General features: G+C 41.4%; 3 protein-coding genes across 4 annotated transcripts; all 3 read left to right on the top strand.

Moving 5' to 3' along the window:
* The first annotated feature begins 11,516 nt into the window (after nucleotides 1-11,516).
* Nucleotides 11,517-34,253, top strand: sirt7 (sirtuin 7). Its single transcript, XM_068004067.1, has 10 exons — nucleotides 11,517-11,675; nucleotides 14,790-14,927; nucleotides 16,564-16,668; nucleotides 20,268-20,338; nucleotides 21,234-21,306; nucleotides 23,200-23,298; nucleotides 25,531-25,767; nucleotides 28,261-28,341; nucleotides 29,949-30,055; nucleotides 32,157-34,253. The coding sequence occupies exons 1-10, from the start codon at nucleotides 11,586-11,588 to the stop codon at nucleotides 32,329-32,331; spliced, it is 1,176 nt and encodes a 391-aa protein (XP_067860168.1). The 5' UTR covers nucleotides 11,517-11,585; the 3' UTR covers nucleotides 32,332-34,253.
* Nucleotides 34,254-48,176: 13,923 nt separating this feature from the next.
* LOC137341125 (Fc receptor-like protein 5) lies at nucleotides 48,177-71,568 on the top strand. Of its 2 annotated transcripts, none has more exons than XM_068004068.1 (8): nucleotides 48,177-48,384; nucleotides 49,527-49,562; nucleotides 56,756-57,034; nucleotides 58,973-59,266; nucleotides 60,714-60,983; nucleotides 61,896-62,129; nucleotides 62,897-62,995; nucleotides 66,821-71,568. In XM_068004068.1, the coding sequence occupies exons 1-8, from the start codon at nucleotides 48,354-48,356 to the stop codon at nucleotides 66,841-66,843; spliced, it is 1,266 nt and encodes a 421-aa protein (XP_067860169.1). In that variant the 5' UTR covers nucleotides 48,177-48,353; the 3' UTR covers nucleotides 66,844-71,568. The 2 variants fall into 2 exon arrangements, with proteins under 2 accessions (XP_067860169.1, XP_067860170.1); XM_068004069.1 differs by lacking the exon at nucleotides 66,821-71,568 and adding an exon at nucleotides 63,107-63,562.
* A 19,629-nt stretch (nucleotides 71,569-91,197) lies between these two features.
* Nucleotides 91,198-93,332, top strand: pde6gb (phosphodiesterase 6G, cGMP-specific, rod, gamma, paralog b). Its single transcript, XM_068004494.1, has 3 exons — nucleotides 91,198-91,403; nucleotides 92,360-92,400; nucleotides 93,256-93,332. The coding sequence occupies exons 1-3, from the start codon at nucleotides 91,198-91,200 to the stop codon at nucleotides 93,330-93,332; spliced, it is 324 nt and encodes a 107-aa protein (XP_067860595.1).
* The last annotated feature ends 23,972 nt before the right edge of the window (nucleotides 93,333-117,304 follow it).

Here is a 117,304-nt window from a genome sequence, read left to right on the forward strand (position 1 = left end):
GTGGCGCAGGTCTGGCCCATACCTCGCTCGTGCGCCGCGACAGTCACCCAAGCCATCTTCCACTTTGTCTGGAGATCAAAAATGGACCGTGTCCGCAGGGTCACGATGTACAAATCTCCAGAGAAAGGGGGGAAAGGCGTGCCCAACGTGGCCCTCATCCTGAGGGCCACCTTTGTGTGCGGCTGCATCAAGCTGTGCATAGACCCTCGGTACGCAAACACAAAGTGTCACTACATGCTGAGGTTCTACCTGTCCCCGGTGTTGAGAAGGATGGGCCTGGCCACGCTGCCACGGAACGCTCCGTCCAGTTGGACCGTTCCGCCCCACCTGTCCTTCGTGGAAAAGTTTGTGCAGAGAAACACCTTTGACCACAAGGCGATCAGCAAGTGGTCCGCACGTAACGTCCTCGAGACCTTGAGGGAAAAGGAGATGGTGGATCCTGTCGGTTGGTTCCCCGGGCAGACTGTCAATGTCATTTGGCAGAACGCCTCATCGCCAGAGCTTTCAAACAAGCACCAAGACCTAGCTTGGCTGGTGGTGAGAAGGGCCCTTCCCGTCAGATCCTTCATGCACTCCCGGACTCTCAGCACCACCGCGCGCTGTCCCAGAGGAGGCTGCGGTGGAGACGAGACCATCAGCCATCTCCTTCTGGAATGTGCCTTTGCAAAGAAGGTCTGGAGAGAGATGCAGTGGTATCTGTCCAGGTTCGTCCCGAGCAGTTCCGTAACACAGGATTCTGTGCTCTACGGGCTGTTCCCGGGGATGCACACTGAGACGGACATCAGCTGCTGCTGGAAGACCATCAACTCGGTGAAAGACGCCCTTTGGTCTGCCCGAAACTTGCTGGTCTTCCAGTACAAGGAGCTGTCCTCGACCGAGTGTTGCAGACTGGCACATTCCAAGGTCCAAGACTACGTGCTGAGGGACCCACTGAGGATGGGTGCGGCCGCCGCAAAGGCTCTGTGGGGAAAGACAACCATTTAGAGCCTTCCCGCCATTGTATACCGAGGGGCTGCAATCAGGGAAAAACCCCCTCGGGCAGAATGTAAAATTCTAACTGATGTAATGTAACTGTAATGAATCTGTAATGAACCTGTAAAGAATCTGTAACGTACCTGTTATCAAAAATGTGTATTGAGTGTATTGCAATGAGGCACCCTAGAGCGTCATGAACTGTAATTATGTCCAATGTGTTCATTGAACTGTACTTGATGTAACCTGCAAATTGTATAATCTGTATTGTGTACGTTTGGAATGTGATATGACAACTGTATTGTATGTATTGCTGCAAATTTTATGAATAAAGTATATTTTTTGGAAAAAAAATCTATGGGAAACTCACAATTGTTCTGCATAAGGTGCAACACATGGTTTGCAGGTCATAAAAACAGGCAGGAAAGTGTGACACATACACAGATTTCACAGTTTATATCAAACAGATTCCTGTTGGTAACTTGCTATCACAAATAATACTTAATAAATGATAATAAGTAGTATGCCTGAGCCTTCAGGGCAAACATCATTATCGGGTTTATTACTCTTCCTCATGTTACACTGCCTATGTTATGTTCTTAAGGTGTTTTTGATTGTGTCTTTGTGAAGCAACTTGAAACGTTTTTCTACACTAAAGGTGCTACATAAGTGCAAGTTGTTGTTGGGGGTTGTAATATGCATCACAAACATCTCTTGTTTATTCCACCAGAACTCTTCAACTGCATTGAAGTCCTATAACACTCTGACAGGTATACATGCTGTCCTATATTTATTTCACGTAGAGAAACACAAGTGAAAATTTAAAAATCACATTTTGTTGGTATAAATCATAAGACAGAGTGATCCAAGAAGGCTGTTCTTGTTCTTGCTTGTATCGATATTTCTTCCCTCTCCCTCCCCCTCCCCCAGCCCCCAGCCTCTACCCACTTCTGCTATTTTATATGATGACAAATGGAAAATCGGAGGAAGACTCATCCAGACCAGCTCTGGCACAGAATGGTACTGGCCGGGGCCTGGGAAGTGGCGGCATGTCTTCATAATCATAGTCAATATGTGGTTGAGAAAGGTTAAGGGAAACTAGGTAGAACATCACTAGTAAACATCTTCAGCATACATTGTAAAGTCTGGTGTGTGTATCATGCTTTTCAATGAATTTATATAACCTGACAATCTGGGAATGTGACTTATGCATCACAGTTGAGATTTTTCTGGCCAGTTCTTGAAAAGTAGTCACTGCAGGTAATAATACTGGACTTTACTATATCAGTTTACACATAAAGTGCAACACTGATGATGATTAAGTATTCTCTGTAATGTTTCTTTGTCAGCCTTTTATTTTTACCTCACTTTACACATTGTTAAATGTCTTCCAGTACAGGTGTTAAGTTTTATTCAAAATCAAAATACTGCAGAAGCTGGAAATCTGAAATAAAAACAGAAAATGCTGGAAATACTCAGAAAGTCAGGCAGCATCTGTGGATAAAAAAACAGAGTTAACGTTTCAGGTCAATGACCTTTCATCAGAAAGTAAACAGTAAACTGATATAGTAAAGTCCAGTAGTATTACCTGACGAAAGGTCATCAACCTGAAATGTTAACTCTGTTTCTTTATCCACAGATGCTGCCTGACTTGCTGAGTATTTCCAGCATTTTCTGTTTTTATTTTATATTATATATTGTTAAGTTTTATTGCCTGGCCTCACTGAGAAACCTGTATCAACAAACCAAGGTTCGAAGTGATTCACCAGGTGAGATTATTCAAGGGAGTATTATTCTACACAAGTTTATAACATATAAATATAACAAGAGCTTTGTTATGGTGGTTGTGCTATATGTTGGCTAACACACTAATATACTGGGTTCTCAATCTCTGCCTGTGCTAATTGATGAAGTGAGACACTAAGGAAAAGTATAGTGCTTCCCCCAAAGAGGGAGATATGATTAGAGGAAGGAATAAACTGGTGCCACTCAGGCATAGTTCCTATCGGCCAGGAACTAGGTATCATTGACAGGTCAAATATGGGTGAATAGCATATGGAACCTCACGCAGGGAAGACAACAGTTGGGAAGAACAAAAAAATGTTTCAAAAACGTTGGTAAAGTATTAGAGTACAGAATGCATTACCACAAGTAGACATTGAACCCAGTTTAATCACAACATTTGAGAGAGAGTTAGATAAACACTTAAAGAAGAAAAATATTAAAAGGTATAGGAGAGAGCAGGGAAATGGGTTAGAGCAGACAGTTCCGCTGTGGTGCTAGTCCCAACACAGGCAAGATGGCCCAGTGGACTGCTTTTGTGCTGAAGTTTCTAGGATTCCATGATTCCATCACATACCAGCTGTGGTACATGATTGTTATACGACCCAAAATGCTGACCAGTATAAGCAACTCACGCTTTGTCATCTGTTGATTATAAAGACTGGTTGGTTTGTGGTATGATCATTGTGTATAATTGTATCCGACATTCAAAAAATAATAAAATACAAATTTAATCTATATCATATGCAATTAATATGTTATTTCCCCATTTAAACATGCATACAGTTCCCTTTGATACAGCAGCAAGTTTGCAATTTTAGTTGATGTTTTTTGCAACTAGTAAAATGTCATTATTGTCTGCTACCAAGTAATTTAAAGTGACAGTGGAGTAACCCTAGCCTAGCTTATAACTGAAAAGATAATTAGAGCCATATACACTGCCTTGTCCAGTATTTGAACATCCTTTATCCAAATGTAGTAATTATCCAACTACTCTCTTATTACAAGGCAGCCTTTCATTTTATTTCTTCTTTTCCAACAGTTAACAACTAGGAGATTAATCATTTATAGGAGAGTAAATTCATATTGGAAATTAGGGCTAGTCTGGAATTAACTTCTGACCCATGCATGTTATTCATAAACCTACATTTTTAATGATTCCCCCCCACCCCGACCCCGAGTTTCTTCCCTTCCCTCCATGCCTAAAGGCATAGACGTCTTCTTGGAATACAGTTCCACAGGCCCAGTTGCCCTCCATTACCTCATCCAAGTGGCCATTAATCATTATGAGTCCTGATAGTGAACATTGGAAGACTATTCAAGCTGGGGCATCTAGCTGAGTCAAATTCTGTCCTCACTTGATATCTGCTCATGCACACTTCCAGCAGGGTTTGCTGGATAATGACTAGGGGTGGGCACCCTGCCTGGTTTATTCCTCCCTGAGGGGAGCTGAGGCCAAATTTAGCATCCTACAGTTTTTCTAGCTGTGATTGGCCAACTCAACACAGATGGAGGATCAAACCTGGTATCTTGCAAGGCCCAGCTGCTCAACTGAATAAGCTCATAAAGCTATCAGAGGAACATGATTTTATATATCTAAATGTACCTCAATCAGAAGACATTTGGACCACTAATTGAAGAGGGTCCTATTTTATTAAATTTTATATTTTAAAAATTCAAACTAAAAAAGCTACAACAAATGAAATCTGATTGTTATTTTCAAATGGGTTGAACAGTTTTTCACATTGTTGATTTAGACAATTGTCGTATATAACAGCAATTCTGAATTTGTTCAAATTTAACAGTGGACTAACTCCAGAGACTTGAGCACATAATCCAAGCCGACACTTCAGTGCAGTACTGAGGGAGTGCTGCACTGTCAGAGGTGTCGTCTTTTGGATGAGACGTTAAACCGAGGCCTCATCTGCCCTCTCAGGTGCACGTAAAAGATCCCATGGCACTATTTTGAAGAAGAGCATTGAAGTTCTCCCATGTGCCTTGGTCAATATTTATCCTTCAACCAACATCACTAAAACAGATTACCTGGTCATTTATCTCATTGCTGTTTGTGGGACCTTGTGTGCAAATTGGCTGCCATGTTTCCTACATTACAACAGTGACTACACTTCAAAAGTACTTCCTTGGCTGTAAAGAATTTTGGGACGTCATGAGGTTGTGAAAGGCGCTATATAAATGCAAGTCTTTCTTCTTTTTTAGATGCGGATTTTGGTCTGAAGGAACTATTAAGCAATAAAAACAGAAAATGCTGGAAATACTCAGCAGGTCGGGCAGCATCTGTGGAGAGAGAAACAGAGTTAACATTTCAGGTTGATGACCTTTCGGCAGAAGTGGAAAATGTTAGAGATGAACAGTTTTTAAGCAAGTACATAGCTGGGAAAGGGGAGGAAAAAAACAAAAGGGAAGGTCTGTGAAAGGGTGGAGGGCAGTAGTGATTAAATAACAAAAGAGATGATTGTGCAAGACAAGGAGGGTGGTAAAGGGACAACTAAAGAAACAAAAGATGGGTCTAGAGTAGCTGTAAATGGCAACAACAGAACCATAACCAGCACCTGCTGTCTGAAAAAATGGGAGCAGTGGTTATGATCTGAAGTTATTGAAATCACTGTTGAGTCCGGAAGGTTGTAAAGTGCCTAATCGAAAGATGGGATTTTGTTCCTCGAGCTTCCATTCAGCTTCATTGGAACAGTGTAGGAGGCCGAGGGCAGAGAGATCAGAGTGGGAGTGGGACAGAGAATTAAAATGGCAAGTGACCAGAAGCTCAGGGTCACACTTGCGGACTGAACAGAGGTGTTCAGCAAAGCGATCACCCAATCCGCATTTGGTCTCCCCAATGTAGAGGAGACCGCATCGTGAGCAGCGAATACAGTATGCTAACTTGAAAGAAGTACAAGTAAATCCCTGATTCACCTGGAAGAAGTGTTTGGGGCCCTGGACAGTGGGAAGGGAGGAGGTGAAAGGGCAGGTGTTGCATCTCTTGCGCTTGCATGGGAAGGTGCCATGGGAAGGGGAGTGGCTGTTGGGGGTAATTGAAGAGTGGACCATGGTGTTGCAGAGGGAACAGTCCCTTTGGAATGCTGAAAGGGAAGGGGAAGATGTGTTTGGTGGTGGCATCATGTTGGAAATGGCAGAGGATGATCCATTGAATGAGGAGGTTGGTGGGGTGGAAGGTGATGCCAAGGGGGACCCTATCGAGGTTGTGGGGGGGAGAGAAAGGGGTGAGGGCAGAAGTGCAGGAAATGGGACTCACACGGTCAAGGGCCCTGTCAACTACAGTAGAGGGGAATCCTCACTCCCTTCTAACAGCACTGTGGGAGAACCTTCACCACATGGACTGCAGCGGTTCAAGAAGGCGGCTCACCACCACCTTCTCAAGGGCAATTAGGGATGGGCAATAAATGCCGGCCTCGCCAGCGATGCCCACATCCCATGAACGAATATTAAAAAAAAGCACTGGTGTGGAAGGTGGCATCGTCAGAACAGATGCAATGGAGATGGAGAAACTGGGAAAATGGAGTAGAGTCCTTACAGGAAGCGGGGTGGGAGGAAGTGCAATCAAGGTAGCAGTGGGAGTCAGTGGGCTCACAGTGGATATTGGTTGACAGCCTATCCCCAGAAATGGAGATAGAGAAGTCGAGGAAGGGAAGGGAAGAGTCAGAGATGGACCACATTAAGGCGAGGGAGGGGTGGAAATTGGAAGCTAAGTTGATGAAATTTTCCAGTTTGGGGCGAAAGCAGGAAGCGGCGCTGATACAGTCATCAATGTACCGGAAAAAGAAGTGAGGGAGGGGACCTGAGTTGGACTGGAACAAAGCTATTAAATCTTGTTTTTCAGGGTGGCAGAGGGGGTCATAATACTGTACATGTGATATTCAAAGGTTTCTGCAAATTAGCAAATTAGAGCAAATAGAATTAAAGGAGCCTCTACTTCCTGTTAATTAATTATCCGGACACAATGTAAAACCAAGAGATCCACAGTGATGAACATTATATTCCTGACAATGTAGTCCTAACCTCTATGATGCATGAAAGATCATTTAGAAACCCACAGGGAAGGGCTTGTTATTGCACACCCAGTCTAAACAGGCAATGGTACACCACTGGAATGTACTCAAAGGGGGCCCAAATCCAACTCTGTCAACTCACATTCTGCCTGTTCATGTTGATTTTTTTTCCCTCTAGTTCTTTTCATATGAGTGCACCAGATATATAAGGAATCTCCCAGGCATTCATATCACGTTGTAAGCTTCAGACGATTGTTGGCCAATTTAGAAGAGATCTTGGTATCCAGTTCCTCACAACTCAATTCTCCCAAATGGCAGACTTTCAGAACTTTCTTATGACAATCAATTGTGCACGTGACCATCAGTCCAGAGCTCATAAGAGTGAATATACAAGGTTCTCTGTGGTTCTGAATATTAAAATCATTTCAACAACTGTACCCTGATCCATAATGATTTTGCTACAAGCACTACTTCTCTGATTTCTTGTCTAGTTATTCTAACTTTTCTGGACATCTATAAGGGGGACCCTGCCTGCCTCCCCCCCACCCCCCACACACTGCTTGCAAGAATGCATTAAATTTCTGATAGACTTCTTCCAAGTTGTGTTGTTATCTTACTAAGAGAACCTGATTGTGATACCAAGTCAGCTGAGACATTCATTTCATTGTAAAACATTTTGCTACCCTTTTCTGCAGTGAGAAATTATAGCAGCCAAGTATGCTACCCAGATGCAAACACCCACTGATCTGTTAGTTGCACCTCACAAAATATCTCTGTAAAAGGTTTGTGAATAGTAAGCTAGTCATTATATCTGGATGTTTTTCTTTTTATTAATAAATATGGTTTCAGCAGCAGTGTGATAACAACATAGAACTACATTTATACTACAAGCCACATTGCTCCACAACCACAGACCATACCAGGTTAAACCAAGAACAGAAAACATAACCTGCAAAACAAACACCTGACAGATACAAAAGAAAAGTTTACAAAACTTGTAACTTTTTTAAAATGACTTTTTGTGTCTTACTTTGCTTTCCTCTGACTTAGCTCCTTGAACTCCACTGATGCTATTCCTTTATTTCTCTCCTCAGTTTCTTCCCCTACATTCTAACTGTGTTTTATTCTGATGAAAAGAGAAAATACTAGAAATGAGGAGTGGGCTAGATTTTCTGCCCATTGATTGTGATTGGGTGGTCAATCTAGCCCATCATATCAGCATTTGAAAAGAAACAAACTGCAATTAAACTATTAATCACACTTTGAAAGGCTGTAAGTATGGGTGTTGCAGGAAATGGAAGAAAATCATGCTGGTGTTGTTGGTAGAACTCTCCTGAGGTTAGAGTCAAGGCACATTATTCACTCTACAATTACCCTATGCTACAACTGACCTAGGAGTGCTCATGCTGTTACTGGGCACTTGACATAAAAAGGTGTTTCAGCACCCACATCCCTCACCTTAATGAGTATAATATTTCACAAATAAAGCACACAAATAATTCCACAATCCCTAAATGTTACAAAAATAGATCATTGGATATCTGAAACATTGGTACTATACAACACAACTTATGATGGCTGTTTCCCCAGTTGGGCACTCCCTAAACCTCTCCGCTTCTCTACCACTCTCTCCTCCTTTAAGATGCTCCTTAAAACCTACCTCTTTGACCAAGCTTTTGGTCACCTGTCCTAATATCTCTAACTGTGGTTCGGTGTCAAATTTTGTTTGATAATGCTCCTGCAAAGTGCCTTGGGATGTTTTACTACATTAATGGTGCTATATAAATGCAAGTTGTTGTTGTGGGTGAGGAATGGTGTTCACAGGGAGCACTGATTTTCCATCCACTAATTTATATGAACAGATAATCAGGGGCTGATGACCCACAATTTCTCAGCCAGCACTGCCTGTGAGCATCATTCCTTGCTGGAAACATCTGATTAGGGAATCAGCCCAATGATCCCAACTTGACATAACACACTCAAGACTTTGCTTCTGTGTTATGTGGTCAAGTCCACACTTTAAATGTATCTTACCAGTGTGTTAACTGCAGTTACTGACCCAACATATTGCATGAGGTCAGTGGTCAGGAGTGAGTAATTATCTCGACACATGAGGCTGACCACATACATCAATAAGTGACAAACTCTCCAGTGTGGATTATTATTACACCACAGTGCTGCATGTGACATGTTCTATCCATGCTGCAGATTTAAAATTTATTTTTAATGGGGAGAGAAGTAGGAACATTTGTGGAACAACTTTCTCAAAGCATCCTTTCAATAAATTTTAAACAGGTGTTTGTTTTATTCTGTCACAGATATAGAGATATGAAATTTTTTGCAGGGTACCCAAGACCACATATATGGTATATAACTTTAATGTATTCTTTTATTTATAATTTAATTTTTAATTTATGCTGTTAGTTACTAAGTATTATGATCAAACAGGTGTGTACTGTAGAGAAACAGAACAATAAAGACTCATTATGTGTTTAATATCAGCCCCAAATGGATGGTTTATGTTTTTAAATCTCAGAGCCACCTGCCATTTAAGCACATCTGCCAGTGCTGGGAGTTTCACCCACTCTCTATTGCCTGTTGGATGGAATGCTTCAGTCATACTATCTTTGCTGAAGGTAAATGGGAAAGCTGGCATAGCACAGCCCACTGTTGGCTGGTCACTGAGTAGTATTGACGAAGATTGTATCTGCAGCCCAAATCACACCATCCTAGCCATTGTGGTAGCAATGGATTCCTGCATGAAAATAAAGAGAAAATTTATGCACATACTGATGACCGATATAGATATAGATGCTGCACAACAACAGTATTAGCTAGTTAAATCTTATTTATAAGAATAGACAGATTAATTCATACGAACCCAAATTTGACAGTACTTTTTCTCCTTTTGGCAATTAATAATATTTTCGCCTGGACAAATGTTTCAAATTCACTAAAAATGCTAAATTTTCATTGATTTTATTTACACAGCCATCATCTAAGATCTGATGTAGAGTTTCACATCAGCCCAAAGCATGTTTGGGCAACTACAAAACTCCTTACAATTTTCTACTGAAAATGCATGAGGCAGAGTGCATACAGTGATGCATTGAAGAAGGCATCTAGCCGAGCAGTTAGAAATTAATCAATATTGATAGATGTTACACAGGGAGAGATAGACAACACAAAAAGAAAAATTCAGGCCAAGCTTATTACAAAGAGGAGTGGGAGAATCTGCTAGGAAAAGAAAACATTACAAGAATAGTGGGAAATTGTGATCCCGGCTCCGCCAAAAACAAACTGGGTTTTGTGATGATTAGTTGTAGAAAATAATAACCATGCGAGTGTGATAAATTACATCAAAACAAGACTTTCAAGGTGGCCATTTCAAGTCTAGTTGTTCTAATGAGCCAAAAAATTGCGAGACATGTTTAATATGTAATAATGAATCTCAATTTGACCTGTAATGATGAAAAAAATTAGAGAGTAATAAACCACTTCATGTTATTATTGGCTCCGGCCACATATCAAACCTGTCTGACAGATACTCTAAAGCACATGCATCAGATTGCAGCGATGTTGAAATGAATGATGGACTGGTACATAGTTGTAGCAAGTCAATCCAGAAAGTAGCCTCATTGGGGGTTCTCCATTTTAAATTCTGATGTTGTCAGACTTTACAATCAACCCAGTTCCAAATGAAAGAAACAACTTACATGCACGTAGCGCCTCTCACGATCTCGGGACGTCCCAAAGCGCTTTCCAGCCAATGAAGTACTTTTGAAGTGTAGTAACTGTTGAAATGAGGGGAGTGCGGCAGCCAATTTGGGCACAGCAAAGTCCCACAAACAGCAATGAGATAATGACCAGATAATCCGTTTTAGTGATGTAAGTTGAAGGATAAATATTGGTCAGAACACCAGGGAGAACTCCCCTGCTGTTCTTCAAATTGTGCCATGGGATCTTTTATGTCCACCTGAGAGGGCAGTCGGAGGCTCAGTTTAACAACTCATTCAAATGACGGCACCTCCAATAGCGCAGCGCTCACTCAGTACTGCACTGAAGTGTCAACCTAGATTATGTGCTCAAGTCTTTGGAGTTGGACTTGAACTCACAAGCTCCTGACTCAGAGGTGAGAGTGCTACCACTGAGCCAAGGTTGACACCTTGAGGTTTTAATTTTCAGTTTTAATGTACTTATTATTGCGCAGTTACCATATATTTTAACGCAGGCACATAAATTAGGAAATTTTACTTTCAATGTGTGTGTTTTATACACAATGTCATACTTCAATTTTTTTTCAGATGGGGAGGGGTGAGAGTGATTCATTGCCACTCAACCCTTTTCTTATTTTAGCATTTGGGAAAAAACAAAATGTACAAACATTTTTTACATGTAAAAAGGCATGTATATTTTATAATAGTTTATTGTACTTATATATTTTAAATCAATGACTTGATATGAGGTTAAGAGTAACATAAGAAGTAGCTACCAACCATTGGGGGTAACAGATAATGTTGAAATCCAAAATATTTATTTCCAATGATTAAGTTTCGCTGACAGATAACACAGGGGTAGAGAGGAGAGCTCGCCGGCCCAGTGATCCATCTCCCCTTTAAGAGAATTATTACTGTACTTGGTGCAGCAGTGAGCGCTGTTTTGACTCCGGCCACAGGGGGAGCTGTGTGGCGGGAGCGCACCCTGGCCGCGCCCTGGTGGGCCGCTCTCTCCGCCGCGCTCTCTCTCTCTCTGTTTAAAGGGCCCGGTCGGTGTAGTCAGCGGCTGCCCGCGCCCCTCCCCCTCCCTCCCATGGCCGGTGTGTCTCAGAGGGAGGCCCGGAAAGCGGCTGATCGGCGGCAGAAGCGAGTGGTGGAGGAGCAGAGGGTCAGGATAAAACTGGTCAGGTTTCCGGCATTTCATCTCCTTGGTGTTCGCCGGGCGTTTTTTTTTACACACAAACAAGCTGAGAGCGGCTTCACTCGGGGGCGGGCCCCGGGGTCGGGGGTCGGGGGGTCGGGGGCCTGACTCGGGCCCCTCCACCTCGCAAGTGGGTTACAGGGCAGCCCTCCCACCACCTGTGCGATTCAGTACAGCAACTTAACTCACGTCAAGTCACTGCAGGGAGTCGGCGCTCACACCGTGTCTGCCCCAGCTCATCATCTCCCTCCCTCCCTCCCCAACCCCTTGACTGTTACTAGGGGTCGGTTGGCGGGGCGCGGTCTCCAGGCTCCCGGCGGTACCTCGCTCCCAGTGACCATTCTTCACGCGTCAATGAATCCCGACAGAGCACGGCCAACCCAACCCTCTCTCCTCGCCGGACATCCGTGCGTATGCATTTCCAACAAGGGTTCCTGGATGGTGACCACAGGCGGGAAGGCTGGGTGATTTTTTTTTTTATTTCTCCTCCCCCTCCTCTTTGCTAATCCAGAGGTGCTGAGGCTAATTGTAGCTCCTTTTTTTTGCTGAGATCAGCTAATTTGGTACACACCTGTGGCCCCCCCCCCCCCCCCTGCTCTGTATACTTCAGTTCTGGGCTGGTGTTTTACCCCACTAGGTTATTTTGGAAATAATTATTAACAGACTGAAAAGTTGCTATGACTATTGCGGGAAGGGGGAGCCCCCACATGTCATTTGCTATGCTGGTGTTATGTACAAATGAAGTGGTTCCTGTCAGATTTGCAAAATAATTATGGATGAGGAAGGCCATTTGATTAGCGAGAGAGATCCTAAATTCCACCCCCCTCCCCCATTTCATTATCCAATCTTTGTCAAAAGATTTGTAGAAGACAAAAGAAAAAGTTTGTTAAACACTTTTAAATAAAGATGCTGCCCGTTTCAGTTCCATGCCACATTCACACAGAAGAAGTCACATTGTTGATGGTGTATCATTTTCTTTCATCTGTGGGAAAACAATTATTAATGCACAGACACAACTTCCAGGACCAGAAGTAGTGTAATATGACTCCATTGGCACAGGATTGAGTGGCTTTGTTTATTGAATGAGTAGCTGAAGTGTACAGACCAGAATGCCCAGGTTTCATTTTCCATTTGTAAGTGCAGTAGTGATCTTAGTGGGGTGGGGATAGGTGCTGCAAATGGTTCTGAGATTACAGAGGGGAAAACTGCCAGGGTTCTAGATTGCTCCTTTTGGAAGTCTGTTTTTGGAGATGACTTGTGAGGACAGAATTGGGCTCAGCAGTGATGCCTCCTTGCCATGAATAATAGCCACTTGGGCAAGGCAGCAAAAGGTGTCTGGCACTCATTGATTTGTACTCCAGTATTGAGTCAGTGCTTTTGGGAAAGGGGGGGAGGGAGGAAATTGTTGAGGAAAAGAAAAAAAATGTGCCAATTATATATAGTTTATTACGATCAAACATCCTGCCATGTTGCATTCTCATAAGTTATCTGTGGCTGGCACTGCCCAAATAGTTATGGTGAGTGATATAGCACAGCATTCCACAACTAGTCCTGTGAATCTTTGCAGCCCCTAATAAGTAACCCAGTTTTGCATTTAAAAAAATCTTGGAGGCAGTAAAATGCCATTTTCTAAGTGAAAACAAATTGCTTTCCCTACAAATGGCATGCTGTATACTGCTTCTATCCCCATTTGAGGGTTGCTTATAATGCACAGGTAGGATATCCAGTATTATGTGGGCATAAGTCAATTAACAGTTCAGTTTGCTGCATCACGCACCTATAACTAGGATGGAGACAACCAAGGCAAATGCCTAGGTAAAAATATTATGTACCAATAAATTCAATAAACTATATTAATGTTTATACTAGAAAACTTCTTAGTGTATTTTTAGTGCATTGAGTACATCTTTAAAGCCCATCAAGTCTGGCCCATGAATAAACAGCATATTGCACTTTTAATGAGGTATTAATGGCATTCTTTCAACTTTGTCAAAGATTAAAACTTCAACTGTCTTTGCAGCACTGACTTTCTGTGGCATTCAGTAGCATGTGGTGGCTGCACCATTAAATATTATTAAATTAAACGTTTTACCATGTCCATATACTCCATCATCACCAGAGGTTACGGTGTATTAAGAATAATATTGCCCCATGTTTCACAGGAGATTATTACAAAGAGATTTTTCAGTTCCAAAGCAAAGTTAGGAGCCTGGTGTATTAAATTGTTGATATTTTTACTGTCCAGGAACATGAAGATCACAATAAAGATGGAAAGGAAAGTAAACTGTAGTGTTGTGAATAGGATTTTAGCAAAGTGTAATAATGGGCGTGTGAAATTTGATCAATGAAAAACACTCAACTTTACAATCAAATTATAGTTTCTGATATCTTCATCTGTGCACTAGCTTTAATGAATATGTAAGTTTGTAAACATGTTTACGATTCTTTAAAACAATCGCACAAAGGAAAATATCAGGGCTTGTTCTAACAAACTTGGAATGTGCCTAGAGAGAACATTTTGATTTGTATAACACTTATGACAGGTTTGGTAATTGTGGAAGCAATTTGAGGTGATAAATGAAGAGTATTACACAAGAACTGCATAGGCACAATGATAAAATGTGTTAGCTCAAGTGCAATTTGTCCTTTATCGGTACAGGAGTTAAGACACAGTTTCAAACATCTATTAGGCGATGTTAAATTAATGCAGTAAATTAGAAAATTTATTCTTCACATTGAGATTTTACATGCCATTCTTTCACACATTAAACAGTATTCAGTTTAACCATGGATATGAAGAACTGCTGCTTGCTAACATTAAAAATGTATCTGTTGAAATTAAAGTTTGTGAAAAAATCCCTCAGTAAATGATTTTAAGTCTTGCTGAGGAGTATTGCCGCTTGATCCACTCTGTAGCTATATATTCTAGTCCCATTTTCCTGCGCTTTCTATGTACCTTTTAATATTTTTCTTCAAGTATTTATCTAACTCCCTTATAAATGTAATTGAATAGGCTTCAATAGCAACTGGTAATAATGTGTTCCACATTCTAATAGCACATTTCTTCTAACCTCCCCATGACTGAATCTCCTGCAGGTTTCGAAAATCCTTCAAAAGTCAGAAGAACTACGAACAAAGGATGACCTCACTGTGCTTGCAGCGTGCGTTGACACTGTGCAGGAGTTGGAAAAGCGAAAGCAGAAGAGTGAGGCACGAAAGAGGAAACTGGAAGAGGTGGGTAACTTACACAGTGCAATGTGACTGACTGCTGAGTTTCCTTATTAGTCAGTTATATACAGCAACAGACTTTCTCACTCAGTTGATAGTGGTTTAAATCAGAGAAACAATTATAACAAAACTTAAGATCGGAATTGTAATACTGAACTGCTATTATGACCAATTTCTGCAGTTCCTTCTACTGAATACAGTACAATAGCCCACTCTCGTGTGTTAATGATTCCTCTTTCAATACCCACTGAGGCAGCTGTCAGATTTCCTTCATCCCTTGCCTTTAGAGTGCTCTATGCCATGCATCATTTTTTTGGCAGGCAACCAGTTCTTAGGCCTATGCCAATTTCTAAACCAGCCACTAGGAGGCAGTTAGAAGTGTAGGTGTTTCCCTTTCTCTTCGGCGAAGCACCTTGTCTCAGCTCTCATCTCCTTGATGCTTTGAGCATTATTGGCAATTCCACATGTTAAGAAATCACAGACATGAACCCAACTTCTTTCACTCTAGCAAAGCACATTAGTGAATTAAATCATTGGGCTGCTTATTATGATGCCAGCCTTGGTTCAGTGGTAGCACTCTTGCCTCTGAGTCAGAAGGTCATGAGTTCAAGCCCCATTCCAGGATATGAACAATAATCTAGGGTGGAACTTACTCCATTGTAGGAAGTGCTGTCTTTTGGATGAGATATTAAAATCGAGGTCCTGTACGCCCTCTCGTGTGGATGTAGAAGATCCCACAGCACTATTCGAAGAGGAGGGGAGTTCTCCCACTGCCCTGGCCAATAATTATCCCTCAACCATTACCACCAAAAACAAATGAACTGATCATTTGTCTCATTGTTGTTTGTGGGACCTTGCTGCGTGTAAACTGGTTGCGTTTGCCTATTAAAAATAACAATGACTACACTTCAAAAGTAATTTAATGGCTGTAAAACACTTTAGGTTGGTCTGAGAACGTGAAAGGTGCTATATGGATACAAGTCCTTTCTTTAATAAGCTTGCAGTATTAAACTTACAAGTTAAAACTCTTTACTTTAACGGAACAAGACTGGCTCACTATTGTACAAGTCATTTCAACCATCAACCTTTGGTGGTGTAGATACCAGCAGGATCAGCCAAAGTGAAAGTATTCCATTACAATAAACATTTTTAAAAGTTAATTCACGAATAGGCAAAATAACTTGGATTCAATATTCACTTCAGGACTTGACCATATAATCTGGGCTGACACTTCAGTGCAAGACTAAAGCAGTGCTGCATTATCAGAGGTGCTGTGCTTCAGATAAAATGTTAAACCAAGGCCCTCTGTGCCTATTGCGATGAATGTAAAATAAGAGTAGGAGAGTTCTCCCAGTGTGGTGGCTAAACAACACCTTCAGAACAGATTAATTGACCATTTATCTCATTTGCTGAAATTGGCTGGTGGATTTGCCTAAATAACAGAAGTGACTACATTTCAGAAATAATTTATTGGCTTTGAAGCAGTTTGAGATGACCTGAGGACGTGAAAGGCATTGTATAAATGCAAGGTTTTTCTTCTTTCTTCCTTTAAACAATTTGTAGAACATGGAAGTGCAGAGTGGATGCATGTCAAATGTTCATTTTTCACTCTGAGATCTCTGATGGTTTTTCTTCTTATCAGGTTATAGATGAGCCTGAAGAACTAAAGAGAAAAATTAACCTGCTGGCAGCAGCTATTCAGGAAGCACAATATCCAGTGATCTATTCTGGCGCAGGGATCAGCACGGTAAGGCAGTACCATAGCCAAGCCAGGAAGAAATGAGAAACATAATTAGCAAATCACAAACCTCTTCTGCATAGCGGTTTGAAAGCATGTGTAGCAGACTATGAAACAACTGTTTGTCGATGTAGCAATATTAGCTTGGCAAAATAAAAACATGTTATTAAAGGTGCTAACGAGATTTTCATAACATCAATTTGAGAACGTGGTCCCATTGACAGCCAAAGGAAGCACCAGAGGGTACTAACAACGCACCTTTTCCTGAGGTTCCATTCCATTGCTTTGAATAGTGGAAGTCTCCATGCAGCACCCAACACTATAGAACAGTTTAGTTTCTTTTGATATGAATTGTAATCTATTCCATACAGAAACATCATAAGCAGTGCATGTAAGTGGGAAATGCAGCAGATGATGGATAACTGGTAGCTGTGACACAAAATCCCCACTGGGTAACTAATGATGACATTTATCACATCTCATGCCTGGCTATATCAAAGCCTCTATTATATATGCTAGTATACTAAGTCTTCTTAAGAAGGCCAGGATTGAAAATAACAAAGGCAGCTAATGTGATGAAGATGATTCAGAGAATGGTGGAAAGGGCATCAGGGTGGATTACTTGCCGTCAATGAGAAAGGTTTCAGGGCAAGCATATTTTCTGGTTTTATTTCAGATTTCCAGCATCTGCAGTGTTTTTCTTTTGTTTTAGTTATTGTGTAGGGACTGGTGGAGAAGTCTGCTGACACCCCCACTATCTGCCCTCCTCCAGGTTGAACAGTAGCGTTGTAGGGAGCAAAACTGCAAGGAAGCTTGACAACCCTGATGGGCTACGTGGTTAAAGAAGCAGCAATTTTTTGCTGTTTGTGTAATATTTACTAACAATTTTAATGTTACTCAACATTATTTACTCCTCATTCTATCAGAAAAATTATCTTTCTTCAAATCTGAGGTTGAGGCAAGAAAGCGTGATATTCATTCAGGAGCCTCAGCTCCTAGCTTTGTTTGCTGCTTAACCAAGGTAGAGTCAGAATGGCATGTTTCCACACACCAGCCAGCGAATTAGGAGACAGGTCTTTACTTTGAAAATCTAGAGAGACTAAATATATCTTCGCTGCAACAGAAAGTGCCTCTTATTACATCACAATGATGTCCGTATTGTCCATGCTTATGAGCTGGAGGGAGGTTTTCCCGCGAGTGCTGAGTAACAGGCAGCCTTGTGGACAGGATTGAGAGTGTCCATTTCTTTCATTTAGGATCCTCAATGTTTTTCAGAGAGGAGATTTTAAAGCCATTGATATGGGTGAAAACAAGAGGTGAAAACACACAGTTGTAACTCAATGCATATGCAATGATGTACAAAAAAGAAATATAATTCTTTGTTGTTTTTATTATCACACTTCTAAATGCAGCTCGCTTAAAAATATTCTAGTTTAAATCATCCAAACCTAGGACCACAGACTTGATCCAACTACACAATGGGAAGACCAAAGCAATCGTCTTTGGCCCCACAGACTCTATATCCTTGCCACTGATTCCATCCCCCTCCCTCGTTACTGTTTCAGGCTGATCCAGACTGTTCACAACCTTGGTATCCTTCTTGCCCCCAACCTGAGCTTCCACCCCATATCCTCTCCATCACCAAGACCGCCTATTTCCACCTTTGGAAGATCGTCTGCCTCTATCTCTGTCTCAGCCCGTCTGCTGCTGAAACCCTCATCCATGCCTTTGTCATCTCCAAACTCAACTATTCCAATGCTCTTCTGGTTGGCTTCCCATCTTCCAGCTTCCATTAACTTCAGCTCATCCAACACTCTACTGTCCGTATCCTATTATCCACCAAGTCCTTCTCACCCGTCATCCCTGTGCTCATTTACTCCTGAGTTCCCCCAGCGCCATAAATTTTAAATTTTCATCCTTGTTTTAAATCTCTTCATGGCCTCGCCCCTCCCTATTTCCGTAACCCTCTTTGAACTCTCCTTTCCTCTTACTCTGGCCTCTTGTGCATACCCCTCCCTTTGCCCTACCATTGGCGGCAATGTTTTCACTCACCTCACCTCGCACTCTAGTCCATAAACCCTTTTGCCTCTTCCTTTAAGACCTTCCTTAAAACCGCTTTGACCAAGCTTTTAGTCACCCCTCCTGATATCACCACCTTTGGCTGGGCAACCATTTTCTTTATTAGGCCTCTATAAAGTGCTTGGGATATTTCTTCTAGGTTAAAGGTGCCGTATAAATGCAAGTTGTTGTTGTAGATAAACATCTTTACTGCATCAATTTCCAAAATAGAAGAGTTAAAGAAAAGTCAGCAAACCAATTTCCTTCCTTCCCTGCTTTCCTGATTCAGCCTGCTTGTTGGTGTACTGTTAAAACACTGCCAGGTGCTCTCCAGTACCTTGCCTTTGTTACCTCCAGACTGGACTCTTCTAGTGATCTCCTGGCTGGCCTTCCACCCTCCATAAACTTGAGCTCATGCAAAACTCTGCTGCCCATATCCTAACTCACACCAAGTCCCATTCTCCCAACACCTCTGTGCTCGCTGACTTACATTGGCTCCCGGTCTGGGAACACCTCGATTTTAAAATTCTCATCCTAGTTTTCAAATCCTTCCATGACCTCACCATTCCCTATCTCTGTAACCTCCTCCAGCCCTACAAACCTCTAAGATCTCTGTGCTCCTCCATTTCTTGCTTCTTGCGCATCCCCGATTTTAATTGCTCCACCATTGGCGGCCGTGCCTTCAGCTGCTTAGGCCCTAAGCTCTGGAATTCGCTCCCTAAACCTCTCTACATCTCCTTTAAAACACTCCTTTGACCAAGCTTTTGGTTACCTGTCCTAATACCTCCTTATGTGGCTCGGTGTCAAATTTTGTTTGATAATGCTCCTGTGAAGTGCCTTGGCATGTTTTATTACGTTAAAGGTGCTATGTAAATGCAAGTTGTTGTTATTGTTGTCCAATTGGTTATTATCCATATGTGAGCCTTGACAGCGAGTGTTGGTGGGCTATTCAACCACAGAGGTCATAGTGGATGTAGAATCTAACCTCGCCCATACAATGCACACTTCCAGCAGGGAGCAGGAATCCTTGACAATTGATATTCTTACCGCTGCTCTAGAAAGCTCATCACAGACCAGAGAATGAAGTTGCAACTTTCCTGGTCTGTAACAGTCACTGCTTAAACTCACTGAGCCATCAGGAGAGCCTTGCACAGACAATATTTTTAAAAAATTGATATTATGATGAATTATTTTTTCTTAATCAGCTATATATAGTTTTGAACCTGAAGAATATCAATGTCATGTCATGTACAGTAGTAAAGCATTGTACCTTATTGTGGACTAATACAAAGAACACACACAGTATATATGATAGTGATCATGTTCAGTGTATATTTGTATACTGGTTATTTCCATCCTGTATTTTTAATGAGTAGTATCAGTTTCACTGGGACTTGTTATGATCAACACTTAATGTAGAAATGTTAGTCTTTAAACTGGAAGGCTAACCATGCAAACTAACATACAGGTTTATATTATTACAAATACACTTTCTGCAATTTTACTTTGTCATGATATTAAGACATTACCCTTGTTTCCACTTCATACAGGCTGCATCTATCCCAGATTACAGGGGCCCCAATGGGGTGTGGACGTTATTACAGAGTGGTAGGGCAGTGAGGTAAGAAAAATAAAAGCTTTATGCAGGTGAATATGCCATATGATATAGCTAATTCTATCAGGACAAAAATATTGCAATTTTATATGGTATGGGTAAGGAAGAATATTAACCGTTAAAATAAGTGTTGTAGAATGCTCCACAACATTAGATATAGGCATAGGTGCAATTTAAATAATTGAAAACAAAAGTCGTACCTTGTTTATGGTGGCAAACAGGTGCTGAGTTAAACAAAACATAATTCAGTCCATTCAAAATTATACTCAACCTTTTGGTTTATTCCAATTTTTGTGAAGTTTGAGTCACTGCCAGGATTGATGTTGGTATAGTTGAGTTTTCAGTAAATTACCATAGCTGCTGCCAGCCCTCCTGGCAAGACCTATTTAATATACTTTTCAAATGAGGATTTTCTTTCACTGCCTATGTAAATTATACCAAGAATGATGTATACGGGTAGGCCCCAATTAAGCCACTTGAAGGACGACCAGTCATAAGTGGGAGTTAGAAAAGAGCAGCGTGCTTTTCTCACTCCCGCTGGTGAAACACTTGTAGATTTATAAGTGGCTTCATCAGCACAAGGAGATCCGAAATGCCACATTCCAAAGTATCCCTGCACTAGTATCAGTTCAAAAGAATATTTTCATGATTTTTGTAAAATAAAGCACTTCAGCTATTCATTGCAATGTGTATGTGCTAGTATGTGTTCACCTGTAGCTATTACTGATCAGATCATGTGTTATTTGCCCATAAGAAATACTGAATAGGTTTTTAAAGTTTCCAGCCAATAGTACAATCAATACTTTCTCTTGCCTGAGACAAAATGTGACAGTTTGTATATTTGTTGATGTCAAGTGTACTTATTCTGCTGAAGTATGTGTGTTTGCCTTTTGTTATAAAGCACAGCAGACCTCAGTGAGGCGGAGCCGACCCTGACTCACATGTGCATCACACAACTTTACAAAGAAAAATTGGTAAGAACTATGATTTTTATTCTATTGCATTACAGTGACTGATCCTCAGAACAGTGTTGTTGGGGTAAAAGTTGGATTTAAAGAAACAAAGAAATAAGAAATTGTGTTTGACCTAATTTTTAAAAAAATAATTAAATTGCTATATTGTTCTGATAAGTGGATACAGTATGGAATTTTCAGTGTGGTCAGGTTAAATTTGTAATTTAAAAAAAAACTTATTGCTGGCATAAAGAGGTGCATTTGTAGCTGATTTTTAAAATTATGATTTTAAAAATTGTAAAAAAAATTTTAAATGAAGGTGAACAAAGTTTTAGTTAAATTGAGTACCACAGATGCAGTAGATGTTAGAACCTTCCAGAATCTCATTTTAAGGCTTTGTGCTGAGACATTATTGCCATGTTATGGACTAGCCACAGCACCTAACCCTCCTGTAAACTGGAGCTAAAAGATCATATGAAGAAAGAATAATAACGTATTAAGTATTTCAGGCAAGAGAAGATCAGTGGTTCATATAGCCAATTTCTCCTTTCTTTTCTGTGGGACAGGTGTCCAATCTGAGCCCATGGTCCATATGCAGCCTCCAAGCTCTGACAATTCGGCTCAGCCAACTCAGTCAAATATACCATCCCTTTCCAGTGCCAGAATAGTTTATTTGATCAATACTGCCAACCCACATCTATCTTTCTTTCTTTCTTTCTTTCTTTCTTTCCTTGGCCCCAGCTCACCAACCTTATTTACCACGCTTTGTGCATTTACTCACATGCACTCCAAACTCATCTTAGTCTGCCTCGCATTTGCCCCCTGTCTGATCCTTCCTATTTCTGAACTCTTCTTTATTCTAGTGCTATTTGTCCCTCCCCGTCCTCTGTGCACCCTGTTTCTCCTCTCTAATGTTTCATTCTGGCGCCCATCCCCCTGCCAAATTAGTTTAAAGTTTCCCCTGCAGCAATAGTTAACCTCCCCATGAGGACATTGTCCCAGCTCTGTTGAGGTGCAACCCATCCATCTTGAATAGGTCACTCCTGCTCCAGAACTGTTCCCAATTCCCTGGGAATCTGAAGCCCTCCCTCCTGCACCAATTCTCCAGCCATGCGTTTACCTGTCTTATCCTACTATTCTTACTAGCACCTGGCATTGGGAGTAATCCAGAGATTACTACCTTTGAGGTCTTGCTTTTTAACTCCCCCACCAACCCCCCCCCCCACCCACCCACCCACCGCACCCCCCCCCCACCGCCCCCCCCCCCCCACCGCCCCCCCCCCCCCACCGCCCCCCCCCCCCCCACCGCCCCCCCCCCCCCACCACCGCCCCCCCCCCCTCCAGCTCCTGAAACTCTGACTTCAAGACCTCAACCCTTTCCTTCCTACGTCATTGGTCCCACATGGACCACGGCTTCTGGCTGTTCCCCTTCCCCCTCAAAATATTCTGCACCCTCTCAGTGATGTCCTTTACCCTGGCATCAGAGAGGTAACACGCCATGTGAGACTCAAGTCGGCTGTTGGAGAAATGCCTGTCTGTCCCCCTGACTATCCAATCCCCTATAACAAATATATTTCTTTTGCCCCCCTGTGCAGCTGAGTCTCCTACAGTGCCGTGGATATATCGTAAAAGAATGGTTCATTCCCCTCCCTCTATCCTGAGGAAATCCTGAGACAGCACCAAAAAGTGCCTGAGATATGGTTAAGGGGCCTTGGGCCACTTTTATTCTCTGTAAATTAATTAATTAGCTCCTGCCTTTTACAAATTGATTTATGAACAGTATACTTTTTATTAAAATATAAAAAACTCAGATTGACATTTGATTGAGTGCCTTTCACATACTTTCTATAACCAGCTCAGAATGCTGTGAGATCATAAACTTTAGAAGTATCCTTGTTATATGTCTCCTTCCAGGTGCAACATGTGGTGTCTCAGAATTGTGATGGATTACATTTACGTAGCAGTTTACCCAGGAAGGCACTTTCAGAACTGCATGGAAATATGTACATAGAGGTAAGGTAATGGAGGAGGCAGGCATGCAACTTAAGAATGTTTTAGTATTATTAATCTCACTATTGGAATGTTAGGATGGCGCTCATAATTTATCATGTGAAACATAATTTACAATTGGTCTGTTTTTCTGCCCCTTGAGAATAGTTGCTGATATCAGGCATTACTAATTGTGTTCCAGTTTCTGATACCATTTTTAGTTTATGCATCGTTTCCTGTGGCAATTTACAAAAAGGTTACGACGTCATTTTTTGGAATTTTTTTTTCTATCAAATTTCTCCCCTTCTTCTCCTGATGTCATTGACTCCTTACTGCTAAGATTCATACATAAATAATAGCCACTTGGCAAGGTACTGCAAAATGACCAATAACTGTGTAACTATACCTCAGTAACGAGTCAATGCCTTCAGGAGAAGAAGGGGAGAAATTTGATAGAAAAAATTCTGAAGTATATCCTCACTCCAATATGCACTTCCAGTATGGATCTCTGAATATTGATCAGGGGCACATTTCCCCCTTTGTAACCCAGGGCAATAAGGCCGGTTGTATTCCCCTCACTGACGACTGAGCTGAACTAACTTAGTACGTTGAACTTGGGACCTTCATGGTCTGTGTGGCTTAGCTACTTACTGGAAAAAAATCATTGTGCCATTGAGGGGAGGCTCATCTGAACTTCCAAAATTTTGCAATGCAAGAATTCAAAATATTTATTTCCCTAGTTTTAGTTGACTCATTTCAAAAGAGGAAATTTTGAGCAGAAATGTCCTGGGTATAGCTCAAAGGGCAATACGATAAGAGTTTCTTGCGTCTCCGAGTAATACAATTGACTGAGCTACTTATTTTCTAACACCGGGGGTTTTCCACATATAGACACAGATTGAGCAGACTGGGGTTCTTCCTCTGTAGGAGAAGACTAAGAGACCTGTTGAGGTCTTTAAAATTATGAAGGGGTTGATAGGGTGGATGTTGAGAAACTGTTTCCTCTTGTGGGTGAGTCCAGAACAAGGGGGCATAAATATGCGATAGCCAGATCAAATCAAGAATTTAGGAGGAATTTCTTTACACAGAGAGTGGTGAGAATGTGGAGCTCACTGCCACATGGAGTGGTAGATGCAGATAGCACCAACACATTTAAGAGGAGGCTTGATGTATACATGAGGGAGAAGGAAATAGAGGGATATTGGGTGCAAGGAGGGAAGAAGTAATTAGAGTGGGAGGAGGTTCTTGTGGAGTGTAAACACCGGCATGGACAGTTGGGCTGAATGGCCTGTTTCTGTGCTGTAGATTCTATGTAATAAAAGTTCACATTAGTCTTTGGCCGTCAAAATAAAAGGCTACTAAATTTCAAAAGAAATTGATTTCTCATCTGTAGTAGTTTTATTTGCCAACTTTTGCTCCACTGCACTGCATTATGGAATGATGGGACCCTACATAGTGAGCTCTTGATTTCAAACCTGCCACTGTGAGCAGTTGCCAAGCAGAGGCCAGGCACCTTCCCACAGGAAGGTTTTCACAGAACGATCAGTCCTTTAGTAAAATAGAAGCCAGGGTTGTTTTATGAGTAAAACTGTCCTGTAGTGTTAAAATGGTTCTGGGCACCACACGTTAGGAAGGATGTCAAGGCCTTGGAGAGGGTGCAGAGGAGATTTACTAGAATGGTACCAGGGATGTGGGAATTCAGTTACGTGGGGAGACGAGAGAAACTAGGATTGTTCTCCTTAGAGCAGAGAGGGTTAAGGGGAGGTTTGATAGAGGTGATCAAAATCATGAAGGGTTAGAATAAATAAGGAGAAACTGTTTCCAGTGGCAGAAGGGTCAGTAACCAGAGGAGACAGATTTAAGATAATTGGCAAAAGAACCAGAAGCGAGATGTGGAAAAGAAATTTACGCAGTGAATTGTTATGATCTAGAATGCACTGCCTGAAAGAATGGTGGAAACAGATTCAATAATAACTTTCAAAAGGGAGTTAGATAAATACTTGAAGGAGAAAAATTTGTAGGGCTATGGGAAAAGAGCAGGGGTGTGGGACTAATTGGATAGCTCTTTCAAAGAGCCAGCACAGGCAAGATGGATCGAATGGCCTCCTTCTGTGCTGTAACATTCTACGATTCTAAAATGGTCTCTCAGCTTCTCATATATATAGTTAAAATGGATTTTTTCTCCCTGATATAATTACCCATGGTGGTTAATGTCTGTCAGTATTTCACTTCATTATGATGATGTGATTTTTACAGGTTTGCACATATTGCTCTCCTAACCGAGAATACATTCGTCTGTTTGATGTCACTGAACGCACATCGCTACACAGACACAATACTGGAAGAAAGTGTCACAAGTGTGGCAGTGAGCTGCGAGACACAATAGTGCATTTTGGGGAAAAGGGAACACTGGAGCAGCCACTGAACTGGAAGGGAGCAGCCGAGGCAGCCAAGAAAGCTGATGTCATCATTTGTCTCGGATCCAGTTTAAAGGTTAAGCATTGTTTTCCAGAAACTTCCTTTGTCACTTCAGATACTTGGTTGCTTTTGAAATACTCATGCCACACCCCATTGTACATGTTTTGTAAATGAGAGTTTCTAGCAATTTCTTTTATTGATGGCTATAAAAGGTAAGTAAGGCTTTGAATAAGGAACTATGAAATCCACAGTAATCTCCATATAATTCAAAATTAGTAACCTTTTAAAAATATTTTTTAATAAATGGAGAAATACTATGTTAAAAGATTTTAACTCTTTGAGAACAGCATCTGACACAATTCTTATATCTAAAGGCTAAGAAGCAATTTTCTGTAAAGTTGTAATAACGTACAGTACAAAGTAAAAAGAACATTGGAAACAAGCTAAAAGGTTGCAGTCTTGTTAGTATTTTTGTAGTGGTGCAGAAATATTACTACTGACTATGGAGGACTCTCTCATTTACTGCTCCCAGATAGTGAAGTGACCATCCTTTCTATATAATTGGATTTATTTTTGCATTCGTCAAAATGAGGGAAATCATTGCTGAGGATTCCAAGCTTTTCCACTTTTTGCACTCAGTTTTGGCACCAGCCATAGCCAGATTAGATTAGATGCAGATTGAAACACTCTACTCTGCCCCAACAGTATGCTTTAATCTGAGAATAGTACCACATACTAACTTTCATTTTCCAACACTAACCACCTTTGTGGTCTCTGTGAGTGTTAACTTCTGGAACTCTTAGGAGCTGGTTTTATGAGTGCCCGAATCCTTTCAGTTGAGGACGCTTATAGACATCAAATCCAATAACCCATGAGTAAGAAAACAGTATTCTGCTCCAATGATATGTGCTTGAAGGGAACAGGTACATTGGATGTCTACTGAGCGTATTTGGACTGTGGTACATAGGGCATTCTGCCAGTTCACAATGCTGACTCTCATATTTGCTGATTCCTATATTTAAAAAGGGAGATAGAAGCAGCCCAGGGAACTAAAGACCAATTAGCTTAACATCGGTGATAGGAAAGATAATGGAACCCTTACTCAAAGATGTAATAGAAAAACATCTAAAAACCAAAAATATAATACAGAATAGTCAGCATGGATTTTAAAAGGGAAGGCCAACCTTATTGAATTCTTTGAAGAAGTAATAGAAATTGTAGTAGATGTAATATATTTGGATTTTCAAAGGTTTCACATAGTAGACTCATGACTGAGGTCAGAGCATGTGGAATCAGGGGATAAGTAGCAGAATGACTACAAAACAGAAAACTGGCTACAAAATGGAAAAGAGAGTAAGGGTAAAAAGTAGTTACTCAGACAGGCAAAAGGTGGGAAGTGGTGTTCCACAAGGATCGGTGCTAGGACCACTGTTCACCATTTACATAAACGTTTTGGACTCTGGAATTGGAAGTACAATTTCAAAATTTGCAGGAGACACCAAATTGGGGGTAAAGTTAATACTGAGGAGGACTGTGACAAAATACAGGAAGACATTAATAAACTTGCAGAATGGGTGTGTAATTGGCAAATTAATTTTAATATAGATAAGGGTGAGGTGTTACATTTTGGGAGGAAGAATAAGGGGTCACATACTGCTTGGATAATAAGAGTCTAAATGGCGTAGAGGAGCAGAGGGATCAATGGGTACAGATACACAAATCATTAAAAGTAGCGACACAGGTTAATAAGACCATAAAAAAAGCAAACCAAGCACTGCGGTTCATTTCTAGAAGGATAGAATTGAAAAGCAGAGAAGTGATGTTAAACTTGTATAGAACCTTAAGTTAGACCACACTTGGAGTATTGTGAACAGTTCTGGTCTCCATATTATAAAAAGGATATAGAGGCACTGGAGAAGGTGCAAAAAGATTTATTAAGATGATACCAGAACTGAGAGGTTATACCTATCAAGAAAGATTGAGCAGGCTGGGGCTCTTTTCTCTAGAAAAGAGAAGACTGAGGGGTGACCTGATAGAGGCCTTTAAGATCATGAAAGGATTTGATAGGGTAGACATAGAGAAGATGTTTCCACTTGTGGGGGAGACCAGAACTAGGGGCCATAAATATAAGATAGTCACTAATAAATCCAGTAGGGAATTCAGGGGAAACTTCTTTACCCAGAGAATGGTTAGAATGTGGAACTCACTACCACAAGGAATAGTTGAGGCGACTAGCATAGATGCATTTAAGGGGCAGCTAGATAAACACACGAGGGAGAAAGGAAGAGAAGGATATGCTCATAAGGTTAGATGAAGTGGGGGGTGGGGTGGGGGGAAGGAGGCTCCTGTGGAGCATAAACACCGGCATGGACCTGTTGGGCCGAATGGCCTGTTTCTGTTCTTTACGTTCTGTGTAATATTTGTTCAAACTGCTTCTTTGTTACAAAAATAGCATCACATTTTTACTTGCTGCCAATCTGAATTTTTATTCTGCCTGCAAGCAGAATTTAAAATGTGAGCAAGTTCCATCAAGCTCTTTTTTTTAAAGCAACACTTTTCTTATTACAGGTTCTTAAAAAGTATGCCTGTCTTTGGTGTATGAGCAGAGTACCTCACAAAAGGCCAAAGCTGTACATAGTAAATCTACAGGTAAGAACCAGTTTTTCTTTATTCATTCTCGTGATGTGGGTGTTGCTGGCTAGGCCAGCATTTATTCCTAATCCCTAGATGCCCTTAGAAGGTGGTGATGCAACTGAGTGCTTTGCTAGGCCACTTCATAAGGCTGTTAAGAGTAAACTATGTTGGTGTGGAACTGCAGTCACATATAGGCCAGAGCGGATAAGGACGGCAGGATTCCTCCCCTAAAGGACACTAATGAACCAACAGCTTCATGGTCAATTTTACTGATACCAGCTTTTTATTTTCAAATGTTTAAAAACTGAATTCAAATTCTCAAACTGTCATGGTGGGATTTTAACTCACATTCTCTGGATTTTTCAAAAACATGCTCATGTGACAATGCCTTTAAGACTGCTTATATGCCCACTGATATACCTGAAATTGTAAATAAGCCTCAGGGATCAGAGAACCTGGCATTCGGACATACATGAAATGAAGCCAATCAGCAATTAATGACATGATCTGCAGTACATTTTATTAATGGATTAAATAATCAACTATTTTGCCTCAGAATGAGTTGAACATTTGACTTCAATTCATACTGAATCTAACTTCCTCTTGACTGGGTGGTTTCTATTTTTGTGTTAACATGACTGGAAGTAAAATTGTGTGCAGTTGTGAGAAAGAAGCGGTCTTTATGATTGATCTGCCTTTGTGTAAATTAAGCAGTAGTAACATTAAGCAGCAGAATATATTCATGATTGAATCCACTCCTTATTTTGTTTTTATTCCAGTAAATTTTAGGCTACGGTCAATGGTTGTCTTTCTTGTTTTGCATCTGTAGCTATGACATCTGGCAATTCTGCCTTCACTTTAAATAGAGCCAGGCAGGATTAACTGCTTGTAAATTTTAGGGTCCAGGCAATGACTGGCTTGCTTGTAGATCATTTTACATCTGAGGCACAAATTTCAGTGTGACAATTGAAGTGTAACAGAACAATGAGGTGGACAGAAAATGTCCATTTTTATAATATACTGCTGGAGTAAGGCTCTGTGGGGGAGTAGTGGAAGTTTGTAGGGAGGAGTAAGCCTTGCTGAGAAAGTAGTGGATATTAGGGAGTTGTGTACTATTGAGAGATGGGTAGTTGTGGGTTTAGGAGAGGCTGGAAGAAGAGTGGAGGAGGGATGCAGGGAAAACAAAAAGACTTGTCTGTCACCCTAGTTATTGCCGATCTCCATTGCCTCCCATTCCTCATTGCAACAATTTCAAAATCCACATATTCAAATCCTTTCAAGGCCCTTCTCTTTTCTAGCTTTGCAACCTCCTCAGATCCTATGCCCAGGCCTACAATCTCCACTCTTCCAATCTGGTCTACAGCACATTGCCCTCACCCTCTGCTCTATCTTTGGTGACGGAGCTTGTAGCCATTTTTCTCCATACTCCGGAACTCTCTCCCCAAACTTCTTTGTCTTGCTTCATCTCTCCCCTATCGAACAGCACTTTCAGTGCTCTCCCATAACTCCCTTCCTGTTTTGGTCTGACTCACAACTGTGAAGCGCCCTGGGACGTTTTTCTATTTTAAAGACACTAAATAAATGTAAGTTGTAATTTGTTGCTCCCTCCTTATCTTCTACAGTGGACACCAAAGGATGATTTAGCTACACTGAAGATCCATGCAAAATGTGATGATGTCATGCAGCTGCTAATGGAAGAGCTTCGCATTGAAATTCCGCACTATGTCAGGTATAGACTGGGAATTTCACTTTGTCATCTCTCCTCTGATTTCACTGCCCTCCAGTCCTTCTTAAACCTCTCCTTCCATCTAAACTCTTCTACCCATATTCCTGACCAGCCCCTGGACCTTGCCATCTCATATGGCCTCTCTACTCCCATAGTTTCGAGCACAGATAAGGCCATCTCAGACTACTTCCTTGAATCCCTCACCACCCACACCCACCTTCCAACCCTGTTTCCCTCCATGTTTGCCCTTGGAATAAACTCTTTCGGCCCCAAATCAACTCTTCCCACCACTCCCCACACCCCCCCACCCCCAAGTCACTTACAACTGCACTTTCAAGCTCCCAACTGTCTAGCTTTTGGCACTCCATTCACCACAATACTTCTCCAGCTGTTGATAGGCTCACCCATTCCCCCACCTCCACCTTTTGATGCCTTTGTCCCCAGTAAAACTTTTAATCTCTCCCATGCTGGTCCTTTCCCTGGAATGGCCTCCATCTTCACTCTATCAAGTCCAAGGGGTGCAAATTTGAACCACATCAAGCACTATCAGGCTTTGCTCTCTGGCCAAAACCACTCCCTACTCTAGAATCTCCCAGGATCTTTCTTTGGCCCCCTCCTGTTTCTCATCTGCATGAAATCCCTCGCGACATCATCCAAAGATATGGGGTCATCTTCCATATGAATGCTGATAACACCCAGCTCTACCTCTCCACCACCAGCATCTTTGGCCCCTGCCACAAACTCCATACCCTCACCATCTGATTCAGTCCCCCTCCCCTGCTATTGTCTCAGGTTGAACCAGACGGTTTGCAACCTCAGTGTCCTATTTGACCCCCAGCTGAACTTCCAACGCCACGTCCTCTCCATCACAAAGACTGCCTACTTCCACCTTCGTAACATCACCCATCTCCTCCTTTGCCTCAGTTTATCTGCCACTGAAACCCTCATTCATGCTTTTGCCATCTCCAGACTCGACTATGCCAATGCTGTCCTGGCCGATCTCTCATTCTGCAGCCTCCATGAACTTGAGCTCATCTAACACTGTGCTGCCTGTATCCTATCATCCACCACGTCCATCTCACCCATCATCCCTGCGCTCACTAACTTACATTGGTTCCTGATCCCCCAGCACCTTAAATTTCATCCTTGTGTTTAAATCTCTTCATGACCTCGCCCCTCCCTATCTCTGCAACCCCACTCGAACTCTCCGTTCCTCTGACTCTGGCCTCTTGTGCATCCCCCCTCGCTTTGCCCCACCATTGGCGGCAATTACTTCAGCCGTCTAGGATAAGTTCTGGAATTGCCTTCCTACACTTCTCCACTTCTGCCTTCCTTTAAGACCCTCCTTAAAACCACCTCTTTGAGTAAACTTTTAGTCACCCCTCCTAATATCTCCTTCTTTGGCTCGGTCACAATTAAACTGAGATTATTCAGACTGTAAAAGAGGTAATTTAGTAAATTATGCTTGAAGTGGAGAGAGTAAACTTGATTGGTTGAAGGATTTTCCATTTTTTTCAATATCATGCAAACATCTCAGATTTCTTTTGTTGCCAGTTTTCTCCCTATTTCTCACCTCCTCTCCTGAAGGCATTGATTCCTGGTGGGCTACAGTTTCACAGTGTTCTCTAGCACCTCACCCAAGTGGCCATTCTTGTATGATCTAGACGGTGAGTGTTGGCAGGCTATTCAACTGGGGGTGGGGGGGGGGGGTCGGGGGGGCGGGGAAGGGACCTTTTCAGCTGAGTGTCATCTTGTTCTCACCAGACACGCACACTTTCAGCAGGAAACTTTAGATAGCAGCCAGGAAAAAAAAAACTCTGCCTAAATTTCCCCTCCATAGTCTGGGGGCATTGAAAGCAATTGTAGTACCGCTGGCTGAGATCAGCTAACAGTACAGACTGGGAAGCTAACCTAGAACCAGTCATTAGAACTTATTTACATACTGTCTTTACCAGTTGAGCTGTCAGGAGACAGATGGTTTATATGGTCATTTGTTGGTGAATAATAGTTGCTGAGACTAGATTATGAAGCTGTGGGACTGGCACTATCTTTATCCGTTAATATGTCAAATTGACTTTCACTGTGCTGCCTGGTTCTCTTCAAGGTCGAAAGATCCTATATTCAGCCTAGCTACTCAGCTGAGGCCAAGTGAAGAAGACAGTTATAGTCGCAAACTACTAACCAAGGACAGCCCAGGAGGTGTGGGCTCCACTGTCTCCGGCGGTTGGTATGGCAAAGGTTGTGCAAAAGGCAGAAGAAAAAAGAAAGTCTCAACTTAATCTGGGAGTGCTGGTTGTCATTGTTTACATTTTTTCTGACTTTTTTTTTCCCTCCTTCCCCATGCAACCTCTGCCATCTTGGGGAGGGGACAGAGTTAATGGCAGATTTCTGCAAACCCTGATGCCAATACTGCGTAATGCTGAGTCAGTAGGCTGCGTGCTGGCTGCATGACTAGAAGTTCCTTTTAGCATATCAGGTTAGTCCAAACTGCATCCTGTGATCACTGGCTTGTGATTTGAACTAGTCTGTTAATATGAGTCCCCAGGGTACCACAATATTAGTTGGGCTGCTAAATTTCAAACATTTGAAACTTAGTGGACTACCTGGTTTAAAATCATGATATTTGGTTACTGAATGTTCAGTATGATGTATTGCAAAAATATTCCTGAGATAAATAGTTTTTAACAACATGCAAAACAAGGAGAGTTGAAGGACTAAATCGGATCCCTTATGACCTTGGCCATAAAGTATTGACAGGCAGCAAATATGATTTGGGCCTACTCACTACCAGTGAAAAACCAAATTATCTCTCCCTGGAATGCCCCATATTTATTGCGATATAGGAAGTGAAACAATGCATCTGTTTAAAACAATTGATCATTCACCATCTATTAGGAAGAATTTTGCAGGGAAGGTTAGTTTCAAGGCGCGTACTCTGGGTGTACCTATGCTGCTGATAAATACACTCTGCCCATGGTTTCCTGCAATGAGAACACAAAATTTCAGGGTGAAGAACAGACAGCGATGTGAACATACAAGCAGTACATTTCTGACATTGACTACCAGTGCAAAAACATAAAATATATTTCTAGAGTATCGAAGTGAGAGGAAGTTTTCAAGCAGGTGGCCATTTTCACATGCTGCCATTGCATTAGCAGCAATAGTTCTGCGACAGTGTATATTCACCTGAATAGCCTGAAAATGTTTCAATCTAGAAATGGAGGCATTGATCTATTTAAAATAAACAGGTAACTTCTAGGGTTTTGTCTTTTTCCTCCCAATATTTAAAAATTTTTTTTTAAACCTATCTCCTCTCTCTATGCAATTGATAAAATGAGCTCTCCGGTCTTCTCATTTTTAAACCCTCGACCCTCTTCGCTGCCAATAGTAACGCTGGGCACCAGGAAAGTTTCAGATTAAATGACAGGAAATGTCAGATGAAATATGTCTAATTATAACGTGCCCTCCCATATTCGGATGGACATACTTGGGGTAATTTTCGACTTTGGCTGGGTTGGAAAACTGGCGGTAGCGGATAGGCCATTTGTTACAATCCCCTTTCCAATGATTTCAGTGGGAAGGAAAATTGAACTGGATGTTTAATGAGCGGCCAAAACCGCTACCGCCAGTTTTCCAGACAAGGGGGGAGCCAGTGAGGCTCCCGAGTAGTTTTCCAATGAACTCTGCTCAAGTTATGCCCAAGAGCTTATGTGTAATGCGAGTGGAAAATCTAGACCCATATCTGTAAATTCTCTTTATGAAGCAGGGTAATCTGAATAAGTCTCTCACCAAACTTGATTAGTGATTTGCTTTTAAGTCAGCTTCTTGATTCTTTTGAAAACGCAAACCCATTTCAGCGACTTATATGTTGTCATTAAAAGACAGAGATTGTAGCTGTGTGCCGAATAAGCTTTTGCAGATGCACTTGCTTGTGTCAAATTTCAGTGGTATTTTAAAATTGCAATTTTGTCTGCAGAACAATAACTCGCAGCCACTTTCCATCATCAGTAATGGCATCAGAGCAGATAAAGCAGCAAACCTGTCTGTAGCTCTGGTGGTGCTCTGACAGGTTTATCTTAAATCAAAAGCAAAATACTGCGGATGCTGGAAATCTGAAATAAGAACAAAACGTGCTGGAAATACTCAGCAAGTCAGGCAACATCTCTGTGGAGAAAGAAACAAGAGTTAACGTTTCAGGTCGATGACCTTTCGTCAGCACCTGTGAACCCAGTTCTGATGAAGGGTCATCGACCTGAAACGTTAACTCTGTTTCTTTCTCCACAGGTGCTGCCTGACTTGCTGAGTATTTCCAGCATTTTCAGGTTTATCTTACATTTTGAAAAAGTTAGAGAAACAACAGAAGAAAATAAAGCTTTTGAGTATATTTTGCACTAGTAGATGTTTCAACTTACAATGCCATTTGTATGTCTTTGTTTACTTTTCTTACATATTTGGACTACTTCTTTAAGGATTTTCAAAACCACCTCTATTGACTCTTTTACACAGGGATTTTTCTAATGATTGCTCGCTTTTCTAGTTTTACTACTCTTGCTCATTGTTGGAGGCCTCTAATATATTTGCTTAAGGTTTACTGTGATGTTGCAAGCTAGGCTATCGATGGATTGATCCTGAAATGATCCCACCATTATCTACACATTTAACAGCTACTTATCAGGGAGACTGCCCCACCCTGATGTAATCCTTGGTTTTCTCTATTCAGCAGTTTCCTAATGTACCCGAATCACACTGTCCGGCTGCGAGCAACAGGGATTATACACATTGCAACACTTGTTAATCAGCAGAAGTTTTAAAGTAATATTAATGTAGATAATTTCCTTTGGGGGAGAAAAGTAGAATCCCTGTGCAAATTCTGCAGTTATGTAGTTTGCTGATACTGGAATATGGTATGTTCTAAATATGCACAAAAGGACATTTTGATGAAGTAGTTTTTGTTCTGGGGGAGAGAGGCGAGTGCCAAATCTTCAATTACACTGCATGCATGCAAAGGGTCTGGCAGCTTTTCTGAAAGTACTGGTAAATGTCCTAGAGTCTAACAGTGTGATTGCCTGGAGACCAATGATTCTCCCTTGTGATACTGTCTGTGTACAGTATGTCATTGACTGGGTGTGTTTCTGAAGTGCTTTTCCTTCTCAGCCCTCTAGCCTCTTTCATTCAGTTCCAAATCACAGAATGAAAAAATTGTTGTTTCAGGATCAATCTATTAGCCGTGAGACAATACTGAATGTTGTGGCTTGTTTTTAATACAATTTAACTCAGTTTTTACACCAAAACCATGTAAAGACATGTATAAAACGGGTATTTTCTTTTTAGTTGTTAAATAGATTGAGTGTTAATATCCTGACAGTTAACGAACGAATTGAGTGTTAGTACCTCGAAAGTGAATGAACGGATTAAATGGTAGAACAAAAGCAGAATACTGCGGATGCTGGAAATCTGAAATAAAAACAGTGGATTAAACGGTAGTATCCTGACAGTGAACGAGTAGATTGAGTGGCAGTATCCTGGAAGTGAATGGATGGATTAAGCGGTAGTATCTTGATAGTGAATGAACGCATTGAGTGGTAGTAGCATCCTGGCAGTGAAAAATGCATTGAATGGCAGTATCCTGACAGTGAATGAGTGTGATAGGATGTGTGTTTTGTTGAAAGATGCTGCTGTTTTTGTCAGATTGAGACTGTTTTTATTTTCCCTGTTTGATAGTTTAAAACATTGTGGCAGTCACTAAACTCGTTCTTACATCTAATAATGGTGAGTGAATTAAGCCCAAGGATGGCTTTTCAGGTTAAAAATTGAAAAAAACTCTTTGGCAAGTTTGTGAGGACAGGGCTTGGGCTGACTTATAATAGCTCTTTTAAAAATTCCTGACCACTGTCTTATGTCATTCTTGATGTTTTGTTTTGTACTGTTATGTGATGTAAAGATGAAAATTGTTCAGCTCTCCAGCATTATCAGCCTACGCTTTTAAACTTGCAAAAAAGTGAGGTTCAAACTTGTGGTTGTAAATTTAACGCCTGGGTTGTTCTTTACTTGTGTATCATTGGCCGTGTGATTGTCTCCCGTGTCTGTGTTACATTTAGAAGGATAACATTTTCAGACCTGTCAAATGCTGTGTGCCTATAAAGTCCCAAACAAAACTTTGCGTAACGCCATTTCACTTTACAGAAGCAAGAAATCTTGTAACATTACTAGGAGATGAACACACAATTAGTGACTCGCTGGTAGAGAACAGCCCATCTGTGGTTGCACTTTATTTGATATAAGTTGTCAATCATTTTACAACAGAACTGTAATTATCATTTTTTAAATAAACAGTCCTAAATGGAGACCCCGCATTCTTATTGTTCAATGTAAATTAGTTCTGTTATCACCAGGCAAAAATCTACATTAGCTGCATAATTTGCTGTTTTGCATACTGATGTGAATCTTCCTTGGAAATATTTGGGTTTGATTTACTGCTTCGGCTGATATTTGGACTTCCCAGATTGTGAGTTGTTGATGTCGGGCTTCCTGATGAGATTGACAATTGGCAGGGTTCCTAACATGGGTCTTACTTCAGTTCCTCTTCTAATTAACTAACCATAACTGGCATTGATAGTAGCTATAAAGACGTCTGTAAGAATTGACCTGCGCACTCAGCATAAGACCAGGATGTGCAGTCACAGACAATAGAATGGGAGAAAATAAATTATTAATAAATATTTGGAGAAGATAAGATATTTATAAGAAACAGTTCTTCCTTTATTTGTGGAATTTAAAATGGGGTAAATAGTTTGTATCTGTGATTATAACAACAGACTTAGGGGGGGATAAAACAGTATTGAACGATAAAAGGGCATTTGATCATAAGAAATCAAACAAAACTGCAGAATATTCATCTGTCCCCACAACTGCATCATTTAGTTCTGGCCAGCTACCATCCACAGACAAAACCCTCCCTCCCAATGGCAGCAGCACGGGAACTATTATGTCCTGCGAGGTATTTGATTAACTAAGCATATTTGACTTTTGTCCCATCCCCATTCAGATTTTTATCCAGCCCTTTTTTTGAAGGATGTTAATGAGCAGAGCATCAGCTGCTTTTACTGGGATTCTGTTTCCCATATCCATTGCTCTTCTAAGCTTTAGTCTCACTTGAAGCTTAAATTTGAACCCGTGACCCCTCCAGTTCTTTGATCATCTTCCAAATCCAATAGCCTGTTAACATGTACACTATCCATGCCTCTCAGCATTTTATAGAACGAGATCATGTCTCTTTTACCCCATCCCCTTTCAGTCTTTTCTCTGATGAATATAATTTTAGCTCTGTGAATCTGCTCTAATAATTTACAGCCTGGAATCAACCGTATCATTTTCCGTGAACCCTCTGCAAAACTTGTGACAGCAAAGCCGCATCTCTATCATTGTAGAACAGGGATACCCAACTAGACTGGAAGTCCACTTACTAAAAATATTAGTGACCCAAATAAATAGTACATTGAAATTGCATTATACAGCATTAGCAATGTTATGTTAAGTTGTTTTATTTTAATTCAGAACTACAAATTCCATGAGGTAAGTGCTCTTCACAACAGAAAAAAAATGCTCTTTCCCACCTGTTTGTCTCCGTTCAAGCTGCCCTCCCACATTCCTCACTCCTCTTATTTAACCCTAGTTCACTGAGGCTCTCTTTGTATGTTCCTCCAGTTCAGGGAGGCACTCAGAATCATAGAATTTTACAGAACTGAAGTAGATCATTTGGCCTATTGTACCTGTGCTGCTCTCTGAAAGACTCTGACTCATTCCCTTGCCCTTTTACCAAACCCTTTTATATTTTTCTTTTTAAAAAATGTATCTATTTCTCCTTTAAAGCCTACTATGGATTCTGCTTCCACCACTGCTTCTGTATTCCACGTCCTCTGCGGCAAGGAAAAATTCTCGTAACTCCTCTCTTGGTTCTTCTGGTGATGATCTTAAATTTATACCTTTAGTTACTGATTCAGTGCAAATAGTTTTTCAAGATTTACTTCATCAAAATTTCACATAATTTTGAACACCTCTTAGATCGCGTTTTAACTATCTTTGTTCTAACGAAAAGAGCCCCAGTTTCTGTAGTCTCACCTCATACCTAAAGCCTCCCCCCATTCCTGGTATGGTCTTAGTGAATCTCCTACTCCATAACCTTGACATTCTTCCTAAAGTAAGACACCCAAAACTGGAAGCAATATTCAAACTGTGGTCTAATCAATGATATGTTTAAGTTTAGTATTACCTCTGCTTTTGTACCCCATTTATAAAACCTAGAATCCAATATGTTTCTTTTTTAAAGCTTTACCAATGTGTACTCACACTTTTTTCAAAGATTTTCTCTTCTTTGCCCAACCTCCCTCCTACCCACTCCATAAGAGCATAAGAGATAGGAGCAGGAGTAGGCCATTCGGCCCCTCAAGCCTGCTCCGCCATTTAATGAGATCATGGCTGATCTGATTTTTACCTCAACTCCACTTTCCCGCCATTTCCCCATATCCTTTGACTCTGTTGCTGATCAAAAGTTTGTCTAACTCAGCCTTGAATGTATTCAATGACTCAGCCTCCACAGCTTTTTGGGGTAAAGAATTCCAAAGATTCACGACCCTCTGGGAGAAGAAATTCCTCCTCATTTCCGTCTTAAACGGGTGACCACTTATTCTGAGACTATGCCCCCTTGTTTTAGATTCCCCCATGAGGGGTAACATCCTCCCAGCATCTACCCTATTGAGGCCCCTCAGAATCTTGTACGTTTCAACAAGATCTCCTCTTATTCTTCTAAACTCCAATGAGTATAGACCCAACCTGTTCAGTCTTTCCTCATAAGACAACCCTTCCATACCCGGAATCAACCTAGTGAACCTTCTCTGAACTGCCTCCAATGCAAGTATGTCCTTCCTTAAATAAGGGCACCAGAGCTGTACACAGTGCTCCAGGTGTGGTCTCACCAGCACCCTGTACAGTTGTTGTATGACTTCCCTGCTTTTATACTCCATCCCCCTAGAAATAAAGGCCAATATTCTGTTTGCCTTCTGGATTACCTGCTGCACCTGTATGTTGACTTTTTGTGTTTCATGTATGAGGACACCCAGATCCCTCTGTACCACGGCATTTTGTAGCATTTCTCCATTCAAATAATATTTTGCTTTTTTATTTTTCCTCCCAAAGTGGATGACTTCACATTTTCCCACATTATATTCCATCTGCCAAATTTTTGCCCATTTGCTTAACCTGTCATTATCCCTTTGCAGATACTTTGTGTCCTCAACGCAACTTGCTTTTCCACCTATCTTTGTATCATCAGCAGATTTGGCCATTAGACACTCTGTTCCTTCATCCAAGTCATTGATATATATTGTAAATAGTTGAGGCCCCAGCACTGATCCCTGCGGCACCCCAATAGTTACAGATTGCCATTTTGAAAATGACCCTTTTATCCCGACTCTTTGTTTTCTGTTAGTTAGCCAATCCTCTATCCATGCCAGTATATTACCCCCAATACTCTTATCTTGTGCAGTAATCTTTTATGTGGCACCTTATCGAATGCCTTTTGGAAATCCAAATATACTGCATCCATTGGTTCCCCTTTATCCACCCTGCCCGTTACTTCCTCAAAGAACTCTAATAAATTTGTCAGACATTATTTCCCCTTGATAAAACCATGTTGACTCTCCTTGATTGTATTATGAGTCTCCAAATGTCCTGCTACTACCTTAATAATGGATTCTAGCATTTTCCCAATGACAGATGTTAAGCTAACTGGTCTATAGTTACCTACTTTCTGTCTCACTCCCTTTTTGAATAGGGGTGTTACATTTGCGGTTTTCCAATCCGCTGGGACCTTTCCAGAATCTAGTGAATTTTGGAAGATTACAATCAATGCATCCGCTATCTCTGTAGCCACTTCCTTTAAGACCCTCGGATGCAAGCCATCAGGTCCAGGGGACTTGTCAGCCTTTACACCCATTAGTTTACCTAGTACCTTTTCTCTAGTGATAGTGATTGTTTTTAGTTCCTCCCTCCCCTTTGCCCCTTGATTTTCTACTATTATTGGTGTGTTATTAGTGTCTTCTACTGTGAAGACAGATACAAAATATCTGTTCAATTCTTCTGCCATTTCCTTGTTTTCCATTATTATTTCCCCAGTCTCATCTTCTAAGGGACCAATGTTTACTTTAGCTACCCTCTTCCTTTTTATATACTTGTAGAAGCTTTTACTGTCAGTTTTTATATTTCTTGCTAGTTTACTCTCATAATTTATTTTCTCCCTCTTTATTATTCTTTTGATCATCCTTTGCTGGTTTTTAAAGTTTTCCCAATCTTCAGGCTTACCAGTAATCTTTGCCATGTTGTATGCTTTTTCTTTTAACCCGATACCATTCTTGACTTCCTTAGTTAGCCATGGTTGGTTCACCCCTCTTGTGGAATCTTTCCTCCTCACAGGGATATATTTTTGTTGCGAGTCATAAAATATCTTTTTAAATGTTTGCCACTGCTTATCCACCATCATACCATCTAATCTGTTTACCCAGTCCACTTTAGCCAATTCCACCCTCATTCCTTTATAATTGCCCTTATTTAAGTTTAATAAAGTAGTTTCAGACCCAACATCCTCGCTCTCAAACTGGATGTGAAATTCTATCATGTTATGATCAGTTCACAGAGGCAATTTTCTTCTTGCCCCCTCTCCCTCCAGTTCACAAAGGCACCTTTCTACTGCCCCCCCCCCCACCCCACCTCATTCGCAGCGGCACCTTTCTACTCTACCTGCCCCCACCGCCCTCCCCAAGTTCACAGAGGCACCTTTCTGCTCCCCCCCCCCTCCCCCAGTTGGAATCATAGAATCATAAGGAACTTACGGCACAGGAGGTGGCCATTCGGCCCATCGTGTCTGTGCCGGCCGAAAAAGAGCTATCCAGCCTCATCCCACTTTCCAGCTCTTGGTCCGTAGTCTTGTAGGTTACGGCACTTCAAGTGCACATCCAAGTACTTTTTAAATGTGTTGAGGGTTTCTGCCTCTACCACCCTTTCAGGCAGTGAGTTCCAGACCCCCACCACCCTCTGGGTGAAAAAAATTCTCCTCAACTCCCCTCTAATCTTTCTACCAATTACTTTAAATCTATGCCCCCTGGTTATTGACCCCTCTGCTAAGGGAAATAGTTCCAACCTATCCACTCTATCTAGCCCCGTCGTAATTTTATACACCTCAATTAAATCACCCCTCAGCCTCCTCTGTTCCAATGAAAATAACCCAGCCTATCCAATCTTTCCTCATAGCTAAAATTCACTATTCCTGGCAACATCCTTGTAAGTCTCCTCTGTACCCTCTCTAATGCAATCACATCTTTCCTGTAATGTGACCGGAACTGTACACAGTACTCAAGCTGTGGCTAACTAGTGTTTTATACAGTCCTAGCATAACCTCCCTGCTCTTATATTCCAAGCCTCGGCTAATAAAGGAAAGTATCCTGTATGCCATCTTAACCATCTTATCTACCTGTCCTGCTAACTTCAGGGATCTGTGGACATGCACTCCAAGGTCCCTCTGTTTCTCTACACCTCTCAGTGTCCTCCCATTTATTGTGTATTCCCTTGTCTTGTTTGCTCTCCCCAAATGCATTACATCACACTTCTCCGGATTGAATTCCATTTGCCACTTTTCTGCTCACCTGGCCAGTCCATTGATATCTTCCTACAGTGTTCAGCATTCTTCCTCACTATCAACCACACGGCCAACTTTTGTATCATCTGCAAACTTCTTAATCATGCCCTCTACATTTAAGTCTAAATCATTGATATATACTACAAAAAGCAATGGACCTAATACTGAGCCTTGCGGAACCCCACTGGAAACAGCCTTCCAGTCACAAAAACACTCGTCGACCATTACCCTTTGCTTCCTGCCACTGAGCCAATTCTGGATCCAACTTGCCACTTTCCCATGGATGCATTTTACTTTTACTTTTCTGACCAGTCTGCCATTTGGGTCCTTGTCAAAAGCCTTGCTAAAATCCATGTAGACTACATCAAACACCCTCATTGACCCTCCTTGTTACCTCCTCAAAAAATTCAATCAAGAAAGTCAGACACGACCTTCCCTTAATAAATCCATGCTGACTGTCCTTGATTAATCTGTGCCTTTCTAATTGACGATTAATACTGTCTCTCAGAATTGTTTCCAATAATTTACCCACCAAGGTTAGACTCACTAGCCTGTAATTACTCGGTCTAACCTTTTCTCCCTTTTTAAACAACGGTATAACATTAGCAGTCCTCCAATCCTCCAGCACCACGCCTGTAGCCAGAGAAGATTGGAAAATGATGGTCAGAGCCTCCACTATTTCCTGCTTTGCTTCTCTTAACAGCCTGGGATACATTTCATCTGGGCCTGGCAATTGATCTACTTTCAAAGATGTTAATCCCCTTAATATTTCCTCCCTCACTATGTTTATACCATCTCATATTTCACACTCCTCCTCCTTAATTACAATGTCTGCTTCGTCCCACTCTTTTGTGAAGACAGATGCAAAGGATTCATTAAGAACCATACCCACATCTTCCGTCTCCACACATAGGTTACCTTTTTGGTCTCTAATAGGCCCTACTCTTTTGTTAGTTATCCTCTTGCTCTTTATGTATTCATACAACATTTTTGGGTTTTTCTTGACTTTACTTGCTAGTATTTTTTCATGCTCTCTCTTTGCTTTCCTAACCTTTTTAATTTCAACCCTGCATTTTCTATACTCCTCTAGGCTTTCTGCAGTATCGAGCTCTCGGTGTCTGACATAAGCTTCCCTTTTTTGCCTTATCTTACCCTGTATACTCCTTGTCATCCAAGGGGTTCTAGATTTGGCATTCCCACCCTTTTTCTTCGTGGGAACATATTTGCCCTGAACCTTCACTGTCTCCCCCTTGAATGCCTCCCACTGTTCTGACACTGATTTACCTTCAAGTAGCTGTTTCCAGTCTACTTTTGCTAAATCACTTTTCAGCTTAGTAAAATTGGCCTTTCCCCAATTGAGAACTTTTACTCCTGTTCTATCTTTATCCTTTTCCATGACTATGCTAAATTTAACTGAATTATGATCACTACCACCAAAATGCTCTCCCACTGATACTCCTTCCACCTGCCCAGCTTCATTCCCTAAAACTAAATCCAGAACTGCCCCCTCTCTTGTTGGGCTCGCTACGTTCTGGTTAAAAAAGTTCATCTGAATGCATTTTAAGAATTCTGCGCCGTCTATACCTTTCACACTGAATCTATCCCAGTTAATATTAGGGTAGTTGAAATCCCCTACTATCAATTCCCCATTGTTTTTGCACTTCTCAGAAATTTGTCCACATATTTGCTCTTCTATCTCCCTCTTGACTGCTTGGGAGTCTATATTACACTCCCAGTCGTGTGATTGCCCCTTTTTTATTCTTTAGCTTAACTCATATGGCCTCATTTAATGATCCTTCTAATATATCATCCCTCCTCACAGTTGTAATTGTTTCTTTAACCAATATTGCCACGTCCTACTTTTTTATCCCCCTCTCTATTTATCCCCTTCTCTATCTTGTCTGAAAACAGAGGTACCTTTCTACTCCCCCCGCCCCCCCACCCCACCTCCAGTTCACAGAGGCACCTTTCTACACTCCCCTCTCCCCCCCACCCCCTCCAGTTCACAGATGCACCTCTCTACTCCCCCTCCCCCCCACATCTCCAGTTCACAAAGGTGCCTTCCTTCTCATCCCTCCTTTCTGTTCACAGAGGAACCTTTCTAATCTCTCCCCCCACCCCACCAATTCACAGAGGCACCTTTCTTCTCACCCTTCTCTTCCATTTCACCGTGTGTCTTCTATTTCTCCCCATGAGAACCACTGTCCTTCTTCCCCTGATTTGCTACTCACTGTTGCTACTATCCCCTTTTGCTGCTGGTGCTTTGCTCAGGAAGTCAAGTCTGCAGCACACTGTGAGCATTAAATCTTGATCTTGTAAAACTCAGGAGATCAAGCATTTACACCCATAACATAAGAACGGAAGAAATAGGAGCAGGAGGAGGCATACAGCCCATCAAGCCTGCTCCGCCATTCAATAAGATCATGGCTGATTTTTTACCTCAACTCTACTTTCCTGTCCGATCCCCATATCCCTTGATTCCCCTAGAGTCCAAAAATCTATCAATCTCAGCCTTGAATTATACTCAACGACTCAGCATCCACAGCCATCTGGGGTAGAGAATTCCTAAGATTCACAACCCTCTGAGTGAAGAAATTTCTCCTCATCTCAGTCTTAAATAGCTGACCTCTTATCCTGAGACTATGCCCCCTAATTCTAGATTTTCCAGCCATGGGGAAACAATTTCTCAGCATCTATCCTGTCAAGCCCCCCCAGAATCTTATGTTTCAAAGAGATCACCTCTCATTCTTCTAAACTCAAGAGAGTATTGGCCCATTCTACTCAATCTTTCCTCATAAGACAACCCTCTCATACCAGGAATCTAGTGAACCTTTGTTGCACTGCCTCTAGGGCAAATATATCCTTCCTTCGAAAAGGAGACCAAAATTGTACTCCAGGTGTGGTCTCACTGTACAATTGTAGCAAGACTTCCTTACTCTTGTACTCCAACCTCCTTGCAATAAAGGCCAACATGCCATTTGCCTTCCTAATTGCTTGCTGTACCAGCATGCCACCTTTCTATGTTTCTTGTACAAGGACACCCAAATCTCACTGAACAACAACATTTAATAGTTTCTCACCATTTAAAAAATATTCTGTTTTTCTGTTATTCCTACCAAAGTGAATAACCTCACATTTCCCCATATTATACTCCATCTGCTGCCTTCTTGCCGACTCACTTAACCTGCCTATATCCCTTTGTAGACTGTGTCCTCCTCACAGCTTACTTTCCTACTTAGTTTTGTATTGTCAGCAAATTTGGATACATTACACTTGGTCCCTTCATCTAAGTCATTGATATAGATTGTAAATAGCTGAGGCCCAAGCACTGATCCTTGCAGCATCCCGCTAGTTATAGCCTGCCAACCTGAAAATGACCCGTTTATCCCTACTCTCTTTTCTGTCCATTACCCATTCCTCTATCCATGCTAATATATTACCCCCAACCCCATGAGCCCTTATCTTGTTTAACAATCTTTTACATGGCATCTTATTGAATGCCTTTTGGAAATCCAAATATACTACAACCACTGGTTACCCTTTATCTACGCCGCTAGTTACATCCTCAAAAAACTCTAATAAATTTGTGAAACACGATTTCCCTTTCATAAAACCATGTTGACTCTGTCTAATCATATTATGATTTTCTAAGTACCCTGTTACCACTTCCTTAATAATGGATTCCAGCATTTTCCCGATAACTGGCCTGTAGTTCCCTGTTTTCTCTCTCCCTCCATTCTTGAATAGCGGTGTTACATTTGCTACCTTCCAATCCGTTGGGACCGTTCTAGAATCTAGGGAATTTTGTAAGATCACAACCAATGCATCCACCATCTCTGCAGCCACCTCTTTTAGAACCCTAGGATGTAGGCCATTAGGTCCAGGGGATTTATCAGCTTTTTGTCCCATTAGTTTCTCTAGTACTTTTTCCTCTACTGATATTAATTATCTTAAGTTCCTCACTCTCATTAGCTCCTTGGTTCCCCACTATTTCTGGTATGCGTTTTTAACATGCAGCAGACTTGGATTCTCAAGCAAAGGGACAGCAGGAAGCTGTGGAAAGCGCAGGTGAGTGGCAAATTGAGAAGCAAAGGACAGTGGTTCTCATAGGGAGAAATAAAGACACACGGTATAGATAACGGCTTCCTGGTCCAGATGCTTACTCTGTCCACCATTTCAGTAATATGGTTCTAGAGAGTGAAATATGAACATTATTATTGGCTGCTTAAATGGTTAAATTAACTGAAATGTACACTTGACACAGAAACCATACAATTCCACAGTGTTAAACACACACATATACATACCTATATGGATAGATAGACGAACACATCAGTGATACAACTAAATAATATTATATACATTCGTCTTTTTGCCATGGATTTGCACATGGGAGTCAAGACTAAGTGTAGTCTTCAGGTGAAATGGGGTTAGAGGATGGGGGATTATTCAAACAGGCCATGCAGATCTGCTGTCCTCATTTTAAAGTCATACATTCTGTCCTTATTTATATATTTGTATTATAAATTCCTCTGTCCATATTTATGATCTTACAACACCAGGTTATAGTCCAACAAATTTTTTTTAAAATCACAAGCTTTCGGAGATTATCTCCTTCGTCAGATGACGAAGGAGATAATCTCCGAAAGCTTGTGATTTAAAAAAAAAAATTGTTGGACTATAACCTGGTGTTGTAAGATTCCTTACATTTGTCCACCCCAGTCCATCACCGGCATCTCCACATCATATTTATGATGGAAATGATCTATATAAACTGTCACGGTGTAATTACACCCTCCTGCCATTGGTGGCATTGCAGTGCCTCAACTGGTGGTAGGTTGTAATTACAGCATGATGAGCTTACATAGGCAGTTTCTATGATAAAATATTAATTTTTTTTTCTAATTGTTTATGAATTCATCATTTGAAAATTAGCACTATGGATTGATCTAGCACTGAGATAGCCAATGACTAATATTCTGGATTGGCATAAGGGAGTGAACAGGATGTCAGTCCTCATTCAGGCAAAGGAAGCGGTTATCTGACTCAGAGCATAGTTTATGTACATGTAAGGATGAACCAGCCACAGGGTTTCCACTTGAACTGATATGTTTGTTTCCTCTTGAACTGATATGTTTGTTTCCTCAGGGATAGAATAATGCTGGTAAGAAGGATCACTCATTATACTTGGGAGATTTTTAAAAATCTATTTCCACAAGAATCGGTGCTGGGACCACTGTTGTTCACCATTTACATAAACGATTTGGACTCTGGAATCGGAAGGACAATTTCAAAATTTGTGAACAACACCAAAGTGGGGTTATAGTTAATACTGAGGAGGATTGCGTCAAAATACAGGAAAACATTAATAAACTTGCAGAATGGGCATGAAATTGGCAAATGAATTTCAATATAGATAAGTGTGAGGTGGTACATTTTGGTAGGAAGAATAATGAGGCCGCATAGTCCTTGGAAAATAAGAGTCTAAATAAGAGAGGAGCAGAGAGGTCTTGGGGGTATAGAAACACAAACCACTAAAAGTAGTGGCACAGGTTAATAAGGCCATAAAAAAAAACCAAACACTGGGGTTCATTTCTAGAGGGATAGAATTGAAAAGCAGAGAATTTATGTTAAACTTGTATTGAACCTTGGTTAGACCACACCTGGAGCACTGTGAACAGTGCCGGTCTCCATATTAGAAAAAGGATATAGAGGCATTAAAAAGATTAACTAGGATGATACCAGAACTCAGAAGTTATAACTATCAGGAAAGATTGAGCAGGCTGGGGCTCTTTTCTCTAGAAAAGAGAAGACTGAGGGGTGACCTGATGGAGGCCTTTAAGATTACGAAGGGGTTTGATAGGGTAGACGTGGAGAAGATGTTTCCACTTGCGGAGGAGACCAGAACTAAGGGCCTTAAATATAAGATAGACATTAATAAATCCAATAGGCAATTCAGGAGAAATTTTTTTAAACCCAGAGAGTGGTTAGAATGTGGAACTCGCTACCACAAAGAGTAGTTGAGGCGACTAGCATAGATGCATTTAAGGGGAAGCTAGATAAACACACGAGGGAGAAAAGAATAGAAGGATATGTTGATGGGGTTAGATGAAGAAAGGTGGGAGGAGGCACGTGTGGAGCATAAATACCGGCATAGACCTATTGGGCTGAATGGCCTGTTTCTATGCTGTACATTCTATGTAATTCTGTGTAAAATAATTCACAAAATTGAGACATAAAAGGTCCCCTTTAAGAAGATGTCCCCTTCAATATGTACAATCCCCCTTTCTTCAAATCTGTTTTTAAAATTGTAATTGTGCTGAATAAAGCAGTCTAGTGAGATTACACTGGCCAATCATAATGCAGGATGTCCTTTTTCACTTCCACCGTATTATCACTCTCGTGCAGTTATCACAGCTCCGAGTGTGTGCCAGAAACTCCCACTCGGGTGTGGGTCACTCAGCCATCTGCTAGCACAAGGGAAAAAACACATTCCATTGTCACCACTGTGCTTGTTGAAGATCAAATGAAGTAATTTGAATTTACTCTGTATACTTGGTGTTCATTGATTAACAGCAAATTACAACACAGAAAGGGGATAACTTGTTTAAGAAAATGAGAATCTACTACCTACTATTTCTGTTTGGTGAGTATTAGTTTTACAGTTGCCATTTTAAAAGAAGTGAGAAAAAATTGAGTATGAATATAACACAGTATATTATAATACTCGTTCTTTTTAATCCCCTCATGTTGGATTACAGAGCATGTTCTGGGGGAGTGCATATTCCAAATAAATTGTTTCCCTATGAGGAATCATAAAATAATCAAGTTTTCTCAGAGCTCATTTTAATTTGACAGTTTTGTAAAAGGGCTCTGTTATATTTCTGTACATACAGGCAGTTCTACTTAAAGGCAAGTATACTTAATATAAAAGCATAAAAGTCCTGATAAGAGTTTTATTGTTCAGTTCTATAATTCAATGGTGACAGCAAGCAAGCATTAACAGAGTATGATGTATAATTGTTAACATTTTATTAGATCTCTCTAGCATTTAGAAAGCTGCTACACCTAAAATCATGTGGTTTAGAAGCAGTTTATCATCAATGTACCAGTTATAGGATTAATAACTGTGGAAAAAGTCAATTTTTGTTCAGAGTGATCCTTTAAGCAAAGTCATTTGTTGGATAATTGAACTTGCACTAAATAGAAATCCACTATTAGTAGGCTTTCTAATATTCGGGCTTTTCTTTTCTTTAATGTTGGTCAAAGTATTTGGTGAAATTAACTGTGAGCAATTCCATTCCCCTTTAAGTCAAAAATAAGACAGAATGGTTGTAATCAGAAATGTTGGGTATAATCAACCAAACAATTTTGGAAGGACTTAAATGAAATATTTTAAGTAATAAATGTTTACAACTATCCTCACAAGATATAATGCTAAAAGGAGTTGATGGATATCATTTGCATCTTCTCCCCCACGCAACTTAGTTCAGCCACTTGTAAAGTGACTGAAGGTATGCTGAATATCCCTGTTGCCCGTTACATGGGGAGAAGGTAAACAGTTGTCTGCATCACACCAGAACTGAGTCTGCCAACATTGATCCCTCCAGGTTTATTGTGTTTAACTTAATTTTGAAATTCATCTTTTAGGGTGTAATTATTGGGTTTAATCCTAAAGTAAGATTTAAACATCATGCATCACACATACACTCACATACCATAGGAACAAAAATTGCATAGGCATCAGTGTAAACACTGGAATGTATAAATGATATTCTCTTCTTACAGTTTTGGCTCAATATGCTGCATGCCAAGAACATTCAGGTGAGTACCATTGTATTATATCACTAGATTGCATTCAGTAAGTGTACAGTGTAATTATGCCATTGTAATTTTGGTGTTCAACTCTATTACCATAATCATTTGAAAAATATCATGGTAACTATTGAGAGAGAAAATATTTGTACCAGTTTGCGTCATATCACAACTTCTGAACTGTTTAGTGAAACGAAATGTTGAGGTGTTATGCACGGTTTATCTCAAACAACTATACCAGATGTGTTATAAAAGTAAAGCCACACTGCTCAAAAGTTCTAGGACCTTAGTTCTCATTGAACTCAGTCCTAAAGCTCAGCATTGGTCTGAGTCAAAAGAACCTGTACAATCCAGTACTCTATTATAGCTGTCATTAAAGACTAAGAGGGCTCCTACTTCCCCAGTAAAAAGTGTTTCTTCTATACATTTCCATTTAGGTTATCCATAACTGTAGCAGAGTTGCATTTTTGGTTTGTTACAAATGTGCTGAATAAGAGGGAGCTGACATAGTGAAATCACTATTGACGTCATCTGAGCTATTAGACGTTGTTGCCGAAACCAGATAAGAGAGAGATATTGGATATCTTTTCGCTACCAATATTCTTTCACGAGTAGGAAGAACCATAGTATGTGACGCCGACAGTGGGCTGTAAGAATCTTTCGTGTGACTTAAATAATGTCCAAAACAAAATTATAATCGAACATATATAGCATTGTAATCCTGAGAAGAAATAGTCTATTCTCAGTGAATTGGATTGAAAGTGTCTGTTCTGTCAAAAAAGGAGCAATGAAAAGAAAATAGTAATAAAAGAAAAGGAGAGAAAATTGAGGAATGATAAGGGATCTCAAAGAAACAGATGAACAAAACTATACTACATTTAAAAACAAATTACAAAGGAAGGAAAAAGAAATGAAAGACAATGATCGCAGCTTTCTGCTTCAGTGCTTCTAGCACATGCCGGAAGCATGTATTGGAAAATTCCGCACACTTGATTTTCTGACCATTTATTTTAATGATTGAAAAATAATTGGGTAGGGATGCAGAATTTCCCAATATGTGCACCAGGAGTGCGCCAGTTGCACTGAACAGGAAAATCTCAGTCAAAGTGTAGGTAAAAATGAGTGTGAATGAAAATGCAAAGTAGTGAATAAGTATTAAACAGGTAGTTATTAATGTACTGGCAATGTAGCAGTTTAGAATGTAAATGTTGAGTGTTGGTAAGGTCATAAATGCTATGGAAAGAAAATGTTACATTGTGAGAAATTAAGAATCTTAAAATGGCTGATGAAGATTTCAAATTAAATGTTAGGAAAGAGAAAATTAATGGTCTTCCTGTGGGACTTAATGGCTCATTCACAGATTAACGCAAAGGTATGAGACTAAAGATGGCTCCCAAAGTCTGAAAATTATAGATCAGTCACTCCTGACTCCTCCCCCCACCCCATTGCTTTGGCAATGGATTTTGAGAGAATTTCTTCAGGAAGAAACCATTGTAAGACTGCTGTGACAGTGCCTGATTAACAATCTAGAAACAACATGGTGCAGAAAACCCAAGTGTAATTGCAAATACACTTTCAAACTCTTGAATTTGAGTTCAGTTTCTCTCTCATTATACAACGGAAATAAAAATCTAGACTTTCCAATCTGACAGAAATCCCACTGGATCAGTGACATTGAAACGTTTGCACTCATCTTCCAGTCCTCTGATCCCAGTGGATTTTCCAGAGAGAGGCTCATTTGGATTTTGGTAGTGGGCTCCTGGCGGTATTTCCAGGACAGACCATTGCTGCCATGAAGTAGCATGGTCGGCCAATCAAAGAGAAACATTTATTTAAATCTCCCACATGGCCTGCTGCGATTGATCACTTTGCAAAGACATCCTTTCATTTCTGGACCCGTCCCCGCTACCTTAGCAACGCTGGATGCCAGCAACACAATGACATTTTTGACACCCAGAAAACCCACTGGATGACGTATTCCCAGGACTTCAAAACTATGGAACTCATTATCTCCTTCAGCCTTTCCTTCTTTCTACAATGTAAAGCTTTATATCATCTAATCACCACAAATTGATTTCCTTGTCTTCTCCTTTACTACAACAACACCACTATTTATATAGTACTTTAACATAAAGAAGAGTCTTCTGGCTCTTCACAATTAGTCATAAGGAAACTGATACTAAGCTAGGAAGGGTGTGATTGGGAGAGGCGACTGAATGCTTGGTTGAAGGGATGGGTTTTGGGTAGGTTTTTAAAGGTAGAAACAGAGGTGGAGAGGTTTAGGGAACGAATTCCAGAGAGGAGCCAAAGCGGCTGAAAACTCTGCCACCAATGGTAGGGTGAAGTGAAGGTGGGGTGCACAAAAGGTCAAAAGAAACAAAGTGTTTTGGTAGCAGATGTAGGTCTGAAGATCTTTGCAAAGATACTGTGGGGTAAGGCCATGAAGGGATTTAAAGACTAAACAAGGATTTTAAATTTAACGCACTAGGGACTGAAAACCAATGTATATCAGCAAGAATAGGGATTGATGGACAAGTGGGATTCAGTGCAGGACATTATACATATGGAAAATTGAACAAATTGGAGTTTATGGAAGATGCACGAGGGAGATTAGGAAGAAGAACATTGGAGCAGTCAGGTCTGGAGGTGACAAAGGACATAAGTCAGAGGCAGAGACAGGCAAAATTGTGCAGGTGGAAGTAAGTGTTCTTAGTGAGGGATAGTATATGGGGTTAGGGTTGAACAGGACTCCGAGGTTGTGAACATTCAGAATATCACATTTTTGTCTGGACAGATTTGGTCTGGTGGCCGTTCCTTTAAATCCAGTCATAATACATAAGTAGTTTACAAATGACTGCAGTTCAAATTCTTGTATCAACCTTGACTTAATACAATGTTGCACGTTTTATCAGTTACATGGTTGACAGAATAATTCAGATGTGGTTATTTCAGTTTGTTTATGACCGACAGTTCATTTTTAAATTTGAGTGGTCAGATATTCAAAATCCAGGAAGACCCAATAACTCATTTCTGGGATATAATAAGAGTTGTTTTGTTTGAATTGAGGAGTCAATTTAATAATCTCTGAGAGAAGGAACTGGTCCGTTTGAAACTCTTGAGAGGGAGAAAACTTGTTTTGAAACTTCTAAGAACTAATTTAGATTAGTGCAGGCTTTTGCAGCGGTAAGTAATTTAAGAAAAGAAACACTGTATATAAAAGATATACTAAGGGTTAGCTTAGTACTTTAGACCAGTGTTGTCCAAAACTCGTCACGTGTGGCTAATTGGTTATCCAGATGTAGCTAAGTGCATTTCTGATTAACAAATAAAAAATGAGTAATAAAGACTGTCATTGGGCATTTGATCTCAATACTTTTATCTGCACAGTGTATGCATGGGTACTGTAACCTTTTTGTGCGTTTGTTGCTAAAATGGTAAGACAAAAAGCAGAATGTGCGATTGATTGTCGGTCTTTGAGTGTTTTACTTCCTTCGTTACTGAAAGGTGGTAGATGTTTGTTCAATAAATATACATCTGTGAAGTACATTTATCTGGATTGTGTGGGGTTTTCGACTAAAATTAGTGCATGTGGCTAAAACGGTGTCACCATAGCCACATCTGCTTTAGACGTGATCCTTTTATCATTTTCCTGTAGCAGATTTCTACTGTAAAAAATTATAACTATTATATGACTTGCGTATTTGCTGGTTCATCTTATGTAAAGTAAATTTGTTTAATGGTTTTAAACTTAAACTTAATTTTGAAGGTGTGGTGCTCTATTTGCTCATCGAAAAAGAGAGTCTGATGGAGGCACAGAATAATTCCAGTAGCTAAAAATATTGAAGAGAAATGTTTTTCTGTTCATCATCCTGAGGTACGCTACTGAAAGCTTACCTAGATATGGAGGCTAGGGCAGACACTCTTAAAGGTATAGGACATTTAGGAGAATGAATATGGAAACAGAGTAGAAGCTAGAGTAAGAAAGGTAGAAAAAAACAGAAAATATAACAGCTAGGACTTTATGCTGTGTTTATGTCCATAGCAGTGTAACACGACTTGACATTGTTTAGCATAAACTTATGAGTAGTTTTTTTGATGTATGTTTGTGACATAAATTTTTCATTAAGCAGGTCACTTAACACAAAGAGAACACCACATTGTTTACAGTTTCCTGTAGTAGTTGAAAATAGCTCTGTTAATATAAATTCAATTTCCTGGACTTTTATTCTTTTCTACGTGTGGTTCGATATCCTTGGGTGGAGATGCGGTGAAAAGGATGAAGATTGTGTTACTTGAAGGGAAGAAGGTCTCCTCTCTCTGATTGATTTGCAGGAAGCAGAAGGATATGAGCTACAAAACCTATTGTCACTAACTATTGGTGCCTAGATAGCAGGCACTTTTGTTCTCCGGACTCAGCTCCATTAAAAACTGAGACCCTTGACATTCTTCAAAGAGAAAAAGGCTTAATTTTCTCTGTCTGGATAGATCCAGATTCCACAGGCAAAAAGATAGTGTTCAAACAAACTCTAATATTTGAGCTGTTCAGATGAACCGATAATAATCAAATACTTAAACTAAGAAAATATACACAATCCATGTTACACAACAAATGCACAAAACAAAAACACAGTAAAATAGTCCAAAATATTTTATCACTTGAATAAAAATGGCATGGTCAATGAAATTGGAACTCACCTAGAACTTCAATTAATTCATAGAATCATAACTGCACAGAAGGAGGCCATTCAGCCCATCGAGCCTGTGCCAGCTCTTTTATAGAATCATAGAAAGTTATGGCACAGAATTCCATAGACAAAAGGACAGTGTTCAAACAAATTCTAATATTCTGTGCCTCCATCAGACTCTCTTTCAATGAGCAAATTGAAATCACACCTTCAAATTTAAGTTTAAGTTTAAAACCATTAAACAAATTTACTTAACATAAGATGAACAAGCAAATAAGTAAGTCATATAATAGTTGTATTTTTTACAATAGAAATCCTTCCACCTAACTCTGCTACACAATTCATACAATGTAAATTCATGAGGAAAAATTCTCCTCTGCGATCATGCCCAAAGTCAGGCAGAGAATGATGGAAAATCCAGGCAGTGGGGCCTTGATATGATCTTGGTCTTCAGTGGGAGCCTTGATCTGATCATGGAGCACTTCTGCCCCTTTAAGGTCCCTTGGCACCTCTTCAGGTGCTGCAATGGCCGGAATCCTGCTGGGAGCCCACCGTGCATACAGGATGAACCCAGGAAAATGGGTAGGGGTTTCGGCAGTTCCAGAGGGGCAGGAGGAACCCTGCCCTGAAGAGGAGAATCCCTGCACACATTTGCTTAATCCAAATCCGACTAAAATGTACTGTGAGTTCAATATGCTGCATTGGTGCTCTGATAGCTGGATGCTGATTCATGTGTGCAGTTCCCATGGCAACTTCTGTTTTTGTCATTATTGCCTGGGTATTAAGCATTGTCTGAGCAGAGAGGAAAATCAGGAGGGGAGCAAGATACAATGCCCGTAATAGAGTCCATCTAGTCCAAATGTCCTCACTGAAAAGTGTTTACCTGATGATGAGGACAGGAATGGTTTCAGATGTGATTACCCCAGTGGATGAATAACCAGCAATACCATTATTCCAGGCTTGGCCCAAAGAATGGCAACTTGAGAGTGCTGGCAATGTCCATGATTGTTTGGCAGCAAAAGTCAGCACCGTTAGGAGAAGAGATATTTTTTAAAAATTCTGACCTGAGGGTAGAATTCCATCTTACCTTCCCTAGTAGATATTCTGATCCAAGCAGACCATGTTATCGATAGATTTATGGAGGGTGTTATCGATAGATTTATGGAGGGTGTTATCGACAGATTTATGGAGGGTGTAATCGATAGATTTATGGAGGGTGTAATCGATAGATTTATGGAGGGTGTAATCGATAGATTTATGGAGGGTGTAATCGATAGATTTATAAGAGGGTGTTATCGATAGATTTATGGAGGGTGTAATCGATAGATTTATGGAGGGTGTAATCGATAGATTTATGGAGGGTGTAATCGATAGATTTATGGAGGGTGTTATCGATAGATTTATGGAGGGTGTTATCGATAGATTTATGGAGGGTGTAATCGATAGATTTATGGAGGGTGTAATCGATAGATTTATGGAGGGTGTAATCGATAGATTTATGGAGGGTGTAATCGACAGATTTATAAGAGGGTGTTATCGATAGATTTATAGAAGGTGTTATCGACAGATTTATGGAGGGTGTAATCGACAGATTTATGGAGGGTGTAATCGACAGATTTATGGAGGGTGTAATCGATAGATTTATGGAGGGTGTAATCGACAGATTTATAAGAGGGTGTAATCGACAGATTTATAAGAGGGTGTTATCGACAGATTTATAAGAGGGTGTTATCGATAGATTTATAGAAGGTGTAATCGACAGATTTATGGAGGGTGTAATCGACAGATTTATGGAGGGTGTTATCGACAGATTTATGGAGGGTGTAATCGACAGATTTATGGAGGGTGTAATCGACAGATTTATGGAGGGTGTAATCGACAGATTTATGGAGGGTGTAATCGACAGATTTATAAGAGGGTGTAATCGACAGATTTATAAGAGGGTGTAATCGACAGATTTATAAGAGGGTGTAATCGACAGATTTATAAGAGGGTGTAATCGACAGATTTATAAGAGGGTGTAATCGACAGATTTATAAGAGGGTGTAATCGACAGATTTATAAGAGGGTGTTATCGACAGATTTATAAGAGGGTGTTATCGATAGATTTATAGAAGGTGTAATCGACAGATTTATAGAAGGTGTAATCGACAGATTTATGGAGGCTGTAATCGACAGATTTATGGAGGGTGTAATCGATAGATTTATGGAGGGTGTAATCGATAGATTTATGGAGGGTGTAATCGATAGATTTATGGAGGGTGTAATCGATAGATTTATGGAGGGTGTAATCGATAGATTTATGGAGGGTGTAATCGATAGATTTATGGAGGGTGTAATCGATAGATTTATGGAGGGTGTAATCGATAGATTTATGGAGGGTGTAATCGATAGATTTATAGAGGGTGTAATTGATAGATTTATAGAATTGTTATTGATAGATTTATGAGGTTCAACTACATTAAGTGTCTTGCCATAACCTGAAAGAACTAATTTTTATCTTTATTCTTTTCCTAGACCAATTATCAAATCCAACTATCCAAGGTCCAGAAAGAGTTCAATTAAATGACCTGATAACAATTTCCTGTATGTCATCGGGAGGAATGCATTCAATAACGTACAGCTTATACCGAGAGAAAACACTTGTTCAAGCACTGAATGTGTCAGCATCTAATCCAGCTAACTTCTCAGTATCATTTCACAGTGAAAGCGAAGCAGGGGTATACAAATGCAAAGCTGAAAATGATGACTCCACCCAAGCAAAATACAGTGACAGCATTAAGATTATCGTACTAGGTATCATTGAAATTTAACATTGTAGAATTTTTCCTGTGGAGGAGGGTAAAGGGAGATTGATATTTAGTATTACAACTAAGCATTAAATTTCCTGAATCTTATGTCCATTTCAAACATTTTAAATGGTCCCATTCAACAAATTCCAGGTGGTCAAATACCACTTCAAACCTTAGTCTGATACTTGAACCAAGTTAGAGTCCAGATAACTCACAGGCAAATGGACTTCGCTACAAGTCTCCTCTGCCCAAAAACACAGTGACCACCTCTCCCAATTCCTTTCCTGCTCCCATAGCTGTCTGGCACACTGCTCACAGTGGCATTCCCCCTTCTTATCTTGGCCACTGCGCTGAGACCAGTTGAAGAAACATGGCTGAAATAAACTGGTCAATATAAATGACTACATGAATGAGCAATATGTGACTCTCTTCATTACTGTTTTATGCCTATGTTAGTATTTGGAATTTGCTTTGAAATTTAACACTTGTAGGTCCTGAGTTTGAATAGCTCTGTGCAGGATCAAACAAATAACATAATCACAATCCTGAAAAGAATCTTCTTTAAATTGTGTGTCCTGCACCAGTTAACAGGAATTTATATTCTGCAGAGAAAATGCATCGTATCTTTATACACACAATATGCCAGGTCCCATATGGAATACAGTGAGGGGACCAAGGAGCAATTTAGGGGAGATGTTGTTGTATCTGTTGAGCACAAACATATTTATTGAAAATATTGATTTATTTCTTTTTCATCCTCTATAAATTTTGATATGATGGGAGACAAGAGAGCACAAAGTCACAGAGAATTTGTAACAAAAACAGAAAGTGCTGCAAATACTCAGTAGGTCAGTCAGCATCTAAAGGAGAAACGTAGGTTGATTTTTCAGGTGTAATGTTCCATCTGAACTAATCATAACTCAAAAGTTATCCTTTCTTTCCAGCATTTTAATTTCAGATTTTCAGCATGTACAATTTTTTCTTTTAACACAGAGAATCAGTTTTTACTTGTTTACAAAGAATTACTACTTGCCTGACATGCAATGCTGGTTTAGCTGTGACTTCCTCAAGCTGAACATTGGGAAGACTGAAGGCCCTGATTCCATCCCCCTTCCCAGCCACTGCCTCAGGCTGAACAAGACTGTTCGCAATCTCTGCTTCCTGTTCTGCCCTGGTCTGAGTTTCCAACTCTATGTTCTCTCCCTCACAAAGACCGGCTACTTTCATCTCCATAACATCCATGCCTTTCTTGCCACTAGACTCAACTATTCCACAGCTCTCCCGGCTGGCCTCCCATCCTCCACCCTCTGTAAACCAGCTAATCCAAAATTCTGCTGCTCGTATACTATCCCGCACCGAGTCCTGCTTGCCCATCAGCCCTGTCCTTCAAGGTCTACAAAACTTCAAAATTAAGATTCCCATTCTTGTGGTTAAATCGCTCTATGCCTCACCCCTCCCTGTCTCCGTAACCTCCCCTAACCCTACAACATGCCTCCCCCGAACTCTCTGTTCCTGACTCTAGCCTCTTGTGTATCCCCTCATTCCTTCACCCCAACATTGACGGCTGCACCCTCAGCCACCTAGGCTGCACCCTCTGAAATTTCCTCCCTAAACCACTCCTCCTCTTTACCTTCCCCTCTTCCTTTAAGACTCTCCTTAAAGCTCACCATTTTGATGAAACTTTTGGTCACTCCACCTAATCTTTCCTTGTTTGGCTTGGTGTCTGTTTTTTCCTCACACGTCGGGAAACTCCTTAGGATATTTTTCTATATTAAAAGGTGCTATATAAATACAAGCTGTTGTTGTAGTTCTTAGATGGCAGGGAGCAAGCCCAGATCATCATCATGGCCTAATGCCTGCTTCCTAAATAATGACTACTTTTGAATAGAACTTCTGCATGCAAGGAAATAAAACTAACAATTTATTTCTTATTTCTTTTTAGCTCCAGTATTGGGAGTTATGGTAAATTCAACACCTGACCCACCTGTCCTAGAAGTACAGAGCAAACTGACTCTGAGTTGCTTTGTAAAACAAGGTTCTAATGTGACCTACCAATGGTACTTTAATAACCAGAAAATAAGCTTGTTATCTCCTTCAGTCAAAATAAACCAATCCAAACTGGTTATTAATGATGTGAGTCTCAACGATACTGGTGGCTATCAATGTGAAGCAAGCAATCAATTCGATATGAAAACATTCAGGATTACCAGCAATTCCACAGAAGTAACTGTTAAAGGTAACTGATTTCCATATTATTTTATTCATCTATTTTCAATAAAAAAATGCTAGAGTTTATTATAAAACTTGGAAATATTACATTTGGTTCCCTCATCCAAATCATTAATTTATATTGTGACTCGCGGGACCCAAGCACTGATCCCTGCGGTACCCCACTAGCCACTGCCTGCCACCCCGATAAAGACCCATTTATTCCTACTCTGTTTCCTGTCTGTTAACCAATTTTCAAACCATGCCAGTATATTACCACCAATCCCATGTGCTTTAATTTTGCACACTAACCTCTTATGTGGGACTTTATCCCTTATCTATTTTACCAGTTATATCCTCAAAACACGATTTCCCTTTCATAAATCCATTTTGACTTTGTCTAATCCCGTTGATATTTTCTAAGTGTCCTATTATCACACCCTTCATAATAAACTCTAGCATTTTCCCTACTACTGATGTTAGGCAACCGGTCTGTAGTTCCCTGTTTTCTCTCTCCTTCCTTTTTTAAATAGTGGGGTTACATTTGCCACCCTCCAATCTGCAGGAACTGGTCCATAATCTATAGAATTTTGGAAGATGACAACTAATGCATCCACTATTTCCAGGGCTACCTCTTTTAGTACTCTGGGATGCAGATTATCAGGCCCTGGGGATTTATCGGTAGGGCCTGATAATCAGATAGTGATAAATAATGATAAACGAAGGAGGGCAAAGGGTGGCTCATCAAAGGTAAGAAGTCATGAATTTGAAAAATTGGTGCGAACAGTACCAGGGTAGATTTTAACTTTCAGTGCTGAGCAGAAAACCAGTGGTAGTGGATCGGCCACCTATTATACACCCCGCCTGATTTCCATTGAAGTCAATGGAAAGGAAAATCACGCAGGGAATATAACATGCAGCTGACCCGCTAGCGCCCTGGAGATGAAAATTAAAATTTACCCCACAACCATTTGGAACTCTCTCATTCTTACAGCATGTGACTTATAGACCCTTCACACTAATGAATGGAAAAACACCACCATCAGTACAATAGTCTGTGTATGAGGCCAAAAAGTCACTGTGTGCAAACAGCTGCACTATTTAGTATATTACCTTTCTTGCTACAAATAGAGTGCTGAATTTTCCATTCACTGCTCCGGGTACAAATATAATACAAAGGCTTTCTAGTTGCATTGGAAGTTCAATCTGCGTCCCCTCCTGCTGGTTAGAATTAATTCAGACCAGATGGGGCACAGCTACACATCTTCTGTTGGGCTCTGCTGGCTGTGCTGGAATCATCCCAGTTGTGAAAAGATTGGACATGGTTTGTGACAGCAGCGGGATTTCTCAGAAAGCAAACTCCTTGACACCTTTCAGCACTGATTCTTTTACAACTTGTGTGAGTTATATTTTTAGAAGGAAGTTAAAACTATAATTTTAAAATGTTATTTATGCTTTTCATTTTGTTTTTTAAGTTCCGGTGTCCAATCCCGAGATTTCTGCCAAAATTGCCTATACCGATGGAAATAGAGTGATGACAACTATTTCCTGTTTATCACATGAAGGAACCTTGCCAATAATATACACATTGTATAGAAACATGAGTTTGGTGGAAAACTACACTGCACAGAGTCGGAGAGCAGCTGAAATTATTGTGGTGCTAAATTACACTCAACTGCAGGACACCCTCAAATGCAAAGCTGAGAATGGATTTGTATCAAAATACAGCAATGGGCTGGTTATAGGTATGGAAAAGCCAATGTTATAATCTAATTTTTTTTCTATGTTATTTCTCATTTTATTCTCCTTTCACTTTAAAGGGAATCCTCATGTAACATGTTTCACTGAGTATACCTGCTAACCTAGAAAACTAGTAAAAGGTGACATAGTCCAAAGACATAAGCCAATGGTCCTGAACATAAGCCAATGTATAACATGTCAGAACAAATAATTACACTGACAGTGCAGTGGGACGCACACTCGTAGTTTAAGCTGTAGACATACCCAACATGCTTTCACTTGTATTGGAGGGGAAAAAAACAGCCCACCCAAAAGATTGCTTCTGGCCACTCCCCTCTTATTTTTCAAAGTGCCGCTGACAGCTTCTCTTTCCCTCCAAAGCGTTGCTTCTGTTTCTGCCGCCTTTCTTCCTCCCTCCAATGTTCCTCCTACCCAAATCCTACCTGCTGCTCTGAGTGATCCCAGGGGTGAATGGTGCTACTATTACTACCACTCTCATTTTCCCTGACAAGACAAGTCCCCAGTCCTAGTCTTGCCATCGTGGAAAGATGCTTAGTGGAAATCAAACATTTCCCTATGTAGAGAGAGGGGAAATCAGAGGGTTAGTCACCCTTGGCTGTTTGCACTACTGAAGAGCAGCACCGGCAGCTGCTAGTTGCCTGCTCTCTAAACCACAGAACACTATCTGTACACAGAGACCTTCCCAGGACTCGAGAGTCTTAAGGATTTCTTTCGTTGCATTCATGGATGCAAAGCTTCTGTTATGATACCATGGGGTGCAAAATTATCAACTATGCTTTGGAGCTTCCAGTAATGCCAGTTGTAATTTGTTTAATATATAGATTTTTTTTACATCTTGAATCCAATTTCACTGGTTATACAGCATTCAGAAATTTCTGATGTGAATTTCTTTTTAGATTTGTCTGTTAAATTGACGTCAAATCCAGATCCTCCTATTCTGGGCCAACAACTCACACTTATTTGCAATGTAACTTATAAAACCGAAAGACCCTACACCTGGCACTTTGTGCAACCTGGAAAGAATTCGACCGTAAACACAGAACAGAATCAGTTCATTGCAGTAGATCCTGGAATGTATTACTGCTCAGTAAACGGACAGATCAGCAACAGGATTGAAGTACCAGGTCAAGGTGAAATGCTTTTGTAGTGTTATCATCAATCGTGTAATAAGAGTTTCTTCTATTAGAAAGATTTATGTTTGTATTTTTTGTATTTGTAAAGGCAAGGAATGACAATGCTGTAAAATTAAACATTTTCTTCTTTTCTCATTATCAGCCATTTCCAGGTCAGGTATAACAACTCAGACAGTATACAGAATTCCCAGTGCGTATCTCGGCCCCAGAGCATCACGGGCGAGGCTGTCAATGCACAGTCACATTAGTGTAAACTGAGTGTCCGATTTAAAAGAAGTAGATTTTGAAATTTTTAAAAAGTGTCCAAATTAGGCTGGGGTCCTATGTATATCATGGGACCCCGATTTGCATATTAAAAGGGCCTACAGCCTGACTCAGGCAGGCACTCTGGCTGTCCAGCGATAGGCCCTTGGGAATATGGCATCGGAGGGAACAGGGCGGTGAGCCATACCCTCACGAATGTATAATCCTCCCCGCCTGATTTTCCTTTATTCATTGTGCCCAGGCAATCCAGTACGCTCAGGGTAGCAACAGGAAAATCTGCCCCTTGCTGTTTCAATATTAGTTAACAGCGGCATTAACCTGCTTAAAGTAACAGGCAAAGGAATTGCATACAAATACATTAAGGGTTCATATGCTAATTGTTGCAAAATGTAATTTCAAGGCCATTGAGACTTAACAACAGAGTGTAGTGAATTTATTAAAATGTACATATTACATTTTATGCAGCAAAAAACAATAATTACTATGGTTCTACTTTCCAGGTTCCGGTTTCCAACCTGTGACGACTGTTATCAGTGTAGCAGCCACTCTACTGCTCATTTTGGCTGTTGGGTTGATTTGTTATTGCACTGCAAATAAAGGTATGTAATAAGAAGCGATATGTTCATTGACTTTAACAGCAGTTAATTTTAGTCGCACCTGAAAGGAGCTATCATAGATGACTTTAGCTGTAACCTCGATTTTATTTTCAGATTTTTATGATTAACCATTACCTTAAGAACAATCAAGGATGGCAAAAGGCCATCTGGCCCATCAAGCTCATCGCTCGAGGACTCCCAGCGCAGCATTCGCCTACATTTTCAATTCCCCCACTACCCCACATGGCAGATTATTTTAAACATTTATCACCCTTTGAGTTAAAAACATTTTTTTTTTACCTGTTTTAAATGTACTTTTCATTGACCTGATTTTATACTTTTTGGCCCAGCTAGCCTGACTTGGCAACATAGTAACATAAAATACTAGTTACTAAAACCAGAGATTTTTTCACACAGTGACATAGGACTGGACTGAGTTCACCAAGCTCAGAACTAGGATTGTTAGAAAATAATTATTACAGATTATAGATGGATGCCAGCACGTTTGTCTTTAGAGCCAGTGATTCTGATATTAATAAACATCATATGAATATTGAGTCTCCTCTCCATCTCATGCACTCTTATTTACTTTCTATAAAAATAGTATTCTATCTACGTGCAGAACATTATTTAAATCTATACAAAACAATTTAAAACGCCAATCTCATACTATTTTAATTTTCATGTAAAAATGCTGCTATAATCCTAAATAATCACGGAAGCTGGGGTTGTTCGCCTTAGAGCAGAGAAAGTTGAGAGGAGATTTGATAGAAGTGTTTAAAATCATGACTGGTTTAGATAAAGTAAATAACCATTGGTGGAAGGGTCGAGAACCAGAGGACACAGATTTAAGGTGATTGGCAAAAGAACCAAAGGCGACCTGAGGAAAAACTTTTTTATGCAGTGAGTACTTATGATCTGGAATACGCTGCCTGAAAGGGTGGTGGAAGCAGATTCAGTCGTGGCTTTCAAAAAGGAATTGGATAAATATTTGAAGAGAAAAAATTTGCAGGGATATGGGGAAAGAGCGGGGGAATGGGACTAACTGGATTGCTCTTACAAAGAGCCGGCACAGGCTCGATGGGCCGAATAGCCTCCTTCTGTGCTGTAATAATTCTCTGATTCTATAAAAGCAGTGCAGCACCTGTCACCCATTCAGAAGGTATGAGTTTGAGTTCCAGTATTGTCTGTCGCTTGAATCTGCTGATCTTGGCTTCCTCATTTTGGCTGTTTGGTGGAGCGCAAGTCATAAATGAGGCAGCTCACCTCAATGAGAGGAAAGTCTGACATTGACTTGCCCTATTAGAGCTGCACATCCCACAGGACAACCCTGGAGTCCCATTAACAGTGATCAGAAAGACGTCAGTAGCCCAGTGTGACCCACCTTTCCTCACAGCTGAAACAGGACGTATGGTGCCGAACAGGCTCCAAGAACAGAACTTAGGGAGGTGAGAGAAAAGTAAGTATTAAAAAAAGAGACCAATATTATTATATAGTAAGTGAGCTGGAAGGCTGTTTATTTTTGCAGTCATTGTTTAGGTCTCGTTACGCAGTGTTCTCTGCTGTAGGAATTCCACACTGGCTGATCCACTTCCTGAAGAATAGGGCGTGTCACTACTGGCTTCTTCAGTTGGAATACTGTAACTGTGGACAAAGATTTCTGGCACGCTCTCCCCTTGCAGTCAGGGTTTACTGTTGTACCCAAGGAAATGCTTGCAACTGAAAATTCTGTTTTTTCTTTATGTACTTATAGTACGCTGGCACTGGAAAATTACACTTAAGTACAAGCAAAACAACTTACATATGCACTGGAGGATTTACAAAATGTCAATGCAAGCAGTTCCACTGAAAAGCTATCTGGACAAGAAATTCCACTTAATCTGCGTATTAATCTTCCAAATAATCGAGTGGAATTGCACTTCATTAATGTTATATTCCATAATTAAGTTGATTGAGAAACTGGGAGAAAGGGATATAGTCTTTACAGGAAGCGGGGGGGGGGGGGGGGGGAAGAAGGATGGTCCAGGTTTTCGTGCTATTTTCTGCTCTCGTTCTGATTTCGAGAATTTCATTAACTATGCTTCCCAACTTCCACCCATTCTCACCTTCACAGGTCCAACTCTGACACCTCCCTTCCTTTTCTGGACTTGTAACTCTTACGTATTTCTATTCATTTATAACACGGAAACAGCCCATCTTCCTAACCAGTCCATGTTGGCAGTTACCCACCACATCAACAAATAGTCTTAATTACATTTATATACCCTGTTCCCTTATCCCTTCATGGCCTTTCCCCTCATCCAGCTATAATGTAATTTTGAATGTTGACATAATTTCTGCCTCAACCACTAACCCTCAAAGGGAATTTCACAGCCACACAACTCTGTGTAAAGAAGTTTCTCTTGCTCTCTATTCTACATCTCTTACATTTAATCTTGTAATCATATCCCCTCATTCTAGATCCCATAACTACTGGAAACAGTCTGCTTCTATCTATCCTGTCCCATCCTTACATAATTGTAAACCTATTATATTGCCCTGTAATCTGCGTTGTTCTAATGAAAAAAAAAGCACAGCTTTTCAAATCTTTCTTTGTATTTCCTCATTTCAGGCAGCAACCTAGTGAATCTGCATTGCACTATCTCCAAAGTCTTCAATATCCTTCCTATAGTGTTGAGCCTAATACTGCATAGTACTCGAACTGAGGTCTTATTAAGGGTTTATATATGCTCATCATTACCTCTTGGTTTTTATATTCTTTCCCTCTTGTAATAAAACTTAGAATTCCATTCGGTTTTTTTCAGCCGTATCAGCCATATCAAACTTCTGCCTTTAATGTCCTGTGAATCTGTGCCCTCAATTCCCTCTGCTCTTCCACCTCACTGAGACTACTTCAATTCAGAGTATAATTAGCAATATGGCTTATCAGCTTTCTTTGGTCTTCGGGTGCAAAACGGCGCAACGAGGCCCAATTTCAGAGACCAATATTCTGTGCCCCAAGGAAGCCTGAAAAATGTCCCACCTGAAATTGTCCCTGGTGGCCACCTGAAACAGGCGTTAGGCCCTTGCAAAGGTAAATGAGGGGCCAAACGCCTCATTTGAGCCTTCTCGTTGAAATTGGTCTGCGCCGTGTGGGGCAGGCGTCAGCAGCTGCCGCCAACGAAAAGGTACGTTTATAAACAAAAGGTAATAATTTATGAAACATTCCTGTGGAGCTAGGGGAAGCAGGAGTGCTTGCTATGGTCTCCTCTACATTGGAGAGACCGAGAGCAGATCAGGGACCACTTTGCTAAGCGTGATCTTGAGCTCCCATTGGCTCACCACTTTAACTCCCTCTCCCATTCCTGCCCTGGCTTCTCCATCTTTGACTTTGTACATTGTTCCAGTGAAACTCAAAGCAAGTTTCAGGAAGAGCATGTGATTTTATTTCCTCGATACTTTGCAGCGCTCTGGTCTGAACATTGACTTTATTAACTTCAAACTTTAGCTATATCCTCCATCTTGCAGCATTTCAGTTTTAATTCCAGACCTACATTTGCAGGAATTTTGTTTTTTTCAATTTTCCACTATTTTTCAACAATAAAATGGATATGCTTCACAGGAAAAATCATGGATTTATAAATTTAGGTACAATATATGTCTAAGATTCTGAAACTTTATAGAATTGAATGTATTTGGACCTAAGTGAAAAATAGCATTTTTTTTGGTCTATTTTCATTAAGGGATGCTTGTCTTAAAAGTAAATTTGAAATAGTTAGATAGTTATGGCTGCTCTATTAATTATGTTTTTGTTCAAAGATCATTTCTTTTAAAAAAAAACTTTTTTAGCCCGCAGGTTCAGTGTTGTCTAAGTCATGTGGACATGTGTCTGTCAGCAAGTTTCCGCTTTAAGTTATCTTCAATCACAAGACAATTTGACCCAAGAAACTCTCCACAGCCATCATGATCAATGCCTCATTGTTATTACCAGACAGTGTGGGTTCTGTTGCAGCAGCATGCTGGTCTATGATAAGTCTTTCCTTCCTCAGAGATGGAGCAATCTGCTACCTTATGTACTACCAAGAAGTCTGGTTGAAAACCCAAGTGTCAAACAAGACTGGAATCTGAACTCACAAGATTATAGGCTGGGAGCCCTATCCTGCACCACTGAAGCTACTAGACCGCCCTCAATTATTAAAAGAAATTGGATTAATTTTTCAGAATAAAATGGTTGTAGTTTAAGCTTTCCAATATCAAATATGCCCAACAGTCAGGTATAAGGGAAAGCTTTAGATCTGACCGACAGCATTTTCATGGTGTATCTGCACAAAGTTACATATTCAGAAGGGGCAGGAGGTATGCTCTCGAGATTAGTCTCCTTTCCAATATTTGTACACAATTTCTTACTTTCATAAAAACAAATCATATGAAAAAAAAATCAGTCCACTATCCCAGCTCTCCCATTTTGTTTGCAAAATGTCCATTGTGATGGGACCTGTTTAAATCAATTCCTTAAGTTTTGTGTAAAACATAAATGTCCCACTGAGCTACAGAGAAAACAGGTAAAGCTTGAGGAGGCAAAATAAGGAATGAAGATTCAGGGGAAGAAGGAATATAGTGAGAAATATGTGCTGAAGAAAGACACCCACTTTGGTAAAACCATTTAATTTTACCTGTTTTATATTGAAGCATTTTGACAAAAGTATTTAGAAATGAACATCTATTTTATTTGCTAGTAAAGCAAAGAAAATAGTGGCAATGATTATTTGTGCTTTTTAATGTACACAAAAATCCTGCATACCAATAGGGATTAGTGTTGGGGTTAATTCTGGTTTTGGATTCATATTTAGATTCAGCTTTGGATGGTCCTTCAAAGTTGAATATTAAGATGATACCATCCAAATCAAAATGGAGCTGGTTCCTACCCATGCTTGACATGGTTTTTCCTATTTTGGGTTAGAACTATTACCATGCTGATTCTCTTACCCTTTAGCATAAGTTTCAGAAGTTGAAGAGGCTGGGTGCGATTGGATGGATGCTCACCCACAGTGTCATCTCTTGTTGAGTTCTCCATACCAGACAGCACTGAACAACCCATGCCATTGTTGGTAAGAATGTAGCTCCACCCCCCACGTGCACACATTAGATTGCTAGGGATCAGATATCTGCCATTAAAACCCATATTTAACCATTTATGATAAAACATTATGTTACAAAAAGCTGTACATAGTTTTGTTTTTTAGAAAAGGCCTTTCCTTTGATGCGATGGCTCCACCCACAGATGTCCACCAGTTGCTATGGTGGTGTGAAACAGTACAGCTGTATAAGACATTTATTTATATAAATGTTTAAGCAGACTAAACTGTGCTATACCTTTCAAGGTGGATCTTGTAGAATTCTGCAGTTTAAAAAAGATAATAAATTACTTTGTCAATATTAGACCAAAGGTCTTTTGGTATTGGATTGTACATAATTCATTTCAGCTTATTTGCTTTCTGTATGTGAGGCTGTTCTTTCAAAGGTCACATGTTGTCCAGTAGTGGAAGGTATCAGAGTGATATGGCAAGAGCTTAAAACAGTCCAAGCTGTTACCATAGTGATTACCGTTCTCTTGAGATAGCATCGAAATGGAATTCTGCCGATATCTTTGAAATAATAATGCTTGTGAAGAGTTACAATAGTGCTATCCTTATACATATATCAGCAATTTGGCAGTTATACAAATAGAAATTTCAAACTTGTAACATAGAAATTCTGTGCAACACTGTCCCTTTAATAGAATGTGGTTTTCAACTTCTTAGACACATGTCTTTTTACAGTACTCTTTCTTACTGAAACATAAATGTTGTACCTCAAAATGTAGACTTCTGTGCCTGTGTACGATTTCTTTTACACAAATAGATATTGGATAAAAGTAAATTCATAAATACTGTACTCTGTATAGTTATTATAGTTTCCATGTCGACTCTTGTATCTTCAGTGTACATCTGCTGTAAATTGAGCTGTATTCCCACCACAGCAGCGCAGCCAGAGTTTGAGATTCAGAGAGGCTATTTTGGTGTTGAGGTCACAATGTTCACATGCCTAGCATCTCAGGTAGGTGCAGCAGTTGCACAAACAGCACATGACTCCCATATAAATGTGCACCAGTGTTAACTTGTACTCTGCCTAATACATTTGAGGTTCCTATTTACAGTGATTATTTTTTCCAGTTTCAATATTTACTTTAATTGATTTTTCCATTTGCATCAAATTTAGGGTTTGATTAGCATCTTTAGTTGCCTTACACTGATCCATTAACTGAATCTGAGTTTTGTTGGTATTTTCAATGAGAATTTTTTTTCAAATACTGTCTCCTGAGCTTCCTGCCGATCCGTCACCTGACAGCAATGTGACGTCCCCCCTGGGTGGTGGCACGTAGGACATTGTGCTGCACACAAATCTTTACAGCCTGAACAGCTAACAGTTGCTGTGCTGACAGCTCCTTCTCCACCCTGTCCCTCTCAATTCAAATCTCTGGTGCTAAAAACCCATGATTGGTTGAGTCAAGCAAAGAATTCGGTTTGAAGGAAGTGTCATTACCATTGAACAAGTTCAATTGAACAATGAAACTGTCCCTCCCGTCACTTTGAAGAAACACCGCACACAGGGAAAGACAGAGATAACAGGTGGGAAGGAGGGATAGCTTCACATGTTCAAGATAACTAGGAGTTTAAGGAAATTGGAATGATCAGCTGATTCCATGGTTGGGCATTCCTGGCGAAGAACGATGGGGTGGATGATGTGGGCCTTGTGCCGAGCTGTGGGGGCGACTGCTCCTTACACCCCCACCCCACTGGGCTGATCTCACTCGACAATGCAAGGTCAGGTCATTTAATTGTTTTTGCGGCGCTCCCAGTGCCCGATACATAAGTGCTTCAGGTACCACGAGACCAGGGCTGGAATGTTGGCCGCCAGCAGCTAGTAAAGGGCCGCCAGCAGCTAGTAAAGGGCTGCCGGCTGGCCTTCTAGTTCCATAATTTTTTTTCCATACTTTGTGACAGTGCAACCTTTGGGGATGAGTAGCCACGCGATGAAATTTGGGATCAGAGAAGATCAACAAGAATGATCCCAAAAGTAAAAGGGATGAGCCAGGAGGAAAGATTGAGAAGCTTAAGCTTTACAATCAAAGGTGGTGGTTAAAGGGGGGAGCCTCGTCAAGGTTCAAAGGGGTAAATTTTACAATTTAGTGCTCCCAGCTGCAACTTCAGACAATCAGGTAATATTGATCAGCGCGTGTGATTTACAACTCCTGATTTTTGGGTTATTAAAATCAGTAAGGGTGAGGGCGGTGAATCAGATGCGCTAACTTCCCCTCTCCCCGAATGCCCGATGTACCCTCCTGTCATGCAAGGCACCATGCTGGGAGCACTACCTCATAAAATTGACACCATAAGTTACTACATGATAAGGAAAGCCGAGAATATTACTTCAAAGTGAATCAGGCCAGCACGACCAGTGAGCATACATTTAATCTTGTGAAAAGTAAATTTAAAACAGATAATAGATCATTTTTTTTTTACACAGAATGATAAATGACTGGAATAGTCTGCTATGTAAGGTAACAGAGACAAACATTAGGTGCAATCTTAATGCAGTTGGATGCTGAGTTGGGTGAGTTGAAGCACCAGAGGAATTTTGCCCATCCTTGACTTTTTCTTGTGTTGTTATTTTTACAGTTTCTGATTTTCATTTTGGCGGGTTTTTTTTGGTGTTACATGAAATAAGCACTGACTTCAAATTTTAAACGCCAAAGCTGGCAGCCCCAACTGTATTCTGCTTGTTATTATCTGCAGCAAGAGCAGAAGCTTGTTTCTTCTGTAAACTGTTTATTGTATTCAACATTAAAAGGGTGGTTTTCTCGGGGCCTGTGGTGTTGAAAAAGTGAAAACCTGTGAATGGCACACTGTAAAAATGGTAAATTTATGGGATTAAAATTATTTTCAATTGCCTCACAGTGGAAGTTAGCATATGTGCAAAGCTTACTGTAGTGTGCCCTTAAGGGCAGCAGAGGGCAGCAAATAGCACCACAATAAAGAAGCTTTGCTGTCTGTCACCCAGTTTTACACCAGAGATTGTATTGCTTGATTGCAATGTCACACAGGTGGCATGCTGAGACAAGGGGGGGGCGTTGAACACAAAAGTGGTGTTAGCGTCAATGGCTCTACACTACACTCATGCAATTATTTAGGCTTTTTTCAGTGGGAAATAGTGAGAGCAAAGCAGCAAATATAAAAGGTCGGCAAAGAGGAAGAAGTCTGATAAAAGCCACAGAGGAAATGAGGCAATGATTGACTCAGCAGCTCTTTCTCTGGACTCAATCTTTCCTCCAGTGTCCTAACGTCCTATATAATTTGCTGTCTGATTCCCAATAGCAGCATTTATTTTCATTTTCCATTTAAGAGTCACCATTTTAGGAGTGAAAGCCATCCAAGTTAATTGAATAACTTATGTAAAATTATTCTAAAATAATATATTAGACTGGCATACATAATCTGTTAACTCATCTAACCTTTCACAGGCCCTGATATACCACAACCAACAATGTATTTAGGACACTGAATGAGTGATATGGATTACAGTTTTATAAATGTAATTACCAACTAACTGAAAGTTATAAGTGACTTACCATCAAATCCATCAATGGAAATAAAAGACACATAAAAGACATCCACTTTTTATTTAGTCTATAACGCACCTGTTGAATTTTCATTTTATAAATTAATTTCTAGCATGGAAATAAATTTCCATAGTTCTGGGATGATCTTTTCCTTTATTAAAATGTAGATTATATTGTTCATACAATTCAGTTCATTATGTTTCTAAGAGTTGCGATAAGGTGCTGTATAATGCAAGTCTTTTCTTAGATTATGTGATAAACCTTGTGATAATACATATTTGTTACAGCTCTGAAAAGAAAGGATTATAATAATTGTATTTTTGTAACGTCTTATTCTTCTCGCTGGATTTCAGGGGTTAAACTGTATTGAGAAGCCAATGGAAAAAAAATTAATTACAGCTTTGCATCATAACTGCCAGAATCTTCCAGCCCCATTCCACGTAATTAGGTTTCGATGATAAAACATAATGCTGAAAGTCACTAATAAACGTCTACCCTGCTTTTATAGAGAACGTTTTTTAATCTCGAGAAAGTATTATCCTCAGCAGATGTTCCAAGTGTTGAAAGCATTACTCAGATAAACAAACGTCACGGGGATGTCCTGCTATATTAATAAAACCATTGGGCCTTTTAAAATCTATTTTAAATGAAAAAATGAGGAGATTTTTGGTAACTATGCACCTGTGATGCATTCATGAGCTTGGTGTGCAAAAAGGCAGAAAATTCAGGGAACAGTGCGTCAAGAATGCGCGCATGGTCTTTTTTGACCAGGCTCCACTAGGTGCTCGAAGTTCAAGCTGCTAGTATGTGCGAGCCTCATTAAGGATTTGACAATCATGCAAATGAAGGCAGAGCCAGCATTTCCCTCAAAAGCTGTGTCATCACTGAGCGCAATTATAAAGCGGACTCTCTCGGGTGGACCATAAAAGCTCCCATGGCATTATTTGAAGAAGAGCAGGGTAGTTCTTTCCCTTAACCAACGTCACTAAAACAGAACATCTGGTCATTTAGCTCATTGCTGTTTGTGGGAACCTTGCTGTGCACAAATTGGCTGCTGCATAAACTCGTTGCTGCATTTCCCTATATTACAACAGTGACTACACTATAAAAGTACTTAATTGGCTGTGAAACACTTTAAGACATCCTGAGGTTGTGAAAATCGCTATATAAATGCATGGACCCTTGCCCACCAGAAGCACATATCGGGAAATGGCGGGCATCTCCCTACAATTTTCTGACCATTAAAGCGAAGCAGAATTCTGTAAAATCGTCCCTAATAAGTTGATAACAACAATGCAAACTTGCATTTACATTGTAACTTTACCATAGAAAAATGTCCCAAGGTTCTTCACAGAGGTGTAAAGAAAACTAAACACCAACTTAAAGGAGAGATTTAAGGGGTGACCAAAAGGTCGGTCACAGTGATGGGTTTTAAGAAGGATCTTGAAGGAGGAGAGGCGGAGAGGTTCAGGCAGGTAATTCAGGCAGCAATAAGAAAAATCTGACAATAGTAACAAATGGTATGGGCACAAAGCTAACACTTCAATGAAAAAACTTAGTAAGGGGTAAACACTGAATAATGCGTGTAATATGTAAAAATTAAAGGTATGTTAAAATCGCTCATTTTTAGGGGCCATTTTCTGCTTTGGCCTCCATGTGCACGCTGGAAGAACATTTTGGGAAATTGCGGATTCCCCAACCCACAATTTTCCGGCCATTTAAAATCACAGCGCAATTTTCTGTTACGTGCTCTCAGCGTGTGGCAGGAGCATTGAGTCGGAAAATTTCCTCAGAGCTCTGGGTTCAAATTGCAGATAAACTGCTCGAGCTTCACCCTCATGGTTTGTGTCACAGTCCTCGCCCTTCAGTGTGATATTCTGCACCCTTCACTAGCACACGCACTCTTACAAGAGCAAATGAGGAAGAATAGAGGTTAGAGGAAGTAGAAAGCTACTTTCCTGTGACATATTTCAGAAAGAAAAGGGAATTTGAAACACAGAAAGCTATGTGTCAGAATATAAAGGGCCTCAAATATTGTTTTAATAACTATCATTTTGTATAGGTGAGAAAGGGATCAGTGGGCCAGTGCACTGGTGCCTAGAGGCAGAAATACAATTGCGGGATAAGATGTACCTTATAGAATATGACTTAGCAAGAGCTGATGATGCTTAGGACTTAACCACATTCTCGTTTGGACATGAAAAACTTTTATTTTAATGTTTTTGACTGAATTTGATATTTTTATATAAAATATTACCGGGAGTGCTTTCTCAAAATAAACTGTCTGGAAGTCTGAGACCTCCACATATTGGTTTCCAAACAGACTGTAGCCCTCAATATTACGACATGGGCTCACATTTGTTTCTGACCTCAACAATCGTGCAACACTCCCAGTGGAGAGTGGAGTCCCACAGGAAGATATTGAAAATTGGTGGGTTGAAAAGCACAATTCTTTTTGATGGGTAAGATTGTACATGCATGAATCTTCTAGTTAGGTCAGAAGGCTGGACCTCAGATAGGAGTGACAGCACCTTCCCAAGATTTTACATACATTTTATAAATGACAATGTCTTGGGCAAAATGGGAAGACTCATATGTGTGCAAGGACATCATCACTACTGCCAATAGCATAAGGTCCAAGAGCAAAGCTGGCAGTGTCATCCCACTATGGTTTAAGAAGGAGGCCCACCACCACCCTCTCAGAGCAATGAGGGATGAGCACTGAATGTGGCCTTACCAATGTCACCTACATCCCAAGCACCAATAAAGAAAAATTTGGCCACAGATATTTTTTCCTCATTTTCTCCTCTCCTTGTTTGAAGGTGCTGACTCTTGATGGGAATGTTTCAATGGGCACCAGTAGCCCCCTGGTATATCACAAAGTGGCCATTCTTCATGCATGTTACTATTCAACTGTGGGGAACGGGGGCGTTGCAGGTGAACATGACCCAACTCCTCCTTATCCAACTCCAACAGTTGTGCACATTCCAACAGTTAGCAATTAGGAGCAGGAGCTCTGGCTCATTTTACCCCATCCTGGTCCAGGATGAACTGTAGCATTCCAACTGCGATCCCTGCTGAGACCAGATCACAGGCTGGGGTTTTTTTGGGGGTTCTTCTCCTCTGTATGGCTCAGGACCAGATCAACTGGTGATCTACCCACTAAGCCATTGGTAGTGAAAGTAAAGAAATATCAATCCAAATATTTTTTTCTCAACCAGCGAGTTAATTGTCAGGTGACATTTTCTTTTCTATTCATAATTCACAGACTGTGGCTATTGATTCACCAGTTATTAACGGCTGTAATATTCATTCCCATCTCTAACTGTTAGTAATTTGCCCTCCACACCCCTGGAACATGTAATCTCATCATTAGCACTTGTGTTTAACAAAGTTCCATTACTATATATTACATTAACAAGAGCTGATTAAAGTAACATTAAGCACACACTAGCATAATGGAGACTAATAAGACTGTTGATGGTCTGACCTCTGTTGTGCATAAACCATTTAATTGGATGCTTGACAAGTGAGAAACAAGAACTGCCTTATACATCTTGATCAGTTAAAGTAAAGCTGGTCACTGGCCAATTTCAATTTATTAGCCCTGAAAGTATTCACTACCACAATGTGTTTGCTGCAACAACTTACTTGTTATTGAATTTGAGTGAACAAAATTATTAATTCCAGAGTTGTGTAAGTCAAAGAAATAAAGATTATTCACCTGCCTTAAGGAGTTAAATAATTAGATCAAATCCATCATATGTTAGTGAGATTTTACAACTGAGTGGTTTGCTAGGCCATTTCAGAGGGCAATTAAGAATCAACCACATTGCTGTGGGTGTGGAGTTCCATATAGGCCAGACTGGGTAAGGATGGCAGGTGTCCTTCCCTAAAGGGCATTAGTGAACCAGATGGGTTTTTACAACAATCCGGTAGTTTCATGGCCACCATTACTGATACTCGTATTTTAATTCCAGATTTTATTTAATTAATTAATTGATTGATTGAATTTAAATTCCCCAGCTACTGTGGTGGGATTTGAACTCATGACTCTGGATTATTAGTCCAGTAACATAACCACTATGCTACCGTACCCCCAACCACTATGCTACCGTACTCCAATAACCTGCTCACCAATGCTCAGTTTGGGTTCCGCCAGGACCACTCGGTGCCAGACCTCATTACAGCCTTGGTCCAAACATGGACAAAAGAGCTGAATTCCAGAGGTGAGGTGAGAGTGACTGCCCTTGACATCAAGGCAGCATTTGACCGAGTGTGGCACCAAGGAGCCCGAGTAAAATTGAAGTCAATGGGAATCAGGGGGAAAACTCTCCAGTGGCTGGAGTCATACCTAGCACAAAGGAAGATGGTAGTGGTTGTTGGAGGCCAATCATCTCAGCCCCAGGGCATTGCTGCAGGAGTTCCTCAGGGCAGTGTCCTAGGCCCAACCATCTTCAGCTGCTTCATCAATGACCTTCCCTCCATCATAAGGTCAGAAGTGGGGATGTTCGCTGATGATTGCACAGTGTTCAGTTCCATTTGCAACCCCTCAGATAATGAAGCAGTCCGACCCCACATGCAACAAGACCTGGACAACATCCAGGCTTGGGCTCATAAGTGCCAGGCAATGACCATCTCCAACAAGAGAGGGTCTAACCACCTCCCCTTGACATTCAATGGCATTACCATCGCTCAATCCCCCACCATCAACATCCTAGGGATCACCATTGGCCAGAAACTTAACTGGACTAGCCATATAAATACTGTGGCTATAAGAGCAGGTCAGAGGCTGGGTATTCTGCGGCAAGTGACTCACCTCCTGACACCCCAAAGCCTTTCCACCATCTACAAGGCACAAGTCAAGAGTGTGATGGAATACTCTCCACTTGCTTGGATGAGTGCAGATCCAACAACACTCAAAAAGCTCAACACCATCCAGGACAAAGCAGCCCGCTTGATTGGCACCCCATCCACCACCCTAAACATTCACTCCCTTCACCACCGGCGCACTGTGGCTGCAGTGTGTACCATCCACAGGATGCACTGCAGCAACTCGCCAAGGCTTCTTCGACAGCACCTCCCAAACCCACGACCTCTACCACCTGGAAGGACAAGAGCAGCAGGCACATGGGAACAACATCACCTGCACATTCCCCTCCAAGTCACACACCATCCCAACTTGGAAATATATTGTAAACAATTTTACAACACCAAGTTATAGTCCAGCAATTTTATTTTAAATTCACAAGCTTTCGGAGGCTTCCTCCTTCGTCAGGTGAACGATGTGAAAATGTCACATCGTTCACCTGACGAAGGAGGAAGCCTCCGAAAGCTTGTGAATTTAAAATAAAATTGCTGGACTATAACTTGGTGTTGTAAAATTGTTTACAATTGTCAACCCCAGTCCATCACCGGCATCTCCACATCATGGAAATATATTGCCATTCCTTCATCGTCACTGGATCAAAATCCTGGAACTCCCTTCCTAACAGCATTGTGGGAGAACCTTCACCACACGGACTGCAGCGGTTTAAGAAGGCGGCTCACCACCACCTTCTCAAGGGCAATTAGGGATGGGCAATAAATGCTGGGCTCGCCAGTGACGTCCACATCCCATGAACGGATAAAAAAAAATGTTAGAAGTTAATGTCCTTTTTTTATTCTGTACTTTGGCCCCAAAATTCCATGGGATTAACCCCCAAGGAAATGGAGAAGTCCTGATTCTGCCAGTATGGACTTGCAAGGGGTGGAATTGAGATGCTTGGGTGGGGCCAGAGGTGGAGACTCCCTGAGCTGGGTGTTTGTGGTCCTGGCCGTGGATGGGAACACAGTGATTCTGTAGTGGCTGGTGTGTCAAATAAGATTAGGAGTTTTGCCTTCACATGTGCTCATATGGCCAGGCCAGGAAAGTGGTCTGGACCCTGAAAAGGAAATTATTTTTAAAAAACCTTAATCGGTCGCCTTACTTTGGCCAATATGAGCTGTGGCAGAATCAGGGGGTGGCCTCCCCCACAGGCTGTTCCAGTTTCAAGGTGCATGAAGCAGGCAGGAGCATAAAGAAACATCCCAAGTGGCACTTGTATCCGCCTGCTATTGACCCCATAAATTCCAGTGGGGTTCGGTGTTTGAGGGCACTGGCGGGCATGATCTGAGCATAACTGCCAGGATCGTGTTGGTGGAATTTCAGAGCCTCTACGTTCTTCAAGAGCAGGTTATTAAATTAGCCTTCAATCTCGGTATTTCTGATGCAAACCTCTCTTCACAGTCAGGGCTGAGTCTCCTCAGGTTGCTTGTGCTAGTCTCCCTGATGTCTCAACTCTCATTTCTTAAGAATTAAACTAGCATCAGTGAGGAGATGCTGAATGATCGAATGAATAAACATAACCAATAATCAATACTGCATCAAGATGTCAATCAGGTTCCTAGCTCAAAATGATTCTAATGAGTGGCCTGATCAACCAAAGAAAGATACGTTGCAGCCCAACAGCAATCATTATTGGGTCAATGTGGCACCAGAGTTGATGTCATTGTGGAACTCATTCCTGGTCCTGTTAATCCATCACATTCACTGCTTGATGAAACTTCTACCATAAACTCATATTACATAATTCACAACCAAATCAATACATTTAACTATACAGTTACCTCTGCTGTGTTTGAAAATCAGAAACATTTCCATCTTCAGTCCTGACCCTCTCCAAAGCCTGGGGTTTGCTTGGCCATGCTTTTCCCCCCTTTACATTGTGATCTCTTGCACGTTCATGGCCTTTGGTCTCACCATCCAAGCACGTGCAATTGGACTGCATATTCCATTGATTGTTTTTTGCTTTTGTGTTGCTGCATAATTTTATTTTTCTTTGATTTGTTTCGACCCTTTTTTGTTATTTGTGTAAATAAAACTTATTTAGTTTCAGAAGCATTCTTTCTTTTCTCCAGAAGTGATGTTACATTTAATGTTCAGAGGCTCGTCCCCTCTCCCCCTACATCTATACTCTACTCTCAGCTATTAATGCATGCTGCCAGAATGTCAAAAGCAGTAATTCTACCTAGTCCCCACCTTGTTTGACATACTGGGGTTGATTTTATTGTAAAAGCAGGGCTCTTTGTAAATCTGCATTATAAAATGTTTTGTGATAGTATAAATGTAGCGCTCCTATTTGCTTTTAGTTGTTCCAATAGCAGAAGGCAGCCGTGACAGCCTGCCACTATGCACAATTGTGAGAGATTGCCTCTAAAACCTGAACCAATGGCACTAGGTGAGTACCCCAACCTAATCATAATAAACAAGAGAAGCCACCAGTTTCTTCTCTCCATTCACTACATGCTCTGCTACTGCCCTTGAGTTTATTGGTCACTGACCTGTGCCCACTTCCACCCTCCAAGCCACACACTGATGGTGAGCAATGCCACAGGAGATCAACTAGTATTTTGTAAATAAGTTGAAAGGGAAAACGTTCTTACTGCCTTAGTAGGTAGGTGCAAAAAGGTGAGACAGTCAGCTTTCCCTTTTATAAATGCATCTTCTCCGACTAATCATGGGCCCAAACTGATGGCTGTTGTCAAGAAGCCTGACTCCCAGGTCATATCAATCGAAACTAGGTCTGTAGTCAGAAGTGACAAGTGGCCACAACAAGGAAAAGAAACAAGATCGTGGACAAAAAATAATTCAAGAAAATGAAAAGGTATTTGGGATGAAATAATTTCTTGGCTTGAAGCAATTCTATTTGTGAAACGTCATATCAAAATAGATGTACAGCAGTACAATAACATTAAACTGGTTTAGTCAATGACAGAGCGTATTAATCTACTGGATTTGATTTACGCAACCTATCATTTTTAATTAATTCCAATTATCAAGAACTGTAGTTTCAATCAGGCTTCACCAAGCTTACAACACTGGTAATTACCTTGCTGAAAGAAGATTAGTTGGAATTAAGCTCTCTGGCCACGTGTTTTGATTCTTTATGGGTGCAGAAACATAGCAAACTGCAAGGCACCTTAAGTGTTATATACAGTAATCAGTTTACTGGTTTACGGTAATTATAAAATCCTACTGTCCATTGAGAAAATAATAATTTTGCAAGTTCTGCTATTGGAGCATCAACATTTTTCCCCTTCATTTTTGTACCTCCAACATATAAGCCCATTCTATTTTTATATTGTTGGCAACATGGGGGCTGATTTTTTTGCATGGATGCTCTTGGTGGAAAATCATGTGGAGCATGCTCACAATTTCCCAATACGAGCTGGTGGGAGCAACAGAAGGAGAAATGTGTTGATAAGCTGTGATGCTTTTTAAGTGTACAAAACTCAAAGGACAATCTGATGACATAGTTTGGGGGGGATTCTCCTCAGGGTGAAGTTCCGACAGGGTGGAATTTCCGCCCACCCTTCCATATTCCCCCCCCGCCCCCAGCTCTGATCTATTTTCCTGGGTCAAGGCTCGTTACATCAGAAGGGAGCCTGCCACAGTGAGTGAGGAAACTCTGGTGCTGCTGCAGCACAGGTGACCCTACAGCACCAGAAGAAATGGCAAAAGACCTTAAAGGAGCCAACGAGCACTGAAAATCGGAAGGAGAGCTTTCATTGAAGACCTCAGCCGAGACCGAGGCCTTCAGCAGATAAGTGTCTTGGGCCAACTGGACGGAGAGGAGATCGCTACAAGGCCGTCACCCTCCTTTTGGGGAACTCGGGGACTTTACCGCTGCTTCCCAGATTTACAGGGGCAGAAAGGACCTGGGCCCCACCGCCGCTTGCATGCAGTGGGCAAGGAAGGGCCGGGCAGTGGCGGTTCAGATGGGGGTGGAGGGAGGGAAGTCTTGGTCTAGGCAGCGAGGCAGTGCTAGGCCTTACCACCCAAATTTTCTGAATTCTCCACTGTGGTCTTGCCTGATTTCGGGCAAGGATCGCAGAGGAGAACTTCCCCCCGGTGTGTATGTATGCACCAAAAAAAAAACAGGCCCTGAGCAGCTGTCCTTGCAGTCAACTGACCACCAATCATCCTCCTCTGACTGGGGAAAGTGCGATGAGCTGGACAGGGCTGGCAATTTCTTCCTGACCTATATCGACAATGTTCCACTGTTAGCTGATGGAAAGAGGATTTAACTGAGCTGAGACAAGCTACGTCAATGTTCCCTCCACGGAAATAGATCTTTGTGGTGCACTTCTACCCTTTGGTCTGACTGGAGACTGGTAAAAATTTGCTACACTAATGTAAGTATATTTGAACCATCTTAAACCTTTGGCATGTTAGCATCAAGTAGTTAAATACAGCTTCAGAAAAGTAGATAAATAAAAGGCATTCAAGTAAACTAGTTGAAAATCAGAATAAAAACATACACACAACTTTATTGACTGTCTCTGTTTTCTGAGAAAATAAAATTTGAACCAAGGAGAAAGTTTCCCACTGTGCACTGTGTGTAATGGAATCATAAGTCAATTTATAGAGAAAGAGTTTATTTTATTACATCTAACACACAGAGAAAGTCGTCCCTCAGGCTGTTGTATTGCAACATGAATATTTTTGAAGGCAGTTCAGTACCAATAAAATTCAGTGTTACAATATTACCACTGAAGAATAACTGAACTACCTGAGACTTACACAAGTTTTATTTTTCCATCAGGAATGACCTGTCTGAGGCCTCTGTTTGCAGCTCTTTTCTGTGATTCATTCAAGTTTGCATTGCAGAAAATGTGCAGAATGTTATTCTTTCAGCAGTCACGGTTTCCAGAAAGTTCAATCACATGGAAAAGGAATATTGTTGCAAATAACAACACTGAACTGACAGGTTTGGGTGTATTTTCAGCCTTGTGCTGTGCATGCTTTACTGAAATCACTGCTGTTGTTATTGTTTATTGATGAAAATGAGGCACAGATCAACCATTGAACAGTTAGGTGTCACAATTTCTAGCACTAGGGCCAATTATTTGGCTATGACCACATTAACTAGTCCCAAAAAGATTGCAAGAAAATTAAATAGAAAATCTGACAAAAAGACTATTCAGTCTTCCAGGCAAAGTAATCCAAGGTGAGACAACATGGTACACAGTACGGGTGTCCTGTGTATGGCATTTTAAAATTTCCTATTCAAAGACATGTCATTTTGGGCAGAGCACCTTACAGCCACATATGTGGAAAATCTATAATTTACCTGGTCATGTTTGACCTATTATTGTTGTTATACATTCTGAAAGAGTAAGATATCAGTATGTGTTCATCTGGCCAAAGTACCATCCCTCTGAGATTCACAATATGACACTGCTGCCTAGATTGATTTCAAATACATCCCTACAGACATTTGAAAAGAGCCAGACCAATAAAGATCATTGTTCGTCCAACCATTGTGTTTAGTAGGAAGGGCACAACTTCCAGCAACATTGGACTCAACATCTCCCTTTGTTTGATCAATTGTTCCACCCAATAATGGCCTGGATGTTCTTCTACATAGGAAGGTAAGCATCAGGCAAAGCACCCATTAGGTGGGGGAAGAGGAAGAAGGTTGGTAATCTCTTGCAGCCTGCTGTCACCTGTGCAACTAGGCAATAATTGGAGTAGAGTTCAGTAGCTTTGAAGCGTGGCAATTGCAGATAATGAGCGGCTATGGGTGGCTCCTGTCATTTATTTTTCCATTAAGTGCCATTGTGCAGATTTACAGGGGATGAAATTGGTCTTTGCCAGTGTGTGAAACTGGCTCACAGTGGTTCAGCAGCCCATTTTACATCGCAACCGATTTTCTTTTCCATGTTTTTGTCGTAAAAACCCAATTGGTTCACTAATGTCGTGTTGGGAAGAAAACCTGCCATCCGAACCTGGTCTGGCCTATATATGATTCCAGTTCCACACCAACCTGGTTGACTCTTTGAAGTGGCCTGGCAAGCCACTCAATAATATCAAACTGCTACTACAGCAGTTGAAGAAGCAACTAGGGATGGGCAATATACGACGACCTTGCCAGCGATGCCCACATCCCGAGAATGATTTTAAAAAAAGACACCAATCCCGCTACTCCTTGGTTAGCCTATCAAGAAATGTACTTCAGAAATGCCAATCTGTTATTCATCCTTCACCCACCCCCTCTCAAAACTCAACTCCGAGAGGAAGTGTAACTGGGAATGCCACCGAGGACTAAAATCTAAACTGAAGTTTTCAGTTGAGAGTCTAGTGCTTCAATATTACACAGACCTCTCTCATCTGGAGTTGGACTCACTCAGTTTGGTTTAAAAATCTAGCCTAGCCTGATGTATGTCACTGTTTATAAAATAAGCTTTGTTCCATATCTTTAAATGAGTCTACAATCTGATTTCAAGCTTTTTGATAGTAATTCTCACCCTTATTAGTTTCCTAGTATTGACAGCTCTGCTATTATAACTATTGAACTGTTCATCTACATATTTTTACTATATTTTGTTAAAAGAAATGAAATTTTTTTGTGATTGTATTTTATTTAAAAAGCAAAAATAAAATTGCATAAATTATTCCACATTCTATATTTCAGAAACAAACTGAAAGGCCTTTTCAGTTAGGTTTTGCTCTGCAATACAAAGCACTAAAAGGTGCCATCTAAGTCGAGGCTCAGCTTATGTTCTTCATATCAGCTTTTTATGCCAACAATTTTAAGCATCTGTTTGACAATGACGTTGTGAGTGTTCTTAAACTACAATTTACTAGCAATGGGTGTACAGGCAGGAAGTGAATGGGTGACCACCAGGCAGAGTAAGAGGTGCAGGCAGGTAGTGCAGGGGTCCCCTGTGGCCATCCCCCTCTCAAACAGATATACCGTTTTGGATACTGTTGTGGGAGATGGCTCACCAGGGGAAGGTGACAGCGGCCAGGTTCATGGCACCGTGGCTGGCTCTGCTGCACAGGAGGGCAGGAAAAAGAGTGGCAGAGCTATAGTGATAGGGGACTCGATTGTAAAGGGAATAGACAGGTGTTTCTGCGGACGCAACCGAGACTCCAGGATGGTATGTTGCCTCCCTGGTGCAAGGGTCAGGGATGTCTCGGAGCGGCTGCAGGACATTCTGGAGGGGGAGGGTGAACAGCCAGTTGTCGTGGTGCATATAGGTACCAACGATATAAGTAAAAAACGGGATGAGGTCCTACAAGCTGAATTTAGGGAGTTAGGATTTAAACTAAAAAGTAGGACCTCAAAGGTAGTAATCTCAGGATTGCTACCAGTGCCACGGGCTAGTCAGAGAAGGAATGACAGGATAGCTAGGATGAATATGTGGCTTGAGAGATGGTGCAAGAGGGAGGGATTCAAATTTCTGGGACATTGGAACTGGTTCTGGGGGAGGTGGGACCAGTACAAATTGGATGGTCTGCATCTGGGCAGGACTGGAACCAATGTCCTAGGGGGAGTGTTTGCTAGTGCTGTTGGGGAGGGTTTAAACTAAAGTGGCAGGGGGATGGGAACCGATGCAGGAAGTCAGTGGGAAGTAAAGTGGTGACAGAAACAAAAGGCAGTAAGGGAGAGTGTACAAAACATGACCGGACAGATGGTCTGAGAAAGCAGGACAAAGACCAAGGGAAGTCTAGATTAAACTGCATTTATTTCAATGCAAGAAGTCTGATGGGCAAGGTAGATGAACTCAGGGCATGGATGGGTACATGGGACTGGGATGTTATAGCTATTACTGAAACATTGCTAAGGGAGGGGCAGGACTGGCAGCTCAATGTTCCAGGGTACAGATGCTATAGGAAAGATAGAGCAGGAGGTAAGAGAGGAGGGGGAGTTGCATTCTTGATTAGGGAGAACATCACGGCAGTAGTGAGAGAAGATATATCCGAGGGTTCGCCCACGGAGTCTATATGGGTAGAATTGAAAAATAAGAAGGGAGAGATCACTTTGATAGGATTGTACTACAGACCCCCAAATAGTCAATGGGAAATTGAGGAGCAAATATGTAAGGAGATTACAGACAGCTGCAAAAAAAATAGGGTGGTAATAGTGGGGGACTTTAACTTTCCCAACATTGACTGGGACAGCCATAGCATTAGGGGCTTGGATGGAGAGAAATTTGTTGAGTGTATTCAGGAGGAATTTCTCATTCAGTATGTGGATGGCCCGACTAGAGAGGGGGCAAAACTTGACCTCCTCTTGGGAAATAAGGAAGGGCAGGTGACAGAAGTGTTAGTGAGGGATCACTTTGGGACCAGTGATCATAATTCCATTAGTTTTAAGATAGCTATGGAGAATGATAGGTCTGGCCCAAAAGTTAAAATTCTAAATTGGGGAAAGGCCAATTTTGATGGTATTAGACAGGAACTTTCAGAAGTTGATTGGGAGAGTCTGTTGGCAGGCAAAGGGAAGTCTGGTAAGTGGGAGGCCTTCAAAAGTGTGTTAACCAGGGTTCAGGGTAAGCACATTCCTTATAAAGTGAAGGGCAAGGCTGAGATTGAGAAAGAAGAAGGAGGCATATGACATGCATAGGCAGCTGGGATCAAGTGGATCCCTTGAAGAGTATAGTGATTGCCGGAGTAGAGTTAAGAGAGAAATCAGGAGGGCAAAAAGGGGACATGAGATTGCTTTGGCAGATAAGGCAAAGGTGAATCCAAAGAGCTTCTACAAATACATAAAGGGCAAAAGAGTAACTAGGGAGAGAGTAGGGCCTCTGAAGGATCAACAAGGTCATCTATGTGCGGAACCACAAGAGATGGGTGAGATCCTAAATGAATATTTCACATCGGTATTTACGGTTGAGAAAGGCATGGATGTTAGGGAACTTGGGGAAATAAATAGTGATGTCTTGAGGAGTGTACATATTACAGAGAGGGAGGTGCTGGAAGTCTTAATGCGCATCAAGGTAGATAAATCTCCGGGACCTGATGAAATGTATCCCAGGACGTTATGGGAGGTTAGGGAGGAAATTGCGGGTCCCCTAGCAGAGATATTTGAATCATCGACAGCTACAGGTGAGGCGCCTGAAGATTGGAGGGTAGCAAATGTTGTGCCTTTGTTTAAGAAGGGCGGCAGGGAAAAGCCTGGGAACTACAGACCGGTGAGCCTGACATCTGTAGTGGGTAAGTTGTTAGAGGGTATTCTGAGAGACAGGATCAACGGGCATTTGGAAAGGCAGGGACTGATTAGGAACAGTCAGCTTGGTTTTGTGAGAGGAAAATCATGTCTCACAAATTTGATTGAGTTTTTTGAAGGGGTAACCAAGAAGATAGATGAGGGCTGTGCAGTAGACGTGGTCTACATGGACTTTAGCAAAGCCTTTGACAAGGTACCGCATGGTAGGTTGTTACATAAGGTTAAATCTCACGGGATCCAAGGTGAGGTAGCCAATTGGATACAACATTGGCTTGACGACAGAAGACAGAGGGTGGGTGTAGAGGGTTGTTTTTCAAACTGGAGGCCTGTGACCAGCGGTGTGCCTCAGGGATCGGTGCTGGGTCTGCTGTTATTTGTTATTTATATTAATGATTTGGATGAGAATTTAGGAGGCATGGTTAGTAAGTTTGCAGATGACACCAAGATTGGTGGCATTGTGGACAGTGAAGAAGGTTATCTAGGATTGCAACGGGATCTTGATAAATTGGGCCAGTGGGCCGATGAATGACAGATGGAGTTTAATTTAGATAAACGTGAGGTGATGCATTTTGGGAGATCGAATCGGGCCAGGACCTACTCCGTTAATGGTAGGGCGTTGGGGAGAGTTATAGAACAAAGAGATCTAGGAGTACAGGTTCATAGCTCCTTGAAAGTGGAGTCACAGGTGGATAGGGTGGTGAAGAAGGCATTCAGCATGCTTGGTTTCATTGGTCAGAACATTGAATCCAGGAGTTGGGATGTCTTGTTGAAGTTGTACAAGACATTAGTTAGGCCACACTTGGAATACTGTGTACAGTTCTGGTCACCCTATTATAGAAAGGATATTATTAAACTAGAAAGAGTGCAGAAAAGATTTACTAGGATGCTACCGGGACTTGATGGTTTGACTTATAGGGAGAGGTTGGATAGACTGAGACTTTTTTCCCTGGAGAGTAGGAGGTTTAGGGGTGATCTTATAGAAGTCTATAAAATAATGAGGGGCATAGATAAGGTAGATAGTCAAAATCTTTTCCCAAAGGTAGGGGAGTCTATAACAAGAGGGCATAGATTTAAGGTGAGAGGGGAGAGATACAAAAGGGTCCAGAGGGGCAATTTTTTCACTCAAAGGGTGGTGAGTGTCTGGAACGAGCTGCCAGAGGCAGTAGTAGAGGCGGGTACAATTTTGTCTTTTAAAAAGCATTTGGACAGTTACATGGGTAAGATGGGTATAGAGGGATATGGGCCAAGTGCAGGCAACTGGGACTAGCTTAGTGGTATAAACTGGGCGACATGGACATGTTGGGCCGAAGGGCCTGTTTCCATGTTGTAAACTTCTATGATTCTAATGATATAAGACATACATAGGTTTAAAGCAATACATAGGTTTAAAACAATACTAGCAATGATATAAGACATACATAGGTTTGCCTAAACGTACAACCTTAATTGCTGTGCCAGAGAGAAGGTGATCAGTCTTCCTCCTATCAGTACTCACGTCACAGAGTTTTGAGAATTCTAACTAACTGGGGTCTTTGGCTATTCTTATGTTGGGTTTATACATCATCCCCACCCCCCTTTCATCTTATTTAGTGTGCTTGTGTGACACCATCATTTTCAATATAGAGATGTTGTCCCTAATTCTTCTCTCATTCACCAGACAATGGATGCGGACAACCACAAGGCCATTTCATCACAAGATGTTTCAGACCTTGAAGCTGAAAGCAACAAGTCTGCAGTTTTCCAAAAGCTTTGTTGCAGTTTTAAGTTATAACTACACCCATTAGCCTTTGCTGCCCTCAGTTAGCCTTTTTCCCAAAGCATGCTGGATAATGATACTGGATTACTCTCTCATAGACGTCATCAGGATTAGTATGGGGCATGTGTGATGTCAAAATCCTATTATTCAATGGACCAATAAAAGTTGGTGTCTATGCACTAGAGAACCTAGAACTGCGTAGATAGAAACACAGAAGCAACGACGAGAGCTAGTTAGGGCTCTCGCCTTTCATTGGCGAATGTTCCCCTTTGCCTCCGCATAGTGGTAAGTACCTGGTCTCTTACTTCTCAGCAACACAGTACAAGCCTGTCAAATATATAACACATTTCATACAATTAGGTTGAGTACTAAGATATATGACACTAATTGAAAAAAATGTCCAGAGTTTAAGAATATTTATACTAATTGAGTCAATTAACGATGAAGAAGTGTTAAAAGCATACCTTTGAGTTAATTAAAATCAATATTTGTATAGAAAAGTGCTGGGACAATTATCCAATATAAAAATATTCATTGTCTGAATTGCAAAACTGCACTTTCAAATGACAACTCCCCATACTATTGTATACTTAACAGGCTTCTATTGCAATAAACTAGGAGAAATTATTTGTCTTTGAAAATGTCCGTACTTAAAGGAGGTGTAACCTTGATTGGCTTATACTTATGTTGAGCAGCCCTTAGTGTCAAATCTTATTGGAGTCTATTATGTTTACTTAAAAATGCTTTTATTATTAGAATAAGTTCTACTTACCATGAAATTGTGTTCAATTTTTGCTTTTCTTTGTTTGTTTGATAATTTGCATGTTGCTTATGTAAAGGTCAGAGTGCAAAATACTTATAATTGTTTTTACATTAAAAAATGCCAGAAATTATTTTCTCTGTGGAGATAAGTATTGTACATACTGTAGGGATAATGACATCAGCACATCAAACATTTGTGTGGATCTTAGTCATTCTATTTGTACTTTTTTATGATTAATTATACCAAAATATGGGGAAAATCTTCACACAAATGTTTCATGGTACATGTGTGGTAACTGATCAAATTGATCTAACCCCTAGATAATTAAAACACAGCTCCAATGAAAAGAGAAAAGACAAGTTAATGTTTTGGGATCTGAATATACATATTTAGTGATAATTTCCACTTAACACGTTGAACTGTGGCATATTAAAATCTATTTTATATTCGCAATCAGGCCTATGGGGTGGATTTAAAGTCAGAGCAGACTTCCAGAGGGAACACCGGAATGCAAAAGTCAAATGCAAAATGCTTAGTCACCACAAGAACAACAAAGTCTCAATTAGATTGTGAATGTCAGGTTGTTGGTCCAGTATTCTTAGCGTTTTGACAATTCAGCCCTACTGACTTGTATGTTAATCCTATAAAAACACCATCTCTGGCAAAAGATTTGTAGGTACTGATGTGCCAGTAGAAGGAGCTTCACCCAATGATGCTTTGTGATTTGTTTGGAATATTGTTGTTGCTTGGCTCCTCGAGCCATTGTATTTAAAATGAAAGGAAACATATTTCAGGGCTACGGGGATAGGGCGGAGAAGTGGGACAAGCTGGATTGCTCTTGCATAGAGCCGGCACGGACTCGATGGGCCGAATGGCCTCCTTCCCTGCTGTAACCTTTCTATGATTCTATGAAAATGTAGTATTCAATAAGTCACAGGGCTACTTTGCTTAATCATAGGTTGGATACTTCTAAACAAGAACTTTTTTTCCATTCTAAACCAACGCTTTCTGTCCATAATATAGCAATAGATATTGAAATATTCCCCATTAATGAAGCACCAATTCTGGGAGAATCAGTGACTGGGAGAACATTTTGCTCTTCTTTAAATTGTGTGATGAGATGTTCTACATCCATCTGAACAGGCAGATTGGCCCTTAGTTTAACATCTCATCTGAAAGATGGCACCTCTGACACTGCTGAGCTCTCTCAGTACTACTCTGAAATGTGCCCAATTTCTGGGGCGACTAGGTTTTATACATTGACATGTCCTGTTCCAAAATCTAACACGCTCCTATTGGGTAGGAGACAGCTATTATAAAGCAGATTATAATTTCAATTGAATTTGGTAAAGTATACCAAAGGAATTAGTTGCTTAAACTATTCATTCCTTCACCATCTGTCTGTGATTATGTAGAAACTCTCCATATAGCACTAGTTCACATTGCATCTATTGGTCACTCTTAGAATGTCACACTGATATAAAATGTCACTGAGGCACAAACATAAAGGTACCATTATTCAGAAAAGGATCTTAATCCAAATTAAACATGAATAGGAGAAGGGGTTAAATGTTTGTAAAGGTTGCATAAGCAAAGTAAAGTAAGTAAAGGGTTAATTTAATTATGGATGACGTGGGCCTTTAAGAAAGGTACATCTGGCTACAGTGCCCATATTAATTTGAAATGGTCACTTGACCAGTTCAGCTACTGAAGAACAGGTGGCTAAGTGTCAGGGATTTGTGTAAATAAGCCTCTTACTGATCTGTACTCCTGTATCAGCAAAAACTTAACTCAACTAATTAAAGAAAATGCAGTGTTAGTATGTTAGGGATGATTTGACCTTGAAACCCAATTTCAGGGCTTTCTTCAGTTAAAAGGTGTATTACTGCTGCAGTACTCTTAGGTTTGTTTGAAAACAACTACACTGTTCTAAATGAGAATGTTACAGTCAAAAGCATAAAAACAACGTAAGTTATTCAGTTTACATTTTAAGGGTTTATGTGTACTTTATTTATATCAATTTACAGGAAATAAAACAGTTTTGTTTGACTGCAATTCAAAATGATGCACTGGCATCCAGATTTTTAATTTTTCATTGTTTCTCTTAAAGACTTTAATAAATGTTTTATAAAGTCTTTATACCAGCAAGTAATTTCTCAACATTGTAAACCATAGTGGTTGAATTCTTAAGTATAATTTCCATCTTGCTCACCAAAACATATTTGACTACAATATGTAGCAAGGAAAAGAATTAAACATTTGGACAAAGAACTGAAAGGAGAATTTGACAAAAGCAGCTGTAAACAGTGTGTGATTGTAATTAAAGATCTCATTACAGTGACATAGCCTTCCAACCCTAGAAATGATATTGATCCAGACATCTATTTCAATAACTTTGAGCCTGTGATGAAAGACATGGACTGTATCAGATGAATAGTTGATGTAGTCTAGTTGTGAATGTCTTCAGAAAAGGGCATTACATATGGTTTCACCACTGGATAGTGTGTTTTAGAAATTCATTCTCAAAATATAAATTACAAAAATCTAGCATTGCATTGTGATACCGACGTGTTCTATAATATTAAATTGTGTGATATATTATTTACAACCAATATATTTATTCAGGGTTTTCATCACTGGAATCCTAGAACTCACTGCAATAAAACATTTGTCTTCCTTTAACTACTTTTTCTTTAAAAAACCATTTGAAGGGCAGGGAAGAGCAAAGGGTTAATTCTCTCAACCTTAAATCCTTTGCCATCCCCCTTTCTTCTTGCTGCACTCATTTTCAAATCCTATTACAAGCAGAACTATTGAAAATTAATCCCATTGTACCTGTCCTTGGGCCTCATACCAGGGATTAAGATTAGTCTGAGCAGGGTCGCATTGATTGTTTGATAATCTAGAAGATATGAAACAACCTCCCTATATTTACCATTTTATTAATCGGCAAATGGTTTCTTTTGAAATATAGTACCCTAGTGAAGTGTGGCACAAAAACAATAAATTATGGCGGCAAACCCCCTGGAAATTCAACCAAACTTGAAAGCACAAGAGATGGCTCTCTCTCTAGAACCACCGAAACATGTGGGAGAAATGAAGTCAGCCACAAGGGTAACTGGAGGACCGGCAACTCCTAGAAAAGGACCACCAAAGTTCAAACAGAGGCAAACAAGACAGTTTAAGAGCAAGCCGCCAAAGAAAGGAATACAAGGGTAAGAGCAAGAAAGAATCAATTTAACTAAAGAGGATGTGGCATCAGTAGAGCCATTGCGTAGAGGCATACAGATGGAATGAAGCCAAAACTGAGCTTAGATACTGTATGATGCCTAAAAATATGAACTGCATTGCAAAATAGTTATTTAGATGTTCATATGTAAAATAACAAACCTACAGCATTCTCAGTGCAGAATAAATAACACCAGCAGGCAATTATGACTGTTGCGCTTTTTAATAAGTATGATAGATGTGTAATCACTTCCGATCAAGTATCCTTTCACTGTTACATTAGTTGCCACAGACCTTCCAAATCCTTGCATAGATGCTTTGACATAGGCAGTTGTGTTTCAGTCCAAAGGCCCATGCTGGATTAAGGGAAAGGAGCTGATTAAAGCAAAATGCCAAAAAATTGTTTTAATATGCTCACAATTCCCTCACTAGACCATGTACACACAGATATTACTTCCATTAGAGTATAGCTGGACTAGAATGCAGAACACAACACTATGGAGCGGTGGGACACAAGCTGTAGCTTGCAATTTCTTCATACAATTTGTAGAGCTCTCTTGATGGCTCAAGGGATAAATGCACTACCTGGTGTTTACTAACGCTAAAATCTGGGAAGGTCCCGGGTCTGATCTCCAGTCTCCACTGAGTAAGCTAATCTTAGCTGGGCCATCAACTCAGCCATTAGAGTTGGCCTCAGGGCAACTGCACTAGGGACGGAAAAATCACCCAAGATTCCCACTCCCGATCACTATCCAGTGAATCCTGCTGGAAAGTGCACATGTGTGGACATTGGGTAAGTACAGAATCAGGTTCGACTGTGATGCTTCCCACTGTCAAATAACCTGCTAAAACTGTCTATGCTCATACATGAAGATTGATGTAAGCTTTTGACTCAAAGGATGTTTTTTATGGGTTTTTATGGCTGTTTCCGCCTCTCCCACAGGTTTGGTGATGACATTCCTGGAATGGAAGGATTAGGCACAGGTATGTTGATATTATTTTCATTAACAGTATTGTTCATTATTCTAGGCTCATGTTGCACATTAATATTGAACAAGCAGTTATTTCACAGCATACTGCTGCCACATATAATGCTATTCAACATGAGTCATAGGCTGGCAACAGACTTGTAGTGCAGTCTCACTGTACTGATGAATCACATTTAAAAATTGAAAAAAGGCACATTATGCAAATAGCAAAAACCAACCATAATACTTCAGACAAAAGTGTCATGAATGATGAATATTTGTTAGTCAACCCCTCACTAATTCCATTTGTGATAACCTCTGCTGAGTATTAGTGCTCTTCATTTGAGCTCCTGTGCGCTTTTTTAGCTGTCAATATAAGGGCAGAACGTGTTCGATAATAATTATTTCCTTGCAGACTAACTGAATGGTCTTTTGTACTCTACATTGTAAAGCATTGCCTCTCCATAGTCACCCATTTTGTCAATTACCCAGTTGAAGCTAAACCAAATTTTTCATATTAAGCTACTAAGGCAGTCAAGAAAGGTCTGGTAGGATTGCTTTTTGTTGATAAAATTTAACATATTTAAATTATTCAAGGACACCATTTGCAAGCACTTATTATGACAGCTATGGTGAATATATGCCTTACATAATATGCCTTACAAATATGCCTTACAAATATGCCTTACAAGAATCACACTGAACAGTCAAAGAGAAGCCCATATCTCTGACTCTTACCATTTTCCTGGTTGGAAACCAGGTCTACGTGGGCAAAAAGACTGAGGGAAAATAAAGTATTGAGCACTTAGATGGTAGTGGTAACACTGTGTTTACTGCACTCTGGATTAAATCGTCCTTCCTTGGTTTACAGATATCACTGTCATCTGCCCCTGGGAGGCCTTCAATCACTTGGAACTACACGAACTGGCACAATATGGTATCATCTGAAAGCGGCAACTGTCCCAGAATTCTGTGTGCATTTCTACTTTTCTCATCAGAAGAGTTTCCAGAACCCCACTCCACCACTCCCCCTCCATTTCACCAGTGGCTTCAAAAGCAGAAATGAGGCCAAGCCTCAAGATTGCAGACACTACTGCAAAAAAACATAATAGTGAAAAAAAAGTTTCCTTTTTAAACTCACAATTCCTTTGCAACCTTACTCCACTTAAAACATGAAGGCATTTTCCTTAAATGCACGTCAGAATTCTTGTCTCCTGTCTTCAACAAAGCTGAGCACTTTTCCACTGACCTTTGATACAGTTTCCAAAAATGTTAGCTATAAGCTGTTTGTATCTATGGGCATATTGCACATGTACTAGTATGATTTTTCAAAACACATCTCTATCGAAACATTATGACGGCACATATGCAAATTCATTCTGATTGTTGTGAATCTTTAAGCGTCGAACTTTGTAGGAGAACTATGTTGTGTGGATCTTGCAAATGTGCAAGGTGGAATTGAAAAATCCCCACAATCCGTCACACGTGCCTCCTTCTGAACAGGATACTCACCCAGTACAACGCTGCACTATCGCCAGTATCTACCGAGTTAAAGTACATTTTCTCTCTGACTTTTTGACAGGTTACATTTTTAGGTAGTCAAGCTTTTGACCTTTTTTTTGCCCCTAATATGAACTACTCAGGGATTCTTAGCAATTTTAGGATGCTAAGAGCTGCTTGAAATAAGTGTTTGCTGGAGATTTAAGTGATGTTTGGGTGAATGATTTTATTGTTAAGTGATTACCCTTTATCCAAGTTACCCACATACTTTCTTATTTTATTCATTTTCATCTTTTGTTTCTTTCCTTTGTTAGTCATTAATCTTTTTAATTTTGTTCCTCATTGATTGTAATTCAAATGCTACCTCTTTTATTTTCTTTATATTTTTAATTTGCACACGGCACACCATTTCATCTTCAGGATATTTCATAACTTGTGGTTTAAGATTATATTTGCTTTTTCCATATCATTCCATCGGCTAGCATCTCATTAATATATTCCATGCCATCTTTCATTCTATTTTTCGAAGTCGTGACCCATCATACCTTGTTATCCTCTGCTGTTTCATCAAATATTGTGGTGTTCAGCAGATCACTGCATCTATCGCATCCTTTCTATCAGTCCCTGTTTCTCTCTATCCGCTCGTTTATGGCTCATTCATTGTCTGCCTTTTTCTTATCCATCCATTTTATGCTTTTATTCCATCATCCCGTGGTTTTATATATCTTGTCTCACATCTTTCTATTTTTATGTGCTGGTCCCTTGCATCGCTTCTTTTTTTGCTCCACTAAATTCAAAATCCTCTTTTATCACCTCTTTAATATGGCACTTAAATTTTCTCCTGATCTCATTTTGATAATTATTGTTACTTCTTTTCTGAATTACAATTTCTGGAATTTATTTTTGGAGTGTAAATATTTTGTTGCTGTGAAAACTTTTTAAAAAGAACTTTAACTATGCAAAGTGAATGCTCCAATTTGCACTATATTTTCAAAGCTTTTATGTTTGATGTTTCTTTTCGTCATTTATCTTTCCTGTAATGTGCTAATTTCCTTTTTATCTTTACTATAAATTTCTATTATATTTTCCATTCCTAAATGTCACTATGCTTTTCCTTTAATTTTGGATTATTTCTTCAGTTCTCATGGAATACTGGACAGTCTATCAAATCCATTAGTTTTTTTTTTGCAACTTTACCCTCACTTTTTTAGTTTATTATTTTGAAAATACTCCAAACAATATATTTCATTAAGTCTTCCTTTCTTTTGGTTGCTGTGTTTTCTTTCTTATCGTTCTTACTTTGGGGTTTTCTATTCAGATATATTCTAGGGTAAAATCAATAGAAGGAGGCACGTTTATGGAAAATCTGCAATACATTGTGGGGTACATTAAGAAAGACCTTGATGGTTTGTTGTGTGTTTAAACCAAAATGTTGTCATCTGGAGATTAGGTTGTTCTCTCTACAACATATGTCTAATAAAGCTTGAAAAAAAAGGATTAAATGTGCAACTTGTTTTTTTTTGGATGTGTTTTATATCCTCAAGTTAAGCCCCATTCTCTCGACACCCTGTAGGGGTGGTGGTGTGTGTCAGCTTCACCTCTGACTTCTGAGCAGTTCGAATCGCTCCCACTCCCTTGGTTCTAGACCTTGGACTTATTTGGGGGTTGTGGCAAAAGTGCAGCAGACAACTGGTTTTGGTGCAAGAAAAACTGGGTTTATTGAAGTCACAAATGAACTTATAACATTAGGATTACACTGAGATTATACAGACATACAAAAGTACACTTAGTTAAGAATGGGGAACACACTGCATAACGAGAGAAAATCACGCTACTAATCCCCTTACCCTTGTTCCACCCCCAAAACCTAACTAAATTGAACTAGGAGAGGTCAGGGATCATGCTCACCAACAAGGGTTCCTTGACAGTTCGAAATCCAGTCAGGTAAGCCAGTTGCAGTTTTGGGGTACGCTCTTTGTGTCCTTTGGGGCCTGCCGTCCCCACGTGGTCCTGGTCTGTGGAATCTGCGAAGGTTCTTCAGTTGGGTGGAGTCCGCTGATGCGGTAAGGCGCGGTTGTGGGTGGTCGATCTTCGTGGAGGGCTGCGGTTGCAGCCTCGTTGTCTTCAGTTGAGCCTGCCACATCGTGCCCCTCACCGTGATGTTGCCTGCGGGCCTGTGAACCTCCGGATCTCCTCCCTCCGCTTAGCTCAGCTATCTCTCCCTGCTTAAACTCTGCTTAAAACTGCTCAAAACCTGCCCCCTTCGTAACTGGTGGCCCAGTTATACTGTTTTTCGAATTTCTTATCTGAGCGCCAAATCAAGGTTAGCTCTTTGTCTGATTTAGGTGGGCTTCTTCAGGTGATTATAGTTTTTCGCCTTAACTGGTTTTGGGGCGGTTGTCTCGTTGTTTTTAATAGGCTTGCATCATGTTTATCGTTGCCTTCCTGCCCCCGTAACTAGTCTTGAACTGAAAGCCATTGTATATGTGAAGTCTTGATGGGCTTGCATAATTGCTCCATTGTTGCCTTCCTGCCTTAGTAGCTGGTAGTGATTATTTATGCAAGGTTTTGATGGGCTTTAGTTTCGTGTAAGATGAAGTCTTTCTCTGGGTTGATTGTTTTAAAGGGAAGAATGCGTATTCTGTCTCCTCTCGTTGTCTGGTTTCAGGCAACAATCCACACTGCACCCAACAAGCCCGGGCATGTCAAGTCCCAGGCCCTCATGGGCCTAACCTCCTGTCTGCAGGATTCCACATTTAACCCAGCAGCTGGGTCCTCTGCCATAAAAGTCCAAAAGTCATATCCTCGTTGATGATATGAAAAATGTGGGAATTTTGAGAACCCTTCAACCTGTATGTTATGTCAAGTCAGAAAACAGTATAGTCTAATCCAAGGACAAGAGCCATTAGCCCCACTGTTTAGTTGAGCCACTCAGTAATAATCTGGACTAATGTGAGAAAGTGAAACAAAGGTTTCCACCTCCCTCCTCCAAACAACTTGGCCAAATGAACAAAAGGAATTATATAACGCCATTTCACTGAAGTTGAAAGGACCATTAGACCCATTGCACTGGATGGGGGCATTGCAAGATCACTAGATAGATAGAGAGGAGGAAGGTAATTTAGCCCATCCTAGTTCATCCATCCAGAAAGAACCGCTGACATTCCCATCACAGCACCCAGCCAGTTCCTTGAATGATTCGAGGGTTTCTGGTTCCACTACCCTACCCAGACCACCATTTCATGTGTTGCTAACTGTGAAAAAGGACTGCCCAATGTCATTATTGAGTTTGCCTTTCACTAGTTTGAGCTCCTTTGTCATGGAGACGAAAAGGATGGACTATCCACTATAAGATTGGAATTCTATAATAGTGATCGTGTCAAGAATTACTAAATTATGTCAGAAGGATAAGGATAAGGGACATCTCCTACCCACGTTGAACCAAGTGTAGTCTCAATGGTGTATATAGCTGAAAAGGATCTCTCATGCGTAGAAAGTACAGGCCTGTATATCTTTACAGAATTAATTTCATGATATTGGTTAAAATTTCTGGCCAAATGAAACAAGTGTGAGTGCCATAAGAGCAGGAGTGGTTTTATTCAAACCTGCAGCAACTTTGAAAGAATTGAACAAGCTGCCATCAGAGACAGTAGGAAGGTTAACACATTGTATAAACAATAATTACACATACTTTCAAAAATGTGACCAGAGTCCATAGAAGTCAGGAAGCCGTTGAATCACAACAATGTGTATAGTCTAGAGAGAGTAAGGCGGAAAAGGAATTCAAAGTATAGTAAGGAACAGGAAACACAAATCAAACAGGGTAATCAGCCATGAAGGTCAAAGGTTTGGAAGGGGCCATGCCAAAGCAAGGACACTTTTTATCCTAGAGGAGACAAGACTTCCCATGAGGATTATAAAGAGGAAATGTGAACTCAAAGTGTACGAGTGCAACAACCTAACCTATATTGAAAAACTAACAACGAACAAAATTTAAAAATTACTTTTTGAAATTTTTCCTTCAAACGCAAAAAAGAAAAATTTGTCTATAATTAATTACTTTTTTGTGACAACATTCAAATGAAGACAAATGGTTAAAACTGACTGTAAACATTCTATGTTACTTTATACGTATGGAGAAAATGGAATTGAATACCTGGAAACTGTTCCTAAAACACAGTCACCAACACCTTACATTCCAGGTGAATGTTTCAGGTTAGTCGCAGAGTTTATGCAAATATGACCCAGTCATCCTGGTTTGTGATCTGTCTCTCTGTGAATCTAGTCTTTGTTCATGTTGTTGACCTGAGTGCATGAATATTGCTTTAGTGATTTATACCAAAATAATTAATCACTTTAGTATCTGTCAGTTCTCCATACCCAGTAAATCAACCTCATTCTTTTACCATTCGGCTCTATTACCAACAGATACGCAGCTTCCTTAAGCTAAGCCAATGAGTGTTTGCTCTGTTAAAGTGCATCCCTCTTAAGAACATAAACAATAGCAATTATTTTTATGGCCTCAAAATTACTTGGGTCGCAATCATTGTGATTACGCTGGGATCATGGTCAACTGTGCCCTCCAGCACTGACCCCACCAGAGTTTGCGGGGTCAGTGGAAGGGCATCTCATTAGCATGGGTCATTCAAGCGCAAACACCACTTCAGGCACATCTCTGGTTCCCGCCTGCTCTATGCAAACTGAAAGTTCAGTCTTCGCCCGCCCTTGTGGGTGGGGAGGGGAGTAGTGGGTTGTCCAGTTCCCCTGCTCCAACCTCGACACTGGTTCCCAAGCAAGGGGACTAATCCATGAATTATTTTTTTTAAATTGCTAACGATTCAAGGATTCAGGCCATTTGCCTGACCTTGACCCCACAGCTGGAGCCCAAATCAAGGATAATAGCACTCTTTGTACTATAGATTGTTCTTTAGATTCTAGCTACATAAAGTAATAAGATTTCCAGATGAGGGTGAAAGGCTAATGACACTGCTACAAATAGCTAGGCTAGGCCACTTCATTTTCCTGGGGTCCACAGAAATGAACGGTATGCGTGGGCAGTGTGCTGGACTACTGGTGCACCTGATGCCACTCCCCTGTGCCTCAATTTCCTTTCAGAGCTAATCAGCATGTCACGGATGTTACGTGGGTAGGCAATAAGCCTCCAATGGGTGCAGTGGTGAAGGCACAGGAAATTAAAGTGCTGCTGACTTTTAAGGCCTGTGGCTGCTTAAAGGGGCTGCAGCATCTTGGGAAAGCCTGTGGAGAGATTCCTGGGTGAGCAGTTTGGATGTCCAAAACTTGCAAACAAACACCCTGGAGTGCTTCTGAGGAGTGATTTTTGTCAGCAGATAATTGTTAAATGTGGCAGTGCAAAGATGGAAGATTTTGTTGCTGCAGTTAAAAAATTTTTTTTACAATCCATCAGCAAAGAGGGTTGGTCGCAAAGGGCACCTAGCTTTGATAACGAGGCCAGGAAACAGGTGGTACAGGATGTAAAGCGGAGGAGGGATGCCCTTTTTCCACACCGTGGAAGGAAGATCATGAAGGCTTCGACAAGCATGGAATGGCAAGAGGTGACTGACCCGATCTACAACTGCAACAGCATCATGGTACAAGGCCCAAAAAAGCTTAATGACCTCACCAAGATGGGGAAGGTGAATACGAACTTTACACAGATTTAAAAATGTTTGTGAGCCTTGTGGCAACTGTCTAGTGTTTCCCATTACCCAATGTGATGAGCTAGTTAAAATAGTATCATGAGCTAGTTAAAATAGGATGGTACAGTCTCACGCGCAATAAAGATTGACTCATTAGTCACACTCCCTCCATACAAACATCTGCAATGATCTGATGCAGGAAAGTAAAACACCCACACAGTTACAGCAGATATTTCCAAATGCAAAAGGAAAAGGCCCCGCCAATGTTGTAGGGGTTCATGATGCGGCAGTAAGTCATCAAAATCTTGTATTTCTCTGCAGGTGAAAGCATTTAACAGGAGTTATGCCACAGCTAATAGAGGGGCAATAGAGCTCCAGCAACAGAATTTCAGAGGGGTGGCAGGAGATGGTAAGGTGGGTGTGCATGTCCCCACCGAGAATTAATTGTTCTCTGTCCTCCCGTCGTCTCCCTTTGTGCGATAGCGTAAAATGGGTGATAGCGAATTGACAGCCCGTTTTATATATCTACCAATTTTTATTTCCAATGAAGTTGTTGAGTACATAAGAACATAAGAACATAAGAAATAGGAGCAAGAGTAGGCCAATCGGCCCCTCGAGCCTGCTCCGCCATTCAATAAGATCATGGCTGATCTGGTCCTAACCTCAAATCTAAAATCATGTCCAATTTCCTGCCCGCTCCCCGTAACCCCTAATTCCCTTTACTTCTAGGAAACTGTCTATTTCTGTTTTAAATTTATTTAATGATGTAGCTTCCACAGTTTCCTGGGGCAGCAAATTCCACAGACCTACCACCCTCTGAGTGAAGAAGTTTCTCCTCATCTCAGTTTTGAAAGAGCAGCCCCTTATTCTAAGATTATGCCCCCTCGTTCTAGTTTCACCCATCCTTGGGAACATCCTTACCGCATCCACCCGATCAAGCCCCTTCACAATCTTATATGTTTCAATAAGATCGCCTCTCATTCTTCTGAACTCCAATGAGTAGAGTCCCAATCTACTCAACCTCTCCTCATACGTCCGCCCCCTCATCCCCGGGATTAACCGAGTGAATCTTCTTTGTACTGCCTCGAGAGCAAGTATGTCTTTTCTTAAGTATGGACACCAAAACTGTATGCAGTATTCCAGGTGCGGTCTCACTAATACCTTATATAACTGCAGCAATACCTCCCTGTTTTTATATTCTATCCCCCTAGCAATAAAAGCCAACATTCCGTTGGCCTTCTTGATCACCTGCTGCACCTGCATACTAACCTTTTGATTTTCTTGAACTAGGACCCCCAGATCCCTTTGTACTGCAGTACTTTCCAGTTTCTCGCCATTGAGATAATAACTTGCTCTCCGATTTTTCCTGCCAAAGTGCATAACCTCACATTTTCCAACATTGTATTGCATCTGCCAAATCTCCGCCCACTCACCCAGCCTGTCTATATCCCCTTGTAGGTTTTTTATGTCCTCCTCACTCTCTACTTTCCCTCCCATCTTTGTATCATCTGCAAACTTTGATATGTTACATTCGGTCCCCTCCTCCAAATCGTTAATATAGATTGTAAAGAGTTGGGGACCCAGCACCGACCCCTGCGGAACACCACTGGCTACTGGTTGCCAGTCCGAGAATGTACCATTTATCCCAACTCTCTGCTTCCTGTTAGATAACCAATCCTCCACCCATGCCAGAATATTACCCCCAATCCAGTGATTCTTTATCTTGAGCAATAATCTTTTATGTGGCACCTTGTCGAATGCCTTCTGGAAGTCTAAATACACTACATCCACTGGTTCCCCTTTATCCACTCTGTACGTTATATCCTCAAAGAACTCAAGCAAATTTGTCAGACATGACTTCCCCTTCGTAAAGCCATGCTGACTTTGTCCTATTAAATTATGTTTATCCAAATGTTCCGCTACTGTCTCCTTAATAATAGACTCCAAAATTTTACCCACCACAGATGTTAGGCTAACTGGTCTATAATTTCCAGCCTTCTGCCTACTACCCTTTTTAAATAACGGTGTTACATTAGCAGTTTTCCAATCTGCCGGGACCTTTGCCGAGTCCAGAGAATTTTGGAAAATTATTACCAAAGCATCCACAATCCCTACTGCCACTTCCCTCAAGACCCTGGGATGTAAGCCATCAGGTCCAGCGGATTTATCCGCCTTGAGTCCCATTAATTTACTGAGTACCAATTCCTTAGTGATTTTAATTGTATTTAGCTCCTCCCCCCCAGAGCCCCCCGTTTGTCCACTGTTGGGATATTCTTAGTGTCCTCTACAGTAAAGACTGAAACAAAATATTTGTTCAGCATTTTTGCCATCTCCATGTTTCCCACCATTAATTTCCCGGTCTTATCCTCTAAGGGACCTACGTTTGCCTTAGCCACCCTTTTTCTTTTTATATAACTATAGAAACTCTTGCTATCTGTTTTTATATTTTTTGCTAATTTATTTTCATAATCTATCTTCCCTTTCTTAATCAATCCTTTCGTTACTTTTTGCTGTCTTTTGAAGACTTCCCAATCTTCTATCCTCCCACTAAGTTTGGCTACCTTATATGTCCTTGTTTTTAGTCGGATACTATCCTTAATTTCTTTACTTAGCCACGGATGGCTGTCATTTCTTTTACACCCTTTTTTCCTCAGTGGAATATATATTTTTTGAAAGTTGTAGAATAACTCCTTAAATGAACACCACTGTTCATGTACCGTCTTACCCTTTAAACTATTTTCCCAGTCCACTTTAATCAATTCCGCTCTCATACCATCATAGTCTCCTTTATTCAAGCTCAGTACGCTTGATTGAGAACCAACCTTCTCACCCTCTAATTGGATATGGAGTAGTCCATCAAAGCTCCCTATCCGGCTCACACGTAAAGGATAATTACTTTGGTGAGGAAACAGTGTGCCACCACTGTCATGGAACTGCACACAGGATGCTATCTTAGGAGAGAAGTGGTATAAACAGATATTTTTTGAAGAGTTATATGTTTGGATGAGCTAAATACCTGACAGAAAAGCAGATGGTAATGGTTGTCGAAGGCCAATCATTGCAGACTCAGGACATTTCTGCAAGAGTTCCTCAGGGTATTGTCCTCCACCCAACTATCAACTACTTTATCAAGAGCCATCCTAAGGTCATGAGTGGGGCAGTGCGCTGATCATTCCACGGTATTCAGCTCCATTCACAACTCGTATCATGATGAAGCCCATACGGCCAACAGCAGGACCTGGATAACATCCAGGCTTGGGCTGATAAGCGGCAGGTAAAATTTCTGCCACATAACTGTCACACAATGATTGTCTCCAGCAAGAAAAATTTCAACCACCTCTGCCTGACCTGCAACAGCACCATCATCGCCGAGCTGCCCACCATCAACATCTTGACCGGAAGCTAAACTGGACCAGTGATATCAACACCGTCGGGGGGTTGAATTCAATAAGGCCCGATACCGGGCGTGGGGGTCACGGTGTGTGATTAACCTGCACCCGGTATTTCCGATGCAGGCAGCATGTGATATTTGTGCTGCATCCTCATTTCCATGAGTTGTACGTGCAGCCAACGCTACCTGCACAGTTGAGTGGCTGCACGCACCTGTAGGAAGCCGGCTATGGGGCATGGCCAGCACTTGTTAAAGGCAGCCTGCACCTCTTAAAGGGGAGGTGCACAGTCAATGGAAGCAGTGCAGGATGACAGGCATAATGGTTGGACTGGGAAGACAGTGTGCCCCGAGGTTTTCCGACCATGTGCTGGAGGCCTTAGTGGAGGGAGTGGACAAACAGAGAGCCATCCTGTACCCGCAGGGTGGCAGGAGGCCCTCCAGACACCAGCTGTGGAGGCAGTGGGAGGAAGTGGCCGTGGAGGTGAATGGCAGGAGTATAGCACCACACACGTGGATACAGTGCTGCAAAAAGTTCAATAATTTGACAAGAGTGGACAAGGTGAGTGAATGCAAGTGTCGAGTGGCATATCCTACCAACCATGACACTGCTCCACGCACGACACTCCTGTCACCAACAAACGCTGCCCATCCGTACGTAACGCTGCACTTTGGATACTGCATCTCACCCTCACATAGTAGCACACTTGCAATCCACACACCCGTCGCTCACAGGTCACACACAGTGGCAGCTATTTGACAATGACAGGCACATCACCCAAACATCTTGCAAGACACTCACTGACATATTTCCCTCTGTCTTGCAGGAGAAGGTGGCTCATAATAGCCGACAGCCCGAAAGACCGGAGGGAGGATAGGCACACCTACATGTCCTCACCCCCCTGGAGGAGACAGTGCTGCAGATTATTGGGCGGAACGTCACAGCTGCTGTGGCCACTGGAAGCTCCGGAGGTCCCGACAAAGGGGGTCTCTCCTCCTTCTTGTTTCCCACATCTCCCTCATTCCACAATCTATTCTGCCGCATGTGCTGCAGATGGTGTCAGCAAGCACGTCTTACTTGCTCCTATCTCCGCACCACAACTCAACCCGTCTCCCTTTGTCATTGCAGGAGCCCAAGAACTGGAGCTGGCATCGTCCAAGGTGGAGGAGGAGGAAGACAGTGATAATGAAGCCACACCGTCACTTGATCTGACACTCGCATCCACCAGCTCAGATACTGACACTGCCCGAACTTTAGAGGCTAGGTTGGAGGAGGGATCTGCATGTGGTGAGATACCGAGCACAAGAGTGGGGAGAATGGATACCAGAGGTGCCAGCTCACCGGAGGGCGAGGTCGCACAATGGTACTGCTGCTGAGGGGTCAGATGATGACTTCAATGGGCCAGTCTACAGACTACAACTGATGGGCATACACAACCAAATGTTTGGTGCACTGGAAAGCCTGTGCACAATGTCAAGGGGCATGGAGGAGTCCACCTCGAACTTGGCACAGGGCTTTGCGCAGAGCTTGGAGCCCATCCTTTCCCACATGGAACGGGTGGTCACCTCCATCAGCACATCTGTGGAACCCACCATGATGCAATGACTGATGACCAATGTCGTGGCTTCCATTGCAGCACAAACCGATGTCATCAAAGGTCTGCATGCTTCAGTTGAAGCTCAAACTGCTGCTATGGCAACTCAGATTGCTGATTTGGAAGCACAGACTGCTGCTGTCGTGGCTCTGGGGACCACTGTGGAATGGGGTTTCCAGGGCATCACAGCACTCCAGCAATCTGTTCTCCAGCTGATCACCAGGTTTGCTGAGGTGCTGTCCTAAGCGAGTGGCAGTGGCACCATGGCAGTCGAACCTGCTGTCCTCTCTCAGGATGACAGCATTCCTGCCCCCACCCCTGCCACTCCGCCAGTGCCCTTACTGTTGCCTGTCAGCCAGCCAGGCCAGACTGCCGTAGCCTATGCCGAGATGGTGCAGTCTGAAGCTGGGCCCTCCTAGCCCTGAGCTGCCGAAGTTGTCCTCCAAGGCCATCTGCATGCTCCTCAATTGAAGGCCAGCAGCCTCCTGCCACCCATACTCCAGCCACTGGGGAGGCATCTGGTAGAAGCACTAGGAAAGGCAAAGACACACGGACAACAGGCGTTGAGGGAATGCACAAGGGTGAATAGTCTAATGTTTTATGTTAATGTGTTTTGTTATAAATTTGGATTTGAAGTTGCAGTTGGTGATGGTTTTTATTTATGTGATGAGCTGCGGGAGGAAGCAATGAGTAATCATCTGGAAGGCGATTTGATGGTCATGTGGGAGAGGGCAGGTGGGGAGTGTAGGACTGTTGTTGTCTTGGGAGGCATCGTTGAGGTTAATCATATCACTCACAAACAATATGAGCACGCAGAACCCTGGCAGACAGGGCCTGTGCACTTTGTTGCCTCCTTGCGTCTTCCTCCACTTCCTCCTCCATCTCCTTGGTTACCTTGCAAGCCACAGGCAATGCTGACATTGCCCTGCTCTGAGGCTGCAGTTGTGGCTGCAGCAGTTGACATATTTCCATCGCGAACCGCAGCCATCGGATGCACTGATCTTTGCTCATGTCGAGGTAAGAGTATTGTTCCTCCGAAGGCCCTCATTGGATATGGCCTCCTTCTCAGTGCCCTGCACCTCCTCCTCCTCGTCCCTCTCCTCACAGCTTAACCTGCTCTGCATGGCTTCTCTGCATGCTCCCAGTCTTGTTCTATGCCCAGCGAGAGCCCTAGTAGGCCACCCATGGTTGCTGGGAATCTTGTGCAGCACACTGTTGTAAATGACACCAACAGTAATGTGGAACCTGCCAAACCACTCTCTATATACCATAGCAACTCTATCCAAGTGTAGGAAGCTTCAACAAAACGTCCAATTGTACCAGCAGCCAATTGTACCAGAAGCAATAATCCAGCAACTAACCTGTAACACCTGCATGATCCCTTTAAATAGCGCTGGGGTCCTCCAGGCCGTCTAAGAAATGTTCAGCTGTTCGTGGTTAAGACCGTGCGTTGGCTGGAGCGTTGAGTGCCAAAATGGTATCCATCCCTTTAAATCAGCGTTGCACACTGATCTAACACACCTTACTTTACACGATGCCGGCGTTCGTTATCTGCGCTTGTGCAAACGCCTTTACCAAGATGGCATCCGGTGCACGTCATGCTAGAAGCGTGCACGTGCATTCCGGACGCCATTTTGGGACCATGGAAGGTCGCACAGTGCCTGAAAAACGGCCGCTACACGGCCCAATTTCTAGCCCTGTGATTCTAAGATCACAACGGAGGCTGGGTACTCTGTGAGGAGTGGTCATCTCCTGACCCCTCAAAGCCTCTCCACAAGCCTCCACTCAGGAGAATGGTGGAATACACACCTGAATGGGTGCAGCCACTATAATACTAAAGAAGCTCAACAGCATCCAGGATGGAGCATAGGGACATAGGAACATGAGTAGGCAATTTAGCCCCTTGAGCCTGTTCTGCCAATCAATTAGATCATAGCTGATCTGTATCTTAACTCAATCCACCTGCCCTTGCTTCCGTAACCCTTAATACCTTTACCTAACAAAAATCTATCAATCCCACTTTTGAAATTTTCAATTGGCTTGGCCTCATCAGCTTTCTGGGGGAAGAGAGTTCCAGATTTCCACTACCATTTGCGTGAAGAAGTGCTTCTGACATCACCCCTGAATGGCTCAGCTCTAATTTTAAGGTTATGCCCCCTTATTCTGGACTCCCCCACCAGAGGAAATAGTTTCTCTGTAACTACCCTTTCAAATTCTTTAATCCTTTACAGCCAGCGAAGTACTTTTGAAGTGAAGTCCATGTTGTAATTTGGGAAATGTGGCAGCCAATTTGCACACAGCAAACTCTCACAAACAGCAATGAGTTAATGACCAGATCATCTGTTTTAGGCATTGGTTGAGGGATAAATGTTGGCCAGGACACCAGGAGAACTCCCTTGCTCTTCTTTGAAATAGTGTTTACATCCACCTGAGAGGTTAGACGTGGCCTCGGTTTAACATTTCATCCGAAAGACGGCACCTCTGACGGTGCATCACTCCCTCAATACTGCACTAAAGTGTCAGTCTAGATTTTGTACTCAAGTCTCTGAAGTGGAGCTTGAACCCACGACCTTCTGACTCAGAGGCGACAGTGCTTCCACTGAACCACGATTGACACAAAGAGAAAGGGAACATGTGTTAACACACGGTATGCAGCCAATGCCTCTGCACACAGTAGGAAGGCAAATTGTAGCATCAAAGGTTGAAGTGAACCCTCCTCTAGTTGGGCTGGCACGAAGCCACCAAGCTCTCCATGATGCACTCTCTTTGCCGCCTCCACACCGATTATTTGGAGGGACTCCTCCTTCTGTTGGTTGAGGCGGTGCAGGTAAGGTGGTCCTCCTCCAGTGCAGGTTCTCTCGCAGAGGTTGTAGTCAGCCTTATTTTACAAAACCAGCATTAGCTTGAAGTCCAGGTGCAACCCTATGTCCAGGCTACATTCCACCTCGTGTAAACGAAGGACTAAAGAGCATGCATATAAGTTTGAGGAGCCACACTGAACGGGTAAGCAAACATGCAGCCGTTCTTTGAATGAAAGTCTTGGCCTTCACCTGGCACCATCTTGGAGCTGCAGCTTTGCTGCCAGGATAGCAAGCATTGTGTGGGATGTGCTGATTTGAGCTAGAGCTTTGCAGGCTGACTTGCAGATGTGGTACCATGTGGTTGAGTGCTTGGTGCATGTATAGTACAGGCAATTCTTTCATTCGAATGGGCCCTATTTCTTCAAGTCCACATTAGCACTTTTTGCTCCCATGATATACGGGTGTGGGAGACTGCATTCAGTCTATTTGACATGCCGTGCCTGCTGGACAATAGCTCTGCCAGAAGGGTTCTTCTCTGCTCCAAAACGCCACCTCTTTCAGCAGCACCTCCAGGCTCTCTTCAGTGAAGGGAGGAGTTCTCCGTGCCCTTCCAGTCAGTCTCTAGCAAAGACCAAGTTGTGTCCACCTCTAAGTATCTATAAAAACTGCTGAACTTTGGATTTCCCACCTCCCTGGGGGATGCAGTGTTCCCTGTGCACATTAAAAATGCACAGCGAGCATATATAAATTAGCCAATCCTACAAAACCAGACAGCGTGGGTGCATGTGAGAGAGCGGAGATTGCTACCCAAATTTAATCCTGATTGGGGAATCAGCTCTAGTAACTCGTGCAGCCTTCCTTAGCAGCGACACAGGCGATTGCTCTGCGCGCTGGTCTGTGCCGGCCTGAGACCAGTCAAATTGGGCATCAGACCTCATTTGAATGGAAGAGGCGAGCTGCGGGTGCCAAACGAGCATCTTGATGCAGCTTGCTAGTCATGGCCTGATAAATTCCGTCCGGCTCCGACGATCGAGCTGGCCCGCAGGTAGGTCCTGGGGGGGGAAGGCGAAGCCATTGGTGTGGGTGGGGGGGGGGGGGGGGGGATGAGCTTGGGTTGGCAGCAAACCTCAGTATTTTTGTGGAGCCGGGAGGAATATGTTTATTAAATTTATGTGATGATCATTGTATTTTTTGAGGGATCCCTCTAATGAGCCGAGGGCTGATTCCCCAAATTGGGCGTGGAATGGTTTTCACACAGAGTGCTGGTCAGAAAATCATGGGTGCATAGCCCCTAAATTTCCTTCAATTAATTTAAATGATGCAAAATCAGGGGCTCCTGACCAGCGCTTCCTGCGAGTGCCATTCCCCACCAGGAACATTTGATTAGGGAATCAACCGTTCAATTCCTTTTTCTGCTTAGTGTATTTTTCATCAGTGAGCTCCACCTTGTGGCCTCAGTAAGTATTATTAAAAAAAAACCTTTGTTTATAGAACACCTTTCTCAAAGTGCTTCATATAATGAATTACTTTTGAAGCACGGCGACTATGTTTGAATTCCTCCAGTCTGGCTTCCACCCTTCTCATAGCGCCAAAATGGCCCCAGGAAAAGCCGTAAATAACGTCCTTTGTGACTGCGGCTGTAGCGTATTATCCCTCCTTGCCTCCTCCGCCTTTCCATAGCGTTTGATATGGTTGACGTCACAATCCACCTCCAACGTCTTCCCTCCATCATCCGGTTCCTGGGGACTGCCCTTGAATTGTTCCCTTCCTGCCTATTCGAACACAGCTAACGTCTCCATTATTCGCTTCTCTTCCCTTCCTTGCACCACCATCTCCGGAGTCCCCCAAAGATCTTGTATCCTTGACCCCTCCTTTTCGTTTCTACATACTGTGTCTCCTGAATGCTTTGTGTCCCTGACTCTGGTCTTTGGTGCATTCCCTTCTCCCTTGGCCCCGCCATTGATGATAGAGCTTTCATCCACCTTGATCCTATTATCTGGAATGCCCTTCTTAAATTACTCCATCTCTCTTTTTACCTTTACAAATTTTGTCAAAACCCATCTCTTCGGCCAAGCTTCCAGTTCCTCATCTCTCCCTTCCTGGCTTGGCATCCATTTCCTTATGTCTGTTTGTAAAGCACCTTGGGACACTTCGTAAAGGCGTTGTGTTGATCAAGTTGTTCTTCTTGAGGTCCTGCATGAGAAATACAATTTGCTTTATCAGATGTGTATTAGGGACAGAAACAAATGATCATTTGTCTATAAAATTTCAAAACTGAAGAAAATGCTTGAAGACGTATCTGTTCTTCAATTCAGTTATATAATGGGAGCAATTTTAACCTAACTCACCCGCCGGGAAACTGATAGGATCGGATGAAATGCAGGTTTAACACCCCGCCCGATTTTACTCTCCATTGAAGTCAATAGAGAGTAATTTTGTGTGATACCGGTGTGCCACCCAATCCCATCAGTTTCCCAACGGGCGGGTTAGGTTAAAATTCATGTTTCTAAGTAGCTAATTGAGCACTAACATAGCATTCTCACCCTTTGTCACATGCACACACAGCAATCTGATGCCAACAGGAGGTAGGAAAATTCACGATAAAGACACTGGCCGGCTTGGTGATCATTAGGCCTAGTACTCCAAATAAAGTTGTCTGTCTGGGAGAATTGCCTTCAGAACACCATAGAGTAGGATCCAGACAGCTGAGACCCTGGTATTGATGGTGGAGTAGAAGGATGGGATGATGCACTCGGCTCCCGGCTCCACAAAAATACTGATGCAATAAACTGTTCCATTCCAATTGTTGTGTCTTCCACTTCATCTGAATGTGGAGAAGTAATTATATTGAATATAAAAACTGATATATAACTGAATTATTATTCAGCCCTTTTTAATCCATCACCAAAGTTGTTTACTTCCACATCCAAAATATTGGCTGCCTTCGCTCTTACCTCATCCCCATCACTGATAAATCCACGTTCCATGTTTTCATTACCTCCGGGCTCAACCCATACAACATAATCCTCACCAGCCTCTTGGCTCCATTCTACATAAGAAAACAACTCGTCCAAATCTCCACCACCCACATCCTGCCCCTATGAAGTCCCGCTGCCCATCACCCCTATCCTTGCCAATATTCATTGGCTCCCCATCCCACAATACAATGAATTCAAATTCCTCATCCTCATTTTCAAATTGCTGCATTGCTTTATCCACCCTATCTCTGCAAGCTCCCACAGCTCCATATCCCAGCACATGCCTTTTCGTCTTTCAACCTTGGCCTCTTGTGCATCATCCCATCCTTCTACTCCACCATCAATACCAGGGTCTCAGCTGTCTGGATCCTACTCTTTGGAACTCCCTCCATACACCCCTCAGCCTTGCCAACTCTCTTCCCACCTTCAAAAGCCCCCTCAGTTCTTTGACAATGTTTTTGGTCATATATCAACCTAAATCTACTACTCTCGTCTCTCCTCTTAAGGTGTCTTGGGATGTTTACTATGTTAAAAGCACCATAATAGTGTCCTCTTTATTCAAAGTTATTTCAAATGAACTGATAATTTAAAAAAATGATCACTAAATTTCCATTTTGCCATATTATTTATGTTGTTCAATTCAAATTATTGGATATTTCAAAATTTTTAGCATAAAAACTGACTTTAAATTATTTGGGATAGACAGTAGATGCAAGTTGTTGATCGAATTTGACACAAGAGATGTACAGAGACACTGAATATATGTGACAAGCCATGGGACTGTTATCATTCGGGGACAGGATCTACAGAACCCAGGGAGAGGCTAGGCTGTAAGCTCACCCTACTGATACTAGGCTTGGCTCCTTTTCCTACTGTATAATATACTGATTATTTAATTTGTTTTAAAGTGGAAGCTGTAACCCTATAGATTACTGAATACAATAAACCCTGTTTTTAACCTGGAACATAATTGTCTCTGTGTCATTTGATGTGACAACGTAATCCGTCATTGTCAATAGTGAATTGTTTAGTATGTGGTGTGTATCCTAGATCAGTTACAATCCCCCCCGCTCCTCCTCACCTCCTGCTTTATGCTTGTAAAACCACAGGTGACATGACATGGTCTGATTCTTCCATGGACAGCAGCAGTCTTCTAGTACCTTGTGCAAAAGTCCATTCTTCGCGTGTCAATCCAGATAGTGTCAGTAGGCTATTGCATCGTAAATGAAGAGGCGTCACAGCCAAGCCTGATCCTGTTTACTGTCACTGGAGCGAAGTCAGGAATGGGAATCACACCAGTTCCCCCTCTCTAACCCAACAGTGCTAAAGCCATTTGTAGTGTCCCTTGCTGTTGTCCTGGATGAGTTTAGCTCACTCAGGACATACTGGAGATTGAATATTGGACCTTCTGTTCCTGTTGCTCAGCTATTCTACTAGAAAACATCACTGACGCATTGGAGGGATGCCAACATAATATTACTTTTCCAGTCAACTGCTAAACGTATCCTTAAAATCTATTCAAAAAGTTGGATAGCACAGAGTAGCTGAAATAACTCCTAGACAGACAAAAACATTTAAATGCATTACTCATTCCTGTTCCAGAATCATAAAATGTTAAGGCGGGAAATCAGGTCATCCAAACATCTGCTTTAGCCAGTGTATAGTTTACTTTGGCACATGGGCCAGGATTTTCCTCCCTGAAAATGGTGGTATCAGCCATAAGGTCTCCCTGTGGAGGGAGAGGGCATATAGTGGCCTCCTCTCCCTCCTGTCTGGCCCTCAGTACTTACCTGCTGAAGGCCCAGGTCTTAGCAGAGGCTATCTTTGGGACATGCACTCTGACCTTTGGGGTGCTTCTGCTCCTTTAAGGTCTCTTGCAGGCTCTTATGGTGCCTTAGCGGCATCCGCACTGCATCACCTTTGAGATTTGCCTATTTGCACACGTGTGAGCTCCCTCTTGGCAGCGGGAATCCTGTCAGGAGCAGGCCATGCATCTCTGATGACTCCCGACCAGTGAAATGGGTTGGGGTTGAGTGGATTTGAAAGGGCAGTTGGAAGTTTCGCCCTCCCTGAACTACGTCCTAACGAGGAGAATCACGGCCATGTTTTCTATAATATGCACATTACTCACATTACATCTTCACTATTTTGATTGTCAATAGATTTTTAATGGTTCTTGAAAATAATTAAGGGTCTGCACCAGAGAATACTCCTAAGAGCAATATTTGTGAGCCCTTCCTTATCATGTGCAGTTCTGAAGGTCAAAAATTCTTTCAAAATTGTGTGCAAGCTATTTTGTTTCTGAACCTTCCAATCACTCAGGATGAATATGACCCTTAGATGTTTCCGACACTCATTTTCAGTATTGTGCTACTCAAAAATAAAGCAGAGTGATGTGGGAATACTGACCACAAGGCTTAAGCACCTCTGTCTTAAGCACTGACTCTAAATATTATGCTATCATATCGTGTTGGTTAATGGACAGAAAACAGAGAGTAGGAATAAACGGGTCATTTTCGGTTTGGCAGGCTGTAATTAGTGGGGTGCCACAAGGATCAGTGTTTGGGCCTCAGCTGTTTACAATCTTTATCAATGACTTAGATGAGGGGACTGAGCGTAATATATCCAAGTTTGCTGATGATACAAAGTTAGGTGGGAAAGTAAGCCGTAAGGAGGACGCAAAGAGGCTGCAAAGGGATATAGACAGGTTAAATGAATAGGCGAGAAGGTGGCAGCTGGAGTATAATGTGGGGAAATGTTAAATTATCCACTTTGGTAGGATGAATAGAAAAGCAGAATATTTTTTAAAAGGTGAGAGACTAAGAAATGTTAGTATTCAGAGGGATTTAGGTGTCCTTGTACACAAACATGTTAACATGTACCTGCATGTTAACACACTGGTACAGCAACCAATTAGGAAGGCAAATGGTACGTTAACCTTTATTGCAAGGAGGTTGGAGTATAAGAATAAGGAGGTCTTGTTTCAATTATATAGGACTCTGGTGACACCACACCTGGAGTACTGTGTACAGGTTTGGTCTCCTTACCGAAGGAATGATATACTTGCCTTAGAGGGGTTGGGATTGTCTTATGTGGGGTTGTCTTATCAGGAGAGGTTGAGTAGAATGGGCCTGTACTCTCTGGAGTTTAGAAGAATGAGAGTTGATCTCATTGAAACAAATAAAATTCTTAGAGGGCTTGACAGGGTAAATGCTGAGAGGCTGCTTTCCCTGGCTGGAGAGTCTAGAACTAGAGGTCTTAGTCTCAAGATAAGGGGTCGACCATTTAGGACCGAGATGAGGAAAAATTTCTTCACTCAGAGGGTAGTGAATCTTTGGAATTCTCTACCCCAGAGGGCTGTGGATGCTCAGTCGTTGAATATATTCAAGACTGAGATCGATAGATTTTTAGACACTAAGGGAATCAAGGGATACGGGAATAGGGCAGGAAAGTGGAGTTGAGGTGGAAGATTAGCCATGATCTTATTGACTGGCACAGCAGGCTCAAGGGTCTGTATGGCCTACTCCTGCTCCTATTTCTTATGTTCTTATAAATAAACCGTCCTGTTTGTGCCTTTCATTACTGGCAAAGCATCGTAAATGTGACTTTTGTGAACCATCGCTGAACTATTCCTTTAAAAGATTAAAATATTAACCAGCCCCAAACTTATTTCAATATTTTACATTTCAGAGTCAATAATGTGCACTGTATTATAAAGCAGAATTAGAAAGGAACACACCCATAAACAGTTCAAAATTCACATTCCTTTTAAAACTATAAATGTAAAGATAATTGATGTTGCAATGTTCCTATGGGAACGAAAAAGTGTCAAACTATGTGTCAAGTTAAACTCACCTTAGACCCATCCATCCTCTGCAACTACAGTCCCATCTCTAACTCCCCATTCCTCTCCAACATTCTCAACCATATCCTTGCTTTCCAACTCCGTGCCTATTTCTCCCAAAATTCACTGTTTGAATCTCTTCAGTCTGGTTTCCATCCTTTTCATTGCACCAAAATAGCCCTCGCCAAAGTCATGAACGACGTCCTCTGTGTCTGTGACCATGGTGCATTCATTATCTCTTCTTGCCCTCCCCAATCTCTCTGCAGCATTCAATGTGGTTGACCATGTCATCCTCCTCCATTGCTTCTCCTCAGTTGTTCAGCTCCGTGGTATTGCCCTCATGGTTCCACTCCTACCTGTCCAAATGCAGCTTACGCATTTCCAGAAATGGCTTCTCTTCCCACCCCAACACAGTCACCTCTGGAGTTTCCCAAGGATCTTACCTGTGAAATCCTTCTCTTCCCAGTCAACATTGATATCATCTTCAGGCACAGGATCAGCTTCTAACTGTATGTTGATGATACTTAGCTCTACTTCTCCAGCACTTTTCTTGACCTCATGACCACCGCTGTGTTGTCGGACTGCCTGTCAGCTTAATATTGGGAAGACCGAAGCAACGTGTTTTGCCCTCACCATAAACTCCACTTCCTTGCCACTTTCTCAGGCTGAAGAAGATTGTGCAAAATGTTGCCACACTGTTCAACTCAGGGTGGAATGTCAAACCCACATTCTATCTAGTATCAAGACTATTTACTTTCACCTCCACAACATTGCCTGCCTCTACCGCGACCTCACTGCTCTACATTGGGTCGCTCTCTCCCAATGCATTGAAATTAAAATCCTCATCCTCGCCTTCATATTCTTCCATGGTTTCGGCCCAATTTTCTCTGCAACCTCTTCCAGCCTCATTTCCCTTCCCGCACCCTTTGGTTCCCTGACTTTAGCTTTTTGTGCATCCCGCCTTCCCTTCACCATTGGTGGCAGAGCATTTAGCTGCCTTAGCCCTACTCTGTGAAACCCTTCCACTTCTCTCCACCTTTAAAAACATTCTCCAAACCCCATCTTTTCAAGCAAGATTTTGGTCACCTATCCTAACTGTCCTACCATGGATCAACGCCTTTTCCTTTATCTATTTTAATTCTTTATTTTTATCTCCTCTATGCAGCGCCTTGACACATTTTCTATTTTAAAGGCACTATATAAACTGTTGTAAACTGTACAGACCAGAATGTCCCGAATCTGTGCTAAGTTTGTTCATGCCAGTTGGAGCAGCAATTTAGGTGCTACAATATCCCTCAGGATCCCTGGATTAGAGATGGAATGGGAAAATCAGTCAGGGTTCCTGCTCCTGATCAATATCTTTTGACTCCTGTGAACATGTGTGGACATTGGGTAAAAACAGTTCCACAATAAGCTCTCCAGGGTTGAATAGACTGCCAGCAGTCACTATCTATGCTGCACATGAAGAGTGGCTGCTTGGGTGCGGTGCCAAAGGACTGCTGTGACTTTGCACTATCAGGAGAGGGGGGAAGAAAATTAAGAGAAAAAAGCACAGACAATAGAAATAAAATCTATATTAGCAAGGCATTTATTTATTCCTTAATACATTCAAACAATGATGTTGTTGTACAGACAACGGGGAGCGGAATTCTCCTCCACAAATCGATGGCGGTGGATCATTCTGGAAAATTCGGGGACTTGGGACCATTTGTCATCTCATCGCCCCAACTGGATTTCCCTCCCCTTGACCCCTGTGACCACCCATTCCCCACTGGCCTTGTGCAAATTGCAGCTCGGGGGCAGGGCCCCGAGTCCGCAGTTGGTATCCCTCCTTTCGGTACCAGTTATCGCTACTTGCCAGGGCCTCCATGTGGAATGCAGCGGCGAAGGCCCAGAATTCCCCCAATAGAGAAAGACGGCCTGTAGTGATCGCCTCTCCCTCTAGTTGGTCCCAGAGATTGATCTGCTGAAGGCCTCAGTCATGGCCCCAGTTTCCTCTTTCATACTGGCGGGCTCTTTCTTAGCAGCAGGAGACCCGCCGAGAGCTTCCAGTGCATACGCAATAACCCCTGATCCATGAAAATGGGACGGATACAGAGGGGCGGGCGGAAGTCCCACCTGGTTGGAACTCTACCCCAAAGCAGAATCCCCTCCCCAGAGATCTAGAGGAGTGGGGACTCGTTAGTGGCATTACTACTACTTAGGTTTATCAATGAAATTGCTCCACATCTTAGTTATTTGAAGATTCTATAGGTAGGACCAGAATTAGAAGCAATGATGGCTACACTTATTGACTCGTAATGTATGCTTTCCTTTGTGAAAATATTGTATTTACTAACTTGCAAAGCTAAATGTTAAGCTTTTTTCCAAACCTTTTTTTTAGTCACTTCCTTTTCTAATGGAACAGATGTTTCTGGTGCTTTTTCATTCTGGTGCTGACTCTCATGAACTCCACCAAGGAGGGCGATGACTCACCTTTAATCATAGTACATGTAATGTGGTATTTATTTTACAGTATATGATTACTTAGTACATACAGACAGCATCCTTTCTCTGAATCAGATGTGGTTTCACTGAGCCTTGGCCAACAGTGACTGAATTGAAAAGAATTGTTGGGGGTTAGAGGAGAGAAGAACGACATGGCAACTACATGAACTCCAGCCAAATCCACACATGCAATGTCAGGAAACAGCTGCAAAGTTTAGGAATTACAATTTGAAGCTTTTTTATAAAATAAAATTTGGTAAAAGTTCTGCACAATACAGAACTTTATAAAAACTCGACAGTTAGCTGAGATTAAAGTTACCCCCTTTTTATTATAACAGTAAATATCTCAACTTTTAACTGTGGGTTTAATCATGAGAAAGTGAGAGCAGATGAACATAAACCCTGAACACATAGCACCTTTTCTGCTAATTCACCATCCCTCTGTGAAAATGCAAACTATCCTCATAATGGGTAGAACTGGAAGAAAATGTTTTAAGTGGCAGAATTTTAAAAAGAGAATTCTGGTTGTACATCAGAAATATTTCACGGTGTTAGGTTAGGTGCTATAGCTTTACTAGCAATCATAGATTCCTGATGTTATCTGGCTATGTCAATGCCCCAGCAATCGGGAAGGAGAGATCCGGGCTTGGTTGGGGGGGTGGGAGGGGTG

The sequence above is a fragment of the Heptranchias perlo genome, chromosome 23, assembly GCF_035084215.1.
Source record: "Heptranchias perlo isolate sHepPer1 chromosome 23, sHepPer1.hap1, whole genome shotgun sequence".
NCBI classification, from domain to species: domain Eukaryota; kingdom Metazoa; phylum Chordata; class Chondrichthyes; order Hexanchiformes; family Hexanchidae; genus Heptranchias; species Heptranchias perlo.

Coding starts and splice junctions, on each gene's coding strand:
- sirt7 (XM_068004067.1), top strand. CDS start 11,586: ATGGCCGGTGTGTCTCAGAGGGAGGCCCGGAAAGCGGCTGATCGGCGG. Junction 14,928..16,563: donor GAAAGAGGAAACTGGAAGAG/GTGGGTAACTTA, acceptor TCTTCTTATCAG/GTTATAGATGAGCCTGAAGA. Junction 30,056..32,156: donor GAAATTCCGCACTATGTCAG/GTATAGACTGGG, acceptor GTTCTCTTCAAG/GTCGAAAGATCCTATATTCA.
- LOC137341125 (XM_068004068.1), top strand. CDS start 48,354: ATGAGAATCTACTACCTACTATTTCTGTTTG. Junction 60,984..61,895: donor CAGCAATGGGCTGGTTATAG/GTATGGAAAAGC, acceptor ATTTCTTTTTAG/ATTTGTCTGTTAAATTGACG. Junction 62,130..62,896: donor GATTGAAGTACCAGGTCAAG/GTGAAATGCTTT, acceptor TCTACTTTCCAG/GTTCCGGTTTCCAACCTGTG.
- pde6gb (XM_068004494.1), top strand. CDS start 91,198: ATGGCGGCAAACCCCCTGGAAATTCAACCAAACTTGAAAGCACAAGAG. Junction 91,404..92,359: donor CCAAAGAAAGGAATACAAGG/GTAAGAGCAAGA, acceptor CCTCTCCCACAG/GTTTGGTGATGACATTCCTG. Junction 92,401..93,255: donor AATGGAAGGATTAGGCACAG/GTATGTTGATAT, acceptor CTTGGTTTACAG/ATATCACTGTCATCTGCCCC.